The sequence below is a fragment of the Anopheles gambiae genome, chromosome 2 (genome assembly GCF_943734735.2).
Source record: "Anopheles gambiae chromosome 2, idAnoGambNW_F1_1, whole genome shotgun sequence".
NCBI classification, from domain to species: Eukaryota; Metazoa; Arthropoda; class Insecta; order Diptera; family Culicidae; genus Anopheles; species Anopheles gambiae.
The window spans coordinates 59,664,719-59,808,897 of record NC_064601.1 but is presented as its reverse complement, the minus strand read 5'-3'; the positions used below and the strand labels follow the sequence as shown (position 1 = coordinate 59,808,897).

Here is a 144,179-nt window from a genome sequence, read left to right as displayed (position 1 = left end):
AAACTATACCGCCTTTATAACCGCGTAACAACACCGAAAAATCCGCGTTCGCATTATTCCGTGTAGTGGCAAATTTGCAGTGCAAGTAAGACAAGATGGAAAACCAGCAGGAGCTGTGCAGGGCAGTACAGGAGTGCAACTCTACACCCATCGTGAATCCGGCTACGAGGCGTGAAGGAGTTCAAGTAACCAGGGCGTCAACGAGCTCGATTCCGGAAAGTGAGAGTACGCGGCAATCTCCTTTGGAAGCGAGCACGAGCCAGAGCAAATTGGAAAGGCAGGTGCAGGGCGAGACAATGAGGGATGCTGAATCCAAGATACCAGCAGTGCACACGGGCTGCTCGGGTGAGTCTTATCATAGCCACGAAGGCGAGACGGGAAGCGAAAGGATGATAGTGAGTGAAAGTTTACGCATGTCTACGGACCAACGACGCCAACGAATGGCTGAAATCGAACAAGAATTCCGTGAGCTTCGCGAGCTTCTCGAACTCGAGAAAGCGGAAGAATGGTGCCGGGAAACGGATCGTTTGGGGGCGCCAACATCAAAATCGCTGAATTCCGAGGGTCGCGCTGATCGAGAAGCGTTTGAAGAATGGATTCTTGCCATGGAAGTTCGATGAGGCGAACCCCACAAAAAGAAAATGGCTTGGCTAGAGGTCAAAACGAATTGAACAAAAGATACGACAACGATTGGTACCTGCCCATCTTCCCTGTAACCAACCCGAATAAGCCTGGAAGGATACGGATGGTTTTCGACGCAGCAGCAAAAGTACGTGGAGTCTCACTAAACTCATTCCTTCTAGCTGGGCCAGACATGTTTAGAGAGTATCGTGTGGGGATAGTAGGAGATATCCGCGAAATGTTTCATCGCGTGGGCGTAAAAAAGGAAGACCAGAGAAGCCAAATTATATTTTGGGAAGGCGACGATCACGAGGCTAACCCGGTTGTTTACGTCGTTACCGTAATGACGTTCGGAGCATCTTGTTCGCCGAGCTCTGCACAATATGTGAAGAACCTAAACGCAGACCGGTTCGAGAAGGAGCATCCCCGCGCAGTCGAGTGCATCAAGAGCGAACACTACGTTGACGATATGCTGGCCAGCGTAGAAACTGAAGAGGAGGCTAGCGATTTGGCAAAAACAGTCCGCTACATCCACGACAGCGGAGGCTTTGAAATCCGCAACTGGGTTTCGAATTCGTCGATGGTTGTGGCATCGTTGCAAGAAACGTCGTGTACTGAGAACAACGTCAACATGGAATGCGGCTCCACAACAGAGAAGGTGCTAGGTATGTGGTGGGATACTGTATCCAATTCATTTACCTTTCGGCTATCTCCGAAGTATGATCGAGACCTTTTAATGGGAGAAAAAACGGCAACAAAACGAGAAATCCTTCGAACACAAATGAGCCTATTCGATCCGATGGGTCTGCTAGGTCATTTTATCATGTATTTGAAGGTTCTTCTTCAAGAAATCTGGCGTGGCGCATACACCTGGGATCAGCAACCCGACGGGCGAATAGCCGAAAAATGGGCAACATGGTTACGAGTTCTTCCAGAAGTCGAAAAGGTATCAGTGCCAAGGTGCTATCGAAAACTATGCACAACACAGGCAAATGTACAACTGCACGTATTTTGCGACGCGAGCGAAAGCGGGACGGCTGCGGTGGCATATTTCCGTTTTGAAGAGGAGGGGAATGTAGAAAGTATCATCGTGGGTTCTAAGACGCGTGTAGCACCACTAAAGTTCGTATCCATTCCTAGACTCGAGCTGCAAGCAGCGGTTATAGGTGCTAGATTAGCTGATACCATACGTCAAAGCCATAGAATGGCAATAAGTCGGACGACCTTCTGGACGGATTCACGAAATGTGCTTAGTTGGCTACACTCCGATCATCGACGGTATAGCCAGTTCGTGGCATTTCGTGTAGGGGAACTCCTCGAAACCACAAATGTCAACCAGTGGAGGTGGACCCCGACCAAGCTCAATGTTGCAGACGACGGCACCAAGTGGACTAAGGTACCAGACTTATCGCGAACTAGTCGATGGTTCTCTGGCCCTGAGTTCCTTAAACATCCCGAGTCTGGTTGGCCAGCAAAGGAAACACCGATGAGCGACACTACTGAAGAAATACGGAAGAGTATATGCGTCCACAAAGCTATCCAGCAGTTCATTCGGTTCGACCGCTTCTCTAAGTGGAAGAGAGTATTGCGGGCGACAGCATTTGTCGTACGGTTCACCAAGAAAACACGATCAACAACGGACAATACGTTCAAAGGACCACTTACTCAGGAGGAGCTGGCGGAAGCAGAGGTGATCTTGTTAAAAACCATAAAACGAGAGGCCTACTCAAGCGAGATCGAAAGTCTACAAAAACCGGCCCCGAGGGCGCATCCATGGAAAAAAGGGATAGATAAAAGTAGCTCACTTTATAAAGTATCACCGGTAGTCGACAGCCGCGGAATATTAAGGGTCGGAGGACAGCTATCTGAATGCATTGATATCAGCGAAGAAATACGTAACCCAATTATTATTCCCGGAAATCATCGGGGAACGTACTTGCTGATGCAGGAATACCACGAAAGGTACATGCATGGCAATCACAGCACGGTGATTAACGAGATACGGTCGCGGTACTACATTCCGAAGTTATTAGGAGAATATCGTCGAGTAAGGAGAGCATGTCAGCACTGCAAAGTAAAAAACGCACGACCGGAACCGCCTTTGATGGGAAACGTGCCTTCTCAACGTGTAGCAGTAGGACAACCTTCTTTCTCATTCACAGGTGTTGATTATTTCGGACCATTCCTAGTCGCTGTGGGAAGGCGCGTTGAAAAGAGATGGGGCGCAATATTCACCTGCCTCACAACCAGAGCCATACACCTGGAGATGGCCCACTCTCTCAACACTGCGTCATGCATCATGGCTATCCGAAGGTTCATTGCGAGGCGCGGAACGCCTTTGGAGATAATCAGCGACCGGGGGACAAATTTCGTCGGAGCATCTCGAGAGCTGGGTGCGGCTTTGAAATCGGTCAACCAGGAGGAGCTAATGACAGCGTTTTGTGGACCGAACATGAAGTGGACTTTCAATCCGCCGGGAGCCTAACATTTTGGTGGGTGCTGGGAGCGGCTAGTTCGGTCTGTAAAATCGGTGCTGGAAAAATTCGACCTGCCACGACGACCAACGGACGAGGTTGTTAAATATTAAAAGCAAATATTAACGGTCAATTCGATGGTACAGTGGTGTTTTCCGTCAATCCCGATAGAGGACACTATCGAAGTGGAGTCGTGCTGATAACGATCGGGCCGAGCAGTCCCGATAGCACGCAAATTCCCGAACGTGGCAAAGGTTACGATCTTTAGCCATTCTTTCACCGATCCCCGAACCAAGCGACTGATTTTTTAGCTACAATAAACTAACGTTGCTTAAAAAACGCTTGTGTATCTAATATTTATTGTACATTCGGGTGAAAGAAAGAATCCTGTTGATAACGTCTCAACATTCTAAAAAATCATTCGCTTTCGAATAAATAATTTTCTCCACATTGTGATCCCTTGCTTCACCCGTTGCCGGCTAATAATGATTCCTGAGGCAAATCGGAATCACCGTGCTGAAGTGAATACAAGACAAATTACTGTGCGAGGAAATATGTTATAAGGATTACGCGCGTGTTTAAGAAAAGGACTACGGATTAAGTTAAGTTAATTATGTCGTTTCCTTGCGCATCTCACCCGTTGCCAGCGATATAAAGTTCCTGAGGAAACTCGGAGCATAGTTGTGCTGAAGTGAACTTGCAGCAGGAGAAGTGAACCATACAGAGGACTAATTCGTAGTGCTTAAATAGTTTATGCGAAAAGATTACGTTTCGCCAAATGGATATGTAATATGTTGTTTCAATATGTGTTGTGTTGTTAAAGTTGCTTTGGATAATCATGGCAAATGATTTAGGGAGAAGTGAATCGCCATTTTTAGCGGGGGAACAAAAAGGTCATGCAGTGCACATCAACCAGGCAGGGGATGGCAACCTATTAGTGCGCAAGAAAATATTCAGGCGTAAAAGAGCTAGAAGAAAAATAGCAAAGGATAGTTCAGGCATTTACCCCAAAATGCCAAAAGTATGTGCGGTCGTGAACAAAACATCCAACTGCCACCATCGAATTGTACCAATAAGAGTGTTTGTCTGGCTCGCAAACACTGGGGCCAGTGTTAAATATTAAAAGCAAATATTAACGGTCAATTCGATGGTACAGTGGTGTTTTCCGTCAATCCCGATAGAGGACACTATCGAAGTGGAGTCGTGCTGATAACGATCGGGCCGAGCAGTCCCGATAGCACGCAAATTCCCGAACGTGGCAAAGGTTACGATCTTTAGCCATTCTTTCACCGATCCCCGAACCAAGCGACTGATTTTTTAGCTACAATAAACTAACGTTGCTTAAAAAACGCTTGTGTATCTAATATTTATTGTACATTCGGGTGAAAGAAAGAATCCTGTTGATAACGTCTCAACAGAGGTATTAGCGTCAACCTTTACGGAAATTGAAACTATTATTACTTCCAGACCCCTCACGTACGTGCCGCTGGACAACGAGATGGCTGGACCGATCACTCCTAATCATCTACTGCTAGGGAGTTCGAACGGAAGCAAGCCCTCTAATGCCTTACATGAGGGACCAGCAGCGGTGAAGTCAGGATGGAAGGCGGTTCAACTTAATGCGGACATATTCTGGAAAAAATGGGTTGCGGAATACTTACCAACGCTTACACGAAGAACGAAGTGGTTCCAACCGGTCCGGCCCATCCAGGAAGGAGATATTGTTATTGTGGTTGACAACACGCTTCCGCGCAACTCGTGGCCCTAAGGACGCGTCAAGTCCGTCGTGTGCGCCAAGGACGGTCAGGTCAGACAGGCGACCGTGGAAACAAGCAGCGGAATTTATGTGAGACCTGCGCATAAAATAGCAGTATTAGATATAGAACGAAAGTAATTACTTACCTCGCAAGCAGACCTCATTACGCAACCACGTTATCAGAACGGAAGGTAAACAAGGCTGACAGTTAGGATATCGTGAGACGACCGCATAATTGATCTAGATCAAATAACAACGTCTCACTCGGGGGACAATGTTGGAACATTTATAAGGTTCCACGGCACTGTCAGCGTTATGAGGGACAAAAACACATAAATAGGTGAAAGGTGTCAACTTTCGGCCTTTCTCTAACACGATTTCGACCAGTGTAGAATAAAAACTATTTTTTTGGCACTCGTTCACCAGCCTAAAAAATTTGGTTATTCATTTCATGTTAGAATTTCTAACAACTTTATTGAAACATAAAGTACACTTTCACAACACATTCAGAATCTATCATACTCACGAATGGCGTCATACTGCAAAGTACCGGGTCGAGCCAGGCTGCGGGAAACTTGTCGACAATCTGCGTTGTCTCTGTTCAGCAAATTCTTACCTGTCGATCCACGCACTGCATGTGCGTCTGTGCACACTGTTTATTTACTTTACACTTTACCAAAACACACCGGCGCACAAGACTTTGAACGAAAGGCGCACCAACGCACAAACACTGCGCGCGGGACTTAGAACAAAACGCGCACAACCATCTCCGACAAAGCGTCGCGCTGTACTGGTGGTTTTGTACGCGTAGGAGGGGGCCCGTCCGGCAAAATGAGTGTATTTTTTGAGTGATTTGAATACCGTCCCCCGTTAGCAGTTACCCTTTCAACAATCTCAGAGAGAGTTTGTATGGAAACCGCTTATGCTTATTCTTTGCTTATTCTCTGCTGCTTGGTAAAACCAGAACTCAGAGAATAAGCATAAAATGAACCGGCACTCAGTGACGTCACGGATCGGATCGAATCCCGTCCGGAGAATGATTGTTCCAAATCGCTCAAGCCATCACCACACCCGCTGTCAAAATGAAAAAAATCAAACTGTTTTTTTACTGTTTTGTTTACTTTTTATTGTATACAAACTGCGTGTTATGCCCATGTAGTGTGTACGTCGAAGCTTCCGATTTTTTCGATTTTAAACGCTAAACTTGTCTGGAGGAAGGCATAGTCGAGCTCTGCTAATAATCTGTAAGTATAAAACTAATAATTATTTGTGATAAATTTGAACATATCACTTCTTTTACTAACTTTTCCATTATTGTAGGCGTCATGTGATACCGACTTCGTGTATTCGTGTAAAGTTATTTTCTTTTACTGTTTTCTAGTGCTGCTTATCTGTAAGTATATTTTTAGAGCATCATTATAGTTGTCAACAAAACAAACTACAAAATTGATACTTCCTTCGTCGTCATTGTAGGTAATGATGGAAAAATCTAATGCCGGTAATGGAAGTGTTGCTGAAAGCATTGCTATACAAAATAACAGACAGCTACATACGCTCACCAATATGATTTCTGACGTCCATATGAAATTGGACGAGGTACTTGTGCAGAAACAACAGCTTTTAACACAACCTTCTCCGAATTCTAATGATGACCATAGTGTTCCGGTTGAACAGGTAACTGAATTTGTGTTTGCATTGATTGCATCAGAATCAGCCCTGGAAGAGCTGCCTTAAAAGCCTTAATTTGGAGGAACAATTTGTTAAAATGAAGGAATGGCTTAGTAAACAGATTGCAGCTGTACAAGGGAAAAGAAGAATGCATGATGCATTGTATCTTATGTTCAACAGGGTTTTTCTTATGGAGTGCTGTTGGAGCGGAAGAGGTCGAAATGGTCGAAAAATAGAGTTTAGAAAACATAAGCATGTACTAAAATTATTCCGTACAATAGGTGCAGTATGAAATATTGATGTGGGAGACAAAGGCGTTGAAAAATTTTTCGTCTCTAAGTTCAGCAACGCTAAAACAGGGGCCAAAAAAACAGGCGCTATAAAAAGTGTGAGCCGGGGCGAATACACACGCAAAAAAAAGAATGTAAAGAGTAGTTTGTAAGGTTTTGTAAATATATAAGCATTAGTTTTAGTTTTTGATTACTGTTTAAATGTATAGATTAGGCGTTTAAAAACTATTTGTAGACATGAACTAAACTTCCGAAAATGAACTAATTCCAATAAAAGTTGCTTTTCAACCGTATATATAACAGCTATTATTTATGCTTTTTAGAATGATTACTTACTTTGTGTAGGAAGATTTAAGATTTAAAAAAACATTCTAAACTAGAATTGATAGCTACTTTCGTTATAATATGTCAACCCTCCTTAAGTATTAATGGTTATAGCAAGTGTTTGAAGTGACGAACCCTAAAAAACGAATTCATTTGTTATTTACTATGCTTAGTTAGGATGCATCATAACTCCATATAGTTCAAAACAGTTTCTTTAAGTTACGCATAATGACATTCATTCTTACTACCCTTATTAGCAGTGTTAGTATGTACCACTATAACCAAACAGAACACTACTTGCTTTCGTATTAGCTTCTGCATAAGTATCCTGAATTGCTTCCAATCTAACAACGCAGTTTGTCAGTTGATTACTTTGGTCTTATGGGGACGTGTGGCTTAAAGTGGCTCGACAATTTATATCTGTAGGCTGAAAATATAATGAACATACTAGCATTAGAGCGTGTTTGGAATAGAGGTCCCTAAAGTGTACTTGCCTGAAGTAGTATATGTTTAAGCGGTTTATGTTCATGCATCTCCTTAAAAATTAGGCACAAATAGGCAAGGTTATTTGTCGTGATCCTCCTGCTGCACATGGAGATTATCCTCTTTTGGCATGGCAAATTTAAAATCAAGCGCAGTCACTTATGCATAGCATGCAATAACAGCGATGAACAGAATACTGAGTTAGCTTTTTATCGTGCAATGCACTACCATCATGTTTTCAGAAAAATGCTTCTGTATCATGAAGCAATGATTCATTTTTGTTTTTCCTTCCTAATAGCAAGGCAATGACACCCATTTCACAGCTGCAGGTGATTGGAATGGAATACGCATGAAAAGATGGATGTTAAGATACGCACAAACATGATCCGATTGTTGCTGAGAAACATGCTCCAAATGATGCAACCACCGTGTCACATCAGCGCAATGCCACCGAAGTTCAGGTTCTACTTGTACTCGCTGGCCGATTCGCGCAGCAATATAAAGTGATATTGATGAGCTTCAGGTGACACACTGCGCAGATCAGTTGAATATCACCGTACTCGATGCCTTGTGTACCATTTTCACCAAGTCCCCGGCACCACCTATGCAGATTCCTTCACGATACGGATTACCGTTAGATTTGGCGCATATAGCCTACCGGGAGAAAGGTCACATACATTAAAAACCATTCAATTAAAACACAACAAGTTAAACCCACGAGAAACATATCCTTCATCCGCGGAATAAGCGTCCGGGTGTGGGAAGGGTGGTAACGAGGCTCTTCCTCTACACCCCTTCACAGCTGCAGAGGGTGTCGACTATTGATTATCCCCGCCAGGAACGGTTATATTGCACAAATCACACCCTAAAATGGAACAATGATCTTAATTACACATAACCAAACCTTACCTAGCGGCGGCGTCGTGCGTGAAGGTTAAAAATTTCATTCGGCTTTATTCCATGCTCCAAGTATTTTTTTTCACTTCCACCACACCTAAATAACTTCCGTGGTTGATTTTATGTTTATTCTACAAAACAAAACGTTTTTAATGATAAATATCATATGTTTTGCGCAGAGGAATACTCACGGCTCAGACGCGAAGAGAAACGAGTTCACCGCTCCAAGAAGCATGCTTTGGAAGAGCAAACCATGCGGGAACTCGAGCAAACCAGAAAGGCGTACGGACCGACACGAAAGTTTTACCTAGCGATAGCAGGTCACCGAAACAACGTTGTACCTAAGGTTACCTGCTGTCGCAACAAGGATGGAGATCTGGTTAGTAACCAGCCAGAGGTTCTCTCGCGGTGGGCTCAGTACTTTGATGAATTACTCAATGACCAGTTTAGCGAACAGCTAGAAGCGCCAATAGCTGATAATGTCATGCTACTGCCACCTAGCATAGAAGAAACACGAAAGGCTATCCGTCGGCTGAAAAATAACAAGACACCCGGAACCTACGGAATTGCAGCCGAACTGGTCAAGAATGGAAGTGCACGACTAGAAAACGAGATTCATCAAATTGCGAATAGCGAATCGATGCCTTGTGATTGGAATCTCGGCATCATCTACCCCGTATACAAGAAGGGAGACAGGTTGGACTGCAACAACTACAGGGGTATTACGGTGTTGAATACCGCCTATAAAATATTCTCCCTGATCCTTCAAGATCGCCTTGTCCCGCACGTCGAAGAGATAGTCGTAAGCTATCAAAGAGGATTCCGAAACGGAAAATCAACCACTGATCAGAACTTCACCATGCGGCAGATCTTGGAGAAGATGGCAGAATACAGAAACGACACATACCATCTCTTCATAGACTTTAAAGCCGCATATGATAGCATAGCCAGGGTAAAACTGTACGACGCTATGAGCTCATTTGGAATCCCGGCCAAACTGATAAGGCTAGTTAGAATGACTATGACCAACGTCACATGCCAGGTGAGGGTGGATGGAAAACTCTCAGGACCTTTTGTTACCACCAAAGGTCTGCGCCAGGGAGACGGGCTTGCCTGTCTCCTATTCAACCTGGCACTAGATAGGGCCATCCGCGACTCGAGGGTGGAGACTAACCATCTTCTATAAGTCAACCCAGATCCTGGCATACGCTGATGATATAGACATCATTGTTCTGTGGCTCTCCTATGTAGCAGAAGCCTACCAAGGGATCGAGCAGGCGGCAGAGAGCCTCGGATTGCAGATAAACGAGGCAAAGACCAAACTGATGGTGGCAACATCAGCGGGCCTACCAACAAATAATCAGAATCTACGTAGGCGTGACGTGCAGATAGGTGAACGCACTTTTGAAGTCGTCCCACAATTCACCTATCTTGGGTCAAAGGTCAGCAACGACAATAGCATGGAAGCTGAGTTGTGCGCAAGGATGCTGGCTGCCAACCGGTCATTCTACAGACTGAAAAAGCAATTCACCTCAAAGAACCTGTCGCGACGAACGAAGCTGGGACTATATAGTACCTATATAGTACCAGTACTCACATACGCCTCTGAGACATGGACACTGTCCAAATCTGACGAAGCCCTCTTAGCCGCGTTCGATAGGAAGATGCTCAGAAGGATACTTGGCCCCGTATGTGTGGAAGGACAATGGAGGAGCCGATATAATGACGAACTATACGAGATGTACGGCGACCTCACTGTCGTACAGCGTATTAAGCTCGCCAGGCTCCGGTGGGCTGGACATGTTGTACGCATGGAAACGGACGACCCAGCCCCTAACGTCTTTTTAGGCCGTCGACAAGGACAGAGGAGGCGTGGTAGGCCCAAATTGAGGTGGCAAGATGGTGTGGAGGCGTCCACCCTTAAGGCCGGGATAACGGACTGGCAGACGAAGGCGCGAGACCGTGAGCGGTTTCGGACACTCCTGAGGCAGGCCAAGACCGCAAAGCGGTTGTAGCGCCGGATAAGTGAGTAAGTAATCATATAATTTGCATCAAATACTTACAAAATCACCGCACACGCAAACACTTGCTGTTTACATTTTGGCTTCACTCTCATTTGACATGTCAAAACTTTGCAAGCCTCAAAGTGATGATCAAAAAGGGGGGTGGGAGGGGAGAGAAGGTGATGGGATCGAAGCGGCACGAAATGGCCGTTGCAAAAACCGCATGCTCAGAACGCTAAGTCTCAGAAGAGGGAGATCGAGCTACGAATGTGACAGAGAGGAAATGAGTAAATGAGAGAATTTGAGTGCCATTGTTGGGAGGGTACTCTCCTGGTACCCACATTTAACAATAGTTTACACTACCAGTTCGAGGGTTGAAATATATCGCCACAGAGTTTTGCATTAAAGTTTTTTGTTGTAAAACAGGTATCTTTTGCACAAATTTAATGCAAAATGCAAAAAGAACATTAAGGAAATTAAAAAAGAGCATAAAATATTTCAAGGTATTAAAATATTTGCAAAAAAACACATGTAGCTGTCAAATTTAGAGCAATCGCGTACTGCGAATTCGCGTATATCGAGTATCGCGTACTGCGGATAATTGCCGTAATAGGTATTATTGCTGTTTGTTTATGTTTTTTTTTGTAAAATGTGTTGACACATCCATGCAGAACGCAGCGAACAGATACCAGCTTGCGTCACGCAATGCGTTGCGATACGATGCGTCGGAACAAGTACCAAGCCCTTACGAGGATTCGTCGGAAACGCAGAAACCGCGTAACTCGGAAACAGACTGTAATCATTTGGAGGTGCAATTCCGTCAAACATTGCGAGGGTTGCGAATGGTTTCAACTGTGTTATGTTTAAACACTTTTGCTTTATTTAAACACTTATTAAACATACGATATAAATAAAATACATAATGAACAAACACTTTAAACGTATACTGTATGGGCCGCGCACCAGCCGCACCGAGCGCCCCTGCCGAGAGCTCCTGCTCGATCGGCCTTCGTGCACACTCTGCCTAGGCGCTCGGCACACACTAAGCCTTGCACGCTTAGTGTGTGCGACAGTGTGCGTGTACACACTGTTGTCCCCCTGGACGTTGACCGGTGGCAGCGCAACTGCCACGGCAAGTCCAGGGGTCGGCACGCACGGCTGCCCACAACATCTCCCCCTTTATTTATCCGGAGGGGTCGAACCGACACGGAATATTCCACTGAGGGAATACCGGTGTGGTGACACCCTCCGGCCGATGCTGATGAATACTGGGGATGCTGTGGCGCGAGCGCTTTCGGAATACCACGGATACCGAAACCCTTATCGGCTTCGCTCTCACCCTTTTCTCGCGTTTGTTCCACGACGGTGACGATCACTTGCCGCGGTGGCGATGCTGCGTACGCCTTCGTCGCCTTTTTCCACCCTGCTATCGCCCTTTGTCGTGCTTGAGCCGAGCCGACGACGACAACCCTGCTGCGGCGGCGGATGCTTTGTTGCATCCAGGGCGGCCTCGCCCTCTTTGGACACTGTTGCTGCTGTTGTTGATGCTGGGCGGCATGGACCCTCGCCCTACCTTTATTCGTTCCTGCTGCTGTTGCTGCTGCGCTCTGCTACTGATGCTGATGCTAGTGATGCTGCATCCAGGGCGGTATGACACCCTCGCCCTCTTGGTCACTATGCATCCAGGGCGGCATGACCCTTCGCCCTTCCTTTGCGCGTTGCTGTTGCTCATAGTGCTGTATCCAGGACGGCATGACAACTTCGCCCTCTTTGGACACTGTGGCTGCCCCCGGGGCGGCATGACACCCTCGCCCCCATAGTACAGGGCAGCACCCGGGACGGCATGGGTCCTCGTCCCTTTTCCACACTGCATCCAGGGCGGCATAGATCCCTCGCCCTCTTAGGACACAGTGGCACGACTGCTGTTGTAACTGCTGGGCGGCATTGACCCTCGCCCGCTGAAGTTGGGGCTGCAGCCTGGCGGATGACGCTCTCGCCTATAGCCCAGCAGCAAGGCGGAAAGCTTCCTCGCCGATGACGCTGCTGGCGTTGCTTGGACTGCAGCCTGGCGACCTTCACACGTCGCCGAGAGTGTGCAGCGCTGCCCATGCTGTCCCCTTGATGGGACGGCATCCGGGCCTCGGTCTTGGCGGGGGCGGCGGCCCAATCCTTCCCGGACCTTTGCCATCGCGATGGCTGCTGCGATGATGCAGCGAAAGACATGCACAATCGCGATGGCGTCCGCGGGTTCGTACTGGGATCCCCCTTACGCAGGAGGATCCCATCCTCGTCGCCACTGTTATGTTTATGTTCCTTGTACTTTACTTAAACACTTATTACTTTATTCACACATATTAAAACATACATAATAAATATTGATGAAACGTACAACACTTTAAAACGTAGGCCGCGCGCCAGCCGCACCGAGCGCCCCTGCCGAGAGCTCCTGCTCGATCGGCCTTCGTGCACACTCTGCCTAGGCGCTCGGCACACACTAAGCCTTGCACGCTTAGTGTGTGCGACAGTGTGCGTGTACACACTGTTGTCCCCCTGGACGTTGACCGGTGGCAGCGCAACTGCCACGGCAAGTCCAGGGGTCGGCACGCACGGCTGCCCACAACAAACTGCACGAAATCTTATGGTATTTTAAATAATCTTTGGTTTTTATTAATGTTTTTTTTTCGGTAGTACTGGGCTAAAACATCACTATTTAAATTTTTGTGCATTTTTTTAAATAAAATGACAAAATTCATGTGTTTAGTGTTGGATATCACAGTACACATGTACAACCATATCGAATAGTTATTGTACGATCGTAGTATACATGTATAACCTTATAGAATAGTCAGTTGGAATAAAGCTATTAATCTGAACACATCGTAGTCTGGCAACTAAGTATATAACAATTGGCGACGAGGATAGTTGAACTAAAAGCAAGAATGTCTCTCGAAAATCAGAACATTCAATTAGAGATTTTGAAGGCTCTGCAGAGAGCTTCTGTTTTACGTGCGTTAGGTAACCTTAAACCATCCTCAGTGCCGGGTCCCGATGGTATTCCTGCTGCTTTACTCTTTCACTGTCGTGAAGCACTAGCCCTTCCTGTTTCTTTCCTTTTTAATCTTTCTTTGTCTACGGCTACTTTTCCGAATATTTGGAAACAAGCATGGATAAGGCCAGTTTTTAAAAAGGGTGATCGTGGTTGTATCTCTAATTATCGTGGCATATCTATTTTATCGGCGTTCAGCAAAGTCTTTGAATCTGTTATTCGTTTACCTCTAATGGAAATGGTGAAATCGTGGATCATTCCAAATCAACATGGCTTTATGGCTGGCCGCTCCACCACTACTAATCTTATGGAATTTGTTTCCTCAGTACTCTTAAATCTGGACTCTGGCATGCAGGTTGATGCTGTGTATACCGATTTCAAAGCTGCGTTTGATAAAATCCCCCATTCTCTGCTCATTGCTAAATTCAAGAAACTTGGCTTCTCTCCTTTCTTTCTTGAATGGCTACAATCATTTCTATCGAATCGTTTTTGTTGTGTTAAATTGAATGACGGTTTTTCTTATGAGTTTCATTGTTCGTCGGGTGTACCCCAGGGTAGTGTCTTGAGTCCTTTACTTTTTATTTTATTTGTCAATGATGTGTGCTCTGTTCTTCCATCCGATTCCTTCCTTATGTTTGCAGATGATTTAAAAATATTTTGTCCTATCACTGACTCTAATTCATGTGTCTCTCTCCAATGTCTGTTAGACTCCTTCTCTTCTTGGTGTTCTGCTAACTTTCTCTCCCTGTGTATCGATAAATGTGCTTGTATATCTTTCTCTCGGAGCTTAAATGTGTTGTCTCATAATTATTCACTAAACTCTGTTGTATTAAATCGTGTTAATGTCATTCGTGATCTTGGGGTTCACCTTGATACAAAGCTGTCATTCAATCATCATATTGAGCGTACCATTAACCATGCCAATAGTGTACTAGGAATGATTTGTGCTATGGCAAATGATGTGCGTGACCCTATATGCCTCAAAGCCCTTTTCTGTAGCTTAGTCCGCCCTATTTTAGAATATGCTAGCATTGTGTGGTGCCCGGTCAGCTCGGTATGGATTGAAAGGGTTGAAAGTGTTCAACGCAGATTCACCCGTATTGCCATTAGGCGTCTTTTAGGGCAATCGAAGTCCGATGCCGTATGCTTGGATTGATGACACTGCATGATCGTCGCTCTGCTTCTCAAGCTTTGCTTATCAGTGGTTTGCTTCGGAACGAGATTGATTGTCCTTCACTTCTTAACAGAATACCGCTGTACGCGCCTGCTCGCTTTCTTCGACGCCGCGATTTCCTTCAAATCCCGTCGAGAAGGATGCTGTATGGCACCAATGATCCGTTTTTTCGATCCCTCCATCGCTTCAACAGTGCCTCTGGTGTGTTTGATTTTCATATTCCCCCTCAATCCCATCGCCCCCTCTTCCTTCAGTTCTTTGACTCCCTTTTTGTTTCCCCATCCTAATTCTTTCATTTTACGTGTGTTGGCTGGGTTACAAATTGCTTGCTGTCTAGTATATGTTTGTCTAGTTAGATTTAAGTATTTGTTTGTCATTATTAATTTTAAGTTTTAGTCAGTAAGTTTCCTTATATTTAGCCCTCTGAGGCGGATATTTGTATCGTAATAAATAAATAAAATAAATAAATAAATAAATAAACATCAACGGGTACAAATAATACGGAACGATTCGTGGCAATGAACATGACCGAGTTTACTTTCGATCCAGAGAACGGAGGAACTTTTCAAAAATGGTTTCGACGTTATGAAGATTTGTTCGAGTCGAATGCCAAAGAACTCGAAGATGTCGCTAAGGTCAGGCTTTTACTGAGGAAGTTGGATGCACAAGCACACAACCAGTACACCAATTACATCCTCCCGAAACTTCCGAAGGAGCTAACTTTCAAGGAAACTGTGCAAACATTATCGAAAATTTTCGGGTCGCAGAATTCACTTTTTAGCAGACGTTACCGTTGTCTTCAGCTCGTCAAAACCGAAGCAGATGACATTATTAGTTACGCGGCGAAAGTGAACCGGGCTTGTGAAGATTCAGAATTCCACAACATGAAGGCTGACCATTTCAAGTGTTTAGTATTTATTTGTGGATTGAAAGGTCAAACCTACGCAGACATACGAGTCAGACTACTCTCTCGCATTGATGCCGAAACTGCAGATGCGCCCATTACACTGCAAAATTTGGTTGACGATTTCCAAAAACTCGTCAATTTGAAAGCAGATACTTCCATAGTTGAGCAACAGCCAAACTCATCTATAACGGTAAACGCTCTACATGAGAAGACAGAACATCACCATCACGAACAGTATCGACAGCGGTATCAAGATTCAAAAACATCAGAGCAACCTCGCAGACCATGCTGGCGTTGCGGTCAAATGCACTTTGTTCGAGATTGCCAATACTCGACACACCAGTGTAGAAAATGCAATCGTGTTGGTCACAAAGAAGGCTACTGCGGATGTTTTTCAAAATTCAAACCTGCCGGAGAGGAGAAGACTAACACGAAACCATCAACAAGTGATCAAGGAAAACTGAATGCCAGAGGTGTCTATATTGTCAATCACATCACTCAACACTCCAGCAAAAGAAAATTTGTTACTGCAACCATCAACGGCGTTACAATTAATCTGCAGCTCGACACAGCAAGTGATATTACGGTGATTTCACAACAAACATGGCAAAAGTTGGGCTCACCGATAATCCAACCAGTGACGATTCAAGCCATCAATGCATCTGGTAAGCCACTCCATTTATCGGGCGAATTCCAGTGCACCATCAACATCAACGGCCAGACCCAACAAGGCAGGTGTTTCGTCACTACAGCAGTTAACCTAAACTTGCTAGGGATAGAATGGATTGAACTATTCGAGCTTTGGTCCATTCCAATCGATACGATTTGTAATCAACTAACAACAGAATCGATCGACCAGCAGATGCGAGAAATTCAAGCGAAGCATGCGGATGTTTTTAAGGATACATTGGGGCATTGCAAGAAAACTAAGGTTAAGCTTTACCTCAAATCAAACGCAAAGCCTGTTTTCTGCCAAAAGCGTCCTGTACCTTTTAACACAATACCTTTCTGAACTTACTCGATTGCAAAACTTGGGCATAATTGAAACTGTCGATTTCTCCGAGTGGGCAGCTCCAATTGTGGCGGTGAGGAAACCGAATGGACGTGTTCGAATATGTGCCGATTATTCAACAGGATTGAATGCTGCGTTGGAGGAAAACCATTATCCATTGCCAACACCAGAAGAAATTTTCTCGCAACTTAACGGCAGCACCATCTTTAGCATCATACACCTGTCCGATGACTATCTTCAGCTCGAAGTTGACGATGATTCAAAGCATTTACTAACCATCAATACACATCGTGGATTATTCCGATTCAACCGTCTCGCACCAGGGGTAAAATCAGCATCAGGAGCATTCCAACGCCTCGTAGATGGAATGATAGCTGTTATTCCTGGGGTGCGATCATTCATTGATGATGTTATTGTTTTCGGCAAGGATATGAAATCACACAAGGATTCACTCAACACCTTGTTCGCACGTCTTAAGGAGTACGGATTTCACTAAAAACCGAAAAATGCCATTTTTGCAAGACTCAACTTGTGTACTTGGGACACGTTGTAGATAAGCATGGTATTCGTCCAGATTCCGAAAAGATCAAGACAATTGCTACGATTCCACCACCAAGCAATGTGTCCAAGCTACGATCTTATCTTGGAGCAGTGAATTTTTACGGAAGATTCGTTCGTAACCTGCGAATTACGTTACCCTATGGATCAGCTGCTTAATAAGGAATCGAAATGGAAATGGACATCAGAGTGTCAGGAAGCTTTCGTCAAGTTTAAGGAAGCACTTCAGTCACATTTGCTCCTAACGCACTACGATCCAAAACTTCCGATCATCGTTGCTGCGGACGCATCAAACACAGGAATTGGTGCAGTCATTTTTCATCAATTTACTGATGGAAAAATGAAAGCAATTCAACACGCGTCATGAACACTTACACCCGCTGAACAGAACTATGGACAACCAGAAAAAGAAGCTCTCGCATTAGTTTACGCAGTATGCAAGTTTCACAAATACTTGCTTGGACGTCATTTCACTTTGCTCACGGATCACAAACCATTATTTTCAATTTTTGGTTCAAAAAAAGGTATACCACTTCATACCGCTAACCGTTTGCAAAGGTGGGCACTTACCGTGTTGAATTACGATTTCGAAATTCAATACGTGTCCACACAAGATTTCGGATGCGCAGATCTTTTATCACGATTGATTGACCGAAACAAGCAGCCGGAAGAAGAGTACGTAATTGCAATACTGACTTTAGAAGATGACCTTTCGAGCATTCTGTCCGATACATCACAGAAGGTTCCGATTTCATTTCAAGCACTCTGTAAAGCAACCGCTTTAAGCTCAACACTACAAGCAGTCTGCAAATTCATTCGTGAAGTTGGCCGAATTGTTCCACCAATCTTCCAACTGCAATCCAACCTTACTACGCGAGGCGCGAATCATTATCAATAGTCCAAGGATGCGTTATGTTTGGTGACTGAGTTGTTGTACCAAATATATTTCAAAAAAAGATTCTACAACAATTTCATCGAGGACACCCAGGGATAGTTCGAATGAAGTCAATCGCTCGAAGCTATGTTTACTGGCCTGGTATTGATAAAGAAATCGAGGATTTTGTTAAATCTTGTAGTCCGTGTGCAATTACAGCGAAAACACCGACAAAGACAACTTTGGAATTTTGGCCCATACCATCAAAACCATGGTCCAGAGTACACATTGACTATGCAGGCCCAGTAGACGGATTCTACTTCCTTGTAATCGTGGATCCACACTCGAAATGGCCGGAAGTTTACGCTACCAGATCAATAACTGCGAGAACAACAATAAGAATTTTGAAACAAATTTTCGCAACTTTCGGAGTGCCAGAAGTTCTCGTGTCTGATAACGGTACTCAATTTACCAGTTACGAGTTTAAGGAGTTTTGCGTTAGTCAAGGAATCAACCACTTGCGCATTGCTCCATATCATCCGCAATCCAACGGGTTAGTTGAACGATTTGTGGATACACTGTAACGAAGTATTCAAAAAATTCGCAAGGGAGGGGAATCTCTCGAAGATGCACTAACCACTTTCCTTCAAGTATATCGAACCACACCATCTGGAGATTTGGATGGAAAAGCTCCTGCTGACATTATGTTCTCTAGACCATTACGAACTATATCGTCGCTCCTCAAACCAAGCGAGCACGGAAATGTTGAGCCGAGGAACAGAATGAAGGAAGCCGAATTTTTCAACAAAAAGCACGGGGCAGTGAAACGATGTTATCAACAGGGCGATGCTGTTTATGTCAAGATATATCGTAGAAACTCCTGACAGTGGGAAGCAGCAACCGTAATCGACAAAATCGGCAACGTTATTAATAACGACCGATCATGGTCCTATGAGCTTGCCTTATACGCAGTACTTTCAGCAAGCGTAAACCGGCTGATCCGGCTGAAGATTTTCATGAACTACCGACTTTACCCGAATTGATGGAAGCTAACCCTGCATCTAATACACACAATCCGTCCGACTCTCTTCCGCCGTTAATAACTTGCAGCGAGAGCACTCCCGGCGCATCTCGCTCTCTCATTCCTTCGATCGATCGACTAAACATCTACTATCAAAACGTAAGAGGATTGCGCACAAAACTAGACGAGTTACGCCTCTCTCTATCTGAGCTTGATATGGATGTGTTGGTGTTAACTGAAACATGGCTCGATGCCTCAATTCCGTCCTCTCTTATCTCGGAGGATGCGTATGTCATCTATCGCTGCGACCGAAATTCTCTCAACAGTAACCGTTGCCGTGGTGGTGGTGTACTCATTGCCTGCTCTTCCGTGCTGAACACGTCAACTTTATCACTGCCGTTGGACTCGTTGGAGTCTGTTTGGACAATTGTTAAGCTTCAAAACCTTGCAATCTATATCGGCGCCGTTTACATCCCACCCGATTTGCGTTCTTCCGAAGTAGTCCTTGACGATTTACATGAGAGTATTAGTTTCGTTGCTGGCAAACTTAAACCAAATGATCTTATGGTGTTACTTGGTGATTTTAATTCACCATCTCTCTCCTGGCAACCGTCGGCATCGTGCGTTAATCAGTTCATTCCTACTGGTGTATCTCGTGAAAATGTTTCTCTGCTTGATGGAATGTCGGTAAACGGTTTGCTGCAATTATCCGGCATAAAAAATATACGCGGAAGACAATTAGATCTTCTATTTGCCAATGCTGCCTTCTTGGAGTGCTGCTCCCCCGTCATAGCTTCACCTGTACCACTCGTCGCGCTAGACAATCATCATCCTGCTCTTGAGACAAGCGTGCTCCTTACGCACTCTCGCCCTGCATCCTCCCAACGAATACCTACGGCTCGTATGTTCAATTTTAGGAACTTGGACTACCAAAAGCTTCATCGTATATTAGCCGATACCGATTGGTCCTTTATCGATGCTGACTGTGACATAAATCAAGCTGTAGCAGTGTTTACTAATGTAATCACTTCCGCCTTCCCTTCCTGCTGTCCTCTCCTTAAACCCGCTCCTAATCCTAAGTGGTCGAACAGAGCTTTACGTCTATTGAAATCGGACAAAAACCGCGCTCATCGCGCCTACCGTTTAAATAATACTTTACACAATCTTTGTGTACATAAATATGCGGCTAAGGCGTATCGTCTTCTTAATCGCCATCTGTATCGTCGCTACGTTCGGCGTCTTCAAATGCGCTTCACTATTGATCCTGGGTCATTCTTTCGTTTTGCGAACTCTCGGCGAGGCTCTGCTAGCCTTCCATCCACCCTGTCTCTTGATCTGTCCTCTGCTACGTCCAATCCTGATATATGTAACCTGTTTGCCAAACATTTCTCTAGTGTATTTGTCGATCCTAGTACTTTTAAGGTTCCTTTGGACGTAGGCTTGTCTTACACGCCCTCTGATGTGATATCATGTAATTCAGTCGTTGTAAGTGAAAGCCTAGTAAAATCCGCTTTATCCAAACTTAAAACTTCGTTTTCACCAGGCCCCGATGGCATCCCTGCCTGTGTTTTGAAAAAATGTGGCAATACCCTCACTCCTATTCTCACTCGTCTTTTTTCTCGCTCGTTTAGTGTAGGGATTTTTCCTAGTCAATGGAAACTAGCTTGGCTTGTTCCCATTTATAAGAAAGGTGACCGCACACTACCATCAAACTACAGAGGCATTTCTATTATTTGTGCGTGTTCTAAAATCCTCGAGTCAATCGTCCATTTATCTGTAATGCCTTGCGTAATTATATTTCTACGGAACAACACGGCTTTATGCCCAATCGCTCAGTGTCCACCAACCTAATGTGTTTTTTGTCTTCTCTATATCACTATCTGTCTGGTGGTAAGCAAGTAGACACTATCTATACCGATTTCAAAGCGGCATTTGACAGTATACCTCTATCATTACTTGTTGCTAAGCTTCGAAAACTAGGTTTCGGTGGCTCTATATTGCCGTGGTTCAACTTCTATCTTGAGAATCGTTCATATGCAGTTAAAATCTGTGGCTCTTTCTCTGAATGTTTTCTTAGTTCTTCGGGTGTCCCTCAAGGTAGTGTCCTTAGTCCCTTACTGTTCATTCTCTTCCTCAATGACTGTACTTCGATCATTCCTCCTAACGGCTTCTTGCTATATGCGGATGACGTTAAAATTTTTCTTCCTGTATCTTCTACAGCTGATTGTCTAGTCCTTCAATCCTGGCTCTGTAAATTCTCTACATGGTGTGCTTCTAACGGTTTAGTCCTGTGTCCTGAAAAATGTTCTGTCTTGTCTTTCTTCCGATCTTCTACAAGTATAACTCATGCTTATAGTGTCTGTGATGCCCCTATTCCCCGTGCGTCCTTGTCTAAGGATCTTGGCGTCTTCTTTGACCCGAGTCTTTCTTTCAAGGAGCACACGGACTATGTCATCAACAAGGCCAACAAAAGTCTTGGTTATATTTGTCGCATGTCCACTGAAATTCGTGATCCTTTTTGTCTTAAGTCCCTTTATTGTTGTTGGGTCCGTTCCGTACTGGAATATGCCTGTGTCATCTGGTCTCCTGTCCAACTATCTCTGCTCCAAAGGATTGAGAGGATCCAGAGACGTTTTACAAGGATCGTATTTCGTAGGTCGCTGGGTCATCACTCTATTCCGCTTCCTTCGTATGACGATAGATGCACTCTATTAGGCCTTGCCAAGTTGGAGCACCGCCTCTCGGTCGCTCAGGCTTCTTTCGTCGTTGGCATATTGCTCAATACGATTGATACTCCTTCACTTCTGTCGCGCTTACATTTGTATGCACCTTGTCGCACCTTACGTTATCGTTTTCGTCTCCAGTTACCTATATGTCGTACACGTTTTGCTCGCAATGAGCCTTTTGTAAGAGCTATGTCGTCTTTTAACAGTACTTCTGATCTGTTCGATTTCAACATATCCTATCCTGTCTACCGATCCCGTCTTCGCTCCTTTTCCGTACCATAAACTCCTTCCAACTCCTTCGTGAATAATTGTACACTATAGTCAGTAAGCACTATTGCTGTAACCCAACGTGGCCGAGCAATTAATAAAATAAAATAAAATAAAATAAAAAAAATAACGTTTTCCTTAAAGAAAAACAGCAGTTAGTACGATCACACACCAACCAGCTGAAATCTCGAATGGCAAACGGGCAAAACATGGCAGAATTTTCAACACCACTATCTGTACTGCTTGATGATTTTGGTTTGAAAACACCTTTACCGTCAGACCAACAATCAACGTCGTCACAGTTTGTTTCCTGTGATGAACCTGTAACAACATCAAGCGATACTGAACTAGCATCTCAGACACTCTGTTCAACTCCAGATCATTCTGAATTGGGTAACATTAGTTCCGAAAATGACAACGCAGAAGAATCCGAGGGAGAAGAACCAGTTGTTCAACAGCAAGAGCAGCAATCATCAATTTTGGAAAGAAGTCGAAGAGTTATCAAATTACCAGAACGGTTCAAATCTTACTAGATGCCGAATCCATAAGGGGGGAGATGTTGGATATCACAGTACAGCAATTATCCGCAGTACGCGATACTCGATATACGCGAATTCGCAGTACGCGATTAATCTCAATTTGACAGCTCCATGTGTTTTTTTGCAAATATTTTTATTTTTTGAAATATTAAATGCTCTTTTCGAATTTCCTTAATGTTCTTAATGCATTTTGCATTTAATTTGTGCAAAAGATACATGTTTTATAACAAAAAACTTTTATGCAAAACTCTGTGGCGATATAATTCAACCCTCGAACCGGTAGTGTAAACTATTTTTCTAATATATAAAATATTTATATATCTCGGACATAAAATCTAGAAAATTTATGCGCAATCTTGGCGCAATCTGAGATTGTTCCTACAAAACACCACACATTTAGTTTGACAGATAAAATCGGATGCGGCGTCCGACGAAATCAAAAATGTTTGATTCCGTCGTACGACGAAATAGCACTTCCGACGTGATCTGTCTAATATAAAATTTACCATATAAAATTTTGACAGGCTTTCCGATAAAATCGCATCCGATGGAGCACAGACACGGGCCTTACCGTATTAATACACGATGCGCAATCTCAGATTGCGCATATGTTCGTTTTATCAAAACATATGTCATTTCGCGTAACCAACCCTGAGCTATAAACGTCATTTCCATACAATTTCAGATTGCACCAAGGTGTTATAAATGACAACGTGAAGTTGTTCAGAGCAAAATGACATTTCTCGACTTGACATTTCTCTTCCGGGGGTTCCGGTATAAAAATCGGGGAGGGCTGGTGCGGGGTATTGAAATTTGTATGCAGAGAGTGACAGATGTCCCCCACAATGTCGCCCAGCAAAAGCGATAAAAATCAACCTTCTAAATACATTATCCTTGGATTGCACCAAGATTGCGCATAAATTCTCAAGATTATATGTCCGAGATCAAGGTGGAATGTATAATGAGGTGTAGTTATAGCGCTTTTGGCGATCCCCCCCTGGGCTCCGATTTTGACAGATGGTTTTCCGCTTGTATATGTATTGATGGATTGTTTACGTTTTGCATGGTCAATATTTGGTGGAGATCAATTTGGGTGAATATTTTAGTTTATTAGAACACCCGATTTAAAATGGAAATTTTCCTTCGAGAACTTGAAGCGTTCGCCAAACGCGGAAAACTAACTGTCAGTTTTCTTCGTCGATTCTTCTTCCACCTAGCTGTCAAAACGGGCTTATAACTTGACCTGTTATCTTTACGGTCCTTGGTCCGAAATATATAATTTTTTTTGACAGATAAAAATATCAAACCGATCCGTTTGACAGATAAATATATGCGCAATCTGAGATTGCGCATCGTCTATTGCAAAGTCCATATAATACAGAGGTCGATGCATAGCTCGATTTTGGTCCACCATTTTGAAAGCTTATTTTTGACAGTTAGATGGAAAAGCGTTCACAAACGATTCCAAACAACCATAAACTTTTTAGGGCTAGTTGTGCATTTTTTGCTCAAAACTTAGTTTAACTATACATTTCTTTCTCATGAACGTGGCATGGAGTAGTTTTTTCAGTAATTCATCACTTAAAAATGACCACAATGAGAAATCTGGCCTCTTAGCTTTGACCCTCTAGAGCTGCACAAAATTTCGTCGTAATTTCGGGCACTGATCTTGTTGTAATTGATAATTTCACTATAATTCTATCTTTTCTTGATATTCGTCAACTTTTTAAAGTACAATATTACAAACAAACGATGTAAAAATGTCCGAAAATGCTTTCAGACCACTGCATGCGCAACAACTAAAGCCTCAATGTATGCTACGATGAAACTATTGAAGCTTTTTCATCCAGCTGTCAAAACTTTCCCACGCTTTTTGATCAAATGTTCTGGACGACTCGACCTCTGTATTATATAGACTTTGGTCTATTGCTACGGATACAATCATGTAGAGATGCACTGTCGGACACAAACAAACACTTAAGACAAACATCGAGTCGAACATGTCAGTTTATTCTGTCTGTGATGTTCGACACTAACCTGCGCTGTGAGCAGTGTTGTAAGCAGCGACGTTTTTCGACATGAAATTGCCTACTTTGACACGACTTGAAGCTTCGCATTCAGTTTTCACTCTTTAAGCCAAAGTCCATATAATACAGAGGTCGATGCATAGCTCGATTTTGGTCCACCATTTTGAAAGCTTATTTTTGACAGTTAGATGAAAAAGCGTTCACAAACGATTCCAAACAACCATACACTTTTTAGGGCTAATTGTGCATTTTGTGCTCAAAACTTAGTTTAACTATACATTTCTTTCTCATGAACGTGGCATGGAGTAGTTTTTTCAGTAATTCATCACTTAAAAATGACCACAATCAGAAATCTGGCTTCTTAGCTTTGACCCTCTTGAGCTGCACAAGATTTCGTCGTAATTTCGGGCACTGATCTTGTTGTAATTGATAATTTCACTATAATTCTATCTTTTCTTGATATTCGTCTACTTTTTTAAGTATAATATTACAAACAAACGATGTAAAAATGACCGAAAATGCATTCAGACCACTGCATGCACAACAACTAAAACCTCAATGTATGCTACGATGAAACTATTGAAGCTTTTTCATCCAGCTGTCAAAACTTTCCCACGCTTTTTGATCAAATGTTCTGGATGACTCGACCTCTGTATTATATAGACTTTGCTTTAAGCGTTAGGCAACGGGAGTGTCAAAATGCTGACAAATTTTAAAATGTGAGCTTTTGTCAAGGTGTATTTATTGAGGAGGTGAATTATTAGCGCGTTTGCCGGGCGCCATCATTGAGTATTGTTATGTCAAATCGCATACAATTTTCTATACCCCCCTCCAGCCCTCCTCGATTTTAATACCGGAGCCTCCAGTATTGTTATGTCAAGTCGTGAAATGTCAATTTGCTCTGAAGCACTTCACCTCCTAATATCCATACACCTTGTACCGCAGCCCCCAGTATTATTATGTCAAGTCGTGAAATGTTAATTTGCTCTGAAGCACTTCACCTCCTAATATCCATAAACCTTGAGCTTTTGTCACTTTTTTGAGCTTTTGTCAAAATTTTGTGACCTGGAGCAGCCAGGAAAAAAAGTTGACAAAAGCAAGGTGTTATAAATGACAAGGTGAAGTTGTTCAGAGCAAAATGACATTTCTCGACTTGACATTTCTCTTCCGGGGGCTCCGGTATAAAAATCGGTGAGGGCTGGTGCGGGGTAATGAAATTTGTATGCAGAGAGTGACAGATGTCCCCCACAATGTCGCCCAGCAAAAGCGATAAAAATCAACCTTCTAAATACATTATCCTTGGACAAAAGTTGACAAAATTTGACGTTCGTGAAAAAGCGTAAACAAACAGCTATTTGGCGCAGTTGTGACCCATTGTTATGATAATAATGCTAAAATGCATGATTCTAATTGATTTATGTACCTAGATTGTGCTTCTTAAACAAAATATCGATGATATTCAGATGTTGGAGCTTTTTGTCGCTCTTGTGTATGTTTTTGGTGCGGCCACGAGAAAAGCTCTTTTTTGCAGTTGACAAGCAATTTTGACAATTTTTTGAAAAAAATTTTTCAACATTTTTTTCAGCTTCGTGGCCACGCGCTATTTCATTCTACACTCACCGTTCAATTAGACATAGAGCGACAACGTCGCGCGTGACGAAAAATAGCTCAAAATTTCGCATGGTGTAGATCAAAGTAGCTCATTTGACTCAGTCAAGCAACTTGTTTTTTATTTGAAAACGCACAAAAATAGGTTAAAATGTATTCAAATCTATTTTTTTTGCGTTTGACATTAATCTGGCTTGTAAATAAATTGTAGATAATTCGATTGTTACGGATGAAGCAAAAATGTCGTGGGAGACGAGTAGCTCTGTTTGCAAAATTGAGCTACTTTTTATCGCTGTATGTCTATTTGGACGGTCACGTTAAAAAATGTCGTTTGATTCGACCACATTTTTTGGCGACATTCATTTGACTTTCATTTTCGAGTGCACTAGATCTCCTTCTCCTAAGTAACATTTTTTTCATTTAAATTCGTGTACTCCAGCAAGAAGAAACTGATTTTCGGTCCGGCCGAGTAAAGACTTTTAATTTTTGAGTCTTTTACGATTGTTAAAGGCACGAGGCAGTTCTGGATTCACAAGATGAATGTCAATTGACATTCAAACTACATTTTTTTTAATAGACATGCCATCGCTAAGACACTGACGATAACTACTGAAATGAATTTCGTTCTTGAACAGTCGAGTCATGGCACAGTGAATGTGATGAATGAAAAATGATTTTGACCAGCAGCCTACTACAAACGTCAAAACAAAGTCAACAATTTACAACACAGGCTGTGAGTAAGGGCGGAGGAAACCCTCATTGAGTGCGATTTTATCTGAAGAGATTTATATGGGATTTGACAGATAACGTCGGACGACGAAATCGCACGTCCGACGCTATCTGTTGTTATTTCGTCGTTCGACTTTATCTGTCAAATCCAATATAACAATTGACAGGCCGTCCGATAAAATCGCATGCGAAAAAGCGTTTCTACCGCCCTAACTTGGCTGTCAACCGCTTCACAGCTACTGTAGATAGAATCCGATTTGGGACGTTTTCAAATTACAGTGGAGCGCCGTTTATCCGGGCTTCTCGGGACTTGACCTCGACCGGATAAGCGAATAACACGAATAATGAGTCATGTGATATATTTAATCATCAATTTCTGATTAGTTCTTTAAAAAATTCCTATTTTTTGATAAAAATAACCCAGTTTTATTAACTTCATGTTTTTCCCATGAGAATATTTGAAATTTGCCATGAATTATAGTGTTTTTGTTATGATGATGTGCTCTTATAACCGTTTGTTTAAATACCCTCCTCATAACGCAATGTCACCTTTGTATTGAACTGTCATTTCCCAAGTAGCCTTAAGAAACTCTATTTGATTATTAACAGTTTTTTTAAGGCCTTAAAAATCAAATAGAGTTTCTTAAGAGAATGTGACATTTGCCAGCGTTACAGCATAACGATGTATTCCGTTACCCTCGTTTTTTTTTTATTCGGGTCAATATAACACACAGTGTTTTTCAAATTTTATCTACACCATTTCCAATTTATTCAATATTCGAAAAATCATTTTCTTATTTATATAATAATGCGTATTTATTTTCACACCAAAATATTTGTGCTGCTTAACTGTACGAAAACTATGTGTTTTCTTTTATTCCTCTACTTGAATCTACGGTAATAATAAAAAAAATAAAAATTAAAAAAAAATCATAGTTTTTAAGTAATACATGTGAAGAGATAAAGGGTACAGTCGGTCCCCGAGATACACGGTTAATGGGGACCGAAAACGGCCGCAAAATACCGCGTATCTCGAATTTCCGCGTAAGTCGAATCTCGTGATTTCCCAAGTAGCACAATCCTGTTAAGAAACCGTTAAAAGTATGCCTAAAAGTATTACTTTTAGCTTTCCATACAGCAGTAATTTCAGGGCTTAAAACACTGCGTAACGCTTTCCTGGCTTCGTCCATGTTTCGTTAAAATTTAAAATTTAGCCGGTATTTTCAACGAAAAAGTTCAAAATTAACGAAAATATCGACGGAGATGGCTATTATGCTGTTTCTCTTTCTATACGAATTTTCTAGATCTTCGTTAAGTTGCAACAAAATGTTTTTAAATTACATGGAATAAATGCATAAATTCACCACAAATACTTTTATTCGACATTTCATCGTTTTGTCACTGCATATTGTCACTGTATCACATAAATTTCTTTCATTCCATGGGTTTCTTCCATTATATCAGCATGGTCAGCTGCAGCCTTGGATGAAAAACATGATGTCCAAACTAGTGTTGGGCATTGTGCGCGAGTGCGCACTGTGCGCACAGCACACCTCATTGTGCGCACTGCACAGCACACTTTGTACTGTGCGAGCACACTTCGCACAGTGCGCGCACTTCGCACTTTTCGCACAGTGCGCGCACTTCGCACTTTTCGCACACTTCGCACAGTGCGGGCACTTTTCGCACACTCCGCTCAGTGCGCGCACTTTTCGCACAGTGTGAGCACAGTCCGGACTTTTCGCACACTTCGCACAGTGCGAGCACACTCCACACTTTTCGCACACTTCGCACAGTGCAAGCATGTTTCGCAAATTTCGTGCAGTGCTTTGTACTTTGTACTGTGCGAGTACACTTCGTACTGTGCGAGTACACTTCGTACCATGTTACAGGAAGTCAGGTGGTGTAGTACTGAGCATATTTTGACAAACCGCCTTTAAGCATTAGCATCAGTTAGCATTAGCGACTCCGATCCGTTGGTGCAACGAGTTCAAGTCGGGGCGAATCAAAGATCCATAAATCGCTTGCACACATTCATACCACACACATGCCCATCGCCCCCCCCCCCCTCTCGCCCTGTCCCATGTCCCCTTCTCTTCAGTTAATCACAAAATTTGACTAGGGCTCCGAGTGAAAATTGTAATTTTTGCAAGCCTGCGACGCGAATAGCAGTTTTCGCGTGAAACCAGCTGTCTGTTTTATTGCACAATCGCAAAGCGGTGGCTCCGAGTACAAGCACAGACACGTTTCATCTCAGCCAAATTCAAGAGAAACCTCAACCCACTGGAGCGTCGTTTACCTACGACCTTCACAGTTCATAGTTGTTTTAAAGAAACGCGTGCTTGATGTCAGCCGATTTTTCCTGATAATTTCTTCGGCTACGTACCGCTGTGTTGATATTGTGTTTCGGGGCCTTTAAATTTTTGTCTGGGTGTGTTGTATCCTTGTGTTTGTGTAACTGGTTTTCGATGGTGGTCAAGCGCAGCGTTCTGTGCATTCGATTCTCGCAGCAAATGTCTCCGCGCGGTTTCGGTGTGCTCGTGTACCGGCCATCCACACTTGCAAAGAATTATGTTGTTTCTCGCTCTACCCAATGCCTTGGGCCAACGATGATTAAATTGTATTGATTTCAGCAGTGCGCGCGTGTTTCAGCGTTCTGCGCTTTTGCCATGCGTAAAAGGGTGGAAAAGAAGAGCGAGGAATGAAGTGCAGCGTAGAAGGGGGCTCTTAGATTGAAAAAATATTGTCTATACCCTTTAAAGGATTCGAAACAGGTGTATGTCAAATCGATGGAGTTTCCAATATTTGCATGGATCTACACATGCTTTCTGTTGGGACCAATAATAGCCATCGTGGATGGGCGGACGGAGTGGGGGGGGGGGGGGGGGTGTGGCTTGAAGAGGTCAGGTGTCCGCCAAGTTCATCCACTTTTAGACGACCCCGATGGCTGAGTAAATGAAGTAAATGAGAAAAAGCTGACACTGGTCGTGTGGTCGTGGTCTTTGTGTACGTACCACCATGGTACGAAGTGTGCTCGCACAGTGCAAAGTGATGCAAGTTAAGCTTGCACTGTGCGAAGTGTGCTCGCAATGTGCGAAGTGTGCGAAAAGTCCGGACTGTGCTCGCACTGTGCGGAGTGTGCGAAAAGTGCGCGAACCGTGCGAAGTGTGCTCGCACTGTGCGAAAAGTGCGGAGTGCGCGCACAGTGCGGAGTGCGCGCACAGTGCGAAATGTGCACCGCACACTGAGATGTGCGTGCGTGTGCGCACAGCACACTTAATTGTGCTCTTTTTCCCAACACTAGTCCAAACGCTATCCAAATCAAATATGCTGCGGAATATAAAACTTATGTAGCTCATGTAAAGATAATGGTAATATCGATACACTGACCTGTTATAAAATCATGATGACACACAAATTAAACAATAGCTGATAGAAATTGTCGCAGACGCTTGGTTTTTTTGCCATCTACACACAAGCTACACCAAAGTGGATTTATTATACAGGTGGGCTTATCCCGAACAAATTGACAGCCGTACTGTAGAAAAATGAAAACGAAATGACAGGAGGGGATTCGATCATTTGTTGATGTATGCCTGTGAATTCCAATGGCTATTTTGGATGATGTGTCGTAGTGTGGGTGAAAAACTACGTATCACAATCGAATCCCCTCCTGTCATTCGTTCGTCCAATATGGCCTTCCCGCCAAACCTATAAGCCCACCTAGTCCCTATACCCACTTTGAGCTACACACACGAAACTCGACGAACTTTTTGACATAAGAAATGGAGGCGCCATGCAAGGTGTGTTTATTAAGGAGGTGAATTGTTAGCGCGTTTTCCGGGCGCCATCATTGAGTATTGTTATGTCAAATCGCATACAATTTTCTATACCCCCCTCCAGCCCTCACCGATTTTAATACCGGAGCAAGGTGGAATGTATAATGAGGTGTAGTTATAGCGCTTTTGGCGATCCCCCCCCTGGGCTCCGATTTTGACAGATGGTTTTCCGCTTGTATATGTATTGATGGATTGTTTACGTTTTGCATGGTCAATATTTGGTGGAGATCAATTTGGGTGAATATTTTAGTTTATTAGAACACAGTCCGTGATTTAAAATGGAAATTTTTCTTCGAGAACTTGAAGCGTTCGTCAAAAGCGGAAAACTAACTGTCAGTTTTCTTCGTCGATTCTTCTTCCACCTAGCTGTCAAAACGGGCTTATAACTTGACCTGATATCTTTACGGTCCTTGTACCGGAGCATCCAGTATTGTTACCCGGCAGGCAATTGACGTTTCATACTAGGGCGAGGGGTGTTGAAACGCATGGAAAAGCAGGAAGAAACACGGACGAGCGCTGATGAACTGCAACTGTGTGCGTGCAACAGCACCAAACGGCATGTGGCGACGTACAGTGTATGGATGTGTGTGTGTTATTTTAGGCAGCGAAGATGGATCGAGGTTATGTTTACAAAGTGAAAGAGTTTGATGCAGAAGCGTCTTCGTGATAAACATGTATTTTAGTTGCATAATTTCAGTGTTAAAGTTTGTAATGTGAACTTAAAAGTAATGACCATAGGTGCTATTCACTTGTGTGCTGTTGGCGAATATTGAAGCGTTGAAATATTTAAGCTTCATATGTTTGTTTGTTGTGCTTAGTGTGAAGCAAAAATGTGTGCTAAAGTGTTATAAAATAGAAATATGTATACGTATCCGTCTAATGTTCGGTTGTACCTATCTAATTTTCCATATTTTTGGGTGTCCTTATCCTTTACCAGGAGAAAACTATAGATGGAGGTTAGATACGTGCAGCTATTTGCCTCCGCAGGAAGGTATGTTAATTAAAGTTGTTGTATTTGTAATTTTTCATTACGCTGCAATTAAATAACTTATCGTATAAAATTTGCCGTTTAACATTATGAATAATCGATGTTATCAGTGTTCTTCAGAAGTGTTCCAAGCTGTCCGAAGACACACAAATCCGCAATCCACAATCCAAGCACACAAATCCAATTCACCTCGTATGCACCCAGCGGATTTCATGCGAAGGATATTGGAAAGCCATCAAAGAAGTGGGCATGATGGTAAGGAAACTTTGATTCTTTTTACTTTTAGATTTCTTATCCTTATTTTTGTTTACAACAACCTGAGATCGTCGGTGCGGGCCTTATGGGAACTGCGCGGTCAGAGCAATAACCGGATGAGCATTTCGTTTCAGGTGGAAATTATATCAAGTTTGTGAATTGAAGAGAGTTACGGCACATTGTGCCACACTAAATAAATTTATTTTTATTTCTTCCTTCTATGGCAGCTTGTTTTAACATTTCCCTGTATGTTTACTCTTGCCGGTGCTTGTGTCAGTTTTCATTTTAAATATTCTTTATCATATTCTTTATCTATGTCTATTCCCACGTGGTTTGTGGCGATAGACTTAAATAAGCACTGTATTTGGGTAGTTACTAAAAGCTATTTTTTCCTGACGATCCTTCCCAGCTACACCGTGCAAGAAAAGTCCCATCAAACAACACGTCTTAAGCCTCATGCATCCTGTTGTTGGCATCCTGGCGGCTGATATCTGCATCTATTATTTAAGTATAACTGCAAAATGCAAAATCATCTCCAGCTATTTTTGCTTCAAATGCATCAAACTTTTGTTCATTTTCGATTTTTTCTATTGCTAAACTCTGCGCATTTCTTCTCATACCCTTCATAGGATTCAGTATTGTGGACTGCTAATTTAAAATAACCATAATCTGTGCGCTGCGTGCATCTATTTTCATTAACAGCATCCGACAACGAAGGCAGCAGCTTCCAGAATGCTCTGTAGAAGTAATTTTAAGGACTGCTTGATTTGCTCCTGCTGCAGCCTGGTGTTCATAGTCGGTGATCATCATTATTGGTGATGAAGGCAGCACAGGTTCGTACACCGGAAACGTAGCAGACTCGTTGACGGTTTCTGATCATTTTTCCTGGTTATATTTTTAGGCAAATTTATCACAATAGGACCAGTTGCTCGTTCAGTCGTTATGTACGATGTACCGGTGCTTGTCGATGGCACTTGGTTACCACCATCAACTATCTTGCCTGGCGGACGGATCTGGCTAGGAACACAGGTAAAAAATTGCTCAGATATAGCAGTACTCGTTGATGGTTTTTGAACATTAACGCTGATCATTTTGGGTGGTGTACAGCTCACAATACAAACAGATCCTCTAGCAGCCGCTATCACCGATGCAGAAGCACTGGTGGGTAATTGTTGTCTTACAACAGCGGACATCATACCACGCTGATTCTTCGGAGCATGAACTTCGACAAGCGATGCAATCGATGGTACTGCAGATCCCGCCAATGCCTGTTGTCTACCGATCTTCATGCCTGATTCCTGCGGTAGAGCATCAGCAACCGGTACCACTGATGGACGGAACGGACGGAACGGACGGAATGGTACAGGAACACCAGGTAATGTTGACCGATGATGATTACCATCACCGGCATTCGAGACCAGCGCTGACACTTCATCCGTTACCTTCACCTGTTCAACAACACGGACTGGCATTCTTTGTTGACTCGCGCTGAACGGCCACTGAAACCACCGAAGGCACTGCACTTGTTGTCGGAAGTTGTCCAACAACACGCACCGGCAATCCGGGAGGACGGATAGCACGAGGAATGGCAACCGGAACCACCGATGGCACTGCATTTGTCGTCGGAAGTTGTCCAACAACACGGACTGGTACATCTGACTGACGAAGCTACTTATCACATACCCGCATTTTATGTCCCCATTCTTGGTGTTTCCGGGTTACTCGCCATCGCGCTGTAGTCGGATCATACTGCACCTGTCCTGCTTCGATTAATGTCTCCCCAAAGACAATATTAGAGCACGCGTTCCTATTCCTCATCCTCCGGCACCGTCTGGAGAATGTGGGAGTCACTGCTCTATAAAAACCACCGGACTACCACAAACTGGAAACAGCGGAAAACCCCGTGGGTCACCGGCCACCGTGCTAAATTGAAGCAAAGTTGAAGTAAGTCTGACAGTATCTAAAGTAATAGAAAGACAGTTTGATAAACTGGTTAACAATGTTTATTTTTCATTTCAGCTAATATGCCGTGCGAAAAAGCAAAATAAAATTTTCATTTTAATGTTTATTAAGCTACACCGACATTATATTTTTCATCTAAAACGTTTTTGATGTGTTTTTTCTCATTGCGTTTAGGCGTCGTGTATCAGATCGCAACTGCTAATAATTTCGTCGTCTGAGACGGACTGTTATGGAGGTACAAAATCTTCAGTGATGCGTTCACGCATCTACGAGCCGGTAATTGGCGGTATCCAGATCATCGTCGTACTGTTAGCTTACCTAAGCTACCGAAATTAGCGACAGTGTAAAATGTAAGTGAAAGACAAATTGACGATATAATTAAAATTAATGGTTTACATGGATTGCGCTCCACTAACAATATTTTTCTGTTATATTGTCTATTTCAGCTGTGCTGTGAGACCTACAGTTGCCTCTCACAACCGTCCGGAAGTCGCAGTGATTTGGTAACATCAAGTGCATCACCACCGCACGAAGCGCAGCATATTGACGCAAGCCCAAGCGGACAGCAACCAACTGCAGCAAACGTACGCCGAACGAATGGTCGTGGTAGACGCGTTAGGATTGCAAGGCGATACTTGCGCTCTAAAACAGATGTTTGGACCACAGAGGTGACGTTCCGAGATTGTAAAAACATGTCGGGCCCACAGGTACGCAACAACCGCGCCCAAATCTATGGCATAGTATTGGGTGTTAGCTCGTCCGCTAGCACCGGTTACACTGGTGCGGGTAGGAAGCGTGCAAATGAAAAAATCTGTAAAAATGTCCCCCTTATTCCTTTATACATACAAGAAACGATCACGAACGATCAGCATGAAATGCACTTGACTGATATTATTCTTCTTTCTTTAGTTTCAGATAAGCCGTTCTCATCAATGCCATACCATGTACGGTCGGCTAGTTACACTTCATCACGAAGGACAATCACATCTGGGTCACGGAATGCTGCCAAAACAAAACGATGAAGCTGGTTTAGTCCTCGATGACGACGCAACTCCTGCACGTTCGTCGTCATACTATCATTTCAACTGGAGGCATGTTTGTTTAGGCGGCTACAACAAATTGTTTGAACATGTTCAAAACAACATGGCTTCTCACAATTACTGGTAATGTATTGCATTCTCTACGCTTTATTTATATGAAACGCAAATAACTTTGTTTACTTATTCTATATTTTATTTTTTTATTTAATTACAGGTGAATGCTGGAAATCTCCCTGATAGCCATTTTCGTGCGCTGAATTAGGTTTGTATGAAAAATAGTGTATTTTTAGAATATTTAATTATCAATAAAATAACGGTCGATTTGAAAATTAGCTGTGTTGATATACAACCCGAATGAAAGAAATACACGGATAAACGAATGTAAACAATACACGAAAGAACGGGAGGTCCGTTTCATCCGTACCCCCCCACGCCCAATCATGTCTTCCGTTGGGCGCCTGAGCCATGCACGGTTGGGCGCCCGTTTCTCCTCCTCCGGCGCCGTCAGTTTAGCTGTCAATTGCCTGCCGGGTATGTCAAGTCGTGAAATGTCAATTTGCTCTGAAGCACTTCACCTCCTAATATCCATACACCTTGGGCGCCATGTACGTGACCATGTACAGTATGTCTCAAAAATTACCGTCATCAAGAGCATATTATTTTGCCCAAGAAAATATATATTTTTATGAAAAATTTTCTCATTTGCAAATATTGCCTTTATCAAACTCTTCACATGTATTATTTGAAAATATTAAATATTGTTTTTTTATTTTTAAATTCTGTTTTTAGTATCACCGCAGATTCAAAGAGAAGAATAAAAGAAAACACATAGTTTTCAAACAGTTAATAAAAAAATAGTATGGTATAAAAATAAATACGCATTACTACATAAATAAGAATGAACAATGATTTTCCGAATATTGAATAAATTGGAAATGGTGTAGATAAAATTTGAAAAACACTGTGTGTTATATTGACCCGAATAAAAAAAACGAGGGTAACGGAATACGTTCGTATGATGTAACGCTGGGAAATGTCATATTCTCTTAAGAAACTCTATTTGATTATTAAAGGCTTTAAAAAACTGTTAATAATCAAATAGAGTTTGTTAAGGCTACTTGGGTAAGGTGCTGTCAAACGCTTTTTCGTATAATATTGCGATTAATTGGATGATTTTAATAATAAAACGATTATGAAAAATTAAGTTGACATTGTTCCTACAAAACACCACACATTTAGTTTGACAGATAAAATCGGAAGCGGCGTCCGACGAAGGGCGGTGGCAACGCTCATCGGATGCGATTTTATCGGACGAGATTTATATGGGATTTGACAGATAACGTCGGACGTGCGATTTCGTCGTCCGACGTTATCTGTCAAATCCCATACATAAATTTGACAGGCCATCCGATAAAATCGCATGCGAAAAAGCGTTGCCACCGCCCGAAATATAAAATGTTTGATTCCGTCGTACGACGTAATCTCACGTCCGACGTTATCTGTCAAATTCCATATAAAAATTTGACAGGCTTCCGATAAAATCGCATCCGATGGAGCACAGACACGGGCCTAAGACATCGAACAGCTGACAAAGTTCAGTATTTATCCGATATACGCTATCGTACGGGACCGAGCACAATAGCGTATCTCGAGTTTTCACGTATAGCGGATTATTATGGAAAAATAGTTTACACTACCGGTTCCAGGGTTGAAATATATCGCCACAGAGTTTTGCATTAAAGTTTTTTGTTGTTAAACAGGTATCTCTTGCTCAAATTTAATGCAAAATGTATTAAGAACATTAAGGAAATTCAAAAAGAGCATAAAATATTTCAACGAATTAAAATACAGTGCAGCGCCGTTTATCCGGGTACCTTTTATCCGGCTTTCCGTTTATCCGTGCTGTTGATAAATGACAGTTCAATACAAAGGTGACATTGCGTTATGAGGAGGGTATTTAAACAAGCGGTTATAAAAGCACATCATCATAACAAAAACACTATAATTCATGGCAAATTTCAAATATTCTCATGGGAAAAACATGAAGTTAATAAAAACTGGGTTATTTTTATCAAAAAATAGGAATTTTTTAAAGAACTAATCAGAAATTGATGATTAAATATATCACATGACTCATTATTCGTGTTATTCGCTTATCCGGTCGAGGTCAAGTCCCGAGAAGCCCGGATAAACGGAGCTCCACTGTATTTGCAAAAAACACATGGAGCTGTCAAATTCAGAGGAATCGCGTACTGCGAATTCGCGTATATCGAGTATCGCGTACTGCGGATAATTGCTGTACTGCGAATTCGCGTATATCGAGTATCGCGTACTGCGGATAATTGCTGTACATATCGAACAGAGTCGTATCTGTTTCTCTCGTTCGATTGGTCCCAGAGCGCCGCCTAATCTAGAAAAGCGTCTTTTGTATACCTGATGATCTTAATGTATCGTAAATCATCCAGCTGTTACCTTAGTGAACCTTGATATGGTTTATGGAATGGTATGACAGACCCGCCTGACGAATTCTTGATTGCATCGAGATTTGCTAATAGTTGTTCTTGAAGCTGGTTTTATGTGTAATATAATAACTGTATTTTGATTTCGTTAGGCGAGTGATTCTTGATTTGGAGAATTAATTCCTTTAAATTAAACGTGCATCCGACGAGGCACCAAGGCAGCTTAGAACGGTGACAATTGGCTGAGAAAAGAAAAGGAAGAAGAAAGGATGCCACTTCAATTAGCAACGCGTATCTTAATCAAAGGGTAGAACTGAGCCATAGTAGTTCAATGAAAAGAATTGTGTTTATCCTGTTGACTGAATCGTTGCAAAGTGACAATAAGCTTTATTTTTGTGTAAAATTTTACACACTTTTAATTGCCTAAAATTTACATAGCTAAGTTGTCTTAGTTTAAGCGTGTCAAAAAAAAAAGGACAAAGGCTTTTCCTAGACGGTACTAAGGAAAAATGCTGAAAGGTAATACAAATTTATCAAACACCACCAAGTGCGTTACGCACCGCATTCAGTAACATCTTTACGTTGTTCTTCCCTAACTCATCTTAACAGTAATGTAATTCGCGAACACGCTAAATATTTACACACATTTAACAAGGTTGCTTTGCAACCAATGGTTGAATTCCGCCATTCGATTGCAAATATTAAGTGCCGTTTCCAATTTTATTTTATTCTTAAAATAATGGTCATTTTCCACGAGGATATTAATGCACTTTTTTTTGCAAGTTTACTCACAAATAGTACCGTAATAACATGTTCTCTAATATTGATTGTTCAATTGTCTAATACGTTATGCCGTTTCATTATTACAGGTCGACGGACGCGCAATGCTGAAAAAAAAAATGCTAATCTTGTTCATGATGACACAGCCAGTCCAAAGCGAAAGGATATTAAATACACACATGAAGATAGTAACAATCCTGTCGCAAATATTGAACAGCGAAATAATACCTCGGTTTGTGACGAGCCTATGAAGCTTCGTGGCGGCCGCGTGAAGATGGCGGACATATCTAAATATTTGGAAAAAAAAAATGATTCTAACATTACCGAAAAATCTATAACACTGGTACAATCAAAGAGCAACTTAGATATAACAGATGAAAACGTTTGTGAAATTGTTGAGGCTCAACTTTTGGAAGCAAGCATTAGTTTTTCAGATGCTACACTAACAAGAAACAATTTTGTAGATCCAAAAAAATCGAAAAATAACAATATTTTTCTTCAGGAGCCAGTCCTACACTTAAACTTCGCCAAAATATCAAACCCTTCATCTCGAACTTTAAGTATGGTGCAAAATTCTATTTTAACACAACAAGATGTAAAAACTGGTCTCTTCACAACACCATCGCAACCAAAGATAAATTCATTCTGGAAAGAAGTTACTCTGACCAGGAACATCAAAGGCACAAATGATGAGAAAGAACGATCATCAATGAGCAATAATGAACAACATATATTAGATCTGTCTAAACCAACACAAGTAACCCAAATTGATTCTACTACTACTGCGGAAAATGTATCGACCGATGACGATAATTCGTGCGATAGCGGTGATAGCGGCGTTATTCTGTCAGGAACTAACGGAACCATTACTATGTCCCTCACAAATAATCAAACAAATTTGTCAGCATGTGCTGAGCAGATAGGTGAGGCTGAGAATCGAAAGAAACCGGCCACCCCGCATCGTATTCTTTGTCCTTCACCTACAAAAAATGCTATCATATACCTTCAAAGCCCGCCTGGACTTCTCAATAATTCTTCGTCAGGAAAAAGCCGTAACAAACGACAGGCTGGCAACAATAAAACTCGTAAAAGGTATTTGGAAATATGTTTTAAACTTGTTCTGATAAATAATCCTGAAACTTTTTTCCATCTAAAGACTTAATAGCAAGGATGCAGAAAATGGTGTTGCAGCTACAGAAGAAATTAAAGAAATGAAACCTGAACAATTACATGATGTTGCGAATGCTGCTCGTGATTCAGCTGTTCCGATCGAGCTGAATAAAAATATTGTACATCAAAACCGGAAAATAGTTGTTGGATCAGCAAATTTTAAACCTGGATGTAACAAAAAAATTACAGAATATTATCCAATCAGGCGAAGTGTACGCAAAACAAAGAAAGAAGTACAAGTTGAACGAGATCGTGATATTGAACGAGCCATTAAGGAAGGGCGTGAAGATGGACTCAAGGTAAAGTTGTAGTTGTTCATGTAATATTTATTTCTTTCTTTACAGCGTTTTTCAGTGGTTCTCATTTTTTTCACTTTTTTGCACTTTCGTGGAATCCGATAGGAATTTCCAAAGTGCCTGTTTAAAAAGGATACCGTAGAGTCCAATTAAAGAAATTGTCACAAAATTATCCTGAAATCCACAAACTCCTGAAAACCCCTGTAATCATATACAGGGTTTCCCACGATTTATTGGTCAGTTCCCATGATTTTTTGGTGTGTTCCCACGATTTTTTAGTCGTATCCCATAAATTTTTGGTTCGTTCCCATAATTTATTGGTATTTTCCGATTGGATATCAATACAATTGGACCAAAAAATTCTGGGAAACGACCAAAAAATCGTGGGAACGCACCAAAAAAATATGGGAACCCACCAAAAATTGATGAGAACCAACCAATAAATCGTGGGAAACCCTGTAACTTCAATGGACAATAGTGTCAGCTATACATTAGGTAACTTTCCACTGAACTATTTTTTATGGCGGATCGGACCCTTCCATCGTCTAAAAACGATTCGCGAACGTGTTTGCGTTTTCATGACACGATTCTTCTATCGATTCGAAAATGACACTTCCATAAACGTACGCAGATTATCATTAACATTTGTTTTTACCGTATGGAAATCACTAACAACCTTAAAACGAATGTTTTCCATGCACAGCGATCCCAAAAATATGTTAAAGTACTAAAATATTACAGTATTACAATTGTACTTGTAGTAGTACAGTTTTCTTTGCAGCTGTCAAAAGACTACAAGCAAAAATTCGTGCCATACAGCTCATAGCGGATGGCAAAAAATGCACGATAAAGATTCGCAAAACTCTGCTCGATTTTCCGTTGCCATGGGAGACGGTGGTTCGAACAGGTGTTTTAAAACAGAAATTGTTTTCAAGCTTACAAATGAGAAAATAAGTATGCAAAATCTGACTTACGTCTGGTAGAATAAATCCTTCCTCGTTAAATAAGAATTAGAAGCTATCCATTGCTGGATGATTACTAAAAATATTTGCTTGTAATCTTTTGACAGGCCGAGAGAAAAATCGTGTTTAATCGTAACTAAACAATAATTTTCAATTCCTTCCAAGGCCTAAGTGTTCTAACGGACGAATATAGTGCATTTCTTTAAAACAAGAATCCGTATTATACGAAATATTTTGAAGGATACGATATTTGTATCCTACAAAGCTTCCTTGTCTGCGATCACAAAATGATTGGCGAATAAAGATTGTTGTACGGCTGATTCATCTCAATCTTTTGCCTTCGATGTCAATATTTTTCATGGCTTACTAATGCATGCATCAATATTCCTTTTTCATAAGTTACGTTTTTACAAGCCTCTTCTTTGTTCGCGAATATCTTCCTTTCTAGAAACAAGTGCAAAAAAAAGATTCGCCTATATTTTTGGGTCTACACACCACGATTCTTTATTGAATACAATTATAGTCATTTAAACAATTTTATTACAATGGTCAATTATCGTAATTTGGATTGCTCGAATTGATTCACAACGCTGCTAGACTTCCCCTACCGCAGTGAAAAAGGCTGTTTGGCATACATTTTGTAGCAGAATGTGCCTTGTGAAAACACGGCTAATGGCAAACGTTATATTTATTTATTAATTTATTAATTTTTTTTAAACCATTATTTTTCAAAACCCCTGTGAAACTCGCATATTAAATTTAAATTGCTGACCCTAACATTAACTTTTAAGCTATCGAATGTTTGATTATATTGTTCGTTCTATTGCAACTTAGTGTAGGAAGCTATGCGTTGCTACCATTATACTCGCTAATAATAAGATACTAAATAATAAATAAATAATAAATCCCATATAAAGTAATATACTATTTATGCGTATGTAAACACCTAACACTATCACGTTTATATATTCATGTAGATCGAATATTTTGAAGGAAAGGGTCGAGGCATCGTTACAACGAGGAGCTTTGCGAAAGGAGAATTTGTAGTAGAATATATTGGCGACCTTATAAGTGTTGCCGAAGCAAAACAACGAGAACAAGTTTATTCTAAGGATGATAGTACAGGATGCTACATGTACTACTTCAGGCACAAGAACGTACAGCACTGGTGAGAAACTGATGAGTATGTTGATATTCATTTTTATATTTTCATTAAAAAAATCTTATTCTCGTTGCAGTATTGATGCGACAGCAGAAAGTGGAAAGCTCGGACGGTTAGTAAACCATTCCCGGAATGGAAATTTGGTTACCAAAACCGTGCCCATCAATAATCGGCCGCACCTTGTTTTAATTGCCAAAGAAGATATTGAAAAGGGTGTAGAAGTGACATACGATTATGGTGACCGTTCAAAAGAAGCATTACTTCATTATCCATGGTTAGCATTATAATTTAAATAAGATAGTAAAATGTAACTTATTTGTCCTCTTTTGTGCGTCTATATAAAACTGTTCGTGCTGTGGGTTTCCATAGTGCTAAGAAATATTAGAAATGTCAACCTCGGTATTACAGAGATAGGAGGAAGAATTGATTATCATTGATTATCTGCCATCTTGTTTTAAAATATAAGTCTATCCATATTTCAACAAAAATATAACAAAAAAAATCTTCAATCAAATTTAAACATAAATGACATGACATGTTCATAGGTGTTGTGTTTATTGGAGTTATTTGTATATTGCATTACATTCAATATTACATATATTGAATATTTTTGTAGAATAATGTAAGTATAACTAGTAATATATATATATTAGTGTTGGGAAAAAGAGCACAATTAAGTGTGCTGTGCGCACACGCACGCACATCTCAGTGTGCGGTGCACATTTCGCACTGTGCGCGCACTCCGCACTGTGCGCGCACTCCGCACTTTTCGCACAGTGCGAGCACACTTCGCACGGTTCGCGCACTTTTCGCACACTCCGCACAGTGCGAGCACAGTCCGGACTTTTCGCACACTTCGCACATTGCGAGCACACTTCGCACAGTGCAAGCTTAACTTGCATCACTTTGCACTGTGCGAGCACACTTCGTACCATGGTGGTACGTACACAAAGACCACGACCACACGACCAGTGTCAGCTTTTTCTCATTTACTTCATTTACTCAGCCATCGGGGTCGTCTAAAAGTGGATGAACTTGGCGGACACCTGACCTCTTCAAGCCCAACCCCCCCCCCCCCCCCCCCCCCACTCCGTCCGCCCATCCACGATGGCTATTATTGGTCCCAACAGAAAGCATGTGTAGATCCATGCAAATATTGGAAACTCCATCGATTTGACATACACCTGTTTCGAATCCTTTAAAGGGTATAGACAATATTTTTTCAATCTAAGAGCCCCCTTCTACGCTGCACTTCATTCCTCGCTCTTCTTTTCCACCCTTTTACGCATGGCAAAAGCGCAGAACGCTGAAACACGCGCGCACTGCTGAAATCAATACAATTTAATCATCGTTGGCCCAAGGCATTGGGTAGAGCGAGAAACAACATAATTCTTTGCAAGTGTGGATGGCCGGTACACGAGCACACCGAAACCGCGCGGAGACATTTGCTGCGAGAATCGAATGCACAGAACGCTGCGCTTGACCACCATCGAAAACCAGTTACACAAACACAAGGATACAACACACCCAGACAAAAATTTAAAGGCCCCGAAACACAATATCAACACAGCGGTACGTAGCCGAAGAAATTATCAGGAAAAATCGGCTGACATCAAGCACGCGTTTCTTTAAAACAACTATGAACTGTGAAGGTCGTAGGTAAACGACGCTCCAGTGGGTTGAGGTTTCTCTTGAATTTGGCTGAGATGAAACGTGTCTGTGCTTGTACTCGGAGCCACCGCTTTGCGATTGTGCAATAAAACAGACAGCTGGTTTCACGCGAAAACTGCTATTCGCGTCGCAGGCTTGCAAAAATTACAATTTTCACTCGGAGCCCTAGTCAAATTTTGTGATTAACTGAAGAGAAGGGGACATGGGACAGGGCGAGAGGGGGGGGGGGGCGATGGGCATGTGTGTGGTATGAATGTGTGCAAGCGATTTATGGATCTTTGATTCGCCCCGACTTGAACTCGTTGCACCAACGGATCGGAGTCGCTAATGCTAACTGATGCTAATGCTTAAAGGCGGTTTGTCAAAATATGCTCAGTACTACACCACCTGACTTCCTGTAACATGGTACGAAGTGTACTCGCACAGTACGAAGTGTACTCGCACAGTACAAAGTACAAAGCACTGCACGAAATTTGCGAAACATGCTTGCACTGTGCGAAGTGTGCGAAAAGTGTGGAGTGTGCTCGCACTGTGCGAAGTGTGCGAAAAGTCCGGACTGTGCTCACACTGTGCGAAAAGTGCGCGCACTGAGCGGAGTGTGCGAAAAGTGCCCGCACTGTGCGAAGTGTGCGAAAAGTGCGAAGTGCGCGCACTGTGCGAAAAGTGCGAAGTGCGCGCACTGTGCGAAAAGTGCGAAGTGCGCGCACTGTGCGAAGTGTGCTCGCACAGTACAAAGTGTGCTGTGCAGTGCGCACAATGAGGTGTGCTGTGCGCACAGTGCGCACTCGCGCACAATGCCCAACACTAATATATATATATATATATATATATATATATATATATATATATATATATATATATATATATATATATATATATATATATATATATATATATATATATATATATATATATATATATATATATATATATATATATATCCGGAGCTTCTACACACACCGGCGTGAGGAACCGGTTGTCAATTCTCTCACAGCCATCTCTCAGCTGCAGTCTCGGTGTATGTAGAAACGCTCTCAGCCAAATTCAAGAGAAGCCTCAACCCACTGGAGCGTCGTTTACCTACGACTTTCACAGTTCATAGTTGTTTTAAAGAGACGCGTGCTTGATGTTAGAGCGTTTCTACATACACCGAGAAAGCAGCTGAGAAAATAACTGACAGCATGCTTTGACAGCGACTGACAGCATTTTCGGCGAGAGAAATCTCCTCGGCATGCAAAGAACGATGGAGCTGAGAAAAAATTGAATTGGCAGTTTATGACGAACGATCAATTATAGTTCGCATTTTTGCCGTCTAATAATCGTAAAAATGTTATTAAAAAGTAAAAGAAACTTTTTTGACTTCATTTTAGTAATTAAAATGGATTTTTTTTTCAACATCATTTTAAAAGTCTCATCTCGGCGCTTTTCAGAGCTTTTACACACACCGACGTGAGAAACCGATTGTCAATTTTCTCACAGCGGTGTATGTAGAAACGCTCTCAGCCGATTTTTCCTGATAATTTGTCCGGCTACGGACCGCTGTGCTGAAATTGTGTTTCGGGCCTTAAAATTTTTGCCTGGATGTGTTGTATGCTTGTGGTTGTGTAACGGGTTTTCGATGGTGGTCAAGCGCAGCGGCCATCCCCACTGGCAAAGAATTGTGTTTCTCGCTCTATCCAATGCCTTGGGCCAGCTGTGTCAAACTCATTTCATCAGAGGGCCGCAAGTACAGATTTTCAGTGATTCGCGGGCCGCAAAGTTGAGAATAAAAAATATACCTCAATATTTATATAAAATACTATTTAAAATCATTATTGTTAAACAAATTCACTTTTTATACTCCTCGCTTCAAATCTGGAATCGTTTCTTATTAAAAAATTTGCGATGTTATTTTCCATTGTGCTCTTTTTTATTAAAAAATGTATAATATACTTTTAAAGTCACAAGCAATCTCATTTTATCCTTATTATTAAAATAGGATATTTTTCATTTGTCGCGTTCTCACACGGCAGTTCTGTTAGAAAATATCGCTCAACCGCACTTTTTCACTGAGGTAGGGGAAATCTAGCTGCCTGTTGCGAATTTTTTTTTATACAGGGTTTCTCAAGCCAGCTCAACATCGTAACACTATTTTTCGAACACGTTAAACGATTGTCAACATCGTACATACAATTCGAATCCGTAAATTCTTTTCGATTTGGTAACACTAGGTTTTGAACGCGTAAAATCCCAACTCGAATCTGGAAAATGTATAATGGGTGACAAGACAGCCAACATTTCGAGCCATGCTACGAACACATGTAAAGATAGTTGTTTCTTTCGTTTCTCGTTTTCTTTCATGAATAGACACGATCGCAAATGCGCACTAATTCTAAAAGCAAACACACGGGGCGACTATAGGCTTCGAACGACGAGATCCGTTCGCCGCGGCTGTCAGAAGGCGCTCACTTGGCTCACTTGGATAACGAATCATCCAATAACGAATGAAATCCAATACCAACGACAAAAAAAATCAAAATTCAAAACATAACAATCCTTGAATCGTAGATATTAACGTCTTTAAATGCTTCACAGTTGTATCTCATGATGCTCATTCTCTCATGAGCGTCGAACGGATTTCGTCGTTCGAAGCCGGTACTCGCCCCGACAAACACGGTCATTTTTGGTTACATTAAACACTTTATTGAAACTTAATGTAAACTTTCGTCACACATTTAGAACCTGACAAAAACACACATCATGTCGTCGTCCTGCTAAGTACGACCTCCATCCAGCAAACGCATATCTGTGAATAAATGGATATCATGTGCGTCTGTACACACTGTTTTTTTCTACTTCACACTTCACCAAAACACACCAGCGCACGAGACTTAGACGAAATGCGCACCAACGCACAAACACTGCGAACACAGAATGCGAACTCAGTAAATGTAAAACAGAATCCCGTCCGGCAAAATGAGTGTATTTTTTGAGTGATTTGAGTACCGTCCCCCGTTAGCAGTTACTCTTGGAGGAATGAGTTACACCCTCGCGCGAGCCCTCCCCCTCCCCACCCGTAACGCACGGTGCGCTCTGCAGTTCTCAATGTGTTGTGTTCTTTCCAATCATGCTACCAACACATCCAAAGTTTTTTGTTTCTTTCGTTTCTCGTTTTCTTTCATGCATTGCCACGATCGCAAATATGCACTTATTCTAACAACATACACAAACACGGTCATTTTTTATTTCATTAAAAACTTTATTGAAACATAAATTACACTTTCACAACACATTTAGAATCATTCATACTCACGAATGGCGTCATACTGTAAAGTACCGGGTCGAGCCAAGCTGCGGGAGACTTGTCGACAATCTGCGTTGCCTCTGTTCAGCAAATTCTTACCTGTCGATGCATGCACTGCATGTGCGTCTGTACACACTGTTCACTTCACACTTCATCAAAACACACCGGCGCACGAGACTTTGACGAAATGCGCATCAACGCACAAACACTGCGCTCGGGACTTAGAACGAAACGCGCACAACCATCTCCGACAAAGCGTCGCGCTGTACTGGTGGTTTTGTACGCGTAGGAGGGGGGACATACGGAGCGATGGTTCGATGCTGTAGTGTAAGCGAGACAACACGATGTGACGAGCAGCTCCAAGTTGAGCTCGCTGAAAGAAGACACACACACACATTCACAGACGGCTCGTCAAAGCACGGTATTTGTATTGGTGTTAGTGAAACGCGCGTGTAAAACAGAATGCGAACTCTCATCGCAGCGCGTTTCTCCGTGCTTCCTCAAGCTTCCTCATACCCCTCGGCCTGAATCACTCAAAATTTGGGGTCTCATTGTTTGCGTGGAATGCGAACTCTCATCGCAGCGCGTTTCTCCTTGCTTCTTCAAGCTTCCTCATACCCCTCGGCCTGAATCACTCAAAATTTGGGGTCTCATTGTTTGCGTGGTAAGCACTGAGAGCAACCGGCCTAGCACAGCCCGTCTGGCAAAGTGAGTGTATTTTTTGAGTGATTTGAGTACCGTCCCCCGTTAGCAGTTCCCAGATAGCAAAGCCGAAGGCCTTTGTATGGGAGCCATCGCGCTGATCAAGGCTCACTTTTTCGCGCGCATAAAGCAAAATGTGTGCGAAGGCGAAAAAAACCCGAAAACGCTTCGTGTCCTCTCTCGTGTTTCTAGTTTTATTCTGTCTCGCATGTCATCACTCTCTCCCAGTTTTTCGGATTGAAATGAGAATTCACTCTCTTGATTTGGTTGCGGCAGTCTAGCTGCTTCACACTCTTTATTCTCTTCCCCGCTTGGCAAAGAGTAACTCATTTTGATGCCTCTCGCTACCCCTGGCCCTAGTTTTGAAGGAATCATGCGACACACTCGCACTCCACTACCCCATCCCATGGAAAAACGCTCCCACCATCGAGGTGTTGACCAAAATTTCGCTGTGTGCATGAGACACACACTCGCACTCCTCCAGCCCTCCACAGCTGAACGCTCCTACCGTTGCGAATTTGCGAGAATTTTTGCTCTGAGCGTGAGACCCTGAAGCGCAAGAGATGACACTATGTGTAAAGACGATCATAATTCGATATGGTCAAAAAGCGTCGATTATCGTTTCATTTATCTGGTAATGATGTTTTCACTTAATCAAAATTTTAAACATTAACAACTAGGCTGATAACAATAATTGAAATGTAAATCAGAATAAAATCAATTCATTTGAAGTAAAATAAATTCCATTATACTCTATTTTGACCATATGATCAACACTTGTTCATAGTGCCATTTACTTTGTGTTCTTCACTCTCGCGCTGTGTTGTGATCGTTCGAAACTCATTGCCAGAACGAATGCAAATTTCATTTGGGAAGGATTGGTGCTGCAAGATGCAGCAAAAATCATTAAATGTTAATAGAAAAGTGGTTAAGTAAATCGTGAAAGATGTCAACGCAGGCGTAACTGCAGTTTGTTTTGTTACATAATCTACGGGTAAGTGCATGCATAAGAAGAAAAATCTTCCAAATAAAGTTTCTGTTCTAACAATCGTACTGCTTTTAATGTTTGTTTATTCTTCTATTATTTTCCATCACACCTAGCTATTTCATTGCCAAAGCTCCTGATAATGGATCAAAGCAGATGGATCGGGCATACAGAGTCGCCATTTAACATTAAATATCTTCTTGATCGGTAAGTTTTAAATAGTCCTAGTTATGTTCACCATACTAATGCTAGATATATCTTTCATTCCTCAGGCAAACGCATCAAACACCAAGTGTTTCTCTTCCAACAGCACGCGCCATCGGTGGAGCAAGCAGCCAACGATTTGATCGCCAGTACGCGCCATCAAGAATTGATATTTTGCCAAACAGTACTGTGAATAAAAAACTGCACACTTACTGTCCGAGTTTCCTGGAATTTTTTGATCGGTCTACGCTCGCGGGAATGGTGGGTTCGTTGAGGAGAAGGAAAGAAAGGGTGGGAGCGAGAATTAACCAAAAACGCGGCATTGAGAATGAGGGGAGGTGCGCTCAGCGCTCACGCTGGGACACTCACGATGCTTGAAATAAAATGTTAACAAGCATCGATTTCAAGCATGCATGTCGCGCGACATTTTGCCAAGCGGGTGGTGCGGCTGTTTCCAATTCTGTTTTTTCTTCTTCCCTCTTCACACCGCGCTGGAGCCCGTGGTGGTGCGCGTGTTCAGCCTGCTTGGTTCAGGAAAGATGTCATCAGATTTGGCGCGCCTCAACCGCGGTGTTGTATGAAGGCTGTCGATGAAAATACACAATTAATAGACACACTTTGTTAAAAAGATTACACTTCATTTAAAGATGTGACAAACTTACCTTTGTGCTTGAGGATCAATTGAAACTTGAACGCCTGTGCACACAGTGTCACACTTTTTAAGTAGTTTGAGGAACAGCTAGCGGTAGCAGCACACATCTGAAACTTGTAATGTGCAAAACATTGCATATTAGAATAATATTAGAATTAGAATAAATGTCACGTAGCACTAGACACTTAGAAAAGGACACTTACCCAAACAATTAGATGATAAAAACTCGTCCTCCGATGAAGCAGAAAGAACACCGCGGATGGCGCAGTATGGAAAGTGTTTCACGCAGGAAAAATAGTTCACGCAGCACACAAACACACACTCTCACGTCCGCGGTTCAGAGCACACTGAAGTCGCTCTTTGGCTTTGGATGGAAAAGAGCAAACACCCTGATGAGTGCGATGGAAGAAAATGACGTGTGTTCAACAGGGATGGGTAGAATCCAATACACGAAGTGTGCAGGAGAATTCTCTTCGTGTGGCAAGAGAGAATTGACTAACATCCTGATGAGCGAGAACGCAACAAACGTTGTGGAATGTAAAAACGGGATAGGAATAGTAAGCGAAGGCAGTTTGTGGACATGAGGGGGTTGAAACTGGGAGAAAAAAGCTTCGGTTGCTACTTGGGTTACTCTTAGAGGAATGAGTTACACCCTCACGCGAGCCCTCCCCCTCCCCACCTGGAACGCACGGTGCGCTCTGCAGTTTTCAATGTGTTGTGTTCTTTCCAATCATGCTACCAACACATCCAAAGATATTTGTTTCTTTCGTTTCTCGTTTTCTTTCATGCATTGCCACGATCGCAAATACGCACTTATTCTAACAACAAACACAAACACGGTCATTTTTGGTTACATTAAACACTTTATTGAAACATAAATTACACTTTCACAACACATTTAGAATCCTTCATACTCACGAATGGCGTCATACTGTAAAGTACCGGGTCGAGCCAGGCTGCGGGATATTTGTCGACAATCTGCGTTGCCTCTGTTCAGCAAATTCTTACCTGTCGATGCACGCACTGCATGTGCGTATGTACACACTGTTCACTTCACACTTTATCAAAACACACCGGCGCACAAGACTTATAACGAAATGCGCACCAACGCACAAACACTGCGCGCGGGACTTAGAACGAAACGGGCACAACCATCTCCGGCAAAGCGTCGCGCTGTACTGCTGGTTTTGTACGCGTAGGAGGGGGGACATCGAGATCGAGATCGTGATCGAGATAGATTGCGAGATAAGACTAACTTAATTTTATTCTGTACAAATTCAACTGGAAGATTTCGTGGTAGTAGTGTAATGATCCTTACATAGCGTAGGTAGTATAAGTTTGTAGTATTGGTGTTAATAGAGGAACGCGTATTAGTTTCGCAATAGACACGGAAGCGTAAAGGTGTGTACGGAACCTTACAAAGGTTAAAAGCTTTCGGCACTTTACAGTGCGTTGCAGTAATACGCAAGGTTGCCACAGTACTCCCCTCCTAGACAAGTTAACGGTAACGAGAAGGGATTATAACTTGTCGACCCGAACGCGTGACTTTAGCCGAAGGAGTAATAGTAGGAGTTGTGGCAGCATGTTTCGTAATAATTGGCGTTTGCTGTTCTTCCAGCGCGTAAGCGGGTTTTAGACGATCTATCGAAACGTTAGTTGTGCGCCCACGGATGTTCAGTTTAAAAAACTTGTCGGTTCGTTTCATCACCTCGAACGGTCCTTCGTACGGAAGTGATAACGATGGTCGAATTGAATCGTTACGCACAAATACGTTCCTGCTCGTTTGCAGGTCTTGATGCATGAATACACTTCGATTTCCGTGTCGCGCGGTTTCCTGGGGGCGAAGATCACGCATAGCCCTTCGTAGTTTTGTGACAAATTCAGCTTCATTCGTGCTTTGTGACACGTCAACAAAAAACTCCGATGGTATTCGGAGGGTCGTTCCGTATACCAACTCAGCAGGTGAAGCTTTAATGTCCTCCTTGTACACTGTCCGCAAACCGGTAAATGCTCGCTCCAGTGGTCGGCATCGTGACAAAGGATTGCTGATTTAAGTGTCCTATGCCATCGTTCGATGATACCATTCGATTGGGGATGGTACGCAGTAGTCCGGAAATGGCTGGATCCGAGCAACCGAGCTAGTTCGGAAAACAGCGATGACTCGAACTGGCGCCCTTGATCGGACGTTATGCATGCAGGAACGCCAAATCTGGATATCCACCCGGAAACAAGAGCGTCGGCGATTGTTGTCGCGGTCATGTCTGGAATGGGGAATGCTTCCGGCCACCGAGTGAATCTGTCGATGATTGTCAGGCAATAACGGATTCCTCTACTCGGAGGAAAAGGTCCCACGATGTCTATATTGATGTGCGCAAATCGACTGTCGGGTGCTGAGTACCGAGACACAGGCGATTGCGTGTGTCGAGTGACTTTCGATCGTTGGCACTGTAGGCAGCTTCTAGCAAAAGCGATGCTTTCCTTGCGAATGTTGGGCCATACAAATCTCTCCGTCATCATTGTGGCCGTTGCACGAGTGCCAGGGTGAGAAAGATGATGTGTTGCCTGCAGCGCTGTGTTACGAAAACGTCTCGTAACGAAGGGTCGAATGCGATCGCCTGAACAATCATATAGCAGTTGTTTCTTACTGCCTGGAATCGAAAAAGACTTTAGATTCAATGACAATTTTAATTTACCTTGCTGAATGTCCTGGATTTCCTCGTCGATTTTTTGGTCATCAGCAAGGGCGTCGTAATCGAGCGTAGGCACAGTTTGGATGGCAGCGATGCGAGAGAGCAAATCAGCAACGATGTTCTCCTTGCCCACTATATGCCTTATGTCCGTCGTTATCTGTCCGATGAAGTCCAATTGACGAGCTTGGCGATCGGAAGCTTTGTCGAGCTTTTGATGAAAGGCGAAGATGATCGGCTTGTGATCCGTGTAGATGTGGCAATTTCATCCTTCTAGCATGAACTTGAAATGCCGCACAGCCAGGAAAATCGCTGTAAGCTCGCGATCATACGTGCTGTAGCGAAGTTGAGCCTTGTCGAATTTTTTTGAAAAAAATCCTAGCGGTTGTGCGTTTCCATCTACAATTTGGTGCAATACCGCGCCTGCAGCGATATCTGAAGCGTCGACCCAGAGAGATAGTTCGGCTGATTTGGCGGGGTGAGCTAGCAAAACTGCTTCGGCTAGCTGTTGCTTGCAACGGTTAAATGCGGCCATCGTCTCATCGGTCCAGGTCAGCGGCGTACGATCATTTCGCTTATTGCCGGGAATCATCGTCAGCAGAGGAATCTGCACCTGGATCGCGTTTGGGACGAACCGCCGATAAAAATTGATCATGGCCAAGAAACTTTTCAAATCTTTAACTGTACTGGGCTGTTTGAAATTCTTGACGGCCTCGACGCGCTCCAAAAGCGGACGGATCCCCTCAGCGGAGACAGAATGTCCCAAAAAATCGAGTGTGTCACGCCCGAATTCGCATTTGGCTACATTTATTGCCAAGTTGTGTTGCTTCAGCCTCTCAAACAGCATGCGTAAATGCTCCCGATGCTCATCAGGCGAAGACGAAGCGATGAACAGATCGTCGATATACGGAGAGATGAAATCGAGTCCCCGAACGACCTCGTGAATCAGGCGTTGGAAGGTTTGAGCTGCGTTCCTTAATCCAAACGTCATAAAGGAGAACTCAAAGAGGCCAAAAGGTGTCGTGATGACCGTTTTAGGTACGTCGTCAGGATGGATGGGAACCTGGTGAAACGCCTTCTGCAAGTCAACTTTGGAAAATATAGTTTTACCTTGCAAAATGGTCGTGAAGTCCTGAAGGTAGGGCAGAGGGTATCGATCTGGAACCGTCTGGGCGTTTAAGGCACGGTAGTCCCCGCATGGTCGCCAGGACCCATCCGCCTTTTTTACCATATGAAGAGGGCTGGCCCAGTTACTGCTTGAGGGTCGGCATATGCCGAGTTTCATCAGGTGTTCGAATTCAGTTCGAGCTGCTTCTAGTTTGTCGGGAGGCAGGCGTCTTGGTCGAGCGTATACCGGTTGTCCTGTAGTTTCAATTCGATAACAGATCGTCGATTGGCTGATCGTCCCCGGGGGTGCGAGACGGGTGATCGTCGGGAACTGAGCCAGTAAATCTGCGTATGGTGACACTGAATTAAATGTTTTAATGGAGTACTTACTGGATTTGGCAAGCGATCCGTTAGACTCGAGATGGGTGGTGTTGTCGATGAGGCGATTTCTTTTTAAATCGATTAATAAATCGAAATTTCGTAAAAAATCGGCACCAATTATTCCTGATGTGACGTCGGCGATCAGGAAACTCCACAAAAATTCTCGTCGGAGGCCAAGATTGACCTTTAGTAGAACTTCTCCATAAACTTTAATTGGTGTCCCATTTGCGGCGAACAGTTGTAGAGAGGTTGGCTTCACTTTTGCATCATCAGCAGAGTGTCTTCATTGCTGGTTAGATGCAAATCGTGCACCGGTCGTACACGGTTTTCGACACCTCCGGGCGTCGTTGCCGAACGTGCGATGATACCAACACGGTCCGGTAGAAGGCTCCCTTAAGCTACGGTTATCGTTCCAATCACTACGACGAGAACGGGAAAGCGATCGTCCGCGTTCATTTCTTCGGTTGGGCAAAACTCTTTCGAGCCGTTTAGATAATTCGGCGATTTCACGATGCAGTTCCTGTATAGGGTCAACAACCTCCTGTTCTCTGATGTGGGAAGGCGCCATCGCGAAATTTTGCATGTGGTCAATGGCGTCGATTTTTCGTAGTCCCATCGAATCAACGATGGCGTCGGCGATGGTCGTTTTATCCGCAGCATCTCCTCGAGAAGCGATCACCGCTACTTGAGCATGTGGCGGCAATCGAGCTGCCCACAAATCAAGCAGCACTTCCTCACTCAATGCATCGCCCGCTACTCGCTTCATCTCGTTAAATAAACGACTAGGTTTCATGTCTCCTAGCGGCATGTCCGAGAGGACACGTTGAAGACGGCGCTGCTGGCTATCGGCAAAATGCGCTATCAACTCTCTTTTGATGTATTTGTACTTATCGTATGCCGGAGTGCCATCAATGATCGAGCGTAGTTCCGTCAGCTTATTGGGTGGCACCTGAGCCATCACGATATTATATCGGCGCACATCGTATGCTGAGCTGATCCCCGATGCCGCAAACCAAAATTCCAGCGACATGAAATAGGTTTCGATGTTTGTGTCGGTCATGCTGGGCGGATTTAGTCTCGGTGCTTTTATTTATCCTACGAGCGATTGTGCTGCATCCCTACTCGTGCCGTCGTCGGCGGCGTCGGTTTTTTTATCTTCACTATTCATCATTGCGCGAAAACGTAATCAACCGAATTTACACTTAATTTGCGATGCACGGTTCGATGCGGTAATGAATTAGCAAATTACGGATTAAATGATGGTGGATCACGTCGGGGTCACCACTTTAGCGCGTTCTTTCGATTTGTAGGAATTTAACGGGGAAAGAGATGTGATCGAGATAGATTGAGAGATAAGACTAACTTAATTTTATTCTGTACAAATTCAACTGGAAGATTTCGTGGTAGTAGTGTAATGATCCTTACATAGCGTAGGTAGTATAAGTTTGTAGTATTAGTGTTAATAGAGGAACGCGTATTAGTTTCGCAATAGACACGGAAGCGTAAAGGTGTGTACGGAACCTTACAAAGGTTAAAAGCTTTCGGCACTTTACAGTGCGTTGCAGTAATACGCAAGGTTGCCACATATGCATACCGTACAGAGTCTGGCGCTTCCGAGACAGTCACTTAGCCGGGAGAAACTTCAAAGCACATTCGAGCATTTAAGAGGCTTAAAGCTTAATTCATACACTGACATCACGCCTAGGATTCTCATTGGTATGGATAACTGCCATCTAGGTAATCCGATGACATACCGTGAGGGAAAGCCACATGAACCTGTTGCCGCCAAGACACGATTGGGCTGGATAGTGTATGGATCGTACCCAACGAATACCGGTAATCGCGCGAATGGCCTCCTAAACCATCATAGCCCACAAGTTTGCCCGTGTGTAGATAGCACCGACGATAGAATCGATATTGAGCTTAAGAAATATTTTGCGATCGATTCGATGGGCAAAGGAGGACTAGCATTTTACCTGCCGTCTGCCAGATCAAAATTCCTAGGTGCTACCGCCAGCGTACGTCGGCTCTCCCTGGTAATGTACAGCTTCACATATTCTGCGACGCAAGTGAAAACGGGTTGGCAGCGGTTGCCTATTTCCGGTTTGAAGAAGGAGAAACAATAGAATGCGCTCTAATAGGTTCAAAAACTCGAGTAGCACCGCTACGGTTTCTATTGATTCCCCGTTTAGAATTGCAGGCAGCAGTGATTGGCGCACGGCTCGCACATACGATACACAAATCACATCGTTTAATAATCACTAGAACAATCTTTTGGTCGGAGTCACGGGACGTCATCTGTTGGTTACGTTCAGATCACAGACGATACAGTCAATTCGTGGCCTTCAGAGTCGCAGAAATCCTAGAGTTGACCAAAGTTGGCAGTGGATATCAACGAAGGCCAATATTGCAGACGATGGTACGAAATGGGCAAAAACACCCGATTTAAGCACCAATAGCAGATGGCTCAAGGGTCCGAGCTTTCTATGGCAGCGGGAGAGCGATTGGCCAGCTTCACCGACACGACCAGATGATACAGCAGAAGAACTACGTCGCAACTTGCTGTTCCATGTGACAACTAAGCCAATCATCCAAATCGATAGATTTTCTAAGTGGAATAGACTTCTGAGATCCGTTGCTGTTCCATGTCACAACTAAGCCAATCATCCAAATCGATAGATTTTCTAAGTGGAATAGACTTCTGAGATCCGTTGGATATGTCGTCCGATTTTTGAACAATTGCAGTGATAGGGCCAATGGAACACCGATCGCAACAGAACCGCTGATACAAGAAGAGCTTCAAAGAGCTGAAAAGATAATACTGAAGCAAATCCAGCGAGAAGCGTTTCCGCAAGAAATCAAGTGTCTCGAGAATCCTCCAACATTAAAACATCCGTGGTCAAAAAGCATCGAAAAAAGGAGCGCACTGTACAAACTCTCACCAACACTCGACGACCATGGTGTGTTGAGAATAAGTGGCCGGCTTGCAAACTGCACTGCAGTGGACGAATCGCTTCGGATGCCCAGGCGACATGTAGGGACAGATTTAATCATTCATCAATGAATTGCGATCCAGATACCATATACCGCGATTGCTATCGGAGTATAAACGGGTTCGAAAAAACTGCCAACACTGCCTTAATCGAAAAGCTGTTCCCGAGCCGCCGTTGATGGGGTGCATTCCTGAACAAAGAACGGCTATAGCTCAGCGTGCATTCACATGTACCGGAATAGATTATTTCGGGCCGATCAACGTAGTAGTTGGTCGCCGCGTGGAGAAACGTTGGGGAGTGATCTTCACTTGCTTAACAACACGAGCCATCCACCTAAAAATCGCGCACTCAATGACGAGTTCGTCATGCATCCTAGCGATCCGGCGTTTTATCGCTCGGCGTGGAACGCCGCGAGAGATCATTAGTGATCGAGGTACGAATTTCGTAGGAGCTTCGAGAGAGCTCAAGGAGGCCAGAAAGAGTTTCGACCAAAACACTTTGATAGAAGAGTTTACCTGCCCTGATTTGAAGTGGACCTTTAACCCGCCGGCCGCTCCACATTTTGGAGGCTGCTGAGAACGCCTCGTCCAGTCAGTGAAAAAGGTTTTTGCTCAACTCGAATTGCCACGTCTGCCTAACGACGAAGTATTGCAATCTACCATGGCTGAAATAGAGATGATCATCAATTCGAGACCGCTGACGACGATTTGGCACCACCGATAACACCGAATGACTTACTCTTGGGCAGCTCAAACGGGATCAAGCCACCTGCACCGTTCGATGATACAGCGACGGCCGTAAAGTCAACATAGAAAGCGTCGCAGTGTAAAGCCAACTTGTTTTGGAAAAAATGGATAGCCGAGTGCTTTTCGACCCTGACTCACAAAACAAAGTGGTTCCTTCCATCTCGTCCGATCGAGGAAGGTGATTTAGTGTTGATTACTGATAACAACCTACCGAGGAATTGTTGGCCGAAAGGAAGGGTGATAGAAGTGGTTAAAGCCAACGACGGCCAAGTAAGGCGAGCCACCGTGCAGACAGCAAGCGGAATCATCGAAAGACCTGCAACGAAGATAGCCGTGTTGTACGTTCGTAGACCTAACAAATGAAGAACGATACGGTCAACCCACCAAACCCAGAACGTATTTGTGGTGATGCGGCACCAGCGTAACGGTTGAACGATAAACGGAAGTAGATCACCGACTTTAGTAGGGTAAGTTGCGTATACGTACCGGGCGGGAGAATGTTGCATAAAACAACGAGGTCGGCGAAAAGTGACAAATTGTTGTTTACAATTTGTGTTTATTGATAAGCCGTTGACAGCCGAACCGAAACGTCGCCGATTTGCCGTTACCAGAGGGAGCAGAAAAAACATCGCCGCGCGAATCGAAAAACGGCCATCGCGCGAGCGCCATGAGATCAAGTCAGAAAGCATAGGAAAGCGTACGTGAAATTTTTTAACCGATCCGCCGCGAAAATTTACTTTGCTACGTTGTGAGATTTTGAGCAATAAAGTAGTGCAGTAAACGACGAGTTAAAAGATCACGTTTTAAGTTTCAGTTGAAGAAAGAACTTTGCTTCTAGAACACTCAGCTAGTTACGTTTTTTTTTTGTTGGCAAAAACGATGGTTCTTGTCACTAACTTCCTGTTTTGGGTTTAATGCATTTACTGTTCCTGCTTTGAGTTTCATACTGTTCCTGCTTATGTTGTGCGTTTCGTTGTTGTTGTTGCTACACCTGATGGTCAACCTCTATTGTACGCCCCTTCGGAAATGGTCGACAATGTGATTAGGCACACTCATGAGCGACTTGACCACCTGGTTCCCCCTTACGCAAGAAGTACATACTTGTTGTTATCGATGCTTTCTCTAATTTAACCAAACTTTTCCCAACCTCTTCAACTAATGCGAAGAAAGTTTGTTCTGCCCTTTCCCCAACGGAAAAAAGTAGAAAGCTTGGAGCAAAATAATCGTTTATCTCCCACTATCCTCTATTCTGCGCTTGCTTGCACTCATGCGCGTGCGCTCGAGTATATTCTCTCATAATTGAGTATTCGCAGTTCATCCCGTGCAGTGAGAATGTATGTGTTAATGTAGCGAAATTTGTCTCTGTATCTCATTCCCCACCCCCAAAAATCCACATTAACTCTCCGCGCACTCTTAAAATTTCGGCGCGCACGCTACGTACAACACAATACCAAAGGTCGTTCAACCGCTCGCACTGATCAATGTTGCGATGGTTCAATCGGAACGCCGACACTTCAAGTCACAGACTTGGTGTGAGGAAAAAGTTTTTCTGACCTAATCGACAACACACGCGCGACGACACATATCGACACATCGACCGCTGTCGATGGAAGTGATGACCCGTCCGGCAAAATGAGTGTATTTTTTGAGTGATTTGAGTACCGTCCCCCGTTAGCAGTTACTCTTAGAGGAATGAGTTACACCCTCGCGCGAGCCCTCCCCCTCCCCACCTGGAACGCACGGTGCGCTCTGCAGTTCTCAATGTGTTGTGTTCTTTCCAATCATGCTACCAACACATCCAAAGATATTTGTTTCTTTCGTTTCTCGTTTTCTTTCATGCATTGCCGCGATCGCAAATACGCACTTATTCTAACAACATACACAAACACGGTCATTTTTGGTTACATTAAACACTTTATTGAAACATAAAGTACACTTTCACAACATATTTAGAATCCTTCATACTCACGAATGGCGTCATACTGTAAAGTACCGGGTCGAGCCAGGCTGCGGGAAACTTGTCGACAATCTGCGTTGCCTCTGTTCAGCAAATTCTTAACTGTCGATGCACGCACTGCATGTGCGTCTGTGCACACTGTTTATTCACTGCACGCTTTACCAAAACACACCGGCGCACGAGACTTTGAACGAAATGCGCACCAACGCACAAGCACTGCGCGCGGGACTTAGAACAAAACGCGCACAACCATCTCCAAGTTGTTGAGCTCGCTGAAGGAAGGCACACACACATTCACAGACGGCTCGTCAAAGCACGGTATTTGTATTGGTGTTAGTGAAGCGCGCGTGTAAAACAGAATGCGAACTCTCATCGCAGCGCGTTTCTCCTTGCTTCCTCAAGCTTTCTCATACCCCTCGGCCTGAATCACTCAAAATTTGGGGTCTCATTGTTTGCGTGGGATCTAAAAATAGATCTGTGGGGCGATTGAGAGGGGGCGCGTAGAACAGAGAACGTAAGCGTGAGTAAGTCGTCGCGTGTGTGTGTTGTACACTCTCGAGAACTTGAGCGTTGAGCAACAGTCAAACGAACGCGACGACTTTCCAGATAATTTTACAAGTATATTTATTGACGAAAGCTTAACCAACGGTGAAACAGTAAAAAAAACTTCTGGATCGTCGTACGGTTAGAATAGAAAAAAGCCGCCGCACTCTGTTTCTTTCCGTACATCCACCTTATCCTTTCCGTTCGCATTATCCGTGTGTTATCAAGTATCCGTTTATCTTTTACACCGGGCAGTCATCAATACGCGTTATTATTATAACATCGAACAGTTGCCAGACTCGTCGCAACACACATGTTCTACATTTTTCTGACTCTAAGCAACCAAAGTAGAACGGGAAGTAGAAGGCTACTTCATATTCTATTTTTCTTACTACTTCGCAGCGTTTTGAATCGCTTGGGTCCCAATCAGTGCTGCAAAATGTCATGAGTATCACGAGATTTTCACCAACGAAAACAATGAACATATCCGTGGTAGCTTGATGCTCATTGCTGATAGTCAATAAAAGGGCGTCATGACATGCTGAGGACGACATGTGAATTCTTGAGTCCAACACGATACTCTGACTGACAAGCTTAGCTTAATGCCGGCGCAAGCATAATCATGATTTTTTTCTGGCTGTGAACACCCACCAAGCAAATTGACCAAAAGTCGACTGAATTGAGCGACCTTTTCCATACAAGCAACTCACAGCTGCGGCGGCTTAAACACACATTCAAGCAGTACATGAGCGATTCCTATTGAAACCGATGTCAACCATGCTACTCAATCATTCTCTCTCGTTATTTTATCAGTTTTATTTTTTTGGCACAACTGGCGCACGCACCATTTAGAAAAAATCCGTTTGACAGCAGCACGAAGCAACACAAAAACATTTATTTTTCACCGTGATCAGTTAATTTTGGAAAGAAAACTAAAACTTTACGATGGCAGCACAGCGTGATAAAAAGACTGGTTCCTCGTACCGGAAGCGTGATAGCTTACTCAAGCAGTATTCAAGGGAATCGGGCATGGATATGGAGGAAGCAGGATGTAGCTACCAATATTCGGCACCGACTGGTAAAGCTTGTGTAGACGGACCGTGGCGGACTGATGCAAATATTACTTCCAAAAATGCTTACAGCAACACCAGAGCCATCTGCTCATTCCGCTGCTCCTGTGATTGAGCATGATGTTCCAATGCCGGGGGATGAATTAGGTATTGTTTGCTATGATTGGATTTGCTGCAGTGTTTTAATGTTGCTTGTTTTCAGCTGCACACTGTTCTGATAGTGATGCGCATTTTTCGGACCCTGAGGACCCTTTGTCCTTCAAGGATGCTCTTCGCGTATGGGTGTTGGAGGCCAATATTTCGCATCGCCGCACAAATGTGTTGCTAGATTTGCTTCGCAAACACAACCATCCTGAGCTGCCGAGGGAAGCAAGAACTTTTTTAAAGACTCCCTCAGCGAATTCCACACGGAGTCTGGTCTCTACAATCTCGGGTGGTCAATTATGGTATCAGGGGATTGCTAGCAGGCTTAAATCGTACTTTAGGTTATTATAATTGTTTTAGCACAAGCGACTGGTACGATGAGCCTAAAATGGCACATTTGTTTAGTTCATATTACATGAATCCGGTTTCTTCGCTGTTTTAGACTTGTGACACCGGACTTCAATGAAATGGAGCTAATTTTCTTTGTGGATGGGCTACCACTTCACAGAAGTGATTTAACTCAGTTTTGGCCTATCCTAATGAGAATTCATGACATGCCAAATGTACCGGTAATGACGGTGGCAATTTTTTGTGGGGAAAGTAAGCCGAGAAGCCTTCAAGGTTATTTGCAACCATTTGTCACGGAACTAAACTACTTGCAAGCCAATGGACTACAGTCTGTTCCCGAGCTACGCGGTTTCTGCGTTCCCGACGAATCCGCGTAACTCGAATATCCGCGTAAGTCGAATTTCACGCTTTTTACTAAAATACTATTCATTACTCGCAGTTTTTTATTTAAATTAATACTTTTATACACTTCATTATTTATTTGCTATGATTCGTGCAGAAAATTCTAATATTTCTGGCTTTTAGCGGTTTCAATTTGTTAGCAAAAATGCAATTTATACCGAACTTGAAGCAAATTGTACTGATTTGACATTTAATCTGTCAAATTTAGAAAACCGCGTATCTCCGAATCCGCGTAAGTCGAGAACCGTGTAACTCGGGAACAGACTGTACTGATAAACGGTCGCCCATATAAAATATGGTTTCGGGCCATGATAGCAGATACACCAACTCGACCGTACATCAAAGGTACGAATAGTTAGCTTGTAATTTCGCAACGATTATTCATGACTGTGTATTACATTGCAGGTGTTAAATCATGCAACGCTCGTTACGGGTGCATAAAATGCAAGACCCACACCACTAAGGATCCAACAACGAAACGCACCTACTACGGGCAGTTTGGTGCTGCGCGACGGACCCATGAAGAGTTCTGTAGTGGTGCATACGTCGACCATTGAAAACCACAACACCTTTGGTTAAATTTACAAATGTTCGTGTAAATAAAATTTACATGTTCGTTCCGGTGCCTCATAGTATGGCGTAAAATATTTTTTTTCTCAAAACTAAAAAGAGAAGCATAAGGTATTTCATGTTCAAAATTCATAATATGTTTCGTTGCACATTACCGTCTTAACATTTTTTTTTTATTTACATAAATTCAAAATCCCCCCCCCTCTCTCTCTCTCTCTCTCTCTCTCTCTCTCTCTCTCTCTCTCTCTCCGTCTCTCTCTCTCTCTCACACACACACACAATATTTACATCATTTCACGCGTTTTCATCTACATTTTCATCGACATCTAGACAAGATGGATTTGTGGCTTTCCGCATTTTTTCGGCTTTCACCTGGTCCGGAGCGTTGCGAAACTTTTTGCCGAAAAAATTTTCTACCAGTGTTTCGTTTATTGCATAGAATCGATTGCTGGCAATCATTTTAATAAGCTTAACTACCCTTCGTAGCTCGCGAAACGGAAATCGTTTTATTGGTCTGCCACCACCAGTCCAGCTGCATTGCGCGAGAAGCTCCTTCGTGAATAAAAAGTTCAATGCTTCCTGCATCCTCGTCTCGGGAGCTTCGCTGGCAATGCGCCCGTTCGCCCATGTAAATAATCTACCCTAGTACTGGGGATCAGACAGCTTTTGATTGAATTCTTTCAATTCTTCCACATTATTGAGGAGTTCAAACTCAAATTCTTCCTCCTGATGGGCTTGAAGTACCCTATTGCAAACACAATTCTTCACCTGGTCGGTCGTTACCTGGACCAGCGCCACTGACTTTTGTCGTTTTCGTCGTTTTGTGGCTCTGCCGGAAGTGGCTCTATCGGAAGTGGTTCTGGTGGAAATGGTTCTGTCGGAAGTGGCTTGGTCGGCTGTGGCATTGCTGGTTGCACTACGGTAGATGTGAGAGTGGTTGGCTGCACAGGTAAGGATGTTGTTGGCGGTACTTTTTTCATGGCCGATGTTAGTTGCTGTTTCAGTGGTTGGTACACGAATCGCTCTGGCACTTTTCTTGTTGGCTGATTAGGATTACGTGAAGATGGTTGCTGCAGGAAGGGTATTTTTTTTTAATGTATCCGCAATTTATTTGTCAAAAAATGTATATATTTAACATTCAACTGCGTGCACCTTCCGATGGGGGTTACACGTTAGGGAATTACCCACCGGATAAGACCGTCCGAGTGGACCTTCCTTTTTTATTATTATTATTTTATTTTTTTGTTACGCATTTATACACTATTGTCCCTTCGTCCTTTATGAGAAAAAATCCTTGTGACCTAGCTTAAGCCCTTCCGTTACTTCCGTGGGGGTCATCTATTGTGCCTTGAGCAGCTCTCTTAGCGCCCTGATGATACTTGAGCGGTAACGGCTGCTTCTTCTTCTGGTGTCAGGCCAGTACGCCTCTCCTGTCTCTCGCCCGATGGTGACGGCGACGATGGTGTCACCGTAGCTTGGCGCTGGTCCACTTCCGCAGTAAGTTGCGCTGTGTGACCCTGCAGCTGACTGTCGGATAGTTGCTGCAATTCGACCCGTCTCTGCGTTCGCCTCCGGCTGTGTTGTGGTGTCGAAGGTGTTACTGCTGCTGTTACTGGTGCTGCTGTGGCTTCGGCTGGTGTTGCATAGCTGGCTGCTGGCATGTACAAAAGTCTTAACGCGGACGCCAGTTACATGTCCCCAAGCTGCTCCGCGCGTAGCCGAGCTCTACTGGCCCTTGTTTGGCGGTTTCGGGCCGTTCGTCGTACTGCAGCCTGATCGTCCTGCGCCTGCTCTACGTTGACTGTTGCCTCTGCGGAGGCGGAATTGATAAGCGCGTTCATCGCTGCCTCATCCTCCCTCCAGCGCAGCTGCCGAACTGTGGTGATGCGTTGTGCCGCCTCCTTAATTTGGGTCCAAGAATCTGAACTTTGGAACAACTTCCGCCCGATGTTCTCCTCGGTAATAAGACCGTCTGTTCCCAGCTCCAGTAGGTCGCGCCGGACTTCTACAAACCTCGGACAGTGGAACAGCACGTGAGCCACTGACTCGATCGAGCCTGTGCATTCCGGGCATTCTGGAGATGGAGCGAAGCCGCAGACGTACAGAAACTCTAGGAAAAATCCATGTTCCGAGAGTATCTGGGCAAGATGAAAATCCACCTCACCCCGCTGCAGGGAGGGTATGGCTGTAGTGGTTTGCTGGATTTCTAGCGATGATTTGGTGGGCACTTTTCTCCCTACCAATAGTACTTTTTTATTTGTATGCTGTGTAACATTCATCGGTAGAGGAAGGGATGATTTTCCCGGAGTTTTTGTTGTGATACGAGGTTGCGTGGATAATTTTCGCTGCGGCACGGATGTGGCGGGCACATTGCGAGCTAAGGCATGTTTTGATTGCTTGGTAGGCACGGTTGATCCATTTGACGATGATGCTCGTGGTTCTATCGTCGTTGTGATGTGTGATATGCGGGTGGAAGTAGCTGGGATCGATATAAGCACGGATGTACGGGGTTGTCCTGGTTGAATAAAAACATTTTTTTTTGCGTATCTCGGGAGGTACAGCACTTGAAGTGGGAGAATCTTCGAGGGATGATGGTGGTGTTGCTGAAAAAATGTAGAAGTCCGGCACTAGTTCATTAGACATTTTGGGATCTGTAAAACAGTTCACGCATACATCACACGTTGTTAATTCTGTGCAACAAATATCACATCACAAAATTTCATTTCTCACTTACCTGCTTGTTGTTGGCAAAAAATGACACACTTGAAAAATTTTCCCCACTGTCGACTGCTCGTAGGACTGCACTGCTCGAGAGTCAAATTGTTAATGAATGGACACTAAGATCAGGGAACTAATGTCTCTTATCCCCAAACCCCGAGACACGTGTAGACAGCTGAATGAAAAATTCGGCGAAAATTGTGCTCCACAATGCAGCACCGAACGCAGGGATCCCTTTATTGCAAAGCGTATGTATCAATGAATGGACTAATTCGAGGAAAAACAAGTGTTGCGACGATCGCTTTTGCAAAGGGGTTTATTTAATATAATAATCACGAAAACCAAGCTTTTTGTAGCGAGACTTGTTTATTTGTGTTGAGCTTAAAAAACGTCTTGGCTTCTCCTTTGCGAATGGACCGTTAAGTGTTTGAGCGCGCTTAAATCGGTTTGACCTATCTGACCTTAGCCGCGATTTTGTCCCATTTTTGGAGAGGTGGTTGGTTTCTTCTAACTGATTTCCCTCTCTTTTCCACGATCTATTCCCTTTTCCACGATCTATTCTATACGCCATCTAGTGGGCATTGATGGCACCTATCATTATTCAAAATCATAGATCAATATTCGAAATCATTCGAACATCAACAACCCGCTGTCAGTTTAAAGCCGTCCCAAGGATAATGTATTTAGAAGGTTGATTTTTATCGCTTTTGCTGGGCGACATTGTGGGGGACATCTGTCACTCTCTGCATACAAATTTCATTACCCCGCACCAGCCCTCCCCGATTTTTATACCGGAGCCCACGGAAGAGAAATGTCATTTTGCTCTGAACAGCTTCACCTTGTCATTTATAACACCTTGAGTCGTCCCAACAACAATATCCGTTCCCACATTCCCCACCGCGTGAACACATCTGCCTGCACGTTGTTGCTGTTCACTCATATCCTACCCAACAGTCAAAAGCCGAAGATTTTATATTGACCTTTCGTTTTTTCTATCTGTCTCTCGCTCTAATTTGAGTGATTTTCCCTTCGTGAGTATCCACGAGCTCCCTCGTGTGGTTGTTGTTGTTGGAAGTTGAAACCGAACCCCCTTCGTACGCTGCCAAAATCAGCGAAGAACGAAATCGAGTGGCTCAAGCGAAAGAACGAAAAAACCCAAGGACGCAAAAACCGACGGCGGCCTGCCCAAGTAGCAGAGCCGAAGTTGTTGAGAGGTTTTTCTGTGTGCCAAAGCGAGAGGCCCTGTCTTCTCTCTCTAGATTTTGGACGGCAAACCGCCGCCCGTGTAGAGGTGTGTGCGTGTGACGAAAAATTATGGATGAAATACGGGGCAAGCGGGGTTTGAAGTCTTTCGTTCGTCACACACACATGCATTTACCAGCGGATAACGCTGGACCGAGTCTACCCATCTCTCTCGATCCAACATGATTTTTCTGCTATCGCGCTCATCCGGGTGTTAGGCATCCTCAGTCTGTCCAGAACTTTCCCTATGGAAGGATGTACTGAAGTGAGGTGCGATTTATTGTGCGACGTACTTTGTTCATTTACGTTTTGTGCCGTGTTCCTTCTTCCTCAGTTATGGAATGATTTATCCTAGCAAATTGTTGAGGTAAGTTTCTTGCTGTGTGCTTGTGCAGGTACATTCAACTAACCCTTGGCGTCTAAAAAGTTACAGGTGTGTGCGCTATTTATCAACGACTACCTGCTGGCCTCGTCAACAATCTTCAAAGGAGCGACGGAAAGAAAACGTTTTCCAGTTTTAAAATATTAAGGTAAGTTTTGATCTAATCCCAAGCGCTAAACTCTCCATAGTAATACATACTACATACATTCATTATTGCTTCATTCAGCCCCCGGTGAGGACGTCATTACTTAACAGAAGCCGGTTCAACACGCGCAGCTCCTGTTCATGACGTCATCACTAAACTCAAGCCAGCTGAACACGCGCAGCACGGATGTTACCTCGAGCGCAGTAGGAGGAAGGAAGAACGAGAGGAGGAAGAACGGTAAATTTGGAAGGGGGAAAGCGTTCTGCCGTCTACACAGCGGGAGTATGCCAAAACACATGTGGGAAGGGAGAGGGATATTATTCAATAAACAGCATGCGAATGTGTGCATAAAGCAAATGTGAACAGCCTCATCATTTCTATAAGCAATCCGAAAAAGGGGGTGGAGCAAACACATTGGTATGCGTGAGCGGCTGAAGAAACCAGAACGTTTAGATGTGTGCGTGACGGATGGTTCGGGCGCCTGTGGCGAAGCTCTCGACAAGCCTGCAAACGAGAGCTTTGTGGAGAGCTTTGTAGGGAGCCCAGATTACACAGGCCGCCGTCGGTTTTTGCGTCCTTGGGTGTGTAATCTGGGCTCCCTACAAAGCTCTCCACAAAGCTCTCGTTTGCAGGCTTGTCGAGAGCTTCGCCACAGGCGCCCGAACCATCCGTCACGCACACATCTAAACGTTCTGGTTTCTTCAGCCGCTCACGCATACCAATGTGTTTGCTCCACCCCCTTTTTCGGATTGCTTATAGAAATGATGAGGCTGTTCACATTTGCTTTATGCACACATTCGCATGCTGTTTATTGAATAATATCCCTCTCCCTTCCCACATGTGTTTTGGCATACTCCCGCTGTGTAGACGGCAGAACGCTTTCCCCCTTCCAAATTTACCGTTCTTCCTCCTCTCGTTCTTCCTTCCTCCTACTGCGCTCGAGGTAACATCCGTGCTGCGCGTGTTCACCCAAGGACGCAAAAACCGACGGCGGCCTGTGTAATCTGAGCTCCCTACAAAGCTCTCCACAAAGCTCTCGTTTGCAGGCTTGTCGAGAGCTTCGCCACAGGCGCCCGAACCATCCGTCACGCACACATCTAAACGTTCTGGTTTCTTCAGCCGCTCACGCATACCAATGTGTTTGCTCCACCCCCTTTTTCGGATTGCTTATAGAAATGATGAGGCTGTTCACATTTGCTTTATGCACACATTCGCATGCTGTTTATTGAATAATATCCCTCTCCCTTCCCACATGTGTTTTGGCATACTCCCGCTGTGTAGACGGTAGAACGCTTTCCCCCTTCCAAATTTACCGGTCTTCCTCCTCTCGTTCTTCCTTCCTCCTACCGCGCTCGGGGTACCATCCGTGCTGCGCGTGTTCAGCTGGTTTCAGTTTCGTGATGACGTCATGAACAGGAGCTGCGCGTGTTGAACCGGCTTCTGTTAAGTAATGACGTCCTCACCGGGGGCTGAATGAAGCAATAATGAATGTATGTAGTATGTATTACTATGGAGAGTTTAGCGCTTGGGATTAGATCAAAACTTACCTTAATATTTTAAAACTGGAAAACGTTTTCTTTCCGTCGCTCCTTTGAAGATTGTTGACGACGCCAGCAGGTAGTCGTTGATAAATAGCGCACACACCTGTAACTTTTTAGACGCCAAGGGTTAGTTGAATGTACCTGCACAAGCACACAGCAAGAAACTTACCTCAACAATTTGCTAGGATAAATCATTCCATAACTGAGGAAGAAGGAACACGGCACAAAACGTAAATGAACAAAGTACGTCGCACAATAAATCGCACCTCACTTCAGTACATCCTTCCATAGGGAAAGTTCTGGACAGACTGAGGATGCCTAACACCCGGATGAGCGCGATAGCAGAAAAATCATGTTGGATCGAGAGAGATGGGTAGACTCGGTCCAGCGATATCCGCTGGTAAATGCATGTGTGTGTGTGACGAACGAAAGACTTCAGACCCCGCTTCCCCCGTATTTCATCCATCATTTTTCGTCACACGCACACACCTCTGCACGGGCGGCGGTTTGCCGTCCAAAATCTAGAGAGAGAAGACAGGGCCTCTCGCTTTGGCACACAGCAAAATCTCTCAACAACTTCGGCTCTGCTACTTGGGCAGCTGGCTTGAGTTTAGTGATGACGTCATGAACAGGAGCTGCGCGTGTTGAACCGGCTTCTGTTAAGTAATGACGTCCTCACCGGGGGCTGAATGAAGCAATAATGAATGTATGTAGTATGTATTACTATGGAGAGTTTAGCGCTTGGGATTAGATCAAAACTTACCTTAATATTTTAAAACTGGAAAACGTTTTCTTTCCGTCGCTCCTTTGAAGATTGTTGACGAGGCCAGCAGGTAGTCGTTGATAAATAGCGCACACACCTGTAACTTTTTAGACGCCAAGGGTTAGTTGAATGTACCTGCACAAGCACACAGCAAGAAACTTACCTCAACAATTTGCTAGGATAAATCATTCCATAACTGAGGAAGAAGGAACACGGCACAAAACGTAAATGAACAAAGTACGTCGCACAATAAATCGCACCTCACTTCAGTACATCCTTCCATAGGGAAAGTTCTGGACAGACTGAGGATGCCTAACACCCGGATGAGCGCGATAGCAGAAAAATCATGTTGGATCGAGAGAGATGGGTAGACTCGGTCCAGCGTTATCCGCTGGTAAATGCATGTGTGTGTGACGAACGAAAGACTTCAAACCCCGCTTGCCCCGTATTTCATCCATAATTTTTCGTCACACGCACACACCTCTACACGGGCGGCGGTTTGCCGTCCAAAATCTAGAGAGAGAAGACAGGGCCTCTCGCTTTGGCACACAGAAAAACCTCTCAACAACTTCGGCTCTGCTACTTGGGAAATGATGAGCGAGTGTGCTGTGACAATAACACACACACACGCACAAGGCGACACCCGAAGTCTGGTGCGATACCGGCTTTCAGTGGAGCAAGTACACACATGCACACATTTGGCCACACCAGCGATCTGTTCTAGTGCAGGTAGTTTTCTGCAGTCCACGGTGATACTACACACAGCCACGCACTTGGCGATACACGCTGTGTGGTGGACGTTCAGAATTCAGTGGTGCAAATACACACATGCATACACTTGGCGACACACGCTCTGCTGTGCGGTGAGGTTTGTGTTCTGTGTCCAGTGGTGCAAATACACACACACACACGCACTTGGCTACACACGCAGTACGGCGCGGTTGGCTTGGCAGAAGCGCATACACATATTCACGCAGTAGGCTTTACTTTCAGTCCAGTGAGGTTGGTGCTTGTGTGGTGTTTCAGCGCTTGGTAGTCAGCGGATAAACCCCGTAAAAAATGGAGTTTTGTTTAATTTGAGGTAAGTAAAAGTGATTAAAATTAACAACCAACATCTCCCCTTCTAATTAATATCATTTTTTTTTCATTTCATGTGTGTTTCACGGCGAACGGAGACAACAAAAACCTGTGGCTGTGTCGTAGTGTTGGAGCAGTGGCCCGTACAGTGCAGCGAGAAAAACCAGGAGCAACAGCGATGAGGAGCAGAAAGTGCTGTGCTGAATTTGTTTTTTTTTTCACTGTGCGAGTGTAAAAAGTGTTGTTTTTAATTATGTGCGTTGATTTATAATTAAGTGCAGTGATTATTGTGCAAGTGTTGTGTTTTTTTTTTGTATTGTTGGTTCGATATTCAATAAATCGATTTACGATAGTTTAATGGTGTGCACTGTATCATTTCGGAAAGAAATCCTGGCAAAAAAGGGGGAGGGGGCTAATTAAACGAAGGTTCGTGCAGACCCCCCCCAACCAACCAAACTAGGCATGTGTAAAATGAACGAGAATCGCACCGTTCGAACAGTTCGGTAAAGTGCACGAACGAACGAGGTTCTTAACAAAAAGAACGACCAGGACTTTTGGAAGAAACTGACTACACCGAACGCGTTCGAACGTTCCGTTCAGTGTTCGACGGCACACATAAATGTGGTAATGAAACGTGCAAAATCATATTGCTTTCTCGCTCTTTCTCGCACCGTGCGAACGGGTCGTCAGAGATCAAAATGTACCGTGTTGGTGTTGAAATCGTACCCATACAACTCAATTCCTCGAACGCCGTCGAATTTGTCCAGCAGTGTTCGATACGTGTGCTGTTGGTGTGGAAATCGTATCTATACGACTGAATTCATCGAACACGTTCGAACTAGTGTTCGATCTGTGTTCTGTTGGTGTGTAAAGCGTACCTACACAACTGAATTCATCGAACGCGTTCGAACTGGTGTTCGATCTGTGTTCTGTTGGTGTATAAATCTTACCTACACAACTGAATTCATCGAACGCGTTCGAACTGGTGTTCGATCTGTGTTCTGTTGGTATGGAAATTATACCTATACAATTCAATAGATCGAGCCCGTTCAAACGGATTAGTCATTGTTCGCGAATGAACTGAACTGAATTGATTGCGCTCATCATGTTGATCCATATTTAAGTAGTTTTTTTAAATAGAATCCTTAAGTGTGTATAAGGCATGGGGTACAATATATGCAGGAGACATTTTTGCTCGTATTAGTTTTTTACATGCTTTACATGTTTTACAGTTTTTGGTCGGTTTTGCGATCGATTGTGTTGACCAGACAGCCGAGTGTTTAATGTTTTTAAAATGATTGGTTTCAACCGCAGAATGAGTACTTCTTTGGCTACAGTATGCGTCTATGGTGGGTAAATGAAAAAGATAACGAGCGTTCTTTGTGAATAAAAACTTCATGAAACAAAGAACGAAAGAATCGTCGTTCGCGTTCGGTTCTTTTTGGTTGAGCGAACTAGTTCGTTCGCGTTCGGTGAAAAGAATCGTTTTGCCCATGCCTAAACCAAACCGTGCTCTTTCGAAGTAAATTTGCTTCGATATAGCTTCGATAGAAGTTCTCTACCGAAGGTGTATCAACTTTGATAGGCAGTTCCTACCGAAGTTAAGCTCGGGTGTTTAGCCGAAATGTTACAAAAGAGAAAGAAAAAAATTCTCTCGTTTGCTGCCGCGTTTCGCTCACACGCGCGCCCTGCCCCCTTTTATTTACGTACGTGTTTATAGCTCCTCCTCCTCCTCCTCCTCCTCTCATCTATCTTCCTACCTTATGTGCAGTGGTTATGTGTTTTATTTGAAATTGGAAGGAGAGATATTCGATTTATTTATTACGTGCGATTTAATCAGAGAATTGAAACATGGTACATGGTGGATCTACTGTTCATCACAAGCGGGCCTAACACTTTAACTATTTGTGAATTCGCGCGTGAGGACGTAAAAGACGCAATAATAATGGAGCGGTTCTAACGTAAACAGACAAAATCGCTCAGCTGAAAATTTGATAGAGCGGAATAGCATTTCATTGGAATAGCATTGCTAGTATATCATCCGCGCACCCTATGAACCGTACTTTTCCAAATATCTTAAAAAGTACGCATTGTATGAAAAAACCGTCTTAACAAGATCGATACAGAATTTCAAAACACATTTGGAAAATGTTTTTTGCTAAAAGTGACTTTTGAAATTTTACTCAGATTAATGTTTATTCCTTTAAATTAATTCATAAATGGGGTAAGGGAAATAATTTATACTAATACTAATAGACCACGACTCCATTGCCTGAAATATTTAGTGCCTCAAAGTAGTATATCCTCTTTGCCAAGCGTCTGAGTTCAACTGATTCTTCGCAAAATGTGAAGAGAGCCTACGGCCCCCTTTCAAATGCTTCGAGAGAGTGAAGCTCCTCCCCTTCCTCCATTCGTCATCTATCATTTTTTCTCCGCGCACTCACACATCTACACGCGCAGTTGTTCGCATGGCAACACGTGAGATGCGTGACATGCTTTCTCGCTCATCACGAAGGATTTGCTTCGAAAGAGCTCGGCTTGGTTGGTTGGGCCGTTCGGGTTTTGCTTCGGCTTCGGGTTTGCTTCGGCTTCGGGACCCGACGGATCGGTTGAATCCCACCGGTCACCAGCACTCAGAGATCCGCTGAGATTGAAGCTGGCTTTGAAGCTGAGTTGGCGAAATTATTCAACCGATCCATCGGGTCCCGAAGCCGAAGCAAACCCGAAGCCGAAGCAAAACCCGAACGGGGTTCGGCACGACCCTTCGTTAAAATAGCCCCCTCCCCCTTTTTTGCCAGGATTTCTTTCCGAAATGATACAGTGCACACCATTATACTATCGTAATTCGATTTATTGAATATCGAACCAACATAGAATACAAAAAAAAACAAACAACACATGCACAATAATCATTGCACTTAATTCTAAATTAACGCACATAATAAAAAAACACTTTTTACACTCGCACAAAGAAAAATTAAAATCAGCACAGCACTTTCTGCTCCTCATCGCTGTTGCTCCTGGTTTTTCTCGCTGCACTGTACGGGCCACCATCTCCAACACCACGACACTGCCACAGGTTTTGTTGTCTCCGTTCGCCGTGAAACACACATGAAATGGAAGAAAAATGATATGAATTAGAAGGGGGGATGTTGGTTGATAATTTTAATCACTTTTACTTACCTTAAATTAGAATGATCTCCATGTTTACGGGGTTTATCCGCCAAGCGCTGAAACACCACACGAGCACCAACCTCACTGGACTGAAAGTGAAGCCTACTGCGTGAATTTGTGTATGCGCTTCTGCGAAGCCAACCGCGCCGTACTGCGTGTGTAGCCAAGTACGTGTGTGTGTATATTTGCACCACTGGACATAGAACACAAACCTCACCGCACAGCGGAGCGTGTGTCGCCAAGTGTATGCATGTGTGTATTTGCACCACTGAATTCTGAACGTCCACCACACAGCGTGTATCGCCAAGTGCGTGGCTGTGTGTAGTATCACCGTGGACTGCAGAAAACTACCTACACTAGAACAGAGGGCTGGTGTGGCCAAATGTGTGCATGTGTGTACTTGCTCCACTGAAAGCCGGTATCGCACCAGATTTCGGATGTCGCCTTGTGCGTGTGTGTGTTATTGTCACAGCACACTCGTTCGTCATTTTTTTTTTTCGTTTTTTCGCTTGAGCCACTCGATTTCGTTCTTCGCTGATTTTGGCAGCGCACGAAGGGGGTTCGGTTTCAACTTCCAACAACAACAACCACACGAGGAGGCTCGGGGACACTCATCAGGGGAAAATCGCTCAAATTAGAGCGAGAGACAGATAGAAAAAACGAAAGGTCAATATAAAATCTTCGGCTTTTGACTGTTGGGATAATTTCGCCAACTCAGCTTCCCAGTCCGCAAAAGCCGAAGTTTTGTATGGGATCGTGTCGTACACATATGCCCCACTTACGTACCCACTTGCAGTACCCAAGGACTCAAAAACCCAAGTAGCAGAGCCGAAGTTTTTCAGAGATTTTTCTGTGTGCCAAAGCGAGATGCCCTGTCTTCTCTCTCTAGATTTTGGACAGCAAACCGCTGCGCGTGTAGAGGTGTGTGCGTGTGACGAACAACGATGGATGAAAAACGCGAGGAACGGGGTCCGAAGTCTTTCGTTGGTCACACACACATGCATCTACCGTTGGATTGCGCTACATCGAGTCTACCCATCTCTCTCGATCTACCATGATTTTTTCTGCTATCGCACTCATCTGGGAGTTAGGCATCCTCAGTCTGCCCAGAACTTTCGTTGTGGAAGGATGTGCGGGAGTGATGTGCGATTTCTTGTGTCCCCTACTTTCCTTGTTTACGTTTTGCGCAGTGTTGCTTCTTCTTCCATTGTGGAATGATTTATCCTAGCAAATTGTTGAGGTAAGTTTGTTGATCTCATATGTGCTTCAATGTACTAATTTAACTAATGCTTATCGTCTTCAAAGTTACAGGTGCATGCGCCATTCATCAACGCCTACCTGTTGGCATCATCAACAATCTTTATAGTAGGTGACGGAGAGAAATTGTTTTCCAGTTTTAAAATATTAAGGTAAGTGTTGCTCTCATCATATACGTAAAACTATCCAAAGTAATACGTACTACATGCATTAATTATTGGTTCATTTTTATTGACAGCGTTCAGCACAACTCAGCCACAAAACAACGCACTGGATTGCGCTAAGAACCTGTCGAAACGCGCGCAGCCCCCGGGAGCGGTAGGAGAAAGGAAGAACGAGAGGAGAAAAAACTAAAGCCAGCGCGCAGCTCTGATGGTACCCCGTACGCGGTAAGAAGAAAAAAGATCGAGAGGAGGAAGAACGGTAAATTTGGAAGGGGGAGACCGTTCTGCCGTCTCCACAGTGTGAGTATGCCAAAGCACGTGTTGGAAGGGAAAGAAAAAGTGTGGAATAAACCGCATGCGAATGTGTGCATACAGCAAAAGTAAACATGTGTGCCTCATCATTTCTATAAGCAATCCGAAAAGGGGGTGGAGCAAACACATTGGTATGCGTGAGATGCAGAATAAATCGGAGCGTTATAGTATGTGTGAACGCGATCGTTCGGGTCGAATGTGTCTATGTGTGCGTGAAACCATATTTACACTTCTACTGCAAGTGGGTACGTAAGTGGGGCCATATGTGTACGACACGATCCCATACAAAACTTCGACTTTTGCGGACTGGGAACCGACGGCGGCCTGTGTAATCTGAGCTCCCTACAAAGCTCTCCACAAAGCTCTCGTTTGCAGTCTTGTCGAGAGCTTCGCCACAGGCGCCCGAACCATCCGTCACGCACACATCTAAACGTTCTGGTTTCTTCAGCCGCTCACGCATACCAATGTGTTTGCTCCACCCCCTTTTTCGGATTGCTTATAGAAATGATGAGGCTGTTCACATTTGCTTTACACACACATGCATGCTGTTTATTGAATAATATCCCTCTCCCTTCCCACAAGTGTTTTGGCATACTCCCGCTGTGTAGACGGCAGAGCGCTTTCCCCCTTCCAAATTTACCGTTCTTTCTCCTCTCGTTCTTCCTTCCTCCTACTGCGCTCGGGGTACCATCCGTGCTGCGCGTGTTCAGCTAGCTTCAGTTTCGTGATGACGTCATGAACAGGAGCTGCGCGTGTTGAACCGGCTTCTGTTAAGTAATGACGTCCTCACCGGGGGCTGAATGAAGCAATAATGAATGTAAGTAGTATGTATTACTATGGAGAGTTTAGCGCAGAGGATTAGATCAAAACTAACCTTAATATTTTAAAACTGGAAAATGTTTTCTTTCCGTCGCTCACTTTGAAGATTGTTGACGAGGCTAGCAGGTAGTCGTTGATAAATAGCGCACACACCTGTAACTTTTTAGACGCCAAGGGTTAGTTGAATGTACCTGAATGTACAAGCACACAGCAAGAAACTTACCTCAACAATTTGCTAGGATAAATCATTCCATAACTGAGGAAGAAGGAACACGGCACAAAACGTAAATGAGCAAAGTATGTTGCACAAGAAATCGCACCTCACTTCAGTACATCCTTCCACAGGGAAAGTTCTGGACAGACTGAGGATGCCTAACACCCGGATGAGCGCGATAGCAGAAAAATCATGGTGGATCGAGAGGGATGGGTAGACTCGGTCCAGCGATATCCGCTGGTAAATGCATGTGTGTGTGACGAACGAAAGACTTCAAACCCCGCTTCCCCCGTATTTCATCCATAATTTTTCGTCACACGCACACACCTCTGCACGGGCGGCGGTTTGCCGTCCAAAATCTAGAGAGAGAAGACAGGGCCTCTCGCTTTGGCACACAGCAAAATCTCTCAACAACATCGGCTCTGCTACTTGGGTAGAAGTGTAAATATGGTTTCACGCACACATAGACACATTCGACCCGAACGATCGCGTTCACACATACTATAACGCTCCGATTTATTCTGCATCTCACGCATACCAATGTGTTTGCTCCACCCCCTTTTCGGATTGCTTATAGAAATGATGAGGCACACATGTTTACTTTTGCTGTATGCACACATTCGCATGCGTTTTATTCCACACTTTTTCTCTCCCTTCCAACACGTGCTTTGGCATACTCACACTGTGGAGACGGCAGAACGGTCTCCCCCTTCCAAATTTACCGTTCTTCCTCCTCTCGATCTTTTTTCTTCTTACCGCGTACGGGGTACCATCAGAGCTGCGCGCTGGCTTTAGTTTTCTCCTCTCGTTCTTCCTTTCTCCTACCGCTCCCGGGGGCTGCGCGCGTTTCGACAGGTTCTTAGCGCAATCCAGTGCGTTGTTTTGTGGCTGAGTTGTGCTGAACGCTGTCAATAAAAATGAACCAATAATTAATGCATGTAGTACGTATTACTTTGGATAGTTTTACGTATATGATGAGAGCAACACTTACCTTAATATTTTAAAACTGGAAAACAATTTCTTTCCGTCACCTACTATAAAGATTGTTGATGATGCCAACAGGTAGGCGTTGATGAATGGCGCATGCACCTGTAACTTTGAAGACGATAAGCATTAGTTAAATTAGTACATTGAAGCACATATGAGATCAAGAAACTTACCTCAACAATTTGCTAGGATAAATCATTCCACAATGGAAGAAGAAGCAACACTGCGCAAAACGTAAACAAGGAAAGTAGGGGACACAAGAAATCGCACATCACTCCCGCACATCCTTCCACAACGAAAGTTCTGGGCAGACTGAGGATGCCTAACTCCCAGATGAGTGCGATAGCAGAAAAAATCATGGTAGATCGAGAGAGATGGGTAGACTCGATGTAGCGCAATCCAACGGTAGATGGATGTGTGTGTGTGACCAACGAAAGACTTCGGACCCCGCTCCTCGCGTTTTTCATCCATCGTTGTTCGTCACACGCACACACCTCTACACGCGCAGCGGTTTGCTGTCCAAAATCTAGAGAGAGAAGACAGGGCATCTCGCTTTGGCACACAGAAAAATCTCTGAAAAACTTCGGCTCTGCTACTTGGGTTCAAAGCCAGCTTCAATCTCAGCGGATCTCTGAGTGCTGGTGACCGGTGGGTACTAGTCTGCAGTGGTATTTTCGGCTTATTTTTGCTCGTCTATGTTTTCCCCATCTTTCACTTCAACATCGATCAACGCTAGTTTTACTGCTGGACGTTTTAGTTCCTTCCCCGTAGTTGTACGTACCAGTGCTTGCCTTACTGTGCCATCCGTGCCCGGGTATGTTTCCAGTACGATTGCTCTCAGCCATTCCTTCCTTTGACCCTCTGTGATGAAAACCAGGTCTCCTGGTTTTAGTGGTTTACATGGCTCTAACCATTTACTGCGGCGGTTTAGGGTCGGTATATATTCCTTCAGCCATCGATCCCACATGGCCTCTGCTAGGACAATCGCTCGTTGGTAGCTACTTCTTAGCGCGTTTGCTAGTTCTGGTGTTGTGCGAAGTGTTTGTTTTCTTCCTGCCGAGTTGCCTAGAAGGAAATGGTTAGGGGTTAGTGCTTCCCTATCCGATGAAGTTTGCGGCATATAAGTTAGTGGCCGAGAATTGATCAGGTATTCCACGTCTGTCAACACGGTAACGAGTATTTCATCATTCAACTTTCTGCCATCATTCAACCCGTTTAATCCTTCTTTAACGCTTCGGACCAGTCGTTCCCAAGTGTGGCGCGGAAGGGGGGTTGAAGATCCACTTCGTGTGAGTGTCTGTAAAGGTGACTGCACAGGTAAGGTTCAGTTCAGTCGGAGTAAATTTCCGCCGGTGGCCCTCTGCGACAGACAAATCTTTTGATGGCCATTATGCAGGACTCGGTAGAGAGGCTGTAAGCGACCTCGAGATGGACTGCTCGTGTCACAAGGCAAGTGAAAACGGCCACATATCGTTTCTCGTGCCGTCGCGCATTTATGATGTCTATTGGCCCCAAATAGTCAACTCCTACGTTTGTGAATGGGCGCAAGAAGGGGGTAAGTCGTTGCTCCGGTAGCGGAGCCATTCGAGGATTTTGTGACTTACACTCTTTTATATTGCAGTATTGGCATGTTTTCCTCACTCTATCAACCACTGCTATTAAGGATAGAATATAGTACCGCTGTCGGACTTCATTCACCACGGTTTCCCGATTCGCATGCCCATATTGCCCGTGGTAGTGTCGCAGGAGCAGTTCTGTCGTGCGGTGCGAGGAGGGTAAAATGATTGGGAACCTTGTGTCGTAGTGTCGCCCGGCCTCCGTCGTGCACCGACCAGCCGCGAAGGTGACTGGTCCTGGCGATGCCGTCGGCTTCCGTGCGGCAAATATATGCCCGCTGCCTTCCCGTGCTGTCGAAGCGGATGGACGAAGCGGACCCGCCGACCACGGTCTTGCACCAAGTGCCTCCCTCCCGCAGCGTCTTCACCGACAGAGATTCGCGCCTCACGGCTGCCTTCCAGCTAGTTGCCCCAAGCTTGCGGGGGCCTATGCGGACGGAAGGGGAATCCTGCCAATGTCGAACACCTTGGTCAATTGACACGAGGGAACGAGCCCGGGTAGTAAAGGAGAGGATGGTGACCACGCCTTCTCGCCAAGTAGTGTCCAGTCAAGATTGCCTTGGGTAGGGTCTCGAAGGGAGTACAGGGCTTGTGTGGAACGGATCTAAATACTTTCGGAATAATCGGAAGTAATAGTCTCTTGCACAAAATTTCTCCTTTTGCTACTAACTATTTTATTTTTCTTCCACTGGAGTCGTTTACAAGCAACATGCTGCTCTAGCGATTGCCTAGAGCATTTTCCGCGAAAATATAATTATATTTAGTAAATCCGTTTATCCCGTATTTTAGTGTAATCCTGTTCTGGAACGTAAGACGAAAATAGTAATCGCTACGCGGAATCGAACCAGGGTTCCTGTGTTCGACAACTTGCGCTTGTTGCCGCGCAGCACTGATACATGTGTTCCACAAGGAAACAGTTTTGTCGGCTTAGTAGTAGTGGTACTACTAAGCTCCGCCTACGCTCACCGTAGCCTACGCATACGCTCACTGTGTTACTCACGTAGCCTACGCATACGCTCACTGGTACTCACGTCGCGTGAGCGACATCCTTCCCCTCGTAATCCAATCGCTTGGATTACCACCTTGAATCGTCATCCTTACTGCTGATTTGTTGTATCCTCCATTTTGTTACGTTTCGTGATAAGGTATTGTGCCATACTAATCTTCCTTTTGGCTGGGTTTGTGATGAGCAAGTGCTCCTTATCCTTCACGTCTACCACTGCTATTTTAACCACTGGTCTAGTTAAAATTCCCTTTAAGGTATTCACCTCAACAGATCGGACCTGTCCATCCTTAGCAAGATGCACCTTATTCACCCGACCTTTTATCCAAGATCCTAGAGGAGCGTTGTCATCAGTCAGTACAACGACATCACCTTCATTCACTGGCACCACCTTATTGGTCCACTTATCCCTTTTTAGGAGCGTAGGCAGATACTCCCCCTTCCACTTGTCCCAGAATTGCTTCGCGTTATGCTGGACTAGTTTGAACTGCTTGTGGTCGATGCTGGAGGTTGAGAGCGCCCACGGCGGTATAGCGCTACCGCTTCGCCCTAAAAGGAAGTGAAAGGGTGTTAGTACTTCCTCCTCTTTGTTATCCACTGGTATATGAGTCAAGGGTCTTGAGTTTAATATAAACTCAATTTGCAGCAGCGTAGCGGTCAATCTTTCTTGCGACGGTTTGCGCAGCTTCCAGTCTTCCATCATCTGCCTCAGACCTTTTTTGATGGTCTGAATTTGCCTTTCCCATAGTCCGCCGAAGTGTGGTGCCGATGGAGGATTAAAGTGCCATTCTATCTGGAACTCACTGGCTGCTTCTCTTCCCATTCTATCGTTGATTTCCTTCGCTAGGTTGCGAAGTTCCTTCTCCGCACCAACGAAGTTAGTGCTATTGTCACTATACATGTGACTAACCTTCCCTCTTCTGTGTTGGAAATTTTTAAGGCACATGAGAAAGCTGTCTGTGTCGAGTTTCGGTGCTACCTCCAAATGTATGGCACGTGTGGACACACACGAAAATCACTCCCCACCGTTTCTCAGTTGATCGGCGGACTGCTACTTCGAACGGTCCGAAATAATCGACTCCGCCGTGAGTAAATGGCGGGGTGTACGGTTTTACTCGGCAGTCTGGTACTGGTGCCATCATGGGTGCCACCGGCTTACAGGAGTGTAAGATGCACCATTGACAGCACTGCTTGACGTTATTAAGCGCCGCCCTTATGTTGATAACCCAAAACTCTTGCCTTAGCTCTGCTATTACCACATTGTCTGCTTGATGCATACACCTTTCGTGGCGATCGCGCACGATGAGTTTCGTCAAACGGTGCTTTTGTGGCAAGATAATAGGCAATCTTGCAGTCGATGGAATACACTCCGCATTGCAGAGCCGGCTATTGCTGCGCATTATTCCAACTTTGTCCAAAAATGGCGTCAGCGTTCGCAGTGAACTCGTCTTGCCCACCATTTCTCCCTTCTCTAAGCATTTTATTTCCTCTGGAAATGCTTCTCGCTGCGCCTTTTTGTAGAGGTACCCTTCAACTGCTTCTACGTCACTCATCCGAATAACTTTAGTGAATTTCTTCCTGTATGCAACGTACTGCGAAAATTTTCTTAGCATTAGACCGTGACGAACGAGCTTTTTCCATTCGGAGTAACGTTCTATGTTTAAAGGGTCAGTATTTTCCGAATGGCAGCTAACCACTTCTTCTTCCGTGGCCAGTTCAGCCCTGCTCACAGGCCATTGATCCTCATCTTTTGTCAAGAATGCTGGTCCTGACAACCACATTTCTTGGTTCTTTGTAAGCTTCGTCGCTGCGTCTGCTGGATTTTCTCTAGTTGGTACCCAGCGCCACTGATTCATGGCCGTCGTTTCGAGAATTTCACTAACTCAATGGGTGACAAACGGATGGTATCGTCGCCTCCTATTTTTAATCCACGCAAGCGTCGTCTGCGAATCGCTCCAGTAATACATTCTTGTTACCTCCACCCTTAGCTCTTGCTTAACCGTGTTGGCCAACCGTGCCCCCAAAACTGCCGCTTGCAATTCCAGGCGTGGGATCGACAATTGCTTAATAGGCGCCACCCGAGCCTTTCCTGCTAGTAAATGGGTGACGGTGTTTGTTCCATCGAAGCTTCTCATATATACGCAGGCAGCAAATGCCTCGGTAGATGCATCTACGAACGTGTGTAGTTCACTGAAGATTGCACCTGCCGGCCTGATGCATCGTGGCACCTCTAGCTGATTTGCTTTCTCGATTAGTTTTATCCACTTGCCCCAGTCTTCCTTTAGATCGTCTGGTATCTCTTCATCCCAGCCGTTTACTGCAAGGTGGATTGACGTAAGTAGGATTCTGCCATGAATAGCAATATGACTTATTTGCCCCAGAGGGTCATAAATGCTCATAACAAAGCTGAGAACTTCCCTTTTTGTTGGATTTCGGTTGGATTCCAATATATCGGTGCGCAGGTTCGAAAACTTTATCTTATAGGCCAGCGTATCGCTAGGAGTTTTCCAAAAAATTCCTAGCACCTTTTCATATGAGCCACTCTTCTCTTCAAAGAAAAGCTCTGTACCCTTTGTTTGCCTTCTTTCTTCTGGTAATTCCTGAAGTAGCTGACGCGAATTGCTAATAAAATTGCGGATATGGAACCCAGCTCGATCATGAACCGCAACTACTTGTTGACTGGTTTGTATTGCTTCGCTTTCTGTCGCAAAGCTGTCGATATAATCGTCGACGTAATGTTGTTTTACGATCGCGTTGTATGCTCGTGGGTAATAATCCTTCAATCGAAGAGCGTTCTCATTTTTGACTGCTTGTGCACATGAGGGTGAACATGTAGCACCGAATGTCATAACCTGCATGACGTATACATCAGGCGCCTTCCGCTCATGACACCCACGCCATAGTATCCTTTGCGATTGCTGATCGTCCTGTCTCACCATAACCTGGTGAAACATTTCTTTTATGTCACCTGCTACAGCAATCTTTCCTTCTCTGAATCTCACGAGTATACCGAATAGCGACGTCGTTGCATCCGGACCTGCTAGAAGCTGAGAGTTTAGCGATACTCCTTCAATCTTAGCGGCGGCGTCAAACACCAATCGTGGCTTCGAATTCGGCTTGTTTTTGTTGCTGACGATGAAGTGCGGGAGATAGTAAATCTTTGAATCAATCTTCAATAATTCTGACGGCGTAAGCTTCCGAATGTAACCGTTTTTCTCGTAGTCTTTGAACGTTTGTAAGGCCCATTCCTTAAGGGCAGGTTGTTTGTCCAATTGTCGCTCTAGACTCTTAAGTCTACCCATCGCATTCGAAAAACTGTCAGGAAAGTTGACTTCATTCAACCTCCACAAGAGACCGATTTCATATCTGCCATCCTTAAACACCATTGTGTCTCTTATTATACGGTCCGCTCTCTCCTCTTCCTCACTGCTAACGAGCTTCACCGTAGTTTTTACTCCGAAATCTTCAGTCGAGAAGTATTTTTGCAACATCTCGTCCATACAATCTTCTTCCTTCAAAATCATCAATCGTTCCGGATGGTTTGAAGCTTCTACTCCTTCTTTCCCGAACACGACCCATCCAAGCTTCGTCTTGATCGCGACTGGTTCGTTCGGTAGTCCCGCCTTCCAGGCAGTCGGTAGTATCAGATGGCTATTGTTCAACCCAATTAAAATCATTGGACGAGCGTAGCTATAGCTTTCGATCGGAGCATCTAGGAGGTGACTGTATTCCTTTGTTAACCTCGCTGCGTCTAGTGATTGCACGGGGAGGTTTAAACGCTTGACGGTACGCACGTCTTCCATCGAGTACTCCTGTTCCGAGCTTCCTTGTATTCTGAGTTTTACTCTTCTACTGAAACTCTCACAGCTCTCAATGTCCCCTGTCCATTTCATAGTAAGTGGATCTCGCACACCTTCGAGTTTCATCCGTTTCGCCATACTTTCTTCTAATAGTGTCACTGACGATCCGGCATCGAGAAACGCGTATGTCTTGATTTTGGTCGAGCCGTTTCGCAACGTTACTGGTACTATCTGGTAATAGATACACTTTTTTGGTGCTGCTCCGTGGTGATGGACACCTTGTTCGGGAACGTGTTGTACCTCTCTTCTCTTGTCATGCATAATTGAGTGGTGTCTTTGGGTGCAACCATTCACCCCGCAACCCTTCCATAGTCGACAATCTCTTATTTGGTGATTTGTGTACTTTAAGCAACCGTGGCAAATACCTGCCTTTCTAACGATCGTCCATTTTGCACCAATATCTCGTTCGCAAAATATGGAAAATTCTAGTAGCCAATAATCGCCCTTGCAATCTAAACTCAATTTCCTCTGCTTCCGAATGCTCTCTCGGTTAATTGGGCGGTTTTTTGTGTCATCTCCGTGCATCAATACCCTTTCACGGCCAGGTAGCAAGGTAATGCGGCGAATTTTTCGCGCCGCTGTCTTTAGCCAGTCATTTACATCTTCCAATGTAACGTCCTCTCTCACGCTGTCTTTGTAATCAAGCCATTTTTCTTGGTACGTCATGTCTAATTTCGCTACTATATCATCGATCAATCTAGCGTCGTTTAGGTATGACGTACATTTTAGTACGATCATGTTAGTAACCAGATTATCAATGGCGTTTGATAATTCCGGTATTTTTGTTGCATGATCAACACGTACCTTCATCACATCCTTCAACAATTCCCTGTACACCAGTTCAGGTCTACCGAAGCTTTCTTCTAGCCTATCGATTATCGCACCCACATTTTTCGAATCGAGTAGCAGTGGTCTTATGCATTTCGCGGCTTCGCCTCGCATATATCGTTGGATTCTGTGGAGATTCTCCAGCTCAGTAAATTTACCTTGTTTGGTAGTTTCCGTCAGGGTTTGCTTAAAGAATGGCCAATCTCTCGGCCTTCCGTCGAACACAGGAAGTTCGACCAGTTCGTCTTTTTTTACAGCTGGCGTGGTGGTGGTTTTTGGCTCACCCTGCAGCATTTTCAATGCTTCCACAAGCTGCAATATTAGCGATTGCTCGGGCGCTATCTTTGTTCCCGCTACCGGTTCGTTTGCCTTCGAAGGCCCCGGAACTTCTTCCATTGGGCGCTTATCGCATTCAACACACAAAAATGGCTCGCTTTCCGTCGGTAGCTTGGATAGCTTTGCACAGCCCAAGTGGAACCAGGTGTCGCAGTCATCACACTGCACCATTTGGTCTAATTCATCTTTCCTCGTGCATAACCTGCACGCCCCGTTCGGGTTTACTACAAAGAGCTTTCCTGAACTCTTCCCTCTCGTCTCCATATCAGCGGCTGCGATTCGTCGCTCTGGTCTTCTCTTCCCCTATCTGCTGAACCAGATTGAGCCAATCGTCTCACGTCGCTGCCTGTTGCTGCCGAGTTGCCACCAGTCGGTTCACGCGATGGTACTTGTCCGCAGGCCAGATAACGCGATCACTTGGCGCGTTCTTCCGCCTTCCGGAAAACCTGCTCGAACATTCACCGGTCCGATGGAAGCACTTCCTCGAAGCACCCTTGCGCTTTGATACAGTCCGTATCTGTACGCCTCACGTTGTAGAATCTAGCGGTTGCTAGTCCTCTCTGGAGCCACCAATGTCGCCCGGCCTCCGTCGTGCACTGACCAGCCGCGAAGGTGACTGGTCCTGGCGATGCCGTCGGCTTCCGTGCGGCAAATATATGCCCGCTGCCTTCCCGTGCTGTCGAAGCGGATGGACGAAGCGGACCCGCCGACCACGGTCTTGCACCAAGTGCCTCCCTCCCGCAGCGTCTTCACCGACAGAGATTCGCGCCTCACGGCTGCCTTCCAGCTAGTTGCCCCAAGCTTGCGGGGGCCTATGCGGACGGAAGGGGAATCCTGCCAATGTCGAACACCTTGGTCAGTTGACACGAGGGAACGAGCCCGGGTAGTAAAGGAGAGGATGGTGACCACGCCTTCTCGCCAAGTAGTGTCCAGTCAAGATTGCCTTGGGTAGGGTCTCGAAGGGAGTACAGGGCTTGTGTGGAACGGATCTAAATACTTTCGGAATAATCGGAAGTAATAGTCTCTTGCACAAAATTTCTCCTTTTGCTACTAACTATTTTATTTTTCTTCCACTGGAGTCGTTTACAAGCAACATGCTGCTCTAGCGATTGCCTAGAGCATTTTCCGCGAAAATATAATTATATTTAGTAAATCCGTTTATCCCGTATTTTAGTGTAATCCTGTTCTGGAACGTAAGACGAAAATAGTAATCGCTACGCGGAATCGAACCAGGGTTCCTGTGCGCAAGTTCGACAACTTGCGCTTGTTGCCGCGCAGCACTGATACATGTGTTCCACAAGGAAACAGTTTTGTCGGCTTAGTAGTAGTGGTACTACTAAGCTCCGCCTACGCTCACCGTAGCCTACGCATACGCTCACTGTGTTACTCACGTAGCCTACGCATACGCTCACTGGTACTCACGTCGCGTGAGCGACACGTAGGGAATATTGCTTGCATTCGCGGTTCGCACATCCACACGTAGAATCCCGTTTTCGTCTACAAACAATGCTCCAAACAATGGGTCAATGCTGTACAGAGGGGTTGATTTTTCGACCATTTGTTTGTTTTCGGCCCCTGCTTCTTTCTGGAGGACTTCGAGCTCTTTTCTAAAGCAATCGTTCTGTGCTAGCTGTATCAGAAGCTTTTCAGCGCGTTGAAGTTCTTCGGATGGTAGTGGTTCTAACTCATGTTGCATTTTGCATTTAATGATCTGAGCCTGTTTCTCGGTAGCTTCGAGCGTCTTTATGGGTTTACCAATCAGTTTCAGTTTACAATTTGTTATAAACCTGCAGACTTTAGCTACAGTGCGTAATAATATATTCCATTGCAAGATTCGGCTGATATCAATGAGCGGTAGATCCGAAGGCGTAATGGAATGTGCCAGTAGGGGGACCCTTCTCTCTATTGTTGTTGTGCGAATTGGTTTTTGTTCAGGCCAACACTCTTTAGGATGGTAGAGGAATGAAGGACCGTTGAGCCATCGCCCTTCCGCTTCTATTTCCGTGTCTTTATTCCATTTCGTCAGACAATCTGCTGGATTCTCATAAGAGGGGACGTATCTCCAGTTAGCTGTGTCTGTCAAGGTTCGAATCTCGCCGACTCGGTGTGCTATGTATTGTTTATATTCCCTAGGGGGTGATCGAATCCAGGCAAGAACGACTTCAGAGTCAGTATGTATATACTTTTCTGTTATATTTATGTCGTGATTTTCACTGACAGTTTTCATTAGTCTTGATCCTAGAAGGGCTGCTTGCAGTTCAAGCCTGGGTACGGACAAATATTTAAGGGGTGCCACTTTGCTTCTGGACATCACCAATGCACAGCGAATAGACTTGCTTTCTGCCAATCTGAGATACGCCACGCATCCGTAAGCCAGCTCGCTTGCATCCGTAAATACATGCAATTGCACTGCTTCTTGTGTAGTCGAGCATGCACCTTTGAAGTACCAACGCGGTATTTTTACTTTGTAAATACTGGGAAGTATGGCTATCCAGTTTCTTCATTTAGTCAGTTCTTCGTCGCCCACTTGCTCGTCCCAGTCGATTCTGGTTCGCCACAGATCTTGCATCAGCAAGCGTCCGTGAATCAGAGTGGGGGCTAGTACTCCAAAAGGGTCGCAAATGCTCATTATCGCTCTCAACGTAATTCATTTCGTGGGTCTTTTCCCTTCAACCACATAAGGAATTAGTTCTTTGTGCCAGAATGAGGGAAATTGGAAAACATCACTGATTGGATCCCAAACCATTCCAAGTACTCTTGTTTCGCTATCGTTATCAGAGGGTTTGAAGGTTATTAGAGTTTGGCTGTTTTGGTTTTCTTGCAAGCGCTCTACAAGAGTGTGGTCGTTGCTCACCCAGTTTCGCATATTCAGTCCTGCTTGGGCGTGAATGTACTTTACTTGTTCAGCGCGCTCGATTGCTTCTTCTTTTGTATCGCAGCTGTCGAAGTAATCGTCCATGTAGGTGGAACGTTTTATGGCAGCTCCCGCAATCGGGTATTCCTTCGCATGTTCATCGGCGTTACGGTGCATGATATATTGGGCCGAGCATGGAGAACACGTTGCCCCAAATGTAGCTACGTCCATGAGATAGACGTCTGGGTCTTGGTTTTTCTCGAATCGGAATAGGAATCTTTGACGGTGTGTGTCTTCTATCCGTATTCGAATTTGATGGAACATTTTTTCGATGTCTCCACCAAAGGCAATTCGTCGTTGCCTAAATATGCTCAGTACTCCTGGCAATTCGACTAGTAGATCTGGGCCTTTTTGTAGTTGCGAATTCAAAGACATTCCTTCTACTTTTGCGGCGGCGTCCCAAATCAGTCGTTTTTTAGTGGGTTTCTTGGGATGGGACACGACATTCAAGGGGAGATACCACACTCTGTCTTGATTTGCTAGTCTCAATTCCTGGGGTGTGGCAACATGAGCAAATCCCTTTTTTACGTAGTCTCAGATTTGGTTATGGACTTCTATTTTGAGTTCGGGATCTTTATCCAGTTTCCTTTCCAAGGCGAGCAGTCGCTTGAAGGCCATGGGCTTACTATCTGGAAACCGAAATTCATCGCTCTTCCATAGTAGTCCAGTAGTGAATCTACCGTTTGTTTTGAATGACGTGTTTTGCAAGATGGTTTTCGCTCTTGCCACGTCAGTGGGTTCTGGAATCGGTCCGGCATAAGTCCCTACATCATCTAGCACAAATAACTAGCTCGCAGTAGCTCGTTGAGCTCCCTATCTGCAATCGCTCTATCATTTCCCTCTTCGCGAGGTTTAATGCGGGAAAAGTTATCTACTGCTAATTGTAGTGCTACTTGATTATGTGGTTCGCTCAACGATTGTTGCGGTACGGCAACGTCCTCCAGCACGCCCTCTCGCGCTCCCTCATTGCGGTGGGTTTCGCGGGAGTTCGAGTGGGGCTTTTCAGTTGGTGTGTCGTCGCTCGTTCCTTCATCGCGAATGTCTTTGCAGAAGCTCTCCTCCTGCTGTCGGGGTGTTTGGTGTACTCCTAGGGTCATCCTTTCAGCACACGCGTCGGTTGGTCCGTAGATGGCCCAGCCGAGGGCACTCCTTACTGCGACGGGCTCATGGGGTAGGCCAAACCGTGTTCCGATCAGGATAGTCGGCTTCGCGTTAGCCAGGGACGTCATCGGAAGGTGCTGTAAGTGTGTAAAGGAACTTATCAGTGCGTCGTATTTAATGTTGTTAGACGGTAAACTTAGCTATGTCGTAGCGCCGCCCCTCTCCTCTCGCAGATATCTGGAAACTGACGCAGCGGGACTCTTCTTCCTTCCGGGTTACGTTGGCTGTCCAGCAGAGCTCTAGTGGTTCTACCTCTCCGTCAAGTCCCAACTTCGAGGCCAATTCGGCTTCCACCAGGGTGATGGCTGATCCCTCATCAAGAAAGGCGACGGTGTCGATGGCGCGCCGGCCGTGGTACACCGTAACTGACACGATGCGGAAAATCGCCGGCTGCTTGATGTAGTGATGTGGTTGGTAGTGCACACCCTTAGGTGATTCTCTGTCTCGGTGTAGCAGAGTGTGGTGTCTTTCGCCGCATCCTGGCACCCGACATGTGAATCGTGATCGACACGGTTTCGAACCATGTCTGTTCAGGCACGTCGAGCAAAGTTGTAATCGCGTTACGCTTTCCAACCGTTCGTCCACGGTCATTCTCTTGAGCGTTTCGCAATGCTTGGCGGCATGTCCCGGCGTAGCGCATACCAGGCATTTTATAATGACTTGTCGCGAAGTGTGCGACGTATGCGCAGGCGGTTCTGGGTCGGAGTGTTGCACGTGCAAGTGGGAGTGGAAGCTTCTTGATCTCGTTTGATCTGCTCTAGGAGGAACGTAAGTGGTGACGTCGCATGCATCGTCTACCAGCGTCTCTATGAATTCGCCGAACTCCTTTAGCGTTGGTTCGGAATATTTGTTTTTGTACCTAGACTACTCAAGTTTCCTTGTTGCAGGTAATTTATCCACCAAATCCGCCAAAAGTTCCGGGTTGTTAAAATAGCCAGTCAGGTTTCTCAGAGTCAGGTGATCGCACAAGTTAATGACTTCCAAGCCGAACGTAATAAGATTGTTCAACTGCTCTGGCTTGGGGGGGTCCAATCTGCGAACACGTTCCGTGAGTTGTCGCACGAGCGCACCTTAAACACAACAGTTAATCTGATGGTATATTCGCCATCAGTATACCCGCAGGCTTTGGTCGACTCTTGGTAGCAGTTGAGAAAGATGGACCATTCATTTGCACACCCTGAAAATATGGGTAGTTTTTTGGGGTACATTTCGCGCGCGATACTTAATTCGGCCGTTCGTGAGTGTGTCGCGACCGGGGTGGACATTATTGCTGGCAAAATGGGTTGCGATGGAGGCTCGGTTCTTTGGCTCTGTTCGGGGGTGGCTTCCATGACTTGCCGATTTTGGTGCTTGACCCACTCGGCTGTCCTATTTGTTTTGGAGTCTGCCGAGTAGATCGACAAATTCTCTATCTCGTCTTTCAATGCATTAAGTTGCGTTTCGTGTTGTAGCTCCATTTCGGCCATCTTCGCACGAATTCCCGCTTCCATTTTTTCCTTTTCAGCCAGTAAGATCTGTTTCTGCAGCTCCTGCTCCTTCTCTAAGCGTTTCAGCGTCAACTGTGCCGATAGTCGGGAGGAAGCGACACTTCCTTGCCTGGTTGGAATGGGGTTTTCCGGATGGCTCTTTGCAGTGTTCGGGCTAGGAAGAGGCTTAGCGGGCAGTTCCTTGCTAATACCAGGCGTCGCTTCCGATTGTTGCTTCCCCTTCGGGAGATCGGGCTGCTGACTTGCCTTTGCAACCGCCATCGCTTTTTCGCTCTTAGGGCGCCGTGTCTTCATTGACGTTTTTGGTCCTTGTTCCGCGCACTTGTCGCACACCCAGAAAGCTTCTGAGACGCTTTCTCCCACTCCAGCACAATTGAAGTGACACCACTTCTTACACTCCTGGCACTGCACCATATCGTCGATATCGTTGGGTAAACTGCACTTCACACAATCACTCTTAGTCGCGGGCATCTTGTCACTTAACTTGCGGGCACTTTACGCGTACACTTTGAACTTTCAAGAAGTTTTTTAAGAATGTTGCGACGATCGCTTTGGAAAGGGGTTTATTTAATATAATAATCACGAAAACCAAGCTTTTTATAGCGAGACTTGTTTATTTGTGTTAAGCTTAAAAAACGTCTTGGCTTCTCCTTTGCGAATGGACCGTTAAGTGTTTGAGCGCGCTTAAATCGGTTTGACCTCTCTGACCTTAGCCGCGATTTTGTCCCTTTTTTGGAGAGCTGGTTGGTTTCTTCTAACTGGTTTCTTCTAACTGCAAGTACAATTGTGCACACTTTTTCCTTACAATTAGTCCATTCTTTGGCACGCATGTAAATGTTACGGAAGGTGCATTGGGCACAAACGCGCACTGGTGGGCACACAACGCACACGCATTTTTCGTGGAATTTCATTCATTGATCTACACCGAGCACAACGGAGAAAGGGATGGGATGGCGAGGAAGTTTCGTTGTGAGCGTCGATGAAAAACAGGGCACACTTGTTGTTGGAACGGATATTGTTGTTGGGACGGCTTTAAACTGACAGCGGATTGTTGATGTTCGAATGATTTCGAATATTGATCTATGATTTCGAATAATGATAGGTGCCACCAATGCCCACTAGATGGCGTATAGAATAGATCGTGGAAAAGGGAATAGATCGTGAAAAAGAGAAAAATCAGGAAAAAGAACTGTTTAAATAATCTTTTTTGGTAAAAAAACGAAAATGATAATTGAGTTTCTAATACACTGATGTACACAAAGGTTATCCATGTAAAAAAATACTCGACCGCTTGTCCTCGGCGCGGAACATTTTGTTCGAGAAATGTGCCGCAGATTCAGCATTGCATCCGATGAATTCAGGTATCATCAACGTTTTCAGGTATCATCAACGTTTTCAAGCATCATACCGTAGTCTTGGCTTTGGCTAAGACAGATTCGGGAAGGGGTCCCGCGGTATTGAGATAAAGTGTGAAACCCTGTAACTCTAACAAAACCCATCAGCTGATCATTCATATTTATTCGTCTCCTCCCACTTCTCCTCATACAGCAGCCGATACATGTGATCGAAATAATACCACCATATGGGGCCATATGAGCGAGCAAGCCAACGCAGGCAGGGGACACAGTACGTACTATCATACACATCCCAAGCGCCACAGATTAAGCTTAAACGACTGGAAAATTGAATATCCATAGAAAACAAATGAAAGCTCCACAGCTTCATTGGTTTGAACAATAGATGGCGTATTAAAACTGATTATTATATTGCTATCCTTTTCTTGCAATGTGTTTCGACAAGTTTTATCTTATCATGACCTATATAGCCTTCTAACTTTCCGAGCAAAAATCTATATGAATAGTCGTGTGGTCAGATACGTGGGTACATCAACACCAACGACCATTACTCAAATCTCACTTGCTTCAGTGCTGATGGTTTCCATTGGAGTTTAGTATTTAAACAATCGTATCGCCGTTCTAGTTCTAGCGATGCATAACTTCAATGCGAAACCATACAACAGTACATAGGAAATGAGAAAGCTCTCCTTCAAGCGAGGAAGCTCAACTGGTTGGGTATCCCACAAACAGATGGCGCCACCAGCTTTTTTGCTATTTTTAGAATGCATGAGTCGTTTGCCGTCTGTCTTTCTATATTCCGTTTAGGTAGAGTGCTTGAGTCGTTTAGAAGCCGTTTAGTGGTCGTTTAGTGGATTTGTGGCACTTGGGATGCGCATACACACACATTTAAAGAGCCGTGGCTAAGCTACGCGCGAGCCGTGGCTAGGCTGTGCACAAGCGAGCCGTGGCTAGGCTGCGCGCAGGTGAGCCTTGTTCATTTTTTTGCTCTCTCCTGCATTTGACTGTAAGGCGAGCGAGGTATGAGGAGGAGAGAGGGATGAAAGGGTACCACGAGCTACACATACAAACACACCGCCAAAGCAAAACCGCCAAGATGAAAAACGAGTTACCGTGAGTGTTCGTGCCACTCAATTCAGTCAAAACCTACTGCCATTTGATTCGAATCTTGATACAAACCGACTTGGCAAATTTGCACTCATCCGACGTCGGCCGACATGTCCATTAGCTTGGTGGGCAGTGCTGCCAAATGCCACTGTTTCAGTCATCAACACTCATGACTGAAACGAAGTTCAAATCAGATCACGTACACAACTGAGATGATCAGTGACTATACCCAAACAGTTGGAGAATCAATGACATGCTTGGTGACATTTAGTTTAGCACCCAACTTTTGATCACTCACTTGGTCACGACATTGTTGTCGGCGATAATCGCGACATTCTTGGAATATACTTGGCGCGTGGGCTCTAGCAACACAATGAGCTTGCTTCTTCTTTGCTTATCTGTCGGGTCAAACAGAGCGAGAAAACATGCTCATTTTGTTTCTTGGAACCACTCTCACGCACCGCATATCTCCCGTGACCATCGCGATGATCACCGACTGAAAATGTCGCGACCAAGTGACTGAACAAGAATTGGTTGCACACAATGTCACCAAGCATGCGATGGTCGTACCAACTGTTTGAGGCTCGCCTCTGATCATTACAGTAGAGCTCGTGACGCTGAGATGATTTTGTTTCAGCCGGAATTTGTCATGACTATGTCAGTGACAATTTGTAAAATTGATCACAGCAAAAAAAAGTCGTGATACAGTGACTGACCAAGCAATGGTCGCAAACATGTCATGAGCATGTATTAGTCACACCAATCGTTCTGAGAATCACCTCTGATTATCACAATTGAGTACGTGATGCTGATATGGATTTTGTTTCAGTCAGATTTTTTTTTATGGCATTGATAGTGACATTTTGCAGCATTGGTCCCAATATATGTCTTACTATAGCCGCCCTGAGCGGATTGTTAGCGATCGAGCTACTTGTTTCACCTCAACCTTGCTCGAAGACTTTTTGGAATCGCATAACATTAGCCATGTCCTCAACGCCACCGGATCCCCGCAAGACAATAGACAGGTAGAACGGGTGAACCGTGTGTTGCGTCCTATCCTTAGCAAACTATCTAATGCTCCAGACCAGACCGATTGGGTATCCAAGTTGCGATCAGCCGAGTATGCCTTAAACAATACCGTCCACACATCTACGAACTTTTGCCCCTCTGTCTTGCTCTTTAGTGTTGAACAACGCGGTAAGATTCCGAATGAAATAAACGAACACTTAGACAAAAAATTTGACCAAGTGCCTAGGGATCTAGGAGCGATTCGTGCTAAAGCGTTAGAAAACATAGAAGAGTCTCAACGGAAGAACGAGGATTACTTTAGCATAATTAGAAAGAAACATAATTCACCACAGTGTTACAAGGAAAGTGAATTAGTAGCCATACGTTATACCGATACGAGCGATAGCGGTAATAAGAAGCTCAATCCCAAATTCAGGGGACCGTACGTCATTCATACAGTGTTGTCTAGATAGGTGGTACGCGATGTAGAAGGGTGTCAACTCACACAACTACCCTGCCCAGGGGTTCTAGAAGCAAATAAGTTGCGACGTTGGACCGAGTCCATTGATTAGGAAATTGAGGGCAATTTATTGTTCAGGATAGTCGAGCTGTAACGTCCGGACTAATATCGCCCACTGTGCACTCATCCCGAACACTGTGCACGTATGACAGCCGTATAAACGCCTTATACTCTGACCGCTGGTCAGTTGAACTGTCTTAAAATAAAGATTTCTTCTTGGCGCGACATTGAACTGCACAGACGTAAGCCACAGACGTCTGTGTTATCATAAATCGTGTGCTCTTCCAATTTTGTGTAAAAACGTATTAAAACGGCTAATTAACCTTCCGCCACCCGTAAAACGCTTGGTCGTTACAGTATCTTGTTTGAATATCCTTAGCAGGCCGCTCATTGCTTGTGGAAAAGCTACCAACCTACCCGCTGCGCAAAGCGACGCAAGAAATCATGGAGTTCTGAGAATTTTATCATGCCTTCCTTTTCTCTCCAACAGCAAATTTGTCGAGCAGCTCGTCGAGCTGCCCGTCCCTGGCTCCGCCTCATACCCCTCGCCTGAGCGCGCTGTCGAAGGTTTGGATGTGTTGGTGCGTCAGACGGCCAATCGCTGTCAGCCGTCGTCCGTGCTTTTTCCCTCCATAGCGCCATCTCTTTCTCGCGTGTGGACAATGCTCATGAGTTGCTGTGGCGCTTAAAAAACCGTTTATACACATTGCGGCGATGAAGTTGCATTGTTACAAATCAAACCAAAAAAGCGCAATGAGTTTAATCGATGCAATGTAAAAATGACTATGGAATCGCTAGCGCACGATGGAGGGTTGGCTGTGCAACGCGCTGAATCCTAATTCGCATTAACACGTTCATCCCGGCGCTGATTTTCATCAACTTTCCTTTCCACCAGCACCTAGAACGCAGGCTGGAAAGTTCACTGGCAGGCAGTGGGGCCTGCCATCGAACTGAACGTGTTAAGCATTAAGCATAACTTTGTTACCCTAAGCTTTTGCTTTCGTATGCTGTAGATTAAATAGATATCCTGAGCCATCTGCGCGTGGGTGTGAGCGTGCGTGTGTGTGCAAAACTGTCGCCAAATGTGTTTTTTTTCCGAAATGTTATGATCCATCGGTCAAAGAACGGAAGGTGTTAATGAAAGGCGGAAAGACGAATTGAGGCCCCTGTCAATGGTAACTGATGACAGGGAGCAGGGGGTACTGACACTGGCAGCTGTTGGAAGATTGAACAGTATACTTAAATTGCCGGCGGATGGGGGGAGGGAGGGTGGCCATGGAACCCCTACGATCATTAGTCACAGGCCCTAAAATTGTTGTCGCCATGGGGGGAGGGGAGGTGCAAATGGTTCTCCAGCCACGGAGCCCTAACGACCATCTTTCCGGGGGCCCTTGTCGTTAATACTCTGTCCACTTGTAGAGATCATCGGCGACCGCCTAGTCCGCCTACCGTTAGGTCCGCTGCTGGTTCATGACGGTGTTTTTTTATCGTGCAGGTCCATCCTTCCCCCTGCCTGCAGCGTATACATCGAGCAGGAGACAGTGTGGCAGTACCCCCGTCGTGGGTTCTAACCGCGTACGAACCGTCCGCCGTATCAAGAGGTGACTATCCGGCTACGTGGTACTCAAGTCCTGAAAAGGCCGGCATGATCGCTTTGGCTATTACGCCAATAATAATAATAATAATAATAATAATAATAATAAAAAGAACTTAGCGTAGCAGTCCACACTCGGGGAAGGTTTTTGTTTTGACTTTGTTGCTGCCGGGCTACCGCTGTGACGAGACAAATACACGGAATGCACTCGACCAAAACATGAACCTACCGATCCGAACCCATTCCAAGGCATTGCTGGTCACTCGGCATCATGATAACGACTACAAACCAACAAGCAACCAGATTCTGGACGGACAGGTGCAGCACCATACGCGCACCGTAGTAAACAAATCCAGAATCCTCTTTTGTATGGATTCAATTCAAAATGTTGTTTCCACTTGCGTCCGCTAGCTGAATTAGAAATAAATGTGCAACATATCACACGCACGTTTGCTTTGATCGTGTGTCTTTTTAATACCCCCAACAGCACAGCCGATCGCAAAGATGCCAATGCCAATGGTTGTGTTGTCGCTCAGGTAGCGAGATCGAAAATGCATGGACTTTGTAGCCGCAGCGGATGAAAATGTACGCATCAGAATCAAATAGTTTTGGGGTTTCCAAACGCACGCACAAACACACACACACGCACGCGCAAACTAGACCACCCCCACCCCTTCCCGCACGAGCGAGTACGGCTACCTTTTCGGTAGAACGGCTGGTTCAGCTTTCTTGTAGCGCATCCTCATTCAAAGCGCCGGGCGGGGTGGGGGATCGCGGCATGATAGAGTGAACGGTCACTTTCTACGCGCTGTGTGTGTGTGTGTCGAGACCCGAAAACTCGAGACAAATTTCGGCACATTAAAAAAAAAATTATTGCCATTATACATTGTGCTACATGATGCTTAGAAGGTCGTTGAAGCATCAAACATGTTCAAATAAAAAATTATTAGATTAGGCCAGCGCAGATTTTGGCCCTTCCCCGCGCTGGACTTCAGCGATTCCTGCGCTGGGTCGAGCAAGTTTAGCGCCATCTGTTGGCGAAATGGACGAACTATTTATGGCGGCGGAGCAAAAAAAACGGTCAAAAAAATTTAAAAATATTGGCGCCCATTTTTTCGTCCGCTTCTTCTCCCTCCCTTACCCTGCCTTGCCTTACTTGCGCTTCTGCCCGTGCCTTCCGCCGCTAGCTGATTGGCTGTTGCGGTGTATGCGTTGATATTCATATGTGCATTGCGGTTGTGTATTGTTATTGGTGGGTGTTAGCATTTATTAATTTGTGTGTGACCTTGAGACGCTGTGGGAGAAGCTGGAATGGGATTCAAAGTGTTATCGGTGTATTGATGGTTTATTTTATTTCGTGCCGCTGCTGATGAGACCATTCGATGCCCCTGCCAGTTGAGGGTGAAGAAGCCTATTTAAAACAAGTGTAGGAGAACGTCTAACACTAAGCTAATATTTTTTATTTGAACATGTTTGATGCTTCAACGACCTTCTAAGCATCATGTAGCACAGTGTATAGTGGCAATATAATATTTTTTTTAATGTGCCGAAATCTGTCTCGCGTTTTCGGGTCTCGTCACACACACGCACACACACAGCGCGGGGAAAGTGGCCGTTCACTCTATCATGTCGGGATTCCCCACCCCGCCAGGCGCTAGGGATGAGGATGCTACAAGAAAGCTGAACCAACCGTTCTACCGATAAGGTAGCCGTAATCGATCATGCGTGGAGGGGGTGGGGGGTGGTTTAGTCGGGGGGGGGGGGGGGAATGCGTGCTTGCGCGACTTCGGGGGTGCGTGCTCGCGAGCGCGCTTTCGTGGATGCGTGCTGGCGTGCGCGCTTTCATGCTCGCGGGCGCGCGTACGTGCGTGTGTGTGTGCGTGCGTGCTGGCGTGCGCGCGTTCATGCATGTGTGTGCGCGCGCGTGTTTGTGTGTGTGTGTGTGTGTGTGTGTGAGTTTGCGCTCGCTTGTTTGTGTGTGAGTTTGCGCGCGCGTGTTTGTGTGTTTGTGTGTGTGCGTGCGTTTGGAAACCTCAAAACTATTTGATTCTGATGCGTACATTTTCATCCGCTGCGGCTACAAAATACCACGCATTTTCGATCTCGCTACCTGAGAGACAACACAACAATTGGCATTGGCATCTTTGCGATCGGCTCTGCTGTTGGGGGTATCAAAAAGACACACGATCAAAGCAAACGTGCGTGTGATATGTTGCACATTTATTTCTAATTCAGCTAGCGGACGCAAGTGGAAACAACATTTTGAATTGAATCCATACAAAAGAGGATCCTGGATTTGTTTTTTACGGTGCGCGTATGGTGCTGCACCTGTCCGTCCAGAATCTGGTGGCTTGTTGGTTTGGAGTAGTTATCATGACGCCGGTTGACCGGCAATGCCTTGGAATGGGTTCGGATCGGTAGGTTCATGTTTTGGTCGAGTGCATTCCGTGTATTTGTCTCATCACAGCGGTAGCCCGGCAGCAACAAAGTCAAGACAAACTCTTACCCGGGTGTGGACTGCTACGCTAAGTTCTTTTTATTATTATTATTATTATTATTATTATTATTATTATTATTATTATTGGCGTAATAGCCAACGCGATCATGCCGGCCTTTTCAGGACTTGAGTACCACGTAGCCGGAGCCGGTGGCTAATCTCTTGCTACGACGGCCGGTTCATACGCGATTAGAACCCACGACGGGCATGCAGATGTGCGGAATGATGGCGGTGCCGCGGGCCCGCTCCTATCCAGTGTGCAACTTGCATACTGCCACACTGTCTCCTGCCCGGTGCATACGTAGCAGGGGGGAAGGATACACCTCCACAGTAAAAAAAAAAACACCGTCATGAACCAGCGGTGGACCTAACGGTAGGCGGACTAGGCGGTCGCCGAAGATTTCTAGTCTGTAGTATGCCGTATGTCTACAAGTGGACAGATTATTAGCGATCTTTAACCCCCGGAAAGATGGTCGTTAGGGCTCCATGGCTGGAGAACCATTTGCACCACCCCTCCCCCCATGGCGACTACAATTTTAGGGCCTGTGACCGATGATCATAGGGGTCCCATGGCCACCCCCCCATCCGCCGGCAATTTAAGTATACCGTTCAATCTTCCAACAGCTGTGTGTCAGTACCCCCTCATCAGGGGCCTCAATTCGTCTTTCCGCCTTTCATGAACACCTTCCTTTCTTTGACCGATAGATCATAACATTCCGGAAGAAAACACATTTGGCGACAGTTTTGCATACACACGCACACTCACAACCATGCGCAGGATGCTTAGCATATCTATGTAATCCACAACATACGAAGGCAAAAGCTTAGTGTTAGAAACGTGTTAGAGCGAATTAGGGTTCTGCGCGTTGCACAGCAAACCCTCCATCGTGCGCTAGCGATTCCGTAGTCATTTTTACATTGCATCGATTAAACTCATTGCGCTTTTTTGGTTTGATTTGTAAAAATGCAACTTCATCGCCGCAATGTGTATAAACGGTTTTTTAAGCGCCACAGCAACTTATGAGCATTGTCCACACGCGAGAAAGAGATAGCGCTATGGAGGAAAAAAGCACGGACGACGGCTGACAGCGATTGGCCGTCTGACGCACCAACACATTCAAACCTTCGACAGCGCGCTCAGGCGAGGGGTACGAGGCGGAGCCAGGGACGGGTAGCTCGACGAGCTGCTCGACAAATTTGCCGTTGGAGGGAAAAAGATGGCATGATAAAATTCTCCGAACGCCATGATTTCTTCCGTCGCTTTGCGCAGCGGGGTGTTATTGGCTGGTATTATTGAATCCGTTCGTAGCGGGAACGTACGGCGCTCACATGCAATTCTAGGGATGGCAACACATTTCTTGAGACCGGTCCTACAACGCCGCAGTGAATAACTGTAGCAACCATCTAGTATGTTAGAAAAATGAGTGTCGGGACGTACGCCGCCGCTACGAACGGATTCAATAATACCATCCAATACCAGCCATTCTGTATGGAGTCCTGCGGTAACACTTCCTCCGCCATTTGCACTTGGAAAAGTTGTTTCCATCTAAGCAGCCGCGAACAGAGCTCATTTTGACAAAAGTGATCGCCTTCATTGCCAGTACTTTCGTGTCGGACAGTTTTGTAACACAAGTGTCACGTCGGTTTGTCGGTGGTTTAATGTCCAACAAATCAAATATTACTCAGAAATCAGAGCACTTTATGATAGCCAATAAGATAAGGAAAAAAGATGGGTCACATTTGGTTGATGGGCCATGCTGTATTTCATTTAAGCTGGTCATGTTATGGCTTGAATGAGTGAGTTGTTAAAAAAATGTTTTGTTTAAATAATACCATACCCAGAAAGTGGCTAAATCCGGTAAGCAGCATCAAGTAATTCAAAAACTCATTCCAAATTAGGCTCTACTAACATATTATAACAAGTTTGACTCGTCAAGGTCATACGGCCACCGTCTACTGTAGTGAAAACAGTCTACTAAGACACAGCAGCAAAATCTCGTGTAACGGTAGTGTTGAGGGCAGCCGTGCCGACCCCTGGACTTGCCGTGGCAGTTGCGCTGCCACCGGTCAACGTCCAGGAGGACGACAGTGTACACGCACACTGTCGCACACATTAAGCGCAAGGCTTAGTCGACCAGAGTGTGTTTGCGAGCCGATCGAGCAGGAGCTCTCGGCAGGGGCGCTCGGTGCGGCTGGTGCGCGTCCACCGCACTTGTGGTTTTAATAGTGTTTACTATTCGTGTCTCTTATTTATTATGTACGTTTACTAGTTAAAAATACATATTCTGTTTGTGCCGTACATCGTATTACGTTTCATTTGTGCGGACATAACAGTGGCGACGAGGATGGGATCCTCCTGCGTAAGGGGGATCCCAACAAGAACCCGCGGACGGCATCGCGATTGGGCCCATCTCGTTTTTGCTGCATCATCGCAGCGGCCATCGCCTTGGCACCGGTCCCCGTGTTTGCGGGACACCGCGAACGGCTTGGGTCGCCACCGCCGCCAACACCGAGGCCCCCGGCTGCCATCCCATCATTGGCGACCACAGGGTCAGCCGAGCACACACTCTCGGCGACAAGGAAAGTCGTCGGGCTGCAGCCCCAGCAACGCCAGCAGCACCACAGGCGAGGCAGCTTTCCGCCTTGCTGCTGGATCTTCGGATGGGCGTCACATCCGCCCATGCTGCAGCCCCAGCTTCATCGGGCGAGGACGCATTCCGCCCAGCTGCAGTGACAACAAGGATCCATCGGCGACAAGCAATACCGCCCCGGCTCGAGCTCAGCACATCATCGGCGAGGCAGCAATTCCGCCGCAGATCGAGCCCTGTCTCTCACCACGGCAACGTAACATTCCGCCTCGGCAGCACACAAGGATCGGCAACGCACAAGTTGCATCGGCTGCAACACAGCAGCCCCACATCGGCGCGAACGCTTTCGCCCTGGCTGTAGTTGAACAGGCGTCGCCAATTGCGCCTCGGCTACAGCCACAGTGTCCAGAGGGGACGAAGTAGCATGCCGTCCCGGCTGCAGTCGAATGGTCGTTGCCAATTGCGCCCCGACAGCAGCCACAGCATAAAAGAAGGGCGATGAGCCAACGCATCGTAGGAGGGCGAGGAACTATGCCGCCCGAATATTTTCATCTCTGCCGCCATCATCGAAGATAAATCGCTGCTGCCCTGGGGCAAGCATCATCGCGGCATCATCATCATCGTCGTCAGCATCGCGGCACCATCATCACCGTCATCATCATCGCGGAATCATCATCATCGCGGCATCATCATCATCGCGGAATCATCATCATCGCGGCATCATCATCATCGTTATCATCATCGTCATCATCACCGCCGTCACACTATCGCCGCCGTCCCAGAGAGCGGCACAGCAGAATCAACAGCATCATCATCACCGTTGAGTTATCGCCATCGCGGTGAGGGCCGAGAGCAACAGCAAGCGCTGCTCAGCGCGACAACATCGGGGTCCCCAAATCTCAGCAGCATCAGCCGGAAGGGTGTCACCACGCCGGTATTCCCTTAGTGGAATACCCCCGCGTCGTTTCGAGCCCTTCGGTATTAAAAGGGGAAGATGTTGTGGGCAGCCGTGCCGACCCCTGGACTTGCCGTGGCAGTTGCGCTGCCACCGGTCAACGTCCAGGAGGACGACAGTGTACACGCACACTGTCGCACACACTAAGCAGCGCAAGGCTTAGTGTGTGCCGAGCGCCACACGACCAGAGCGTGTTTGCGAGCCGTTCGAGCAGGAGCTCTCGGCAGGGGCGCTCGGTGCGGCTGGTGCGCGTCTACCGCACTTGTGGTTTTAATAGTGTTTACTGTTCGTGTCTCTTATTTATTATGTACGTTTACTAGTTAAAAATACATATTCTGTTTGTGCCGCACATCGTCTTACGTTTCATTTGTTCGGACATAACAGGTAGCACCATGATATCATGATACTAGGTCTTAGTGGTGTGGTCTTAGGCCTTAGTGGTCTTAGTAGTGGAAAGGTGAACTATAAAAATGATTGAAATTGATAGGAGACGAGATGGAGAAACATATTCATGCAATTTTTAAGTACTTTGGGTGCCAGTTATGAGAAATTGTACTTTAAAATGGAAGGTAGTACAAACGAGGGGAGAGAAGAGTAAGCACAGTGAAAAACGTTGCACATTCAATCATACATTCTTACAGCAGAATTCGAAAGAACATAAAATCGGGAGAGTACATTTTAACGCTCGCAAAGAAGTGCGAGCAGGTGCGGTAAAGAACATAAAGCAAGACAGCCGAGTTTTTGTTCAAGCTAGGTCCAAAATGCCTCATTAGATAGCACAACATTTGGAACACATAGCAAAACAATTGGTACATGGAAGAGGTTTTGGAAAACGGGGGATTTGTAAAAAGTGTCTAGTTTACAAAATGTAAAAGCTATAATGTATCTAAGATCTGTGTCTATCTCCTTTACCTTTGTTTATGAATTTTTATTCGGTACTTTTATCACTCCAAACGCTTTTCAAACTCGTCCGTAATTGGGGCACCTACCCTACAGATATTACCTACCCCCCGATATACGCCATTAATGCAGACCGTAGGCATTGGCGTATCTCGAATATTAGCGTAAATTGAATTTCGCAGTTTTCAGTCAAATTATAGCTAATTTTCGTATAATGTTGCTTGAAGTGGTAGGTTTTAGCCACTAAATTAGTTATTTGATCTGATTTCAACTGAAGATAAAAATGTTGTACCTTGTATAATAGTTTTTATAGTTCGATTGACCTTCATTTCTATAACCACCTACCCGGGTATGTTTTGCGTTTTAAATTATTAATATCTTTTGATAGAATTCATATATTCACTTGAAATTTTAGAAATGCATAGAAAAATATGTTTCCTTCCAGTCAGAATCAGAATTTAAAAAAATAAATAATATGGTAAATGTACCTATAGTGGTGGTAGTACCAATAGTGGTGGTATTGCACTAAAATGCGGTTCATACGGCAAATTACAAGTAATTAAGTTATTTAAGTTAGTGTGAAATGTTCTTTAGCCTTTTACAAAGGGTTTAAAATTTAAATGGGGCCATTCCGTTACTTAGTGACCGAAAAATCCATTATTTTGTGAAATGAGTCAACATTTTTCCAAAATCCTTAGGATTTCATAACGAAACTCATTTTTCTGTTAACGTTCTAAATGACCACATAACCACGCAATTACTAGTTTTTCAACATAACTGTTATGAAATGTTATTGTTTTACTAAAATTATTTGCCTTTTGACCATATTTATGCATTTTTGAGTGTTTTTTACCATAGTGCCATTATAGGTACACAAAACAGGCATGTTCCTATAGTGGTTATAGTTATAAAATCAATAAAAACAGGTCGTTTTAGATTTTTTCGAGGATAATTTTGACATGTCGTACTGTTTTCACTAAAATAAGTAACAGAAATGAGTTTTATGTAGGTAATTTATCAAAAACAGGCCAAAATTCGCTTATATGGCTGAATGAAAAATTGACTTCAAATCAAGCACACTCTTCCGGGTGTAGGTTGATGACAGGTGTGATGCAGTACTTTAGTCAATAGTTTCATTGATCAAATTTATACATTTTTTTACGATCAAATTACGCAAGAAACCTATATTATGGCAGTAATCCTTGCTATTCATACGAAAACAGCTTCGAAACTAAGTTTCATTGATATTATACACCGTTTTTGATGCATCTTTGTTTACCACCACTATAGGAACACAATACGACGACTATAGGAACCATACCACCATTATAGGTACAACGAAGCAGTCACAAAAATATGTATTTTTTCGTAAATTTGATGTATTTCGTGATAAAAATGATTGTGTTTGCGTAGATAAAACATATTCCAATTGCTATGTGTTAAAATATTCGGAAATTATCCTTCCTCACACTTTAAATCCATTAAAACACATCGGTACCACTACAAATTGCACCACTATTGGTAGATTTACCCTATGTTTTAACTTTTTTTTTCAATTTTTATCCCTTAATTATATGACCACCTACCCGGGTAGGTCATACATTTTGTTTAGTTTAGTCTGTTTTAGTTATTGAAATGACTTCAAATTTTCAGGGAAGCTGCATAAAACTATGTTCTTGCTAGTATAAAAAAAATGTAATTTTCAAAATTATTTTTCATACATTTTTTTATTTTAAACTAGCTGGCCCGACAAAGTGAGTTATTGAAAATAACTAAAATATTCCCTTATTGCTTTGTTACTTGGGATAGTTGTAATGGGTAAAAGTAAGGCTCAGCCCTCTACGTTACATGGGAGAAGCGTTACATCCCTTAAAATATTCCCAAGCAACATTTTTATTACAGTTTTGTCATCCAGGCGACCGACCAGTGTACATTATTTGAATAAAAAATATTTTAAATTGAGATGAAAAAAAAGTTAATTGGTGTAAGATGAACCGATTTCAAGAAGATTTAATTTTGAAATAACAATTAAATAACAGGTTTAATATTTTTCATTGTTGCATGATTAATGATTTTTTTTATGATTAATGAAAAAAAGTCTGAAAGAAGGAAGCTCATGAACACCCCAAAAGCTTTCAATTGGAGTAACATTTTCTATGATTAGAAAACATAAAATATTAAAATATTTTTAATTAAATTATATATATGAAATATAACTATTACCTTTTCAATCTATGTTTCTGGCCATTTTGAATAAAAATTACTTTAGATGCAAGGGCTCTATTTAAAATGAGGTTAATGAAGTTAATAAATACTTGTAAGTATTTCATTATACTACTTTATCAATAACTGGGTAAATAAATAAATGATCATTTTTTTATTATTTACATCTTTTATTTATAAGATTGTTAAAATTATAATTCTTGAAGTTGTGACAACTTTTCTAATTATCAACAAAGCTTTTCTAATTATCATATAAAAGTAAACAATAATAAGACATGATTATCTATTAATTTGCTCATCCACGGCGGTTAAAACAAACGTTCAAAAATGCTGCTTGGGTTTGTGATTAACAGGCGTTACGCGTAACGCTAGCGTAACGTAGAGGGCTGAGCCTTACTTTTACCGAACTCATAAAAGTAAATTGTCTAGCAAGTAATAATAATAATAACAACCCTAGTAGTACTACAGTCTGAACTCATTGGTTGAACTTCAATTCCAACTATTGAATTGAATTGAAACTGCCAACTATTGAATATGTGCTTTTTAGTTGGCACATTTTTCCATACAAAAAAAAAAATTAAATTTTTCTCGGCAGGCCAATAGATTTTTGTGAAATTTTCAAAAATTTAAAATTGATATTTGAAGTTTTTTCAATAACTAGAACAGAAGATATGATCAATTTTCCATCCAGAAATGCAAATTCCCATACAAAATATATGAGCTATCCTGGTAGGTGGTCATAGAAGTTAGGGATACAAATTGAAAAAAATGTTAAAAAATATTATTTATTATTTTTCAATTCTGATTTTTTTACTGTAAGGAAACATATTTTTCTAGGCATTCCTAAAATTTCAAGTCAATAAATTGGAGCGCCGTTTATCCGGGTACCTTTTAACAGTGACTGCGTTCTGAGGAGGATGTTTGAAAAAACGGTTATCAGAGCACATTTTCATAACTTCTTCTTCTTCTTCTTTTGGCTCAACAACCGATGTCGGTCAAGGCCAGCCTCTACCCACTTGTGGTCTTGGCTTTCAGTGACTAATTGATTCCCCCCATAGCAGGATAGTCAGTCCTACGTATGGCGGCGCGGTCTATTTGGGGATTGAACCCATGACGGGCATGTTGTTAAGTCGTACGAGTTGACGACTGTACTACGAGACCGGCTCAACATCAAATTTTCATAACTACAAACACTATAATTCGTGGGAATTTTCAAATATTCTCATTAGGAAAACATGAAGTTAATAAAAACTGGGTAACTATTTATCAAAAATAAGATTATTTTCCAAAAATTAACCATGAATTGGTGATAAAATATATCTTTTGACTCATTATCCGTGTTATTCGCGTATCCGAGCGAGGTCAAGTCCCGAGAAGCTTGGATAAACGGCGCACCACTGGTTATGAATTCTATCTAAAGTTATTGATAATTTAACCGTCATGTGTACAACCGCATACCCGGGTAAGTTTCGCATCTTTATTCCAAAATAATTTTGGATTAAAAAATTGTATCGACTTCAAATTTTAAAAATGCCTCAGAAAGGATGTTTTCTACCCTTGTGCAAAAATAAAAAATATCAAAAATGTTGAAATGTTTTTTTAAGTTATTTAAGTTTATATACCCTTCACATGTACAACCGCCTATCCGAGTAGGCCATACATTTTGTATAGAACAATTATGTTTTTCCTGATTAAAAGCGTCTATCTTTTGAATTACTCGTAAGATTTGAATGAAAATTGTCTTATAGGATCACAATTATGTTTTATAACATATCGTGGTAAAATTAGAATTTTAAAACTCCTATCAATATTTTTTTCAATCAAAAATATGCTGTAACTCCAACATATCAGAGGAGTTTTCAGAGGATACTTATGTCTTTTTCTTTTCTTTCAAATGTTGTATAATGTATAATGTAAATGTTGTTCAAATGTTGTGTGACAATATTTTGAAATTAACACTGAAATCATCTCTTTTAAAATGATACCAACCACTACACGCGAACGACATAGAATTGGCTGAAAGTTAACACACACATTCATACTTTTGTCATAGTGTTACTGCCGAATAGGGTTGGGTGTTTTGAAGCGCACCAACAGCTCCGGAGCCGGCTCCGTACCAACAGCCCCGGAGCCGGCGACGAATCAATGGCTCCGGAGCCGACGGTGAATCAACGGCTCCGGACCAACGGCTCTGGAGTAACCTTTCAATAGAGACGGCATTGTATGATAGCCTAAAAAACGAATTCTTCTCGCAAGTGTAAAAGCTAACACCCGATGTGATTGTGTGATGTGATTTGAACAATGTTCAACACTTATCGATTTTTTTATAGATTCCTTTCAACATTATTTATTCAGCTAATTATGTATCTTCCCGATTGAAACTTTATTGAAAATAATTGTTTTGGTGCAATCTGTAAAAACCGACTCCGTAAGTGCGGAGTCGTTGGTGCGGAGCCGATTCCGGAGCAGCTGGAGTGGAGTCTGCTTCGGAGCCGTGAGTGCGGAGCCGGCTACGTTGGGTTGGAGTTGAGGAGGTTCCGAAGTTGTCTGGAGTCAGTCGGAGCCCGTTTTTAATATAAGATGATGATCATATTTTATAGATCGTCAACATATATTTTTATACAACAAGCAAAACAATTGGAAAATGTATATAACTTTTGAAAGAAACGTAAGTAAAACTTAGAAAAAGACCCATCATCCACTTAAAACTTGCGGCCTGGCCAGTTATGGCGGTGGAGTTAGAACATATTTTTGATTGAAAAAAATCTTGATAGGATTTTTAATATTCTACTTTTACTACGATATGTTATAAAACATTATTATGAACTTTTAAGAGAGTTTTCATTAAAATCTTACAAGAAATTCAAAAGATATACTCTTTTAACCACGAAAAACATCATTGTTCCATACAAAATGTATGGCCTACCCAGGTAGGCGGTTGTACGATTACGTAAAGTTTTTTGGTCGTACACAAGACGGTTAAACGGTCTGAAGGCTCCTGAGCCGGCTCCGCACCAACGGCCCCGGGGCCGGCTCCGCTCCAACGGCTCCGTAGACGGCTCCGGACTAACGGCTCTGCACTCATGGCTCCGTTCCAACGGCTTCGAAGCCGGCTTCGGGCCCACCGTTCCGGAGCCGGCGACGAATCAACGGCTCCGGACTAACGGTTCAATAAAGACATCATTGTATGATAGCGTAATAAAAATATATATATATATATATATATATATATATATATATATATATATATATATATATATATATATATATATATATATATATATATATTCTCGCACGTGTGGAAGCTAACACACACACTTAAAAATATTTCACGACCTCGGTTAAAAAAATTGCCGAAATCCGTCGGCTTTGATATGTTTTACTGATATGTCAGTTGAAAATTTCTCATTGCCGATAATCAGTACCATTCAAAACTGAAATATCAGTCAAATAAATATACGTACGTTAACACTGCTGTCACCGAGGTCATCCGTCAAAACAACCGAAATTTCGGGTTTACTATTTGAGCTACCCGAGGCTCGGTTTTCTTTCTGTCAGTCATCATTTTGTTGATACAGAAACCTTTCGGAGTGATTTTGTGTGATAAAATTAATAGTGTGAAAAATAAATGAAAATATGACACCCAGCGTGAAGAATCCGAGCATCAGTAGCGTACGATCGGGCACGGGTGGGGCTAGGAAATTCTGTCAATGCACTTAGCCAGTGCACATAAGATCGTCGCTCGGAGCAGTCCTTTTCCAAGGATTACCGGATGCTATGGTCCGATTGGACCAACCATTGCCGGTCCATTCGGACTTCCAGGTTTCATTTCCAGTCACCTTTCAGAGGTGAATATCCAAATACTCAACCACTTGACGTCTAATCAGGGTTCACTCAAGCTTGTTTCATTCTGCCTGCTTTACAGAACCGTGTCTGTACCGGTGCCCGCTCCATATCCGGCTCATCTTCCTGTACGTGTACTACATCCAGACGCTGTACACCATCTGGTGTTGTACCGACGCAGGTCCCTGCGCTTCCCATCCCACCACTACTCTCATAAGGGTAGGGTGACTTCCTGCCGTCCAACTAGAGATACGAAGATGTGCACCGGCAATCATCATGGGCTCAGGCTGCTATGGTTGTTTGTCTCAATAAATAAATGCGTTTGTTTATGTTACCTACATAAACCGACTTGATACGCAAATAAAACCACTAAAATTAAAAAGAAAAAGTTTTTGTATTTAGCCGAAATCTCGATTTGCTTAACCGAAAATCTCGGTTAAACGGAAACGTCAAAACAAAATGTCATTTGCATTTTTTAATCGAGATAAGGGCACCAGAAATTTAACCGAGATCTCAGTTGTGCAGATTTTGACAAAAATAAACCGAGATTCGGCAAAAAATTTTAAGAGTGCACGATGTGATTGCAGTATTGACATGCATGACGTTGTGTAGCATTCGTTAGTCCCGTTTTTCTTAAAAATATTCAAAACTAATCGATGTTTTTTTTATAAATTCCTTTAAACATGACCTACTCCGCTATTTACGGATTTCCTCGATTGAAACTTCATAGAAAAAGTTCTTTTGGTCCTTTGTGTTAAAACCGGCTTCGGAGCCGTTGGAGCGGAGCCAAAATCAGATTGGCCATTTTGGATACCATTTGACAGCAGAACGCCCTTGAAAATTATTCATTCCCTCAAACATTTACTGTTAATACAGGCAAACATACTCTTCCTGTAAAATGTATGAACCAATTAACATTTTTCTTGCAATAACTAGACCGACTTCTCATTTTTATCACAAATAAAATTTGAATCGAAAGGGGCTCCTTTAGATGTCAAACTGCCTGTAACGAACTTTTGGCTACTTGTAAAATCGTTCAATACTACAATACGGCCCTACCAGCCAAAATCGTTAATAGATGTCTATTAGCCAGCCCAATAGACAAAGACTGTCTGTCTGTTCATCTGGCTTCTATTAGGTTCACGAATGGGGACGTGTAACGTGTTCACGAATGGGGACAGTAAATATCAAAACCACCAGCAGAAAAAAATTTTAGGGTTCTACGCCATTACATTTGTAGTGCTTTGCGGATGTTTGATGTGAATAACTTTTTTCGTGTTTATTCCAGATCATTGTTGTGTGTGTAGCCGCGTTTCGAACTCAGTCCAGTGATGATGAAAACTCGTACATCTGTAGTGAGGGATAAAGAGAATTATTCCCATTGGAACGCTAAAAACAGATAAAATGCTTCAGGATTGTGATTGTGATAATTGTGATACAACTGTTTTTATACATACAGTATCGGACATTAGGATAGGACCCTTTTTTTTCAATGCACCGTGCACTTGTTTTGCCACGTTACTCGTGTTTGTGTGTGTGTGTGTGTGTGTGTGTGCATGTGTGTGTGTGTGTGTAGTAGTAGAAAGTGAGTGTGCTTTTTAATGTGTATTTGCAAGTGCGCGGGTTTGTGTCTGAAAAACATAGCATGCCATGATGTCATATTGCGTTGAAATTATTCTTATTATGTGTGTTATCATGTGAAACATTGTGCGTTTACACTTGGATAAAAACTAAAGTTTGCATCGACAGCAGCGCTTGTTCCTCGGACGAAAACGCAGGTGTGCTGTTTCATGAATGTGAATGCGACACCGGTGCGAAATGGACACACGCACAATAGCAATGAACTCGGCATTCTCTCACAGGTGTTTCTCCAGTGCACGCCATTGAAAGGCCTTCGTGCATCTCTGCGTTGCACGTTGTGTGCGAATGGTAAACTTTGTGCGTGCATTGAGCTGGCGCGCAGTTGTTCTTTTCAATGGGCGTTTTGTTTCATGAGCGCGGCAGTATTCTGTTCTCGATTTTGAAGGGAAGACGATTACTCGCGTACTCGTTGATAGTTTTTATCCATGCGATGTTTTCGCTGCTCGACAACGATGTAATTCATCGCGTATAGAAGTAGAACGCAGGCTGAGCACGGGATCAGCCGTGTCCAAGTTTTTAACCAGCGCGTTCTTGACGGTCCAAGCAAGCAATGTTAGTAACAATGGGTCGAGGTAAACGTTGTACCGATTATCAGCGCCATATGTAAAAGCGAATGGCTGCTGCTGGCATTAAGCGCAAAAGGATCGAGTTCGTAATGGAACGATCGCGCACTTTTGTGGCAAACGCGCTTCGGACAACCGAAACGTGCTTAGACAACTGAAACGCGCTTGGACAACCGAAACGCGCAAGTCAACCGGACGTCCTCAGAAGACCACGGCGAAAGAAGACCGTAACATTGTTAATAGATCGAAAACACACTGATCGCGAGGGCGGTGGTCCTGCTTAACACACCAAAAACCTAACCCAAAACACAAAAAAACTACTTACAAATCTATCCGAAACGACCTACTTGTGAAACAAACACACACATCAATACACCATCAAACATACATCCACACACACACACACATGCACACACACATACACACACACACACATACACACACATACACACACACAAACACAAACACATACAAACCACACATAAACTTGGCCCAACGGGTGCACGGTGCGTTAAAAAACCAATGCCCTATCATTCTGTCCGATACTGTACAAATTGTTTGTGTTGTGAATGCTCATTGAATATGTCAATAATAATCAGAACTGCTATTGTTTTCTTAAACAATATTCATGTGTTGCTGTGTGTTTAGCAGAGTCTTTGAATACTTGGCGTAATATTCCACTTCTTTCTTAAATGTAACTCTTCATCAAATTAGACAATTTCATCCATGTAGACGGGCAATCCTTCTAACAAAACTGCTTAAAGACTGAATTTGGACACTTCTTAGGATATATCATCTAATAACAACTATTAGACTATTATGAGACAGGTTTTTGACAATAAGTCTAATAAGGCTTATTAGACACTTTTTAGACGACTATTAGATACAGGGTTTCACACTTTATCTCAAGACCGCGGGACCCCTTCCCGAATCTGTCTTAGCCAAAGCCAAGACTGCGGTATGATGCTTGAAAACGTTGATGATTCCTGAATTCATCGGATGCAATGCTGAATCTGCGGCACATTTCTCGAAACACACTGGTCCGCGCCGAGGACATGCGGTCGAATATTTTTTTACACGGATAACCCTTGTGTACATCAGTGTACTGAAAACAACCTATTATTTTTTTCGTGTTTTTACAAAAAAAACATTATTTAAACAGTTCAAACTACTTTCTTGACACTTGTGAATATTTTAATTGCAGAAATATGCATTCACTCATTTTATTAAATTGTCTTTTTTGGTAAAAACACGAAAAGGATAATTGGGTGTTTCTCATACACTGATGTACACAAAGGTTATCCGTGTAAAAAAAATATTCGACCGCATGTCCTCGGCGTGGACCAGTGTGTTTCGAGAAATGTGCCGCAGATTCAGCATTGCATCCGATGAATTCAGGTATCATCAACGTTTTCAAGCATCATACCGCAGTCTTGGCTTTGGCTAAGACAGATTCGGGAAGGGGTCCCGCGGTCTTGAGATAAAGTGTGAAACCCTGTAAGAAGTCTAATAAATCGTATTAGACACTAAAAAGACAACAATTCGACGAGTCGTCTAGTTACACATGAGCTGTCAATTAATAGATAGTTATTGGGATCCGTTGCCTTTTTATTTCGATTTTGGCTGGTAGGGGGGACCTCGTTCCTACACAATCCTTGACCATAGCCTCACCAAGCGTCATATGTCAAAAGCATCTGCCCATTTTGCTCCAAGCGTAACTGCCCTTTTTGCCCCAATCGTAACTGGCCATTTTTCCCCACGTGCAGCATTTTTGTATACTTGAAATATTAGTAAAAATACGCATTCAATGGCCTTGCTCGCTTCAGACAAATAGTATAGTAAAATCATATCTTTAAAAACATACCATGTACATTTTCCACGCATCCCTGTTACACTGTTTTGAGCTTATTTTCGAAGTGGCAAAAATTACATAAAATGCTTAAGCTTATTTTACATTTTTCTGGGTAGTTTGTAATTTAAGGGTTATAACACTTACGTGATATCCATAAAGCACTCCAATGAATACATTTCGAGCATTGGAATGTATCTTTGCTGTGAAGTTGCCCATTTTGCCCGCTTTCTCTTCTGAATGAGAAAGGCAAATTTGCCAAAACCACAGGAGAATTTGAATTAAGGATTTTTTTTAATAAAATTTTCAGATTGTTGGATTCGATGTAATGTATCTTTGCTGTGAAGTTGCCCATTTTGCCCGCTTTCTCTTCTGAATGAGAAAGGCAAATTTGCCAAAACCACAGGAGAATTTGAATTAAGGATTTTTTTTAATAAAATTTTCAGATTGTTGGATTCGACTAAACAGATGTGACGTTCATCGAGTATCAATGATTATCTTATCGTCGCTCAGATAACGCATGTATTTGATTTAAGCGAATGTAAGTAACATCTCCCTAATATCGTTTTACAATTTACAACTGTTTTTTTTTTCAATGATGAACATCCGATGATCTTGATGGTGTAGCATCTAGTATTCACATCTATTATTTTATTCCGGTCGCTTTTCGCTGTGCTTTCTGGTATGTTCTTCGGCATTTTTTGTAAATTTTTTCCTATCTTTTAGAAATTCTTCCGCCAGGTCTGCACGTAAAGGATGTTCAGGTTCGGGATCATTGACCAACTCTATTAACGCCTGAATAACTAGAATGAAAAAGATAATTAAATATTTCCCTTCTGTAATCTTCATTTTTATTATACTTACTAACCTTGGTCTGTTTTTGTTGCCGGTTTCCAATTTTCGGCACTTATAATCGGAAGACAAACTTGACCCTTTTCATCAATATTTGGGTGGTATATTTTGGTTTTAAACGAAATCTTTGGTGGTTTGAATGGGTATTCGGCTGGAAAATTTATCTCTATTCTAAAAGCTCCTTTGTTATAGGGGACGTTATCCTTAGGTAAAGATAGAAAGAAAACTCATTATTGGTTTTATAAACAAATAACGTCGCCAAAACAAACCAGTACTGTTGGCAATGGCAATGCTAAACCGTCGTCAAGCTTAAATTAAAAATAATTCAAGGCCAGATTTGTATAGCCCATGATTTATGAGGAATGTACAGTGGCTTACCGATGAATGGAACACACCAGTATCAGATGATTTACACCTGTTTCCAGATAGGTTCGAATCGCAAACCACCTGCTTCAAATCGCATGGCACTACGATCGAATGCGTACATGCACGGTTGAATCGCGTGCCAGTACGGTTGAATCGTCTTCCACTACGATCGAATCGTGTACCATTACGATAGAGTTGAACCATTGAATTTCTGAAAGGTAGAGTATAGCAAGCCTTTTGTTTACGTTTGAAAGCTGCTTTCTTCTTCGCCGATAGCAATTCGTTTGTAAAATACGAATGGTAATTATTCACTGATTATGGATAAAACCCACGAATATTAGTTGTAAACAAGGGTTTTATCACCAACGAGGAACCATGACTATTCGCTGATAACAAAAATTTTACGTGTAGTCAGTGAATAATTAAATTTTATTAGAATTTTAGAAACGAATTGACATTGGCGAAGAAGGAAGCAGTTTGCAAACGTAAACAAACAGTTTACTATGCTTTACCTTTCAGAATTCCAATGGTAGCGCCACATGATTCAATCCGTAGTGGAACGCGATTCAACCATGGTTGCACGCATTCGATCGTAGTGACATGCGATTCGAAGCAGGCGGTTTGCGATTCGATGCACACGGCACGAGATTCGAACCTAGCTGGAAACAGGTGTAACTACTCCATGCCACGTTGATGAGATGGAAATGTCTATTTACACTATATTTTGTCCACAACAAAAAATAGGCCCAAGGAATGTGTAGGAACGAGGTCAAATATTAACCAAAATCGGATTGGCCATCTTATGTGCCATTTGTCAACGGAGAGCCCTTCATCATTCATCATACCCTCAAAAATGTATTATTACTTATGAAATACTCATCCTGTAAAATTTATGAACTAATTAACAATTTGGAATGCTGTCTCAGTCAGTCAGTCAGTAATTAACACCGAAAATGCTGTCAGTCGCTGTCAATACATGCTGTCAGATATTTTCTCAGGTGCTTTCTCGGTGTATGTAGAAACGCTCTAACTCGAATTCGCCTAAGGGCCGTGTCTGTGCTCCATCGGATGCGATTTTATCGAAAGGCCTGTCAAAATTTTATATGGGATTTGACAGATAACGTCGGACGTGCGATTTCGTCGTACGACGGAATCAAAAATTTTTGATTTCGTCGGACGCCGCATCCGATTTTATCTGTCAAACTAAATGTTTGGTGTTTTGTAGGAGCAATCTCAACTTAATTTTTCATAATCGTTATATTATTAACATCATCCAAATAATCGCAATATGATACGAAAAAGCGTTTGACAGCACGTGCGATAAAATCGCAAGCGATGGAGCACAGACACGGGCCTAACTCGGGTGTCGCGTAACTCGGGGAAAACTGTAATCAACTACAGTGGAACGTCGATTATCCGGGCAGCTCGGGACCGGGCGGTTGCCGGTTAATCGATTTGCACGGATAATGGTCCAAGAAATGTCAAATTCATATAAAAATTAAAAAATCCACTAATTTTATGATTAATTCACCTTGAATCAATCAATAAATCGTTAGTAGAATATTATTTTAATCAATAACTAGGGTAAATGTACCAATAGTGGTGCAATTTGTAGTGGTACCGATGTGTTTTAATGGATTTAAAGTGTCAGGAACGACAATTTCTGAATATTTTAACACATAGCAATTGGAATATGTTTTATCTACGCAATCACAACCATTTTTACCATGAAACACATCAAATTTACGAAAAATTACATATTTTTGTGACTGCTTCGTTGTACCTATAATGGTGGTATGGTTCCTATAGTCGTCGTATTGTGTTCCTATAGTGGTGGTAAACAAAGATGCATCAAAAACGGTGTATAATATCAATGAAACTTAGTTTCGAAGCTGTTTTCGTATGAATAGCAAGGATTAAAAAATGTATAAATTTGCTTGATGAAACTATTCACTAAAGTACTGCATCACACCTGTGGTCAACCTACACCCGGAAGAGTGTGCTTGATTTGAAGTCAATTTATCATTCAGCCAGATAAGCGAATTTTGGCCTGTTTTTGGTAAATTACCTACATAAAAATCATTTCTGTTGCTTATTTTAGTGAAAACAGTACCTCATGCCAAAAATTTCCTCGAAAAAATCTAAAACGACCTGTATTTATTGATTTTATAACTATAACCACTATAGGAACATGCCTGTTTTGTGTACCTATAATGGCACTATGGTAAAAAACACTTAAAAATGCATAAATATGGTCAAAAGGCAAATAATTTTAGTAAAACAATAACATTACATAACAGTTATGTTGAAAAACTAATAATTGCGTGGTTATGTGGTCGTTTAGAACGTTAACAGAAAAATGAGTTTCGTTATGAAATCCTAAGGATTTTGGAAAAATGTTGACCCATTTCACAAAATAATGGATTTTTCGATCACTAAGTAACGGAATGGCCTCATTTAAATTTTAAACCCTTTGTAAAAGGCTAAAGAACATTTAACACTAACTTGAATAACTTAATTACTTTTAATTTGCCCTATGAACCGCATTTTAGAGCAATAGCACCACTATAGGTACATTTACCCTATAGGTTTAACAACTGTTCATGAACAAAAATAATTTCGAAAACACCACTAGACACTACAGAGCTGCACAAAAAACTGGTTGGCCCTTGACTATCGCAGCAAATGTTCGCTGTACGTTTGAACAGCTGTCACATTTATGCGCACGGTTAAGCCACCCGCCGGTTAATCCGCCCCCGGATGTACTGTATATATATACAGTGCAGCGCCGTTTATCCGGGCTTCTCGGGACTTGACCTCGCCCGGATATGCGAATAACACGGATAATGAGTCAAATGATATATTTTATCACCTATTCCTGAATTATTTTTGGAAAATTATCTTATTTTTTGATAAAAGGAACCCAGTTTTTATTAACTTGATGGTTTTCACATAAGAATACAGGCGGTCCCCGAGATACACGGTTATTGGGGACCGAAAACGGCCGAAATATACCGCGTATCTCGAATTTCCGCGTAAGTCGAATCTCGTGGTTTTCAGCTAAAATAATACTAATTTTTGTGTAATTTTGGCAGTAGGGGGCGGTTTTAGTCACTTTATGAATTATTTGATATGATTCTGACTGAATATAACATTTTTAAACCTTTTGAAATAGTTTTTAACATTGGATGGAAACGGAAATTATTTGGCAATTTACCATTGATGTGTCAAATCAGTACAATTTGCTCAAAGAACTGTCAAATTTAGAAAACCGCGTATCTCCGAATCCGCGTATAAGAGGTACCGTGTATCTCGGGGACCGCCTGTATTTGAAATTTGCCTTGAATTATCGTGTCTTTTGTTATGACAATGTGCTCTTTTAACCGCTTTTTCAAATATCCTCATAACGCAATGTCACCTTTGTATGGAACTGTCATTTCTCAACAGCACGGATACACGGATAGCCGGATAAAAGGTACCCGGATAAACGGCGCTCCACTGTATTTATATACAGTCTGTTCCCGAGTTACGCGGTTTCTGTGTTCCCGACGAATCCGCGTAACTCGAATATCCGCGTATGTCCAATTTCACATTTTTTGAATAAAATACTATTCAGTCATCAGATTTTTTTTATTTTGTTTAGTACTTTTATACACTTTATCATTTATTTGATATAATTTGTGCGAAAAATTCTAATATTTCTGGCTTTTAAGCGGTTTCAATTTGTTAGCAAAAATGCAATTCATACTGAACTTGAAGCAAATTGTACTGATTAGACATTTGATCTGTCAAATTTAGAAAATCGCGTATCTCCGAATCCGCGTAAGTCGAGAACCGCGTAACTCGGGAACAGACTGTATGTATGTATGTATGTACGTATGTATGTATGTATGTATGTATGTATGTATGTATGTATGTATGTATGTATGTATGTATGTATGTATGTATGTATGTATGTATATATATATATTATATATATATATATATATATATATATATATATATATATATATATATATATATATATATATATATATATATATATATATATATATATATATATATATATATATATATATATATATATATATATATATATATATATATATATATATATATATATATATATATATATATATATATATATATATATATATCAATTTTTATATTTGATGGTTAGGCTATATTTTGGCTGAAAATTCCGTGATTCGACTTACGCGGAAATTAGATAAGCGGTTTTTTGTCGGTTCCCATTGATAGCGTATCTCGGGGACAGCCTGTAAAGTTAAATCGCGTATTTCGGGGAATGTGTGTGTTTTGTTACAAGGATTTTGGGCTATCTACTCTTCCATTGTGTGTTTGTGTAATTGAAAATATAATTGTACATATAATAAGACTAGAATAATACTACAAGCAAACTCATTGGTTTACTTCACAAGCACAATTCTTACCGGTACAATCAATCCCGTCCAAAGTAGTAAATTTGTTTCATCTACAAGAATGTCACGAAAGGATTTCATGCCTGACGATCGGATGTCTGCCAGTTCCTACAAGAGATGCCAACAGGAAAATCAGATGAAAAAAGAGCCACACAACCATAACATAGAACATTTCGGTGGATGTCCAACTACATGTTAGGAGTAAAAACATCATGTTGATAACGTCGCTTAATTTATAACACTTTAACAAAATCTGTACCATCGAAAATGTATTTAACCATTTAATTGAGTATCAGTTCATCAATCATAACACTGATAACACTGAAGCCGCGCTAAGCCCTCATTCCTATCAATATCATTAATAACTTTAGTTTTATTCTGTTTTTTTACTACACACTTTTAAGCCAACGAAATATCCGAAAGTAATACTACAAAAATCAACTTACTTTTTGCAATCTTCGTGTGGCTGCCATTTTGCTAAGATATATTAAATAAAGGTTGTTATTTCCTGTTTGGCAGCTAGATTATCATCAAATTGAAAGATTCAACCTAATTGCGTTTTATGTCAAGTAAGACACTCCCAATGAGCAAGCCCAGAGTCCATTTACCAACCTAAGTGACATTTGTAAAAAAAATTCCATGAAACGAATTCGGGCAGTCTGCGAGCTCGCAGAAAATCCGTTTGTTAACATATATGCATGCGGTAAAGAGAGTTGCAGACTGGTGACATTCATTTGATGAAAAATAATGTTGTTAATTTTATGTTTTTTTAGTTATATATACACATAGATTTTTTAGTTATATATTTTAGTTATATATATGTACACATAGACATTGGTGTATACATGCAAATTAATAGATATTTGTATTGATTTAGGTTACAAAAAATCAGTATTTCAAAACAGATTTTAACTCATTTATTTTTGCCTCAATTAATACATTACTGTTTTGTAAATGGTATTTTTAATTTCTGCATAAATTTTGAAATTATTTATCTAAAAAATGTGAATGAAATCAGATTATACAAGAGCTTCCGACTACCATCTACCTAGTCGAAATAAATTCGATCGACAACGAGCGTATGCGATACCAATTGTCGACAAAATTGTCGACTGCTCGATATTTTACATAGGGTTTGTCTACTGGTCGAAACTGACTTTGCGATTTCGATTGCGATCAAATTAACAATTCGTATGCGATGCCAAAGTGAAAGTGCCTATCCAAATCCATATTCCACAAATATTTGTAAAAATGCTGGTTTGGTTCTGCTTTTCTTTTTGGCATTTTGTTCCTATTTTTGGCATGCTGTGTTCCGATTTTCGGCAACGCAAATACAGGTCAGAAAATGTTTTAATCAATGTAAATAGGTAAATACAAAATTAGCCAAAAACGCTTATCGGCCAATTTTGGCATGTTAAAGATTGAATTCGCCTTTTGCAGTAGATAAAAAGCATCAAAGTTCCAGGTGGTCCTTCTAAATAGCGCCTAAGCAGCTTCCTTAGGCCAAAAATGCACGGACCGGAATTTCTCGACCGCGGAATTCCACCTGCTGACAAATCCATTTACAAAGTGTCAACGGCAACTTTCCCGAACTGTCATATCCATACATTTTTCAGCAAGCGGAATTCCGCGGCCGCGAAATTCCGGTCCGTGTATTTTCGGCCTTATGCTACAATGCCGGGGATTATTTTTCTTTGTGTTTTATTTTCTAGCAAGCGTCAAGGGCCACCTCGTACCGTTTTCATGCATTAAAAAGCTATAAAGTTCCAAGTTCGGTACGCTTTCTTAACAAGCCTTCAAGTTCCATCGTGAACCATCACATCACACATCAACCTAATCAGCTACAAGGCTCCTGAGAGTACCATGTGCCTGTTCAAAGGCTTAATAGTTCCGCAAAGTACCGTCTATCTCTTAATCAGCCACAACCCAACTAGCCAGCTCATACTTTAACCTTTAAGTTGGCAACCGGATACCCGGGTATTTTTTTCAACTTTAAACTGCCATAACTTTTGATTCATTGCTTTTATTGACCTGAAATTTGCCGTAGCCTCCCAACTTTTAATTTATGATTTTTTGGTGCATAAGTTGTAATTTTAAACAGCCTGTAAGTATTTTATTTTGATTTTTTTTTTAACTTTACCACGTAAGTTGGCAACCAGCATACCCGGGTATTCCATACATTTTGTATGTAGAATGACGTTTCTCTTCTACCTCTTTTCGTATTGTGCTTATTTTCGAGTCAAATTCAAGCGATTCCAAATTTCAATATGACCGTTATTTTTATATTAAAATGAAAAAAAAACTTAATGAATAAATGAAATAGAAGAGAATATATAGTCGGCATTACTTGCTTACAGCATTAAAATATAGAAAGCATTGTTTACCTATGAAAATCGTTAATTTTTTGCATCAAAACGTGTGGAATACACGGGTATGCCGGTTGCCAACTTACGTGTGTAAATCTGGTTGCCAACTCTACGGTTAAAGCTGATTTGGGGCTGTTTAACGAAAAATCGTCCCGATGTCGTAAAATTAGAAACATGCATTTTAGCTTTATTACCATAGCAATGGATCCTATATTGCGCAAAATTTTGTTTACGTTTTTCACGAACCTCAAGTTTTGTCACTTTTCTTCTTTGGCACAACAACCCAAATAGCCAGCTCGTACTTTATAGCTGATTTAGGACTGTTTAACGAAAAATCGTTCCGATGTCGTACTTTGTGGCTGATTAACAGATAGGCGGTACTTTGCGGAACTATGGAGCTTTTTCACAGGTACATGGTACTCTTTGGAACTTTGCGGCTGATTAGCACTATGTGTAGGGTTCATAATAGAACTTGAAGGCTTGTTAAGAAAGAGTACAGGCGGTCCCCGAGATACACGGTTAATGGGGACCGAAAACGGCCAAAATATACCGCGTATCTCGAATTTCCGCGTAAGTCGAATCTCGTGATTTCCAGCTAAAATATCACAAATTTTCGTGTAATTTTGGCAGTAGGGGGCGGTTTTAGTCACTTTATGAATTATTTGATATGATTCTGACTAAATATAACAGTTTTAAACCTTTTGAAAAAGTTTTTAACATTGGATCGAAACGGAAATTATTTGGCAATTTACAATTGATGTGTCAAATCAGTACAATTTGCTCAAAGAACTGTCAAATTTAGAAAACCGCGTATCTCCGAATCCGCGTATAAGAGGTACCGTGTATCTCGGGGTCCGCCTGTACTTAACTTGGTGGAACTTTATAGCTTTTTAATGCATGACATCGGTTCAAGGTGACTCTTGTCAAAGTGTCAAAGACGGACGCCGGCAATAATCTCAATGCTGCTGTACAAGTTAGATTCGTTAATTGAAGAATGAATATTGAGTGAAGTGATTGTGAATTATCAGTAATTTGTGTAAAATTGTGTGTAATTCATCAATACAAAAGATTTAGAAATATACATATGTTTTTAAACGAAACAAATCTTGTTGTTTATTTCATCGATGACGCTTGCTTGAAAATAAAACACAAAGAAAAATAATCCCTGGCATCGTGGCATAAGGAAGCTGCTTAGGCGCTGTTTGAAAGACTCACATAGAACTTTGATGCTGTTTATCTACTGCAAAAGGCGAATTAGAGCAGCGATCTTTAGCGTGCCAAAATGAGCTGCTTAAGCAATCCTGGCTATTTGGGAACCGTCGTCAGTCAAGGCCTGCCCGTATCCACTAGTGAAGTGAGCTTGGCTTTCAGTGACTTTTCGTTACCATAGCAGGATAGTCAGTCCTACGTATGGAGGCACGGTCTATACGGGGTTTGAACCCACGACGGGCATGTTGTTAAGTCGTACGAGTTGAAGACTGTACCATCAGACCGTCCCATTTGTCACTTTTAGTGAACTTTATTTCTTGGCTGGTCAAGGCAAGGATAATGTATTTAGAAGGTTGATGTTTATCGCTTTGCTGTGTGATATTGTGGGAGACATCTGTCACTCTCTGCAATTTCATTACCCTGCACCAGCCCAAGGTGTTTTAAAATGACAAGGTGAAGTTGTTCAGAGCAAAATGACATTTCTCGACTTGACATAACTATTCCGGTGGCTCCCGTGTTAAAATCGTGGATAGCTGATGCGAGGTAGTGAAATTTGTATGCAATGAGTGACAGCCCAAGTGCCACAAATCCACTAAACGACCACTAAACGCCTTCTAAACGACTCAAGCTCTCTACCTAAACGGAATATAGAAAGACTTCGTTTAGCAGACGGCAAACGACTCATGCATTCTAAAAATAGCAAAAAAAAAGCTGGTGGCGCTCTCTGTTGGTGGGATACCCCAACCAGTGGAGCTTCATCGCTTGGAGGAGAGCTTTCTCATTTCCTCTGTACTGTTGTATGGTTTCGCATTGAAGTTATGCATCGCTAGAACCAGAACGGCGATACGACTGTTTAAATACTAAACTCCAACGGAAACCACCAGCACTGAAGCAAGTGAGATTTGAGTAATGGTCGTTGGTGTTGATACCCACGTATCTGACCACACGACCATTCATGTAGATTTTTGCTGGGAAATTTAGAAGGCTATTTAGGTCATGATAAGATGAAACTTGTCGAAACACATTGCAAGAAAAGGATAGCAATATAATGATGAGTTGTAATACGCCATCTATTGATCAAACCAATGAAGCTGTGGAGCTTTCATTTTTTTTCGATGGATATTCAATTTTCCATTCGTTTAAGCTTAATCTTTGGCGCTTGGGTAGACATCAATATAATGTGTAAAATGCCGATTTATGGAGTGTGGATGCAAAATACAAATTTTTAGTGCTAAACAATTGTTTATTAAACGAAAACAATTCATTTATCATTTTCAAATAAAAGCAACATTCGTCGCATTTCATAACTGCCGTCGATCCTGGTTTTGTGCTTTTTTCTAAAGCCTCGATGCCCAATTGTTCTACATGACGACTCCTCCTTTCTACCCACTTTTACCTTGCCGGAGCCCCGGGAACAGTTATGTCAAGTCGAGAAATGTCATTTTGCGCAGAACTTCACCTTGTCATTTTAAAACACCTCTCTCAACAATTTCACCTTGTCATTTTAAAACACCTTGGGTCAAGGTTACCGAATTTTGACAAAAACTCACCGTTCCGTAGCAAGGTGTAATAAATGACAAGGTGAAGTTGTTCAGAGCAAAATGACATTTCTCGACTTGACATTTCTCTTCCGTGGGCTCCGGTATAAAAATCGTGGAGGGCTGGTGCGGGGTAATGAAATTTGTATGGAGAGAATGACAGATGTCCCCCACAATGTCGCCCAGCAAAAACGATAAAAATCAATCTTCTAAATACATTATCCTTGGTTCCGTAGCAATAGACGATGCGCAATCTCAGATTGCGCCAAGGTGTTATAAATGACAAGGTGAAGTTGTTCAGAGCAAAATGACATTTCTCGACTTGACATTTCTCTTCCGTGGGCTCTGTTATAAAAATCGGGGAGGGCTGGTACGGGGTAGTGAAATTTGTATGCAGAGAGTGACAGATGTCCCTCACAATGTCGCCCAGCAAAAATGATAAAAATCAACCTTCTAAATACATTATCCTTGGATTGCGTATATAGTTATCGGTCAAACGGATCGGTTTGATACATTTATCTGTCAAAAAAAAAAATACATCTCGGACATATAACCCAAGGTGGATTTAAAAATATCAGGTGGTGGACTCTAGTGCATTTTGACAATTCGTAACTTGACGTAAGGTCCCCAGGATTCAAACTTTGTTTACATTAATTTAATTTTGATCATATAATTTATCTACCCCATTTTTTCGATTAAATATTCTTTAAAAATATATTTTGGACTTCGCGAGTTCTTATTTAACATTAAAACATGGATTAAAGTGTGTTATTTTGTGTTATTCCTTGAAATTTTCTTATGATTCATTGTGTTTTCGACATTTTTGATGATAAAAATTAAGAAAGCATTTTTTTTCAAATTTCAATTAATTCCTCATTATCTACGAGCCGCATGGACAATTTACGTGAGGTTAGAACTCTTACCAACATGATTTAAATTTTCGTACATAAAAAACTCATCAAATCTTTTGTGAATATATCTCATTTTTTTATTAAACCAATAGACACACAAAAATGCACATAATAACAAAGAAATCTTTTCTATTTGCTAAGCTTTGTGTGCGGAAACAAATGTTTAACGGTTCTAAAATGACGTAAAATCCCTCAACTATGGCGATCCCCCAAAGCCCCTAGTCGACCACCTGATATTTTTAATCCACCTTGATATACCTTGAAAATTAATGCGCAATCCAAGGTGGATTAAAAATATCAGGTGGTTGATAAGGGCTTTTGTGGGGTCGCCATAGTTGAGGGACTTTACGTCTTTTTAAAACCGTTTAACATTTGTTTCCGCACACAAAGCTTAGCAAATAGAAAAGATTTCTTTGTTATTATGTGCATTTTTGTGTGTCTATTGGTTTAATAAAAAAATGAGATATATTCACAAAAGATTTGATGAGTTTTTTATGTACGAAAATTAAAATCATGTTGGTAAGAGTTCTAACCTCACGTAAATTGCCCATGCGGCTCGTAGATAATGAGGAATTAATGTGAAAATTGAAAAAAATAATGATTTCTTAGTTTTTATCATCAAAAATGTCGATAACACAACGAATTATAGAATAAATTCACGGAATAGCACAAAATAACACATTTTAATCCATGTTTTAATGTTAAATAAGAACTCGAAAAGTCCAAAATATATTTTTAAAGAATATTTAATCGAAAAAATGGGGTAGATAAATTATATGAACAAATGTAATAACTGTGTTTACAAGTTTGAATCCTGGGGACCTTACGTCAAGTGACGAATTGTCAAAATGCACTAAGATCCACCACCTGATATTTTTAAATCCACCTTGGTGTGGCACCAAGGACCGTAAAGATATCAGGTCAAGTTCAAGGACCTAAAGATATCAGGTCAAGTTATAAGCCCGTTTTGACAGCTAGGTGGAAGAAGAATCGACGAAGAAAACTGACAGTTAGTTTTCCGCTTTTGGCGAACGCTTCAAGTTCTCGAAGAAAAATTTCCATTTTAAATTACGAACTGTGTTCTAATAAACTAAAATATTCACCCAAATTGATCTCCACCAAATATTGACCATGCAAAACGTAAACAATCCATCAATACATATACAAGCGGAAAACCATCTGTCAAAATCGGAGCCCAGGGGGGGGATCGCCAAAAGCGCTATAACTACACCTCATTATACATTCCACCTTGTGTGGCACGTAATGATTTCTTCTTTATTAGCTGTCAGAGCTCGGTGTGATTTTGAAAGCTGTTCCAGACTAGTCCACGTTTTCATTGTAACTCCGCAATGTCTAATACCAAATATGTTAATTTTGCTAGAAGAAACAAGTGTAATGTGTTCAAAGTTAATAATAATCGCATTTCAAAACATGATGCCATCGGTGATGCGAATGAAAAATGTTTTCCTCACAAAACGAAATCGAAACGCTCTATAATGCATATTACAGTTACGGAAGAGGAAGAGGAAATCCAAATGCTGCGTAGACGCTACAATGACAAATTCTCAGTTTCTAAAGTTATTGAAACGTTCCAAGATTTTCCGCTCTCAAAGAAAACCTTAGCTGGATTAGCCGAAGCAGATTTCACTAGACCCACCGTCATTCAACGGGAATCTATATTGCCTGCTATATTCGGTAAAGATATTCTCGCGGCAGCGAAAACGGGTAGTGGAAAGACATTAGCTTTTATCATCCCTATCCTCGAACGATTATTCGTGGAGAAATGGACCCGCATGGATGGTTTAGGAGCTCTCATAATAACACCAACACGTGAACTGGCTGTACAGATTTACGAAACTATGACACAGGTCGGACGGCATCACGATTTTACCATTGGTCTTCTTATTGGAGGTCAAAATCTCAAATACGAGCGAAATCGCCTGCACAATCTGAACATAATAATCGGCACTCCCGGTCGTCTGTTACAACATATGGATCAAAATCCTTTATTTGATACAACAAACTTGAAAATATTGGTACTGGATGAAGCTGACAGATGCTTGGATATGGGATTCTCGGCTACAATGGATTCCATCATCGAAAATCTTCCAGAAGTACGACAAACTGTATTGTTTTCTGCAACACAAACGAATTCTGTTCGTGATTTAGCCAGAGTGAAACTAGTGAACCCTGTTCAAATTGCTCCACACGAGCATGAACAAATCGCCACACCGGCGAAATTACAGCAAAGCTACGTTGTAGTTGATCTTGCTAACAAACTGACCATGCTTTGGTCATTCCTGCAAACCCATCCTAAACAAAAAGTTATAGTATTTTTTTCCACTTGCAAACAGGTGAAATATTTCTACCAGGTATTTAAGAAGCTTCGTCCGACCTCTTTACTGTTACCATTGTATGGGGGAATGAACCAAGAAAAGCGTAACAAAATATATGGTGATTTTTGCAAAAAGAAAACAAATGTATGCTTGTTAGCCACAGATGTAGCATCGCGTGGGCTGGACTTCCCTAAGGTTAACTGGGTGGTTCAAATTGATTGCCCCGAAGACGTTGCCCAGTACATACATAGAGCCGGACGAACTGCAAGGTTGAATACAAGTGGTGAAAATTTACTCGTTTTGCTCCCGCACGAGGTAGATCCAATGTTAGATTCTCTAGAAAAGAACAAAATACCTATTAAGCAGATTAAAATTGATGAACGTCAGTTATTTTCACCACTGCTGAAAATCCAATCACTGCTTGCCCAATCCCCAGAATTAAAAGAGAGTGCAAAACGAGCTTTTGTTGCATACATCAAATCAATAGCCCTGATGAAGAATAAGGAAGTGTTTCAATTGCACAATTTAAATTTAGATGAGTTTGCAAACTCTTTAGGATTGAGTAACACTCCGCGTGTACGTTTTGTTTCTCGTACGTTGGAAAGGAAACGAAGTAAAATCTTAAATACTTCCGATTCTGAAAGTAAAATCAAAATTACTGGCATCGAAACTAAGGATAGCAGCGATGAAGAACAAGATCTGGATGATTTTCTACGAATTAAACACATTCATAATAGTTCACATTGCTTTGCATCGGATGATCTACAGGCTTCCAATGTTACTACTGAATCAGAAGATGTAAAAAAGATACAAAAAAAACGAATATCTAAGGTCAAGCTAGTAAAGAAGTCCCTACATATGAGTAAACGAATCGTATTTGATGAAGATGGTGCCCCGGTTAATACAAACGGTGAGCAATCGAACAAGTTCTACGATTTGAAAGATGCACGGTTTAGACTAGAACAACAAGATGCGGATGATAAAAAGCGTTATAAAGCATTAAAGAAAGCAAAAAGAATGATTATAAAAGAAAAGGAACGTAAAAGGCAAGTTGACGATTCTTGTGTTCTGGCTGATGATTTTGGCAGCGAAAGCGAAAATAGCGTTTCACTTGATTGGCTTCCTGATCCGGATAAAGTGTATGGAAAAAGAAATCATAATGGAAAACAAGTAGATTATAAACACGCTTCAGGAAGCTATGATTTTAAAGATACAGTCAAAAGAATACGTGTACTTCAAAATGCTCAAGCATTGTCCTTAAATGATACAGAACAACTGGCCATTAATTTGCTAAAATAGTATTTCCGACGATCGTGTCAAATCAGAACATAATAGTGGTCTCTCCAACAACGAAGTAAAAAAATACAAGTATGCAACGGAATGTTGATTCAATGATCTTTTGTTTTTCTTTTTTGTAAATGGTGTGTGTCTTACAAATATGTTTCAATAGTAGTGGGTAATTTATAGTTGATAACATCGTTTCTGAACTAATAAACATTTAACAGATTATAGCTGAAGTATTTTATTTGTATACGATACATTCTACAAATTCGCTTTCAGATATATTCAGCATTGAAATCCTACTCATGATTCAGTTATTTCAAATAACTAAAGAGATTTTCTCTAAACCATTCTTTCGTAAATTGAAGATGATTGCCCTCACACTCGAGAAATACGATTTTATTTTGATCGTCCATCTTTTTTAGACCAAGTCGATCCTGAAAAAAAGTAAGTAGAATTAAATTTGTGGCGGGCGAAAAGTAGATGTTACTTTACCTCGATATAGATATTGGTTTCCTTGAGGCCCTGTATTTCTTTATCCTGTCCAGGTTTGTAATAACCAAACCATTGGGTTTGTAATGGTTGAACAATGCTATCATTATTAAATTGAACCATTACAAATTTATTCAATTTTTGTAAATTTTTCACATAGGTTTTGTTGATGAACTGCTCGTTATTAATATCCGCTAAAAATGTGCTAGAAGTTCTGTATTTACTTTCATTCAGCGGATCATGCCAATACGTGGCTTGAACGAGAAAATTTTGCATCAAATCTGTATATGCGGCATAGTTTAGAAGCAGCCGAAACCGTTCACATGTTCGACTGCTTATTGAAGGACAGTTTGGTAATCCAAAAACCCCCTGATGTTGACCACCCAATGTAATCAAATTATGTATGCGTAGAGTTGAACATCTTTGCACCAGTGCTCGCCTGGAAGATACCAATTTTATTCCTTAATGGTCGTATTATATACATGCCTTCATACGCGAATAATTAAGGGACGGGCGTGACATGAATTACAAACATACAACTCAATACTCACAAAAACTGACTTCCCTGAGAAAATCCAATAGCATTGAATCCACCCTTCAATTGAGCATCCGTGCTTAGATCTTCACAAACCATATTGACCTGTATTAAAGTGCGATTGTTAATCTGTAGGGAACACTGTTTGTTCGAATGTTACCTGTTGATTGGGATGAATTAAGTAACCACTTTTAAAATCTTCAGTTATAGAATTTCCGATTTCAATCGATTTTACGTAAACATTGATTTCAGATTCTAGAAATTTTGTCACACCGCCCAAACTGAACGGAAAGCAACATGTATCACCTGAAGATTAAAAACAAACAAATACAAATTACAAAAAAAAATCAAACAAATCCAACATAACTTCTTGCATAACTTACCCATGCCGTGCCACAAAACAATAGGTAATTTCTCACTAGAAACTTGCACTTTTGTTGTGAGTGCAATGAAGTAGAAAATAACCACTTCAAATCTAGTATGTTGCATGTTTATGCAGTCACACATCAATTGTGAGACCAAAATGAACTTGGTGTTTGTCTTATCAACGTTTGTTATTAGTTTACTTTTAATTAGATTTTCATGAATTTTAAAATCACGGATGAATAAGAAAGAGCTCTTCTAAACTATACCACACTAGACACTAAATAGTTGCTTTAAGTAAATATGTTCTGCGGGCCTAGAGGCTAAAGAACTCCGCTGGAGCCAAAGACTCTCTAAACTAATCCAACAACTATAACAATGTTCTTCGGACCGATCCGCTTCATACCATTAAACTGAATAGATGTCACTTATACGATCTTTGTTTTTATAAAGCCGTAAACACACGTTACCGTGCAACCAGACATCCCGCCAAATATAATCGCGCCGTGATAAGGCCTTATTAGACGGAGGAAAATACCGTCATTTCTCGATTGGCATTTATCTGTCAAACTAAGACTTTGGCACAAAAATCCCTCTCGTACAAGGACCGTAAAGATATCAGGTCAAGTTATACAGGGTTTCCTAGCCAATCCGGCATCGTCAAAGCGTTATCGGTCGCCGTAAATACTGTTGCGGGCGTCGTAAACCCTCAATTGGGCACTGTCATTTCTATTCGGGCCTTGTGAAGTATGAATCGGGCAAAGTACAGAATGAATTGGGCCTACTTTATATTTTGTTGCTTTCTAGCTGTAAAACAATAGTTTTTTGCTAGTAGTTGAACTGATATGTAAGAAAATTCACTATTTTTAAGTTTAATCGCATAAAAAATTATTTAAATTCCTTTTTTTAAATTTTTAATTCAAACCCGTACAATGCAATTTGGTTTTACAGTGGAGCGCTGTTTATCCGGGACTTGACGTCGCACGGATAAGCGAATAACACGGATAATGAGTCATATGATATATTTTATCACCAACTCATGGTGATTTTTTGGAAATTTTTCTTATTTTTAATAAAAATAACCCAGTTTTTATTAAGTTCATGTTTTTCGAAAGAGAATTTTTAAAATTTGCCATGAATTACAGTGTTTTTTTGTTATGACAATGTGCTTTTTCAAATATCCTCCTCATAACCCAATGTCACTTTTGTATTGAACTGTCATTTCTCAACAGCACGGATAAACGGAAAGCCGGATAAAAGGTATCCGGATAAACGGCGCTCCACTGTATATTTTAAAAAAAATATAATATGTTTGGTGATTTAATTAGGTAAACATTTTAAAATAATACATAATAAGTTAAACAACATACAAAATACGTATTTTTAAACAACTTGATGGATCAAACACACCGAAGCTATCGACACCTTCAACAGTAGGACACTTTCATTCTGTACTATGCCCGATTCATACTTTACAAGGCCCGAATAGAAATGACAGTGCCCAATTGAGGGTTTACGTCGCCCGAAAAAGTATTTACGGCGACCAATAACGCTTTGACGATGCCGGATTGGCTAGGTAAACCCTGTAAGCCCGTTTTGGCAGCTAGGTGGAAGAAGACCCAAGCGCCACAGATTAAGCTTAAACGACTGGAAAATTGAATATCCATAGAAAAAAAAATGAAAGCTCCACAGCTTCATTGGTTTGATCAATAGATGGCGTATTACAACTCATCATTATATTGCTATCCTTTTCTTGTAATGTGTTTCGGCAAGTTTCATCTTATCATGACCGATATAGCCTTCTAACTTTCTGAGCAAAAATCTATATGAATGGTCGTGTGGTCAGATACGTGGGTATCAACACCAACGACCATTACTCAAATCTCACTTGTTTCAGTGCTGGTGGTTTCCGTTGGAGTTTAGTATTTAAACAATCGTATCGCCGTTCTAGTTCTAGCGATGCATAACTTCAATGCGAAACCATACAACAGTACAGAGGAAATGAGAAAGGTCTCCTCCAAGCGATGAAGCTCAACTGGTTGGGGTATCCGACCAACAGAGAGCGCCACCTGCTTTTTTGCTATTTTTAGAATGCATGAGTCGTTTGCCGTCTGCTAAACGAAGTCTTTCTATATTCCGTTTAGGTAGAGAACTTGAGTCGTTTAGAAGCCGTTTAGTGGTCGTTTAGTGGATTTGTGGCACTTGGGGAATCGACGAAGAAAACTGACAGTTAGTTTTCCGCGTTTGGCGAACGCTTCAAGTTCTCGAAGGAAAGTTTCCATTGGAAATCACGGGCTGTGTTCTAATTAATTAAAATATTCACCCAAATTGATCTCCACCAAATATTGACCATGCAAAACGTAAAAAATCCATCAATACAGGCGTCCCCCGAGTTACGACCCCCTCGAGTTACGACGATTCGCAGTTACGACGATTTTAATTTTGACAGTTTAAAGTTGTCATTGAAATGAAATTGATATATTTTTTGAATTTCTGTGCTGATAATCGTTACAAACACATTTCCACAGAATTCACAACTCCCCAGTCTTGAATATCTACACACTTAAAAATATTTCACGACCTCGGTTAAAAAAACTGCCGAAATCCGTCGTCTCTTTCGATTCTTGCTGATATGTCAGTTGAAACAACCCAGTAGCCGAAAATCAGTACCATTTAAAACTGAAATATCAGTTAAATAAATATTTGAACCGAAACTCGGCAACACAATATGCCGAGCACATACGTTAACACTGCTGTCACCGAGATAATCCGTCAAAATAACCGAGATTTCAGCTTTACTACTTGCATTAGCCGAGGCTCGGTATTCTATCTGTCATTCGCCATTCTGTTAATCTCGTGCTAATGAAACGAAAACCTGTCGGAGTGATGTTGTGATGTAAAATAAAAAATGTAAAAAAAGTGAAAATGAGTCTCTCAGCGTGAAAAAAACGAGAATCAGTAGCGTGCGATCGAGCACAGGTATGGAGCGGGGTTGGAAACTCCATCAGCGCACGCAACCGGTGCTCTTCAGAGCGTCGCTCGGAGCAGTCCCTATTCAAGGATCAGATGAGGAAGCTAATCCGGTTGGTTCAACCTTTGCCAGACCGTTCAGACTTCCAGGATTCATTTCCGGTCACCTACACGAGGTAAGTATCAACACTCGATCACATGAAATCTAAAAAGGGTTTACTCAGACTTGTTTCACTCTGCCCGCTTTACAGAACCGTGCCTGTACCAGTGCCCGCTCCTTGTCCGGCTCATTTTCCTGTACCGGTACCACATCCAAACGCTGTGCCCCATCCGGCGGTTGAATCGGCGCCTGTCCCAACGCTTTCCATCACATCAAAAAAACCCATTTGATACGCAAATAAAATCACTAAAATAAAAATAAAATGTTTTTATATTTAGCCGAGATCTCGATTTGTTCTAACCGAAAATCTCGGTTAAACGTAAACGTCAAAACAAAATGACATTAACCGAGATGTCGGCAACATAAATTTTACCGAGATCTTTGCCGAGATCTCAGTTGTGCAGATGTCGGCAAAAATTAACCGAGATTCGGCAAATTTTTTTAAGAGTGTATATCGTATAAATTTTACCCCAAAAGCCGTTTACAAATTATCGTACATTATTTGAAATAAAATACTAGATTTCATTGATTCCTACTCTACAATTTTGGTTATACACTTTAAGTTCACAGATATTCGACGTACGACTATTTCGACTTACACCTTGCTTTGGGACATTTTTTCAGTCCCAAATACAGGCGGTCCCCGAGATACACGGTACCTCTTATACGCGGATTCGGAGATACGCGGTTTTCAAAATTTGACAGTTCTTTGAGCAAATTGTACTGATTTGACACATCCATTGTGAAATACCAAATAATTTCCGTATTGATCGAATGTAAAATACCATTTAAAAAGGTTTAAAACTGTTCAATTCATTAGAAACATATCAAATAATTAATTTGGTGACTAAAACCACCCCCTACTTGCAAGATTGCACGAACATTAGTGATATTTTAGCTGGAAATCACGAGATTCGACTTACGCGGAAATTCGAGATACGCGGTATTTTGCGACCGTTTTCGGTCCCCAATAACCGTGTATCTCGGGGACCGCCTGTACAGTCGTAACTCGGGGGACACCTGTACATATACAGGCGGTCCCCGAGATACACGGTACCTCTTATACGCGGATTCGGAGATACGCGGTTTTCTAAAATTGACAATTCTTTGAGCAAATTGTACTGATTTGACACATCAATTGCAAATTGCCAAACAATTTCCGTTTTGATCGAATGTTAAAAACTATTTCAAAAGGTTTAAAACACTTATATTCAGTCAGAATCATCAAGTAATTCATAAAGTGACTAAAACCGCCCCCTACTTGCAAAATTACACGAAAATTAGTGATATTTTAGCTGGAAATCACGAGATTCGACTTACGCGGATATTCGAGATACGCGATATTTTGCGGCCGTTTTCGGTCCTCATTAACCGTGTATCTCGGGGACCACCTGTATAAAGTTGCTCAATTTTGCAAACAGAGATACTCGCCTCGCGCGACATTTTTGCTTCATCCGAAATAATCGAATTATCTAGTTTATTTATAAGCCAGATTAATGCCAAACGTAATAAAATAGATTTTAACACCTTCTAAATACATTATCCTTGGTTTGATGTCGTGTTCGATTGGTGCTAGAGCGCCGGGTAAGTGATTTTTTTTTGCCGTTGGTATTGGATTTCATTCGATACATCATTATTGAATGATTTGTTATGAATTATAGGCAGCTTTACTCACTTTATATATATATATATATATATATATATATATATATATATATATATATATATATATATATATATATATATATATATATATATATATATATATATATATATATATATATATATATATATATATATATATATATATATATATATATATATATATATATATATATATATATATATATATATATATATATATATATATATATATATATATATATATATGTTACCATGTGATTACATCATGTGATCACAGTATTCATTGAGATGAGAGAAATATATTAATTGTTGAATAGCCTTCAAGCTGAACAGTCGTGTCTTCAATTGTTTCATTTTGTACATTACAATGTTTGGCGACGAGGATTTGAGTGAATTAGAGTTTTATCAAACATAAAAAATATAAGAAGAATTTCAAGACTTTAATCTAGAAGTACTTCGAATTTCAAGACTTTGATCTAGAACCACATCGAAAATGGCTACACCTCAAGATGAAACATTCAAGCAGTTTCTTATGGAAATGGTTTCAGACATGCAGCGTAGTTCTTTGAACCAAGCTACCGTACCAGTGGAGTTTGTACCCGAAGCGCTCGCAAATAGTATTTCGGAATTTTCATTCGATCCTGAAAATGGTTTAACTTTCGATCGGTGGTATTCAAAATACGAGGACAGTTTCTTGCGTGACGGTGAAAATCTTGAAAATGCTGCCAAAGTGAGACTGTTGCTGAGAAAACTCAGTGTCACTGTTCACGATAAATATCAACATTTCATTCTACCGAAGCACCCACGAGAGTTTTCATTCGAAGATACAGTTAAAAAATTGAAAACGTTGTTTGGCACAAGATCATCATTGTTCAGCAAACGTTATAAGTGCTTCGAAACATCAATGTGTGCTGAGGAAGATTTCATTTCTTATGGGGCAAGAGTGAACAAACTATGCGAAGATTTCGAAGTGAATCGCCTAACAGCAGATCAATTCAAATCGTTAATTTTCGTCATTGGATTACGTTCACCAAAGGTAGCTGATTTTAGGACGAGGATACTGGCAAAACTGGATGAAGAAGGAGTTGAATTAACACTAGAAAAATTAGTACACGAATGTGAACGGATGCAAAACTTGAAACTCGACACTGCGCTTGTGGAAAAGAAAACATCGGTAGATATATCAGTCTGTGCAATCAAACAGAATCATCTTCTATCATCACAATCTGATCCACGGGCTAAGGTAGGCGATTATAAAAAACTTCCTAAAACACCATGTTGGCAATGCGGTGGGATACACTTATCAAAAGATTGCCCGTTTCAAAAGCATTTTTGCAAAGCATGCCACAAAGTAGGCCATAAAGAAGGTTACTGCAATTGTGTTACACCAAAAGCAAAAAAGCAGGACTTCGTGAAGAATCCTAAGACAAATGCAATATTTTCCGTTCTACAGCTAAATGGAAAATCACTTAGGAAATTTTTACAAGTAACCATACTAGGCAAAAGCATTTGTATGCAATTTGACACTGCATCGGACATAACCATAATTTCAAAACAATCATGGTTGAAACTTGGATCACCAGAACTTAAACCTACTAATCATTCAGCAAGGTCTGCTTCTGGAAACATGTTGAACATATTAGGCGAACTTACTAGCACTGTTCAGTTCAAAGATGTTTTGAAAAATGCATCATGCTTTGTATCAGAAAACTCCAATTTGAATTTGTTCGGATTAGATTGGATCGAATTGTTTGGTTTAGAATCACAGCCTCTCTCATCAATTTGCAATCGTGTTCAATCATTTCAAACACCAATTTTGCAATACAAAGAGGAATTTCCAAACGTTTTCAATGAACATCTTGGTCTGTGCAAAAAAACAAAAGTCAAGCTGTTCTTGAAACAGGATGCTCGTCCAATTTTCAGACCAAAGCGTCCGGTGCCATTTACTGCATTTTCAAAAGTTAACGAAGAGATCGATCGTTTGGAAAAATTGAACATTATCACGCCTGTCGATTTTTCTTCGTGGGCTGCACCTGTAGTTATCGTTAAAAAGCCGAATGGAAAAGTGCATATATGTGCAGACTATTCCACAGGTTTAAACGCTGCTTTTGAATCAAACCACTATCCATTACCTGTTCCGGAAGAGATTTTTGCAAAACTTAATGGATCAAAGGTTTTTAGTATCATTGACCTTTCAGATGCATATCTGCAAGTCAAAGTCGATGATCCCTCCAAAGAATTGCTAACCATTAACACACATAGGGGTCTCTACCGGTTCAATAGATTAGCGCCTGGGGTAAAATCTGCTCCTGGAGCATTCCAGCAGCTCATGAGTGGTATGATATCGAATCTTGAAGGTACTGAATCTTTTCTGGACGACATTATAGTGTTCAGCAAAACAGAACAAGATCATCACACATTTTTAAGAGCACTTTTCAAGCGTATGGAAGATTACGGGTTTCACCTTAAGGACGAAAAATGCAGTTTGCTTCAACAACAAATAAAATATTTGGGACACATCGTAGATGCTAGCGGAATTCGTCCAGATCCTTCCAAAATTGAAGCAATAACAAACATGCCTGCACCTACCAATGTTACAAGCCTTCGTTCATATCTTGGTGCTGTAAACTTTTACGCGAAGTTTGTAAAGAACATGCATCAATGGAGACGGCCCTTGGATGAATTATTAAAGAAGGATGTTTCATTTAATTGGTCAAATAACTGTGAATATTCCTTCAACAAAATTAAAGAAATATTGCATTCAGATTTGCTTTTAACACATTATGATCCAAAGAACGAAATCATCATAGCAGCGGACGCATCAAAATATGGCATAGGCGCAGTGGCCATGCATCATTTTGCGGATGGCAACATTAAAGCAATTGCACACGCATCACGTGCACTTTCCAAAGCAGAAATCGGTTATAGCCAGATCGAGAAAAAAGGTTTAGCTATAGTGTTTGCGGTGATGAAATTTCATCGGATGATTTTAGGAAGAAAATTTACACTCCAGACAGATCATCAACCTTTGCTAAGAATTTTTGGATCAAAGAAAGGTATTCCACTGCACACAGCTAATCGTCTGCAAAGATGGGCTTTAGCATTATTATGCTATGATTTTGAAATAGAATACATATCTGCAACTAATTTTGGATATGCGGACGTTCTCTCGCGGCTCATGAACAATTACTCCAAAACAGATGAAGAGTTCGTTATAGCTTCATTACAATCGGAAGAGAACATCACAGCAGTATTGGGTGAAGCTATTGAATCGTTACCTATAACATTCAACATAATTCGAAATGCAACATTAAGGTGTCCTGTGTTGCAGGATGTTAAGAAATTGTGTGAAGAAGGATGGCCTAGACGAGCTGAAACTATCGAAAATGAAGAAGCTCGTGGATATTTTGCTCATCGAGAAGCCATCTCAATAGTAAAAGGATGTCTAATGATGGCAGATCGAATAATAATTCCAGAAGAATTCCGAAATCGCATTTTAAAACAGCTGCATCGAGGACATCCCGGGATAGAACGCATGAAGTCAACAGCGAGAAGTCACGTATTTTGGCCGAAATTAGACAAGCACATTGAAAATTTCGTTAAGAACTGTGATAGTTGCATGAGCCAAGCCAAATCACCATGCCGACTTCAACCACAGCCATGGCCACAAACAACCAGGTCGTGGGAGAGAATTCACATTGATTTTGCGGGTCCATTTTTCGATAAATTTTTATTTATCGCTGTGGATGGTTACTCGAAATGGCCAGAGGTGAAGATTATGCCATCGGCAACAACATCATCCACTATAGAATTCCTCGAAGAGTTATTTGCGCGGTATGGGAATCCATCAACAATTGTTTCAGGTAATGGAAGTCAATTCACATCCACGCAATTCCATAATTTCTGCAAAGAAAATGGAATCAATCATTTAAAATCAGCTCCATACCACCCACAGTCCAATGGTCAGGCAGAGAGATTTGTGGATACTTTAAAACGAGGACTAATGAAAATAAACAAAGGAGAAAAAATAGCGAGATCTCTACAGGTTTTCCTCCAGGTTTTCCGATCAACACCATGCAGAACATTAAACGGAAAAACGCCAGCTGAACTCATGTTCGGAAGGAAAATGAAAACGGTGTTAACTTTGTTGGAACCCGAAAAGGAACATCAAGTCTCAATCAAACAAGTAAGACGAAGCTTTCGGAAGGGAGAAAATGTCTACGCGAAAGTGTATTCAAGAAACAAATGCAGTTGGGCAGCTGGTGTTGTCATCGAGCGGATTGGAAGGGTAAATTACAATATTTTATTAACCGATATACATGGAAGTCGAAAACTCATTCGAAGCCATATCAACCAATTAATGTCAAAAACGTGTGATCAATCAGACGAAAAATCAAAAAGTCCTTTAAATATTTTGGTTGATATGTTTGGACTTAAACGGGAAATAGTAAATGTGGAGACCACAAATGGACAAGAAACAATAGTTACACCACTTCAGCAGAAATATCAAATTTTGAGACCACCAACGAACAAGAGGTAATAGTTGCGCCTAATTCACCATCAATTCCACAATTGGAAACAGCAGATTTGGAAACTGAACAAGAAATAACAATCGCACCTATTCCAGCACTTCTATCAGAAGAACAAGAACAACCATCAAATTCCGTTGATCGTCTAGTTCGAAACAGGACGACCAAAAAGAAATATTAAACGGCCAGAAAGGTTCGCTCCATTTTTCGTAAAATGGAATTAAAAAAAGGAGATATTGTTACCATGTGATTACATCATGTGATCACAGTATACATTGAGATGAGAGAAATATATTAATTGTTGAATAGCCTGCAAGCTGAACAGTCGTGTCTTCAATTGTTTCATTTTGTACATATTATATATATATATATATATATATATATATATATATATATATATATATATATATATATATATATATATATATATATATATATATATATATATATATATATATATGTGTGTGTGTGTGTATATATACCTATATATCTGTATATATATACATATTGTATTTATATATCTTTATTATTATAGATATTTGTATTATATTTATATTCCGATATATTTTATGTTTTTTATATACATTTTCAAAACTGATGAAAATTTATTTCATTGGAAATTGATCACAAAACATTTTCAAAATGTTACATGCCTAGAGTTCAATTCACTTCAATCATTTAAAGCAAAATTTAAAGCAAAACGTTACATTGAAAACAACATTCGTTCCAAATCCGCAGCGCAAAACCTCTCGGATTTCTCCCCATACAAACGGGAACGTTCGACCCCGGCAGGTAGAACTCATTCTTTCACGCCCACGCAAACAATGAGACCCCAAATTTTGAGTGATTCAGGCCGAGGGGTATGAGGAAGCTTGAGGAAGCAAGGAGAAACGCGCTGCGATGAGAGTTCGCATTCTGTTTTACACGCGCGCTTCATTAACACTATTGTGGTCCAACCTGACTACGCAGTCTGTCCACCGGGACGCGCCACTCACCGACAGCAGTCGACGGCTGTCGTATGATGTGTGCGTGAAAGGATATGCGTGAGTTCCCGGGTCGCTGACCAGAGAAGCAAAAGGATAAGGGAGCGAAGAGGGAGAGCAGACACATTCGTGCGGTAGAGCTAGGTTAGGATAAACGGGCCCGTTATAGCATTAGTATAGGAATAGTGAATAAAATTTTATAATAATTTGTGTCGATGCCTTTAAGTCTTGTTTGTTTCGAATTGTTTTAATCCCCGTGCATCCGACACAAAAGTGGCGACGAGGTTTTAAAGTGTTGTAGGCTACATTTTTAACTTGTTAATTCTTGTGTTATAACGTACCCGCCATCGCGTTGAATTGTTCCTGTTCGTCGATACACTGTATTACCGTGTTGTCATACGCGCCGCAATTACCGTGATAAAATTGCACCATCAAGAAAAAGACGCAGGATGAGTAGCCCGGGAGGAGATCCACCAGCAGAGGAATAACGGCGTTTATCCGAATTATTTAATCCAGCATCCGTTTTTCATTACCAGCCTGCCGCACCCACACAAGTAAATCCACCATCGCAAAATGTGTCAAACCCGCCATCACGCGCCCCAACAGTATCAGCAGAAGGGTCAATTATGCTACAAACGTTGAAACTAATGCAACAGCAAATGGCCGAGCAGCAGCAAATTATGGCTCAACTTTTGCAGCAATATTCGCAACCGGCACCTCAACAGCAGCAGCCTTCTCCTATGACAAATAATTTGGAACAGATTATGGATGTTTTAGCAAACAACATTACCGAATTCAGGCTCGAGGCCGAGTCGGGGGTAACGTTTGAGGCATGGTATTCGCGATACGAGGACCTATTCGCGAACGATGCCTCTCGTCTCGATGACAGGGCAAAAACTCGGCTACTAGTGCGTAAACTGGGAACAGCAGAGCATCAGCGTTTCACGAATTTTATCTTGCCCAGTTTACCGCGAGACCTATCGTTTGATAACACAGTGCAAAAGCTAAAACTTCTCTTTGGACATGCTGAATCCCTGTTAAGCAAACTTTACAAATGTTTGCAAATAGCAAAGTCTGGGGGTGAAGACATCCTTGCATACGCCTGCAAAGTTAATCGAGCCTGTGAAAATTTCGAGCTGGCAGGGATGAGTGAGAGTCAATTTAAGTGCCTGATATTTTCATGCGGTTTGAAGGATGAGGAAGATGCAGAGATGCGAACCAAGTTGTTGGCTGAAATAGACAGAAGAAATGATTTAACACTCGAACAACTCGCGGCTGAGTGCCAGCGTATTGCCAGTCTAAAGAGGGATAGTAATATGATTGCATTAGGGAGTGACGAGCAGGTGTTAGCGATTCGCAGAGGTAACCAAAATATTGCATCACGTCAGTACCATCAGAATCCGTATCACAGGTCACAAAACACATTACAAAAGCAGCCCTCATACCCATGCTGGTTATGTGGAGACCTTCAGTGGTCACGCGATTGTTCGTACAGAACGCATCAGTGCCAAAATTGTAATCGTGTGGGTCATCGTGAAGGCTATTGCAAAAGACCTATTCATCAGGAAAAGTATCGGAATTTTTATCGTAGGCCTCATGTGACTAATTTCGTAACCGTTAATTCTTGCAGTGTTCGGGAACGGCGTAAATATGTACATCTAACGATAAATGGGACAGTCGCCAGTCTTCAATTAGATACAGGTTCCGACATAACAATTATCAATCGACTGATGTGGCACCGTGTCGGGAATCCGCGATTGATCCAGCCGGAGGTTCGAGCTAAAACAGCAACGGGAGAAAGTCTACCGATTTGCGGTGGGTTTAAAGCAAACATTACTATTGGAAAAGTAACAAAGCAAGCTACGATCCGCGTAGCTGAGGGAGAAATGTTGCTGCTAGGAGCGGATCTAATTGAGCATTTTAATCTAGCATCAATGCCGATGGACAGTTTTTGTGGGCAAATATCAACTCAGCTCATGCCAACCAACATTAAAACTAAATTTCCAGCAGTTTTTGAAGGTATCGGACTATGTACAAAAGCTCGTATAAAGCTCCAGCTGAAGCAAGATTGTCGACCAGTATTCTGTCCAAAAAGACCGGTAGCATATGCAATGCAGGAAATAGTCGACAAAGAGCTAGATCGGTTAGAAAAATTGGGAATTATTACACCAACGGACCATTCAGAATGGGCTGCTCCGATAGTCGTAGTTCGCAAAGCAAACGGTAGCATCCGAATTTGCGGTGACTATTCCACGGGGCTCAACGCAGCGCTAAAATCTCACGAACATCCGTTACCGATTCCTGAAGATATTTTCGCAAAACTGGCCCATTGTGAATATTATAGTAAAATTGATCTTTCAGAGGCTTTCCTGCAAGTAGAGATTGAGCAAGAGTGTCGATCAATGCTGACCTTAAACACACATCGCGGGCTCTATCTGTATAATCGCTTAGCCCCGGGAGTAAAAATAGCGCCTGCAGCGTTTCAGCAGATAATAGACGCTATGTTAGCTGGTTTACAAGGAACGTGTGGTTATATGGACGATGTGGTTGTTGGCGGTAGAACAGGCAAAGAGCATGACGATAATCTGTTTAAACTATTGAAAAGAATTCAAGAATATGGTTTGTAAAACCTCGAGTTTTACCAATTTGTATTAAACGTTGAACTTATAACAGAGGCACAAAATCGCAAGGCAGAAGAATAAACAGAAGGCTGAAGGTGTTGTCAGTATAACGATCCGTAAACGAATGATCTTTATTTTGACATTCCTCTTATCGCACAGTTGTCACGGTGATGGTCATATTCTGATCCGGCATATTGAGCACTATGGTCTTATCAGGGGTCAAATCTCCAGGATATTACAGCTCGGCTATCCTGACAAACAAATTGACCTCAATTTGAGCGGCTTTACTGTAGAAATCTTCAATACTTATTGAACAGAGCTGGCATGAGAATAACTCACATACTTTCAATCACAACTGCTTTTCTGACCAACATCTCCTCCGGAAGTCTTGCTGAAGTTTACAGAAGTTACAGCCAAGCATAAGGACGATGATGATATCGAAAGGTGTTGATCCTGAATGATGTCGTCATATGATGCGTAAAGTTGGGTCAATTTCAATCACAGCTGCTTTTCTGACCAACATCTCCTCCGGAAGTCTTGCTGAAGTTTACGGAAGTTACAGCCAAGCATGAGGACGATGATGATATCGAAAGGTGTTGATCCTGAATGATGTCGTCATATGATGCGTAAAGTTGGGTCAATTTCAATCACAGCTGCTTTTCTGACCAACATCTCCTCCGGAAGTCTTGCTGAAGTTTACGGAAGTTACAGCCAAGCATGAGGACGATGCTGATATCGAAAAGAACTGATCCTGAATGATGTCGTCATGTGATGCGTGCGGTTGAATCAATCTCATAGTGGGTGTAAGTACTGCTACCGCTGATCGGCATCTCCTCCAGAAGTCTTGCTGACGTTTACAGAAGTTACAGCCAAGCATAAGGACAATGTCGATCAGGATGAACCTGAATACTGAACGACACCACGATGATTGTTGTTCAACAGCTCAGCATGCTACAACTGATGCCACAGCACTCGAACATGACGCGGCGGTAGAGGGTGGTAGCGGGGTCAATCCATAAAGTGGCGGAAGGCAATACACACGATGAATCGGAGGCGATGACAACACGGCGTGCGGTGCACATGCAATAACATAAGTGATGCGCGAAGCTTTTCCAGTATTCCAAGTATGAGCGATGATAAAAGAATAGCCAGCGGCCGTATTCATACTAAATGGCGGTGTCGTCATTGTCGTGCAAGATGAACAAGATGGCGGCCACACTAAATGCAAGGCTGGTGTCTTTGGGGTTGCAGGGATCGATATCGTTGTGGCTGGTGAATCTGGCGTAATCTGGTCTAGCCATGATGCAAATCGTTGCCTAAACATCGAATTAGCTGCCTATACCGGCAAGCACACACAGAAGCTTCTCGTTTTTGCGCATTGCAATGGCAGATGGTAGCGTCATCTCACACACAAACAAACAAACTATTCGATACACAATCTTGTGCCGTGCTGGATTGGACAGCAAAGCAGGTGCAGGCGATAAGACGTATCCCACTTCTGAGATGTAAAACCTCGAGTTTTACCAATTTGTATTAAACGTTGAACTTATAACAGAGGCACAAAATCGCAAGGCAGAAG

At 42.6% G+C, this 144,179-nt stretch overlaps 4 protein-coding genes and 7 long non-coding RNA genes across 27 annotated transcripts; 6 read left to right on the top strand and 5 right to left on the bottom strand.

Annotated features, from left to right (window-relative positions):
- Nucleotides 1-31,280: 31,280 nt before the first annotated feature.
- Nucleotides 31,281-35,417, top strand: LOC133391276 (uncharacterized). Of its 8 annotated transcripts, none has more exons than XR_009764773.1 (7): nt 31,281-31,834; nt 31,942-32,919; nt 32,988-33,115; nt 33,194-34,398; nt 34,495-34,755; nt 34,958-35,211; nt 35,303-35,417. It is a non-coding gene; the product is annotated as an uncharacterized LOC133391276 (long non-coding RNA). The 8 variants fall into 8 exon arrangements; XR_009764774.1 differs by having other exon boundaries at nt 31,281-32,086; nt 32,496-32,919; XR_009764772.1 differs by having other exon boundaries at nt 31,281-32,919; nt 33,194-34,030; nt 34,223-34,398.
- A 1,882-nt stretch (nt 35,418-37,299) lies between these two features.
- On the top strand, nt 37,300-42,446 carry LOC1274161 (histone-lysine N-methyltransferase Set8). Its single transcript, XM_061643204.1, has 5 exons — nt 37,300-38,066; nt 38,417-39,419; nt 39,484-39,796; nt 41,733-41,923; nt 41,994-42,446. Exons 1-5 carry the CDS (start codon nt 38,057-38,059, stop codon nt 42,202-42,204), a joined length of 1,728 nt encoding a protein of 575 aa, XP_061499188.1. The 5' UTR covers nt 37,300-38,056; the 3' UTR covers nt 42,205-42,446.
- A 4,213-nt stretch (nt 42,447-46,659) lies between these two features.
- On the top strand, nt 46,660-48,982 carry LOC133391389 (uncharacterized). Its single transcript, XR_009764891.1, has 3 exons — nt 46,660-48,567; nt 48,675-48,765; nt 48,831-48,982. It is a non-coding gene; the product is annotated as an uncharacterized LOC133391389 (long non-coding RNA).
- Nucleotides 48,983-66,012: 17,030 nt separating this feature from the next.
- Nucleotides 66,013-67,206, top strand: LOC133392004 (uncharacterized). The gene is made up of 2 exons (XR_009765418.1): nt 66,013-66,852; nt 66,931-67,206. It is a non-coding gene; the product is annotated as an uncharacterized LOC133392004 (long non-coding RNA).
- A 617-nt stretch (nt 67,207-67,823) lies between these two features.
- On the bottom strand, nt 67,824-69,541 carry LOC133391795 (uncharacterized). 5 transcript variants are annotated; one of them, XR_009765263.1, is made up of 4 exons: nt 69,154-69,541; nt 68,560-69,075; nt 68,397-68,499; nt 67,824-68,318 (listed from the first exon to the last, which is right to left on the bottom strand). It is a non-coding gene; the product is annotated as an uncharacterized LOC133391795 (long non-coding RNA). The 5 variants fall into 5 exon arrangements; XR_009765264.1 differs by having other exon boundaries at nt 68,397-68,493; XR_009765265.1 differs by having other exon boundaries at nt 68,397-69,075; nt 69,154-69,256; nt 69,317-69,541.
- Nucleotides 69,542-74,355: 4,814 nt separating this feature from the next.
- On the top strand, nt 74,356-75,210 carry LOC133391292 (uncharacterized). Its single transcript, XR_009764786.1, has 3 exons — nt 74,356-74,644; nt 74,710-74,813; nt 74,900-75,210. It is a non-coding gene; the product is annotated as an uncharacterized LOC133391292 (long non-coding RNA).
- A 449-nt stretch (nt 75,211-75,659) lies between these two features.
- Nucleotides 75,660-76,600, bottom strand: LOC133391291 (uncharacterized). Of its 2 annotated transcripts, none has more exons than XR_009764785.1 (3): nt 76,180-76,600; nt 76,012-76,115; nt 75,660-75,933 (listed from the first exon to the last, which is right to left on the bottom strand). It is a non-coding gene; the product is annotated as an uncharacterized LOC133391291 (long non-coding RNA). The 2 variants fall into 2 exon arrangements; XR_009764784.1 differs by having other exon boundaries at nt 76,012-76,109; nt 76,180-76,599.
- A 166-nt stretch (nt 76,601-76,766) lies between these two features.
- On the bottom strand, nt 76,767-77,748 carry LOC133391290 (uncharacterized). 2 transcript variants are annotated; one of them, XR_009764782.1, is made up of 3 exons: nt 77,331-77,746; nt 77,162-77,265; nt 76,767-77,075 (listed from the first exon to the last, which is right to left on the bottom strand). It is a non-coding gene; the product is annotated as an uncharacterized LOC133391290 (long non-coding RNA). The 2 variants fall into 2 exon arrangements; XR_009764783.1 differs by having other exon boundaries at nt 77,162-77,748.
- Nucleotides 77,749-113,416: 35,668 nt separating this feature from the next.
- Nucleotides 113,417-119,262, bottom strand: LOC1272856 (ubiquitin-conjugating enzyme E2-18 kDa). Of its 4 annotated transcripts, none has more exons than XM_061650902.1 (5): nt 119,109-119,262; nt 118,675-118,770; nt 118,441-118,500; nt 113,870-114,060; nt 113,417-113,808 (listed from the first exon to the last, which is right to left on the bottom strand). In XM_061650902.1, exons 1-5 carry the CDS (start codon nt 119,133-119,135, stop codon nt 113,778-113,780), a joined length of 405 nt encoding a protein of 134 aa, XP_061506886.1. In that variant the 5' UTR covers nt 119,136-119,262; the 3' UTR covers nt 113,417-113,777. The 4 variants fall into 4 exon arrangements, with proteins under 4 accessions (XP_061506886.1, XP_061506884.1, XP_061506885.1 ...); XM_061650900.1 differs by having other exon boundaries at nt 113,874-114,060; nt 119,109-119,261; XM_061650901.1 differs by lacking the exon at nt 119,109-119,262 and adding an exon at nt 118,922-119,074 and having other exon boundaries at nt 113,874-114,060.
- Nucleotides 119,263-125,927: 6,665 nt separating this feature from the next.
- Nucleotides 125,928-129,234, top strand: LOC4576037 (probable ATP-dependent RNA helicase DDX10). The gene has a single exon (XM_001230841.4). The coding sequence runs from the start codon at nt 126,036-126,038 to the stop codon at nt 128,319-128,321; it is 2,286 nt and encodes a 761-aa protein (XP_001230842.4). The 5' UTR covers nt 125,928-126,035; the 3' UTR covers nt 128,322-129,234.
- On the bottom strand, nt 128,520-130,259 carry LOC1272860 (palmitoyl-protein thioesterase 1). Its single transcript, XM_311781.5, has 5 exons — nt 129,714-130,259; nt 129,491-129,636; nt 129,347-129,435; nt 128,799-129,234; nt 128,520-128,740 (listed from the first exon to the last, which is right to left on the bottom strand). The coding sequence occupies exons 1-5, from the start codon at nt 129,835-129,837 to the stop codon at nt 128,618-128,620; spliced, it is 918 nt and encodes a 305-aa protein (XP_311781.5). The 5' UTR covers nt 129,838-130,259; the 3' UTR covers nt 128,520-128,617.
- Between the last annotated feature and the right edge of the window lie 13,920 nt (nt 130,260-144,179).

What these genes read in the sequence shown, in the direction of transcription:
- LOC1272860 (XM_311781.5), bottom strand. Translation starts at nt 129,837, where the DNA reads ATGTGTGACTGCATAAACATGCAACATACTAGATTTGAAGTGGTTATT. An exon ending in TGTTTTGTGGCACGGCATGG is followed by an intron (nt 129,637 to 129,713) that starts GTAAGTTATGCA and finishes TTTAATCTTCAG; the next exon opens with GTGATACATGTTGCTTTCCG. An exon ending in AAACCAATATCTATATCGAG is followed by an intron (nt 128,741 to 128,798) that starts GTAAAGTAACAT and finishes ACTTTTTTTCAG; the next exon opens with GATCGACTTGGTCTAAAAAA.
- LOC1274161 (XM_061643204.1), top strand. An exon ending in AACAATAAAACTCGTAAAAG is followed by an intron (nt 39,420 to 39,483) that starts GTATTTGGAAAT and finishes TTCCATCTAAAG; the next exon opens with ACTTAATAGCAAGGATGCAG. An exon ending in CACAAGAACGTACAGCACTG is followed by an intron (nt 41,924 to 41,993) that starts GTGAGAAACTGA and finishes TTCTCGTTGCAG; the next exon opens with TATTGATGCGACAGCAGAAA.
- LOC1272856 (XM_061650900.1), bottom strand. Translation starts at nt 119,135, where the DNA reads ATGGCAGCCACACGAAGATTGCAAAAA. An exon ending in GGACGGGATTGATTGTACCG is followed by an intron (nt 118,501 to 118,674) that starts GTAAGAATTGTG and finishes TTAACTTTACAG; the next exon opens with GCTGTCCCCGAGATACGCTA. An exon ending in ACCGCTTATCTAATTTCCGC is followed by an intron (nt 114,061 to 118,440) that starts GTAAGTCGAATC and finishes TCTTTACCTAAG; the next exon opens with GATAACGTCCCCTATAACAA.
- LOC4576037 (XM_001230841.4), top strand. Translation starts at nt 126,036, where the DNA reads ATGTCTAATACCAAATATGTTAATTTTGCTAGAAGAAACAAGTGTAAT.